At 37.0% G+C, this 144179-nt stretch overlaps 4 protein-coding genes and 1 long non-coding RNA gene across 9 annotated transcripts in view; 2 read left to right on the top strand and 3 right to left on the bottom strand.

The window, feature by feature from the left end:
- LOC140149092 (inositol monophosphatase 1-like) overlaps positions 1–67 on the top strand; it is a 9841-nt gene extending 9774 nt beyond the window's left edge. For all 4 annotated transcript variants that reach the window (XM_072171259.1, XM_072171258.1, XM_072171257.1 and 1 more), the window contains one exon: positions 1–67. This exon is cut by the window's left edge and continues 56 nt beyond it. In XM_072171259.1, the coding sequence (XP_072027360.1) occupies positions 1–42 (42 nt within the window). In that variant the 3' untranslated portion in view covers positions 43–67.
- A 2342-nt stretch (positions 68–2409) lies between these two features.
- On the bottom strand, positions 2410–7803 carry LOC140149098 (uncharacterized). The gene is made up of 4 exons (XM_072171265.1): positions 7490–7803; positions 4257–4409; positions 3620–3831; positions 2410–3187 (listed from the first exon to the last, which is right to left on the bottom strand). Exons 2-4 carry the CDS (start codon positions 4297–4299, stop codon positions 3110–3112), a joined length of 333 nt encoding a protein of 110 aa, XP_072027366.1. The 5' UTR covers positions 4300–4409; positions 7490–7803; the 3' UTR covers positions 2410–3109.
- A 17677-nt stretch (positions 7804–25480) lies between these two features.
- On the top strand, positions 25481–67388 carry LOC140149101 (uncharacterized). The gene is given in 30 exon segments (XM_072171268.1): positions 25481–25592; positions 30114–30371; positions 30987–31245; positions 32717–32916; positions 33982–34141; positions 35252–35473; positions 36047–36158; positions 36609–36680; positions 37370–37519; positions 37898–38063; positions 38783–39091; positions 39929–40068; positions 41118–41289; positions 42649–42738; positions 44115–44244; positions 46548–48256; positions 48851–48983; positions 49620–49858; positions 50411–50552; positions 50925–51050; positions 51824–51999; positions 52266–52568; positions 53247–53623; positions 53625–53778; positions 54098–54292; positions 55388–55504; positions 56742–56831; positions 58822–58945; positions 62508–62701; positions 64121–67388. Coding segments are annotated over 29 exon segments (6648 nt in total). The 5' UTR covers positions 25481–25592; positions 30114–30119; the 3' UTR covers positions 64256–67388.
- A 3231-nt stretch (positions 67389–70619) lies between these two features.
- On the bottom strand, positions 70620–77554 carry LOC140149085 (uncharacterized). The gene is made up of 2 exons (XR_011858555.1): positions 72573–77554; positions 70620–72208 (listed from the first exon to the last, which is right to left on the bottom strand). It is a non-coding gene; the product is annotated as an uncharacterized lncRNA (long non-coding RNA).
- A 5535-nt stretch (positions 77555–83089) lies between these two features.
- On the bottom strand, positions 83090–141627 carry LOC140149084 (beta-TrCP-like). Of its 2 annotated transcripts, XM_072171247.1 has the most exons (13): positions 141421–141627; positions 113968–114190; positions 103263–103449; positions 102716–102809; positions 99109–99246; positions 98431–98549; positions 91079–91184; positions 90598–90741; positions 89654–89772; positions 87841–87951; positions 87059–87137; positions 83330–83478; positions 83108–83227 (listed from the first exon to the last, which is right to left on the bottom strand). In XM_072171247.1, exons 1-12 carry the CDS (start codon positions 141487–141489, stop codon positions 83365–83367), a joined length of 1503 nt encoding a protein of 500 aa, XP_072027348.1. In that variant the 5' UTR covers positions 141490–141627; the 3' UTR covers positions 83108–83227; positions 83330–83364. The 2 variants fall into 2 exon arrangements, with proteins under 2 accessions (XP_072027347.1, XP_072027348.1); XM_072171246.1 differs by having other exon boundaries at positions 83090–83478.
- Positions 141628–144179: the final 2552 nt, after the last annotated feature.

The raw sequence follows: 144179 nt of genomic DNA, 5'->3' as shown, positions 1-144179 counted from the left end.
GCGCTATCAATATCTCATCTCATTACTGATCCATATGTATAGTCATAATAATAATTTATAATAATAAATAGAGAATGGAGTAGACAGAATGTCATCCACATCTCCGCAGGAGCATAAATACCAATCAACAGTCAACACTGTACAAGAAAATATAGCTTTAGTAAAATTCATTTTAAAAGGCAAAAGGGAATCCAAAAAGTTAAACATGTTGAAGAGTTTCCTTTTTACCACAAAGATCGCATGCAGTGTTCATTCTCTTAGCCCAACAACTCAAGTTGTGTTTAGTTAATTGGACGTGTATCACTATCTAAAAACGCATTTGTGATTTCATGACACCTTCTTTGTTGAGGGCATGCTCTCTAATATATGTTTATTCATGTTCCTCTTTATCATTCGTCACCAGATAGCACCCATGCTGCTTATTTATTTTGACCCTTAAGTATTTGTTTATTAACATGTTTACATAATGTTGTAATTATTTCCAAAGTATAAAAACTTCAGTTGAAAACCCCGAGGTTAAATCAAAATTAAAATAAGGAGAAATTAATGCAAACCAGCCCTTCAATCCAAATTCTGCAATGCATATATTTTCATTAAAACTGCTTGTTATCTCACCATATCAGCGGTGCGCCTGAACAAAAGGCGGGATTTCCCATACAGGATACAGGATACAGGAGACCCTTTCTAGTTTTAATTGGACTTAATTTATAAGCTTGTAACTTTGACTGTAGAGGTTCCAATGAGATGATCCAAATAAATGTCAAAAATATTCAGAATAAGATAAATTGCATCTTTGAAAACACACATTTAGTTTTAAAATAAGTCATGTTTAATCTGAAATGTATGGACTTTTCCAACTGTGAAGATGCTTTTGTGAGCAGAGACACTATTAAACCAGACCAATAAATTATGTCAGTAAATTACTTGCAATCTAGGGTTATAAGATTTGTTTATTTTATGATAATGCGTTAGGGGACTCTCTTGTTTCCCAGTACAGCGTTCTTGTCTCGTACCGGTATGTAAAGGAGAATCAATAAAATAAAATATCAAAAGTGTGACTGTACTAATGAATGTTTCTCTTTTGAAATATGACATTATTGCTGAACCATGAAATGGTATCAGCCTATAAGTGTGTATGTTACTAACTAACCATTTGGTCTGAAATGGACATATCTCTAAATGCCACGAAGGTATGACCCCATGAGTGGTGTCATATGAAAGAGGAAAACCTAAGGAATATAATAAAAATATTTCCAAACGTCAGAGGTCATCCAGGGGTCACAGGGGTCAAAAAAGGTCATTTAAACCAAAAATGCTCCGATTGAGCTTAAATTTAAATGCAATGATCCTTATGACATCCTAAACATGTTGCAAATAGTGTAAAATTCATTTAAGGTCATTAAGGGGTCATAAAGGGGTCAAAGGTCAAGTTGTTCAAAATGCTCCAATTGAGCTGAAATTTAAACGCAATGATCCTTATGACATTCTAAACATGTTGCAAATATTGTAAAATTCATTTAAGGTCATTAAGGGGTCAAAGGTCAAGTTTTTCAAAATGCTCCAATTGAGCTGAAATTTATATGCAATGATCCTTATGACATGCTAAACATTTTAAAAACATTTTAAGAATCATTTAAGGTCATTGAGGGGTCATAAAGGGTCAAAGGTCAAGTTTTACAAAATGCTCCGATTGAGCTGAAATTTAAACGCATAATGATTCTTATGACATTCTAAACATGTTGCAAATATTTTAAAATTCATTTAAGGTCATTAAGGGGCAATAAAGGGGTCAAAGGTCAAGTTTTCAAAATGCTTCAATTGTAGGTATAGGCCTACCACAATATACTGCCGAAGCCACATGGTTCAGCTATGGTGCGGTTATCGCTCTAGTTTTTAATATCGTCACCCTCATAACAAAACTGTCATTAATACATTTTGCAATTTTGATTTTCTGAGTAATAAACCCATAACTAATCAAATTTCCAGCCGCATTCTTCATTAACTTATGGAATTCATCTCTTTTGATGTATTCCACAAGTTAATGAAGAATGCAGCTGGAATTTTTTTAAATATTAATTATGAGTTTATTACTCAGAAAAACAAAATTGCAAATGAGAAACATTTAATAATGACTTAGACACTTTGGTTATGAGGGTGACGATATTATGAATGCGGACATTTCTCAGTACGAAAAACAATGGGTCCAATAGAAAACTAAGTTGACATCAAAATAAACTTTCCTAACACCCGTTCTTCAAAATATTTGAAATATTTTCTGTATTATTTTATTAGGCTCGCAATGCTATCTTTAGAATATAGCGAAATCCATGATGCCAAAATACTTTCTGAACATGAGAAAAGGATGCAGGCCCTAGCGTGCTATGCACGAGTGGGTTAACTGATGTTTTTTCGCTATCTACTCAAGATAATATTTATTTATAAAATACAAAGAAATTAAAAAGGTTGAAAATATTTTGTTATCTACTGATGATAGCATTTGGAACCTGCTAAAATAATACGAAAAAAATCATTGATTTAGCATGAGCCGAATTAAAAAGGACCGAGTTTATGGTATTGTATAAAGAACAAGAAACCACAAATTCACTTGGTTATCCATACTATAACAGAAAATTGTTTTATTTGGTATTTTATTTCAACAACTTTATAGAAAAATGCAACATTCATATATCAACAAAAACTAGAAAAATATAAGATTCAACAACAAAGAATGCGATAACACGGTTATAGCAAAATGATTTGCACGAATTTACTCAAAATATATTTGCCTCTGCCCATTGTTTGTTATATACGGAAGCGTGTTAGTGCCAAATGTAAAAAAAATATAATAACTTTTTATTTATTTTTTACACGTGGCACTAATAAGCTTCCGTAGTTATGTACTTTTTTCAATTCAATGTTATAATATTCCCTTTTGTAAGTCTGTCACACGTGTCGTAGAAGTTGTGTAGCATTTGAGGAGAAGTCATGTGAAGATTATTAATGGAAATACCGGTATGTTTGATCTTATTGATCCGCCTTGTTTTTGAGTCCTCGCTATTAATTACATTAATTGCACTTATTTATTATTATGAGTTCAGTCTTATCATGCTCAATTATCGTGTGGTTCTGGAAATAGCTGCCTAGCACAGGAAGGTCTGCTACGGAGTGGCCTCTGAGAATAGCAAGTCTGGAAAAAAGAAAAGGATAAAGAACACAATGTTAACATAATTGTAGAACATTTATTCAGGCAATTACGTTTGCTTAAATTAATACGTCATTCTGTTTGTAATCATTTAGGGCATTCTCGGGGGGCATTCTTTAGTTTTACAGTTAGAGTAGTTAGCTGTTGTGCATTGGTCGAATCATGATAGCCCGAGAATAGTATTGACCTCAGCTCCGGTGAAATTTGTTGAGGTTATTAAAGCGGGCTTGACGAAGAATTCAAATATCACAGTTTAACTTTTGTATTGTTCGAATGCAAAATGCCACATTTATTAAGAAAATCATATAATAATAGACTACTCCATTGTACATCAACAGAAACGATGACAACACATGCATACAATATTCCTGCACTTTAACATGTTTAATATCATCTAAATAATGTTTATGAACTCACCTTGTTTGGCGTAGGCCTACTGGTTGGGGTGCCATCATCAAGTTGGTTGTCAAAATCTTCGTCACTGCCGTAACCTCCATCGGTAGACGTTGACGGAATTCTGCTGCAGAGGGTTGGTGACGTCGATGGACCAATCACTTGATGAGGCTGGAAGGAGAAGGCAGGCGTTGTCGGCAATGGAGAGATAATGGGAGGTAGAGTGATAAATTTGTCTGAAATAGAGCAAACAACATGCAGATAACAATAATTAATACTTTATACATAAATGTACTGATTAAAACTGTTATTGTAAAATATTTTGGCAAACATTATGTTGATATGTTTTGAACCAAGTTTCCAAAAATGTTTTCTGAACGTTATTAAAACGTTACCCGACATTTAAACGTTTCTGTAAAACGTTTTGTGTTTGCTGGGATTCATCACCAAAGATATCAGCAGTAGTTCAGTGTCATCGGAAAATATGCCATAGCACTTAACTTCATTTTATCGAATACAGTATTAAACACCACAAAATCTCGCTAAAGACAAAATCAACTTCTTTTTTTTGTTATGAAAAGTTCTGTTACACTGTTGAAATGCTTCCCAAGTTAAATGTCACTTCTCAAATGTTCATAAAAACAAGAGAATCAACACTTACAAGGCCCAGGAGTAAAGACGGACAGGAAATCGTCTACATCCATATCAAAGATGAGCTGCTCTTCGTCTTCATCTGGAGATGATGCCGATTCAGATGATGTCGTGGATGTGCATAAACTTGGTGACGGAGAATTCCCTTAGTCGTGATGAAGATCTGCAAAAGTAAATGGGACATAAATGTTAAAGCTACCTTTCCATCGAATTTACATAATTATTTTCATTAGATATCAAGACCACAATTTGAACCTTTTTTGGTTATTGAATTGAAGGTGCTATCATCATGATCGCCCTGTTAAGAATGTTTTGATATCAAATTTACATGTATCAACTTCAAGATTACTACTTATATGTAATAGAAAATAACTTTTCAGGAAAATTATATATTGGCACGAGAGCAAAATGAATAAGAAAAGCCTGGGTCTTTATTTTATTTTTTTCCATATCATCAACATTAAACAACGAGCAAAATACCGTATACAAGTATACAAAAAACACGAAAGACATGGAAATGATCACAAAGGGCCAGAGGCCAGAAGTAGTTATCCCCTAAAACAACTAGCCTATCACAAACAAGATTCATTTAAGGTTTCCGTCATAGGAATTAAACATCAATGAAATGACCAACACATTTATACAACATATCAAACATTTATTTATTTATTAAAACCATATTTATAGTGAGAGATATCCCGACTGTAGACAAGATATAATCACAGCATCGCCATCTGCTGAAGACGCTTGTGTGAAAACATTCCAGATGAGCGAAAAATATAGTGTAGTGTTGAAGCTCTTTAATCATATTTATCGTATACGAACAAAAATGTAGCCCGGTATGTAGCTCGATTCCTTTATTATTGTACAGTTTTTTACAACGCCGACAAAAACAGAAAAATTAAATTAACCATGAATGCCGATACAAAAAAAAAAGTTGAAATAATTATGCATTTCATAAAGTAAACAAGAAATGTCTTTAAAAAAAGACAATGCCTCCAAGATACCAGTGGACACCTTTTGTTATTAGTTAAGGAGATACTTATAATGCTAGCTTTAATCTTTTTTAAGGTACCGCTATTGGATATAGATTTTTGTCTGATTAAAATATGTGAGTCCATTTTCTCCTAATACAAGACTGAAACTTTTATTTTAATCGGATATTCGGTTACCAAAATATGGCCTGTCAAAATGGAGCGAAACCAAGTCGTTGGCAACAACTTTCTTTTATTTTTGTTATGCAATGTTGTCAGGTAGGCCTTATTTTCTAATTATATATGCAAGAATTATGCAAAGTAAAATTTTCAGATAGGCTACAAAATAAGATATAAAACCCATGGATGCATTTAGCAAATTTGAACACCACTGCAACAGTCCGACACACCGCTAGTCCGAATCTAAAAACACTTTAACAGTCCGACACACCTCTAGTCCGAAATACACTGCGCTAGTCCGAGTCTGGAAAACACTTCGTCAGTCCGAAACTGCAGCGGTAGTCCGAATCTGAAAATCACAGCGCTGGTCCGAATCTGAAATTACGGCGCTAGTCCGAATATCGGACTAGCGCAGTGTTTCCTAAATTCAGATTCGGAATAGCGCCATGTTTTGCAAATTCGGACTAGCGCAGTGGTTTTCAGTTTCGGACTGGCAGAGTGTTTTTTTTTTTTGGACTAGCGCTGTGTCGGAGGAGTGTTTTTTATATACTGCCAACTGCCAAGGGCTAGTAAATTCCTAGCCCCGGGTCTAGCCCTAGACTAGTCATGCTAGCATCACACTCAGTCATGTACTACACATAACTGTGCGACATACAATGTAGATTTGACACGGGTTCTGTTTTGTATTTTAATTGAGGTCAAACTCATGAACTTACCATTTAAATGTTGATATCAAGATGAACAGAAATAAATAATCCATTCTACTTTCTAGTCATAAACCGGCACGGATCTCACTGTTTAGTGTCATGTATGGTCACTGATGGTATATGGTCATGAGTTTGCAATATTGAAATTGTTATTGAAATCAGTTTGCTAGCCCCGGCCTAGCCCTAGACTAGTCATATGCTAGCATCATGCACTCAGTCATGCACAACACATAATTGTGCGACATACAATGTAGATTTGACATTGAGGTCAAACTCATGAACTTACCATTTAAATGTTGATATCAAGATGAACAGAAATAAATAATCCATTCTACTTTCTAGTCATAAACCGGCACGGAACTCACTGTTTAGTGTAATGTATGGTCACTGTCACTGATGGTCATGAGTTTGCAATATTGAAATTGTTATTGAAATCAGTTTCTTCCAAGTTCAAGATAAAAGTAACATGATTGTATTGAAATGTAAGTTATAAACATTCTTCCTGCTGTCCAGCGGGTATGAACTATTTATATTATGATGTAGACACGATGATTGCGGCCTAGTCGAGCCTAGCATGCTAGCCTGCATGTCAGTCGGGCTGCTGACTCGCCGCAAAAATACCTCCAATTTTGCACAAAACAATCCATGATGTCAAATTATCACATCCAAAGTGTCGCCATGAACGTCAGCTTCAACTTCTCCAGCCAAAGTTTTTCCATTGATAATCAGGTTTCATGTAATCATGAAATTAAACCTTGTTTAATGTGTATTCCCATTGCCACACACAGCATAACGGTTGTCCGACTTTATTTCTACGATATTGCTGATGTGATGAGGCTACAGTCCATAATTAAATACCGAATTAAAAAAAAAATACTAGTTTGCGTCTGACGTCAGGACAAAGGCGCGCTGTGATTGGTTGCTGACCTGCGCAGTATGGCATTTTTGGTCTGGTTGACAGGACGGCATACGCAAGCTAGTCTTTTTAATTCGGTCTTCAATTATACAATATATGAGTTTAAAAAAGTTCTAATGCATAATTCATGAGCTTGATAGACCCGCACCATTGGCCCGGACCATTGGCGCCACGTGCTAGGTGTTTCTAGAATCCCTATAGAATAAGATAAATTTTAATGCTAATTTATTGCACATGCTGAGGAAGCGTGATTACCTTTTTGAACATTCGGAAATGGCGATAGGCGAATTTATGTATGGCGCAAAGAGGTGGGGATATTTATTGGGCTCTCGATATTGGGCGGAAATTAGAGTACTTGTCAGAATATAAATTTGTACAATCGGCCTACATGCCGCGCAATGTGCGGCATTTTAGGTGTAAATTTCAAAGCATACTACCTCCTGCGGAGGCAGAAAAAAAGACTTACCATTTCTTTCTAACTGCAGCTCTTCCTTAGGTTCAAGCCAAACACCATCTGTTGTTTTGCTTTCCATGACGAATGAAGATGAGTTGAAGTCAGTTTCAAAAGCTTGTCTGTTGAACCACACCAGATCGTAGGAGATGTCGTAACGGTCAGCAATGGCAAAATCCATGATAACGATGCAATTTAGTAAACTACCGTAGTTAATTAGACGATGATATGTAGAATGTGATAATTGAGATTTTCAAAATTATATAGAAGCCAAATATTTTTTAAAGTGGTGAACTGAATGAGATGCAAATGCAAAGTGACAAGAATAAATGTTTCTTATCACGTTAAGTTCAAAGGTAGTGACGCAATCGATAAATCCACCAATCAAATAACACCAGCATTAATTTACATAATGTGTGACTCCTTTTCAGATTCGCCGACCAATGAAAATCTTCGCCCATCGTAGGGCTAATCCTCTATCTTCTCAGCGTAATCCGTCTAATCGACTGCCGGGTAATTGACCGGTCCAAAAGATACCGCTGAATAGCATCGATTTCAATATAAATACAGATATGTTAGGCTGAAACAATGGCTTAAAAGAACTACTTGAAAATAATTAGGCGCTATTGAATTGAAGGTGCTATCATCATGATCATCCTGCTAGGAATGTTTTGATATCATCTAATTTACCAACTTCAAGATGTTCTCTTTTATGCAGAGGAAAATAAGTTTTCAGGAAAATTAAATATATTGACACGAGAGCAAAATGAATAAGATAAGTCTATATTTTATTATTTTTTCACATCATCAACAGTAAACAACAAGTATGTAAAAATACAAGAATGAAACAAAATAAAAGACAAAAGACCAGTAACATGGAGATGGTCATCCCCTATAACAACTATATCACAAACAAGATCATAGGAATTAAACATCAATGAACATGATGAAATGACCTATAAACACAAAATTAGGATACAAATAGTTGTATATAAAACATTCACTGCCTGAAGCATGAAATCAAAACCAAGTTTGATTAAATAAATATGTCTTTAATTGCTTTCTGAAAGTTTGATATAAATATAAGTGAATAGAATCTTCAAATCCGGTACAAATTTGTAGGAAAGGTATTACTATTAGTTTCCAGTTAAGTAATCGAATCCTTCTTTTTGAGAACACTTATTTACCAATTATTGTTTGACACACAGTTTAAATTTCAGCATCTATTTTAGGGCCCGCAATTATTAATGATAGATCTTAACTTCTTGACTATATGAAGATAGAATTATAAGAAAATAAACAGGATGCTGCAGTTAGGATTCGACTTCAACTTCGCTGTCTCGAAGAAGCAACTTCAACTTAAAATATCAGTTTCATTTCCACATATTTTCAACAGGTAGGCCAACAACAGAATATGTTCTTATTTTTCTATTACTGAAAATAGGAGGGATAGGAAGTGTTTTTTATTTAATTAATCAATCCAGTTAACCTTATTTTTTTTAATCCAGTAAAACTTTTATTTTCAAGCAAAAAAATAAAACAAACAAACAAACAAACAATCAATCAATCAATCAATCAACAAACCAAATTACTTATTTGTTTATTTATTAATTAATTAATTTATTTTTTGCTTGAAAAGTTTTACTGGATTTTTCAAATTGATAAAATAATTGATCAAAAACGAATGAGAAAAATAACTCTAAGTCTAATCCGTCTAATCGACTGAAATCCTAAGCCTAATCCGGCTAAAAACGACTGCCCGGTTATTGACCGCCATTCTTCAAAAGATTTCATAATAAATTTCATATTTTCGGGTGAGACAATGGCTTTACAGACCTACTTCAAAAGAAGTTCTTTCAAGCCATTGTTTCACCCGAAGTTGTTATGAAATCTTTTGAAGAATGGCGGTCAATAACCGGGCAGTCGATTAGACGGATTAGGCTTAGGTTTTCAGTCGATTAGACGGATTAGACGGAGTTATTTTTTCAGTAGGTTGCGCTCATTCGTTTTTGATCAATTATTTTATCAATTTGAAAAATCCAGTAAAATTGTTATTTTCAAGCAAATAAATAAATAAATGAATAAATAAATATCGTCACCCTCATAACAAAACTGCCTAAGTCATTAATACATTTTGCAATTTTGATTTTCTGAGTAATAAACCCATAACTAATCAAATTTCCAGCCGCATTCTTCATTAACTTATGGAATTCATCTCTTTTGATGTATTCCACAATTTAATGAAGAATGCAGCTGGACATTTTTTTAAAATTAATTATGTGTTTATTACTCAGAAAATCAAAATTGCAAATGAGAAACATGTAATAATGACTAAGGCACTTTGGTTATATGAATGTGGACATTTCTCAGTACGAAAAACAATGGGTCCAATAGAAAACTATGTTGACATCAAAATAAACTTTCCTAACACCCGTTCTTCTAAATATTTGAAATATTTTCTGTATTGTTTTATTAGGCTTGCAATGCTATCTTTAGAATATAGCGAAAAAAAATGATTCCAAAATACTTTCTGAACATGAGAAAAGGATGCAGGCCGTAAGCGTGCTATGCACAAGTGGGTTAACAGATGTTGTTTTCGCTATCTACTCAAGATAGTATTTATTTATAAAATACAAAGAAATTAAAAAGGTTGAAAATATTTTGTTATCTACTGATGATAGCATTTGGAACCTGCTAAAATAATACGAAAAAAATCATTGATTTAGCATGAGCCGAATTAAAAAGGACCGAGTTTATGGTATTGTATAAAGAACAAGAAATGTCAACTTAGTTTTAAACAAGTTTAAAACCACAAATTCGCTTGGTTAGCCATACTATAACAGAAAATTGTTTTATTTGGTATTTTATTTCAACAACTTTATAGAAAAATACAACATTCATTTATCAACAAAATTATAGAAAAATATAGCATTCAAACAACAAAGAATGCGGTAACACGGTTACAGCAAAATGATTTGCACGAATCCACTCAAAATATATTTGCCTCTGACCATTGTTTGTTATGTACGGAAGCGTGTTAGTGCCAAATGTAAAAAAAAAAAAAAAACCTTTTTATTTATTTTTACACGTGGCACTAATAAGCTTCCGTATAGTTATGTACTTTTTTCAATTCAATATTATAATATTCCTTTTTCCCTTTTGTAAGTGTCCGTAACACGTGTCGTAGAAGTTGTGTAGTATTTGAGGAGAAGTCCTGTGAAGATTTTTAATGGAAATCTGCTTCAACCAATATGTTTTAATCTTATTGATCCGCATTTGTTTTAGAGTCCTCGCTATATTAATTACATTAATTGCACTTATTTATTATTATGAGTTCAGTCTTATCATGATCAGTTATCCTGTGATTCTGGAAATAGCTGCCTGGCACAGGAAGGTCTGCTACGGAGTGGCCTCTGAGGATACCAAGTCTGGAAAAAAGAAAAGGATAAAGAACACAATGTTAACATAATTGTAGAACAATAATTATTCAGACAGTTTCGTTTGCTTAATTTAATATATACGTCATTCTGTTTGTAATCATTTAGGGCATTCTTTAGTTTGACAGTTAGAGTAGTTAGCTGTTGTGCATTGGTCGAATCATGATAGCCCGTGAATAGTATTGACCTCAGCTCCGGTGAAATTTGTTGAGGTTATATTGAAGCGGGCTTGACGAAGAATTCAAATATCACAGTTTAACTTTTGTATTGTTCGAATGCAAAATGCCACTTTTATTAAGAAAATCATATAATAATACTTAATAGACTACTCCATTGTACATCAACAGAAACGATGACAACACATGCATACAATATTCTTGCACTTTAACATGTTTTATATCATCTAAATAATGTTTATGAACTCACCTTGTATGGCGTAGGCCTACTTGTTCGAGTGCCATCATCAAGTTGGTTGTCAAAATCTTCGTCACTGCCGTAACCTCCATCGGTAGACGTCGACGGAATTCTGCTGCAGAGGGTTGGCGACGTCGATGGACCAATCACTTGATGAGGCTGGAAGGAGAAGGCGGGCGTTGTTGGCAATGGAGAGATAATGGGAGGGAGAGTGATAAATTTGTCTGAAATAGAGCAAACACAGATAGAACAATAATTATTAACGCTTTATACATAAAACTGTTATTGTAAAATATTTTGGCAAACATTTTTGCAAAATACTGAATAATCAAGTTTCCAAAAATGTTTTGAGTATTATTAAAACGTTAGAAATTATATAACCCGACATTTGAACGTTTTCTATCGGAAAATATACCATAGCACTCAACGGCTTCATTGTATCGAATAGAGTATTAAACAGCACGACATCTCGCTAGAGACAAAATCAACTTCGTCTTTTTCATTTTGTTGTTTTGTTCTGAAAGTTCTGTTACACGGTTGAAATGGTTGAAAAAGAAAAGTCACTTTTAAAATGAAAACAAGAGAATCAACACTTACAAGGCCCAGGAGTAAAGACGGACAGGAAATCGTCTACATCCATGTCAAAGATGAGCTGCTCTTCGTCTTCATCTGGAGATGATGTCGAGTCAGATGATGTCATGGGTGTACATAAACTTGGTGACGGAGAATTCCCTTGGTCGTGATGAAGATATGCAAAAGTAAATGGAACATAAATGTTAAAGCTATACCTTTTCCTGCGAATTATTTTCATTAGATATCAAGACCACAATTTGAACCTTTTTTTATTATTGAATTGAAGGTGCTATCATCATTATCATCCTGCTAAGAATGTATTGATATCATCAAATTTATCAACTTCAAGATGTTCTCCTAAGAAAATAACTGTTGTTTTGCTCTCCATGACGAATGAAGATGAGTTGAAGTCAGTTTCAAAAGCTTGTCTGTTGAACCACACCAGATCGTAGGAGATATCGTAACGGTCAGCAATGGCAAAATCCATGATAACGATGCAATTTAGTAAACTACCGTAGTTAATTAGACGATGATATGTAGAATGCGATAATTGCGATTTTCAAATTATATAGAAGCCAAATATTTTTTAAAGTGGTGAACTGAATGAGATGCAAATGCAAAGTGACAAGAATAAATGTTTCTTATCACGTTAAGTTCAAAGGTAGTGACGCAATCGATAAATCCACCAATCAAATAACACCAGCATTAATTTACATAATGTGTGACTCCTTTTCAGATTCGCCGACCAATGAAAATCTTCGCCCATCGTAGGGCTAATCCTCTATCTTCTCAGCGTAATCCGTCTATCGACTGCCGTGTAATTGACCGGTCCATACTTTAAAAGATACCGCTGAATAGCATCGATTTCAATATAAATATAGATATGTTCGGCTGAAACAATGGCTTAAAAGAACTACTTGAAAATAATTAGGCGCTATTGAATTGAAGGTCTTATCATCATGATCATCCTGCTAGGAATGTTTTGATATTATCAAATTTATCAACCTTAAGATATTCTCCATTTATGTAGAGGAAAGTAAGTTTTCAGGAAAATTAAATATATTGACACGAGAGCAAAATGAATCATCAACATCAACAACAGTAAACAACAAGTATATAAAAATACAAGAATGAAACAAAATAAAAGACAAAAGACCAGTAACATGGAGATGGTCATCCCCTAAAACAACTATATCACAAACAAGATCATATTTCATTTCATTTCATTTCAATTTTATTGATACACGGAAAAGCCCAGATCAGCCCTTGAGCTGGTCTTCCCTGGGGCCGTGTTGCTACATAAATATACATGTTTCATTACATCATTAATCAAGGATATTAAAAGTAAATGGAAATACAAAACAAGTATAAAAACTATATATGACAAAGTGATAAAATATAAATTAAACATACAAAGCAAGTACAATTGACAAAATAATACGGTAACCAAAAGCAAACATTTAGGCAAAGTTCAATTCATAATTACAGTAAAGCAATCTCCTGAACGCAGCAGATCTATCGCACAACTGTGCTTCAGCTGAGAGATCGTTCCATAGATGAGCACCCCTGTACGAAAGACTGCGTTTCTTAAAGTTATTTGAAGGAAAAGGAACATCAACATTATTTGGATTACGCCTGAGATTATAATTATATTCCTTTTTCTCAAATAACATGCAAATATTATCAGGAAGTATGTTGTTTGTAACCCTGAACATGAACTCTGCCAAATGGATGTTTCTTATTTCAGCAAGTGTCAACCAGCTGAGTTGATTAAGAACTTTAGACCCTGATGTGTCCCAAGGAACATTGCAAATATATCTAGCAGCTCTTGCTTGCATTCGTTGCAACTTAATTGAATCTGTTTTGGTACAATTACCCCAAATTATATCACAATAATTGAAATGTGGTGCAACAATAGAGTTGTATATAAGCTTGAGAGCACTCATGGGAACTAATGACTTAGCCCTCCTAATCATAGAAATACTCCTGGCAGACTTCTTCAACAAATAATCAATATGATCATGCCAATTTAAATTACTATCAATTATTACACCCAAGTGGGTGCAAGAGAAAACTCTTTCAATAATATCACCATTAATATGAACATTCAAAACATCATCATTAATTTTAGCCAATCTTTGTGGTGTTCCAAGCATAATAAATTTAGTCTTATTTACATTCAAACTTAGCTTATTATTGTCAAGCCACTGTTTCATTGAAGAAAGGTCATTATTAAGGTTATGTACAATATCAGCTGGGTTTTTGCCAGCACAGTAAATAATGGTATCATCAGCATACATGCTGATCTTAGTAAATTTAAGACAGTTTGGTAAATCATTAATGAAAACAATAAAAAGGAGAGGTCCAAGTATTGAACCTTGAGGCACTCCGTAACTAATAAGATCAAAATCAGAAAGAGAACCATTAACAGATGTAGCTTGGGTTCTGTTTGAAAGATAACTACTGAACCAATCAATACTGTATTTGCTGATTTCATAACACTGCAATTTTTTGATCAAAATGGCATGGTTTACAGTATCAAATGCCTTTTTTAAATCAATCATTGATACACCAATAACATTACCATCATTTATATTGTCAAACCAATCTTCAGTTATTAAGGCAAGCGAAGTTGAAGTAGAATGTGAAGGGCGAAAACCAGATTGGTAAGGAGAGATAGGAATTAAACATCAATGAATATGATGAAATGACCTGAATAAAATAAAACTGAACTGAACTGAACTGACCTAAACATTAACAATATAATATATAAACACAAAATTAGCATACAAATAGTTGTATATAAAACATTCACTGCCTGAAGCATGAAATCAAACCGATTAAATAAATATGTCTTTAACCCGGGGGGCACTTCAATATGAAATGGATATAGGTGTAGGGCTGGCACTCCGCACTAAGGGGCATTCGGTGAGAGCAAAATGTAAAAAATATGGGGTCATTGGGTGAGAGCATGATTTTTGGCATTCGGTGAGAACAAAATGTAAAAAAATATGGGGTCATTGGGTGAGAACATGACCTTTTTAAATGGAATCTTTAGGTGAGAGCCGAAATAGCGCCACAGAAACCTCAAAAATCGAATTTTTAGTTCTAAATGACTTTTTCAAAATAAGTAACAAAATCAGTGATAAATGAAAATTGCTGCTCAAATTGAACCTGTAAGGGTCTTTGGGTGACAGATCAAATGGAAAAATACGGGGTCTTCGGGTGACAGAGCATCTGTTCGTAAAAAAATATGGGGTCTTTGGGTGACAGCGATGCTGAAAAAGGGGGTCTTAACAGCCCTACATACGCGTCACCTCCAAAGTTGGAGTACCCCGGGTCTTTAATTGCTTTCTGAAAGTTTGATATAAATATAAGTGAATAGGATCTTCAAATCCGGTACAAATTTGTAGTAAAGGTATTACTCTTTAGTTTCCAGTTAAGTAATCGAATCCTTCTTTTTGAGAACACTTATTAACAAATTATTGTTTGACACACAGTTTAAATTTCAGCATCTATTTTAGGGACCGCAATTATTAATGATAGATCTTAACTTCTTGACTATATGAAGATAGAATTATAAGAAAATAAACAGAATGCTGCAGTTAGGATCCGACTTCAACTTCGCTGTCTCGAAGAAGCAACTTCAACTTAAAATATCAGTTTCATTTCCACATATTTTCAACAGGTAGGCCTATAACAGAATATTTTCTTATTTTTCTATTACTGAAAATAGGAGGGATAGGAAGTGTTTTTTATTTAATTCATCAATCCAGTTAACCTTATTTTTTAAAATCCAGTAAAACTTTTATTTTTCAAGCAAAAAAATAAAACAAACAAACAATCAATCAATCAATCAATCAATCAATCAATAAACAAATAATTAATAATTAATTAATTAATTAATTAATTAATTAATTAATTAATTAATTATTTTTTGCTTGAAAAGTTTTACTGGATTTTTCAAATTGATAAAATAATTGATCAAAAACGAATGAGAAAAATAACTAAGTGTAATCCGTCTAATCGACTGAAAACCTAAGCCTAATCCGGCTAAAAACGACTGCCCGGTTATTGACCGCCATTCTTCAAAAGATTTCATAATAAATTTCATATTTTCGGGTGAGACAATTTCTTGAAAGACCTACTTCAAAAGAAGTTCTTTCAAGCCATTGTTTCACCCGAAGTTGTTATGAAATCTTTTGAAGAATGGCGGTCAATAACTGGGCAGTCGATTAGACGGATTAGGCTTAGGTTTTCAGTCGATTAGATGGAGTTATTTTTTCAGTAGGTTGCGTTTATTCGTTTTTGATCAATTATTTTATCAATTTGAAAAATCCAGTAAAATTGTTATTTTCAAGCAAATAAATAAATAAATAAATAAATAAATATCGTCACCCTCATAACAAAACTGCCTAAGTCATTAATACATTTTGCAATTTTGATTTTCTGAGTAATAAACCCATAACTAATCAAATTTCCAGCCGCATTCTTCATTAACTTATGGAATTCATCTCTTTTGATGTATTCCACAATTTAATGAAGAATGCAGCTGGACATTTTTTTTAATTAATTATGTGTTTATTACTTAGAAAATCAAAATTGCAAATGAGAAACATGTAATGACTAAGGCACTTTGGTTATACGAATGTGGACATTTCTCAGTACGAAAAACAATGGGTCCAATAGAAAACTAAGTTGACATCAAAATAAACTTTCCTAACACCCGTTCTTCTAAATATTTGAAATATTTTCTGTATTGTTTTATTAGGCTCGCAATGCTATCTTTAGAATATAGCGAAAAACCATGATTCCAAAATACTTTCTGAACATGAGAAAAGGATGCAGGCCGTAAGCGTGCTATGCACGAGTGGGTTAACAGATGTTTTTTCGCTATCTACTCAAGATAGTATTTATTTATAAAATACAAAGAAATTAAAAAGGTTGAAAATATTTTGTTATCTACTGATGATAGCATTTGGAACCTACTAAAATAATACGAAAACAAATCATTGATTTAGCATGAGCCGAATTAAAAAGGACCGAGTTTATGGTATTGTATAAAGAACAAGAAATGTCAACTTAGTTTTAAACAAGTTTAAAACCACAAATTCGCTTGGTTAGCCATACTATAACAGAAAATTGTTTTATTTGGTATTTTATTTCAATAACTTTATAGAAAAATACAACATTCGTTTATCAACAAAATTATAGAAAAATATAGCATTCAAACAACAAAGAATGCGATAACACGGTTACAGCAAAATGATTTACACGAATCCACTCAAAATATATTTGCCTCTGACCATTGTTTGTTATGTACGGAAGCGTGTTAGTGCCAAATGTAAAAAATACATAATAACTTTTTATTTATTTTTTACACGTGGCACTAATAAGCTTCCGTAGTTATGTACTTTTTTCAATTCAATATTATAATATTCCCCTTTCCCTTTTGTAAGTGTCCGTCACACGTGTCGTATAAGTTGTGTAGTATTTGAGGAGAAGTCCTGTGAAGATTATTAATGGAAATCTGCTTCAACCAATATGTTTTGATCTTATTGATCCGCCTTTGTTTTAGAGTCCTCCCTATTAATTACATTAATTGCACTTATTTATTGTTATGAGTTCAGTCTTATCATGCTCAATAATTATCGTGTGGTTCTGGAAATAGCTGCCTGGCACAGGAAGGTCTGCTACGGAGTGGCCTGTGAGAATAGCAAGTCTGGAAAAAAGAAAAGGATAAAGAACACAATGTTAACATAATTGTAGAACAATAATTATTCAGACAGTTTCGTTTGCTTAATTTAATATATATACGTCATTCTGTTTGTAATCATTTAGGGCATTCTTTAGTTTGACAGTTAGAGTAGTTAGCTGTTGTGCATTGGTCGAATCATGATAGCCCGTGAATAGTATTGACCTCAGCTCCGGTGAAATTTGTTGAGGTTATATTGAAGCGGGCTTGACGAAGAATTCAAATATCACAGTTTAACTTTTGTATTGTTCGAATGCAAAATGCCACTTTTATTAAGAAAATCATACAATAATACTTAATAGACTACTCCATTGTACATCAACAGAAACGATGACAACACATGCATACAATATTCTTGCACTTTAACATGTTTAATATCATCTAAATAATGTTTATGAACTCACCTTGTTTGGCGTAGGCCTACTTGTTGGGGTGCCATCATCAAGTTGGTTGACAAAATCTTCGTCACTGCCGTAACCTCCATCGGTAGACGTCGACGGAATTCTGCTGCAGAGGGTTGGCGACGTCGATGGACCAATCACTTGATGAGGCTGGAAGGAGAAGGCAGGCGTTGTCGGCAATGGAGAGATAATGGGAGGGAGAGTGATAAATTTGTCTGAAATAGAGCAAACACAGATAGAACAATAATTATTAACGTAAAACTGTTATTGTAAAATATTTTGGCAAACATTTTTGCAAAATATTGAATAATCAAGTTTCCAAAAATGTTTTGAGTGTTATTAAAACGTTAGAAATTATATAACCCGACATTTGAACGTTTTCTATCGGAAAATATACCATAGCACTCAACGGCTTCATTGTATCGAATAGAGTATTAAACAGCACGACATCTCGCTAGAGACAAAATCAACTTCGTCTTTTTCATTTTGTTGTTTTGTTCTGAAAGTTCTGTTACACGGTTGAAATGGTTGAAATAGAAAAGTCACTTTTAAAATGAAAACAAGAGAATCAACACTTACAAGGCCCAGGAGTAAAGACGGACAGGAAATCGTCTACATCCATGTCAAAGATGAGCTGCTCTTCGTCTTCATCTGGAGATGATGTCGATTCAGATGACGTCATGGGTGTGCATAAACTTGGTGACGGAGAATTCCCTTGGTCGTGATGAAGATCTGCAAAAGTAAATGGAACATAAATGTTAAAGCTACCTTTTCCTGCGAATTATTTTCATTAGATATCAAGACCACAATTTGAACCTTTTTTTTATTATTGAATTGAAGGTGCTATCATATCATCATGATCATCCTGCTAAGAATGTTTTGATATCATCAAATTTATCAACTTCAAGATGTTCTCCTAAGAAAATAACTTTTCGGGGAAATTATATATTGGCACGAGAGAAAAATGAATAAGATAAGTCTTTATTCTATTTTTTACCACATCGTCAACAACAAGCAAAAAATATAAGTATATAAATGATACACGAAAGAAACAAAACAAAATGAGAAGTGGAGATGATTAAAAGGCCAGAAGTGGTCATCCCCTAAAACAACTATCACAAACAATAGGTATTCATTTAATGTTTCCGTCATCAATGAAATGACCTGCCAATCCAAAAAATTTGAAATAATTATGCATCTCATAAAGTGAAAAGATACTTACGGTTTCTTTCTAATCGCAGCTCTTCCTTGCCTAGCCAAACATCATCTGTTGTTTTGCTTTCCATGACGAATGAAGATGAGTTGAAGTCAGTTTCAAAAGCTTTTCTGTTGAACCACACCAGATCGTAGGAGATATCGTAACGGTCAGCAATGGCAAAATCCATGATAACGATGCAATTTAGTAAACTACCGTAGTTAATTAGACGATGATATGTAGAATGCGATAATTGCGATTTTCAAAATTATATAGAAGCCAAATATTTTTTAAAGTGGTGAACTGAATGAGATGCAAATGCAAAGTGACAAGAATAAATGTTTCTTATCACGTTAAGTTCAAAGGTAGTGACGCAATCGATAAATCCACCAATCAAATAACACCAGCATTTATTTACATAATGTGTGACTCCTTTTCAGATTCGCCGACCAATGAAAATCTTCGCCCATCGCAGGGCTAATCCTCTATCTTCTCAGCGTAATCCGTCTAATCGACTGCCGGGTAATTGACCGGGGTAATTGACCGGTCCATACTTCAAAAGATACCGCTGAATAGCATCGATTTCAATATATTCGGCTGAAACAATGGCTTAAAAGAACTACTTGAAAATAATTAGGCGCTATTGAATTGAAGGTCTTATCATCATGATCATCCTGCTAGGAATGTTTTGATATTATCAAATTTATCAACCTTAAGATATTCTCCTTTTATGTAGAGGAAAATAAGTTTTCAGGAAAATTAAATATATTGACACGAGAGCAAAATGAATAAGATAAATTTTTTTTTTCACATCATCAACATCAACAACAGTAAACAACAAGTATATAAAAATACAAGAATGAAACAAAATAAAAGACAAAAGACCAGTAACATGGTCATCCCCTAAAACAACTATATCACAAACAAGATCATAGGAATTAAACATCAATGACCTAAACATTAACAATATAATATATAAACACAAAATTAGCATACAAATAGTTGTATATAAAACATTCACTGCCTGAAGCATGAAATCAAAATCAAGTTTGATTAAATAAATATGTTTTTAATTGCTTTCTGAAAGTTTGATATAAATATAAGTGAATAGGATCTTCAAATCCGGTACAAATTTGTAGGAAAGGTATTACTTTTTGGTTTCCAGTTAAGTAATCGAATCCTTCTTTTTGAGAACACTTATTTACCAATTATTGTTTGACACACAGTTTAAATTTCAGCATCTATTTTAGGGCCCGCAATTATTAATGATAGATCTTAACTTCTTGACTATATGAAGATAGAATTATAAGAAAATAAACAGGATGCTGCAGTTAGGATTCGACTTCAACTTCGCTGTCTCGAAGAAGCAACTTCAACTTAAAATGTCTGTTTCATTTCCACATATTTTCAACAGGTAGGCCTACAACAGAATATTTTCTTATTTTTCTATTACTGAAAATAGGAGGGATAGGAAGTGTTAAACTTTTTTTTTTAATCCAGTAAAACTTTTATTTTCAAGCAAAAAAAAAACAAAACAAAAACTAACCAACCAACCATCCAACCAACCAACCAATCAATCAATCAATCAATCAATCAATCAATCAATCAATCAATCAATCAATCAATCAATCAATCAATCAATCAATCAACAAACAAACAAACAAACAAACAAACAATTAATTAATTAATTAATTAACTACTTAATTAATTAATTATTTATTTTTTGCTTGAAAAGTTTTACTGGATTTTTCAATTTGATAAAAATAACTCTAAGTCTAATCCGTCTAATCGACTGAAAACCTAAGCCTAATCCGGCTAAAAACGACTGCCCGGTTATTGACCACCATTCTTCAAAAGATTTCATAATAAATTTAATATTTTCGGGTGAGACAATGAAAAGAACTACTTCAAAAGAAGTTCTTTCAAGCCATTGTTTCACCCGAAGTTATTATGAAATCTTTTGAAGAATGGCGCTCAATTGTAGGGCGAGATGGCCGAGTGGTTAAGGCGTTGCGCTGCCGGCCGGGAGTTACGATCGACGAGGGTTCGAGCCTTGGGCTTGCCTTAGGTGAAAATTCTCTTCCCTCCCAAAAGTTCCTATATGGTCAGGAATCCTTCAATTCAGTTCAGAAATTTAATCTCAGAATTTAATTGAAGAATTTCTTCTCGCCCCATACACTGCTTATCACGTGCAGATATAGGTAGTGTATGTGCTTCGTCCGTGGTTCGGAAGTCACGTAAAGCCGTTGGTCCCGTGTACAGGAGGGCTCTCGATCATCCCTGTGCACGTAAAAGTGTCAGAGCTATTCGGAAAGAGTAGGGGATCATCCCCCGGTTCTGGTATCTGTACCCCTTCCCTAGGTTCCAGGGCAGTAGTAGTTGTCTGTACAGTGATAGTAATAGATTTGTTGTGTTTGTGAAATGGTGATATAGATTATACATATGAAAATTCGAAAAATTACACTGCCGTTGCAGTGACGCGTGAATTGTCGAAATACACTGCCGTTGCAGTGGTGCGCCTGAAAAATAGGCGGGATTTCCTTGAATTATATTATTACCGGGCAGTCGATTAGACGGATTAGGCTTAGGTTTTCAGTCGATTAGACGGATTAGACGGAGTTATTTTTTCAGTAGGTCGCGCTCATTCGTTTTTGATCAATTATTTTATCAATTTGAAAAATCCAGTAAAATTTTTATTTTCAAGCAAATAAATAAATAAATAAATAAATAGATAAATAAATAAATAAATAAATAAATAAATAAATAAATAAGTGCCAAATGTAAAAAAATATTGCGAATATAATAACTTTTTATTTACTTTTTACATGTGGCACTCTTACTCTTAGGTCGTAAGCCTTGGTCTATTTCAATTTACAAATTGTTTAAATTGTAACGTAAAGTTTTTCTTTCATACTTTTGACGGTCTTTCAATTAACGTAGGCCTAGTGGCGTAATTAGGGGGGTGGGAGCGGGGAGCTCTTGCCCCTGCTTGTCCCCCCAATGAAAAGGTAAATTAGGCCTACTTCTGAGAGTTATTAATTAACCTCATATTTGGTCATTTTAACCTTATAAACTCAATTTTTAAGGTTAAATAAATTGCATTTATTCCATTTTTGTACCATTGGCTTATATGTCACCAGCTTTAATAGCTTAAATATGGCATTTTTACCATAAACTTTTTTCCAATCCCCCCCCTCCCCATGTCAAAAAGAAATCTACGCCAATGTTCCGGGGACACATTCCAAGCAGATCTCATAACTCCTCAGACCCACCCCACCCGTGTGGCCCAGTGCGAGGGTTGACGCGCTTACAAACCCAAACAGCATGAACGATACCTGCCCCTCATTTATTATGTTTGCCCCGCTTTCCCCCTCCCACCCCCAAATGAAAATTTCTAGTTACGCCACCGTGAGTAAGTAATTGTTCGATTTGGTTGAACATTTTAGCAGTTTATTTTAGTGTTCATTTGAGTTAGTTGATTTTTTAAAAATCATTATCATCATGAAGACCTATATGATTCCACCTGTCCCTATCCAAGCCTTTAGTTTGATACTCGTATCTGACCTTTTCATAAGTATTACAATATTATTTTGGAGTGCCTATATTATACCAGATTGGACATCAATTTAATATAATAGAAGAATGACAAAATTGGTAAAGATATAGTAAATATTTAACACGAAACAATAATGCATGCATTATTAAAACTGAATTTACGGATAAGATGCATATAATATTGCTATATCTTCTACTTAAATAATTGTAAATAATTATTGTACCAACAGATAACTTCATGTGAGATCTGAGAAGACTACTGAAAATATCAGCAGTAGATAGCACGTTGGTTGTCAAATAATGTTTGGTTATGTTTATGTTTTTGCACCAAAATATCATTAAATAATGTTTTACATTTGACAAACATTCGACACAATATTGCTCGGGTCTGGGCTAGTCTTTGCGCCGAGCACATTGCGATAATGAGACGGCAACCTTGTTAGTACGGTAAACCGCGAGGACCACAGCTTATGCACACCTACCTCCAATAGCCTATACAATTAAGTCGCTGGTAGAAAGGGACGAGGTTGTCAAGCGTTAAGCCTGCAAGGCCACTAAGACTAGGTTGAATTTGCGTTGAAGAAATCCGGCAAGAGTTAAGACTCGGGCTTCGAGATCGAGCGGGCTAGGCTTAGTAGCCTCAAGGCCACCTTGAGACTAAGGCTTACTAAGACTCCTGTCGGGAAACTCGCCCTCAGTGTTTTTGTAAAGACATGTCACATGATGCAGTCATGTCTACAGTAGAATTTACCACGACCTTTGCAGGACTTAAACCCCATTAAAACTATTAAACCAAGATAACACTCATTGAAAACAGCTCAACTGATTAAATCAGATCTTCTCTGGTTAAATCCACACTACACATGTTTCTGTTTTACCTGTGCAATGAGCAATGAGCTGGTATTATAGTTTCAGTTGGGTGTACGATTATAAAGCGAACGCAAGGTAACAATACTGGTGGGCTTTTGTTTACGAAATGAGACAATAGTCTGCTTATTGTTAACCAGCGTTCTTGAAAATGAGAAGCATAATGGTTTTCAGACTTAACACGGTTTGGAAATAATTTCTTCATAATTTTTGGTGTTATCTGTCGTTTACATATCCTTCCTAAAACACAAAAGTGCGAATATTTCTAAACACCTAAATTAGCTAAAAATTTAGGACATGTTACAAAACTAAATTTTCTAGAATTTCAGAGAATACTTTAAATATTGGCCGGTTATTTTTCACACAGTGACGTTAACTATATAGGCAATGTCCTATTACCTATAACATACACTAAAACACCAAAATGCGAATATTTCCAAACACCTAAATTAGCTAAAAATTTAGGACATGTTATAAAACTATATTTTCTAGAATTTCAGAGAATAGGCCTACTTTAAATATTGGCCGGTTATTTTTCACACAGTGACGTTAACTAGGCAATTGCATATAGGCCTACTTCTAACATACATTAGGCCTACTTGTAGAGGTCATGCGTCAATTGTGAGAGCTCTGTGTATTGTGTATAGGAAAACGGACAGTAACTGCAGTATGATCAAGCCAATAAGCCATAGACTCTATGGGCCGGTTTCTCGAAGCATGGCTAGTTGTCAGTTAGGCCTATTCTTATACCCTACCCTAAGTTGAGTGACCGGCCCGGGGACATATCAACTACCGGGGTATGGGTCTAAAACATCACGGAATTAAACAGAACTTACATGTGTCGGGCAGGCTATACATCATTTCACATGTAAATAATCAATCGATCAATCCTCGGAAGTTCAACTTCTAAGAGGGATGTACGGGAACTTAAATTACCATGCTTACTGGAAGAATCAACATATCAATCACTCAATCAATCGATCGATCGATCAATCAACCAACCAATCAATCAATCAATCAGTCAACAAAAATAATCAATCAATCAATCAACATATCAATCAACCAATTAATATCAAAATATCATTTGTATTAAAAATATTTTTAAAAAGAATTTATCCACTGCCTAGGCCTATATAATTATGCAGCGAGATAAAATTAGGCGGGGCTGTGCAATAAGCCCGGGGGTAAAATTATCAAACGGCCTGACAAAAATCGTTTTTGTACTGTATTTTACGGCAACCCATGAATGTGTGCCAACTGAAATCACTTTCCCCTCTATCGGCTTACTAAAAATTAATTAATTAATTAATTAATAAATAAATAAATAAATAAATAAATAAATAAATAAATAAATAAATAAATAAATAAATAAATAAATAAATAAATAAATAAATAAATAAATAAATTAATTAATTAATTAATTAATTAATTAATTAATTAATTAATTAATTAATTAATTAATTAATTAATTAATTATTTATTTATTTATTTATTTATTTATTTATTTATTTATTTATTTATTTATTTATTTATTTATTTATTTATTTATTTATTTATTTATTTATTTATTTATTTATTTATTTATTTATTTATTTATTTATTTATTTATTTGTTTGTTTAATTAATTATTGATTTTAATTTACTTATTTCCTTATTTGGTATTTTCCCGACGGGTCCCTTCAAAATACTAGTAGTGTCCCACCGACTGTCCGTCGTTTTCAACGAGCGTTCTATGTGTAGTCGAGACTAATTTATTTGCCGAACGCTTGATATATCGGCTAATCTGATTGGACAATCATCTCTATTTTCAAACTTATTTATATTTCCGATCGTACGTCCCGCGAAGTACAAAAAGGGTGAATTTTGGAGATAATTTGGGTTCCTTTTATCACATTTTGCCGGATAGCCATCTTTAAACTTGGTAAGACACTAATTTTCAAACATAATTATGTAATTCTAAGTGAAAAAACGTGTTTGTTCGGTCAGAAATTCTTCATTAAATTATGTAACGCGATTCGGGAATGTCATCACATAATGCACTGCCGAATTCGACAGGCTTGTACTTTCTTGTTCTTCTGCTTCTGGTGGTGGTTACTGCAAATCTCCTCAATCGTGGGATGTATAATGCAGGCGCGACTGAGCAGACGAAGATTAGTCTATGATTAGTTTTTGAAATGTGCCCCCTTGATGACGTCCTCAATGTTTAACTTTTTATGCATGTATATTATATGTATGAGCCTGAACTGAAGTTTTGACTTTGTCACTGTTGTTTCATATGATATATGCAATGTATGCTAATAATAATATGAGTTCTTACCATGCTACTACCGTAATACTATAATCAAATTAAGTAATTCTTGGCCAAACTGGAACACTGTGAACGCTAGTAGCTCCGCGATAAACACACACGAATATAGCGCGGTACCGAAGAAAGTATACATGCGCCTTTACACTCATGCACTGCGTACACGCTTTAGTACACTACATTGACGCAATTCGCAACGCGCATGTTCCAGTTTGGCCAAGAATTACTTAATTTGATTATAATAGTAATACTAAGTACATGTATGTAATAGCTAAAATAGTAATTTCTCGATCATGAGCATGTGAGACAATGAATGATGTACTGTGTGCAATGCTAGGGACAGGCATAAAAATTTCAAATTAATTCTTTTAACATGAATTGTTGTTTATTGGAAGAGAGAACTTCTCAGAAACAATTTGACACCAAAACCAATCTTCTACTGTATTGCTTTAAGTGAAGTTATAACGAAATTACTGTCGGAACATTGCCATTGGGCCATTTTCTCTGACTCTTGAGTCTGATAAGACTTACCATAGGAGTGCATGGGGGGACTTGTCAATTTTTTTTTTCATTTTTATTTTATCTAATTTTTGTTGAATATTATGTATGTTATCATTTCCAACACATCTGTGAAATTTTGTATGAAAATTCAATTTTTAAGGTGGTTAAAATGTGATTTTTGTGCTAATTTTGGTTAAATTTTGCCATTTTTCAGCCATTTTGGGCCCATTTTAGGCAAAAACAATGATTTTTCCCAAGCGATAACAAAAAAGTCCTTCCTCCCAGCAAATAAGTAAACTGGAATTGTTATGTGAAAAGGATGAAAGTTTTTGTCAAACCATGTTTCCCTTTTGTCAGAAAATGAATTTTGGGTCAAAATAGAATTTTTTCCCAAAAATGCCCCTTTTTGACCCCTTTGTTGACCAAAACAGTGATTTTCACCAAGGCATATCTCACAGAAAAAAATATTCAAAAGTGAAGTCAATGTTGCATTCTGCTTCCTAAAGCATTGAATCTGTTGTCAATGCAAACTAGAGCATCTGAAAATGATTCATTTTGGTTTTATTCATCATTTTCTCCAAAAATGGTGTTTTCAGTGGCACAAAATGGCACAGATTTACATAGGGCTTTATTATCAAGTAAAATAAATAGCGCCCTCACTCAGATGTGCCTGTCCCTAGCAATGCGTAATGTTGCAATTTTAATGGAATAACACAATAGCGCATTCATTTGTGCACGCACAAGAAATAGCGCGGTACGGTTAACCCATGAACCAGGCTTCCCGTTAGTGTGCGACTTTTGCGTCATTACGTTCAGACGGCAGACACGTATAAAAATGTGGACGCAAGTTTTAGATGGCTGATCAAGTATTTTGCGTCCATGTCACATGCATGTGGAGTTTGTGGACGCAGACAAAACTTAAAAATTTAATCATTAATTGATGATTAAAATAAGAAATTTCTATTCTTTTATATTTTCAAAATAATAAAAGCCCCAAAATTTTGACCCACCTGCTAAGAATTGAAGTAAATTCTGCAATATTTGTAAATGCAATGTCAGGAAATCATGCACTATTTGCATGCTTTCCGTAGCGATCGCTGTTTGATGGGGAAGTCCCAATTGATGAAATTGACACTTTGTTAAGTTTGTTTACTTGACATGCTTGAAGCATGAGCTGGACTGACGAAATGCGGTTAACATGCGCAGCCCTCGAATTAACCCACGGCACCCACAGCATAATGCCGTGGGTGCCCATCCCCATTGCCGTAATGCCCTCATGTCCTTTAGCTTTACCGACGGCAGTCACTTGTTGTGCCCTCTAATAACAGACTTTGCGCATGTTTTTGCAGCTGTTTCTGACCATGTATCGGACCAAAACTGACACGGAAATGAGAAAAATTGTCATAGCGACTGGAGATGAAATATCACAGCGAAAATGCACTTTTATTTTATTTTATCAGTCAACATTTGATGAGGTGTAGGGGTTGTCGTTCTGATCATGGCATGCCGCGGCGTTCCCGGTATGATTGATCGTGAATTTCAGATGGACACACAAAAACCCGTCTGGACGCAAGTTTTTGCAACCTTGTCAGCAAACTTGCGTCACACACGGACGCACATTTTTAAGCCTTAACGGGAACCCTGACACCTTTAAAGAAGCGTGTGAGGTAAACGTTGTACGCTCGGCGCTATTGTCATTCATTTTGTCATTGTGTGCCAATGATCGAGAAACTATTATTTTAGCTATATAACATGAACATCGGGTGATAATCTTCTTAGTGCCTACCTGATATGTACATACATGTATGAGTATTATCGCACTTCGTACAGACAAGTTGTACCGTACTTATTTTTTTACTCTGGAACCTAGAGTAGATTTTTGAAGTACAGTCAATAGTACCGGGATGATCCCCTGCTGTTTTCAAATAGCCTGTGATGTTCTTTATGTGCACACTGCATTAATGTCAGAAATACATGTACACGGGACCGAACCGACGGCTTAAAGTGCCCTCCGTAACCTCTAAGCAAGTAGAGTGAAGTGCCTTGCTCAAGGACACAAAGAGCCAGCCGAGCTCATGGCGGACCTCAGATTTCTAACCCTCGACCCTTGGATTCACAGTCCAACGCCTTAACCGTTCGGCCAAGGGTGAAATTAAGCGGAGAGGGGAGCCGTTTGGCCCCAGAAACTCTGCAATGGGCCCTGGTTCCATCTCATTTGTAGTTGACACAGGGGACACTTTTCTTACAAAACTTGCCCCCTGGATACAAAAAAATACCAAATTTTAAAGCAGATAGTGCTTATTTAACTCATCCTGCATTATCAGCATATATCTTTATTTTTATTGGGCCCCTTGGTAATTGGAAGTGGCCCCTGGTTTCTTCAAATCTTGGTGAACCAGGGGCCACTTTTTCTCCCAAGTGGCCCTGGTTCAACTCTCTTATTTTCACCCTTGCGCTCGGCCACACTCCCCTCTTCCATTACATTCAGCATGTTCAGCAAATCTATTCCATTCAGCAAATGTTCTTGGGAATAGTGAATATTTGTAACAGTCTTTTAAGGGCTGGGGTATGAACGTTTGGACAGTATTTATTTTGGGACATTAGAGCACATCAGACATATCGAATTGCATTCTGAATATGAAGAATGTCATTCTGATATCAAATAATTTTGATTTTTTGAAATTCGCAATTTAATACACATTTTATGGCAAATCGTTAAAAATTGATATTTTTGATATTTAACAGTACTTGAAGTAAACTTTATAAATCTGATGATTTATACTTAAAGTGTATGTAGGTGGGATGAAAAGCCGACGATCAATTGAAAATTTTGACCTTTCGTATTGAAGATATGGATTTTTTTCCCAACACAAAAAAAAATTAGGTCTTTTGGGGAAAAAATCCATATCTTCAATATGAAAGGTCAAAATTTTCAATTGACCGTCGACTTTTCCTCCTGCTACATACACTTTAAGAATATATCATTAGATTTATATAATTTACTCGAGGACTGTTATATATAAAAATTTGAAAAATATCAAATTTTTATAATTTGTCATAAAATTTGTATTATATTGTGATTTTTAAAAATGAAAATTATTTGATATCAGAAAGACATGCTTCAGTATTCAGAATGCAATTCGATAGGTCTGAGGTGCTCTCATGTCCCACAAAAAATACTGTCGAAGCGTGATAAACGCTCATTTTGGATCCCTTAAAGTGAAGGTATTTTGACAAATGCAGTGGAAGCTTGTTTTCTTGTGGTATGATCGCATGATCGAGAAATGTATCTAAATATTATCCACATGCACAACGACACAATAGTTTTAAGCATCAATTTTGCATTTTTTCAAAAAAATTTTTTTAATTTTTAATTTTTAATTTATAGACCATAACTTTATTGTTATTCAAGGTTGGAACCAGAGAAAAAACTGCTATTAAAAAACAACAAAAAACAACTACAAGTTCTGAGGTTTTTATTCAAAGCTGGATGAAGTTGTTGAAAATCAAGGTGTGATTTATGGCTTCCAAAATCATATTTTCCTCTGGTGCTTACTGCTAATATTACTGTGATTCATGTATTATGTGGCTACTTTAAAAGTTCTTTTGAATTACTCTTTCTTTCTGCAACTCAAGGTCAAGATGGCAGACACGAATGGGACGTTTGCAGATTTTTCTGATGACGATGACACCCAAGACATCAACTTGGATGATTTGGATGACCTGCCATCCAAAGACCCCATTGTGAAGAATCTCAGCAGTGAATTCATAGTGGAACCCACTCCCTCCAAGATAATGACAAGGCAGAGTGTGTCACACAATAGGGAGCACATGAAAGTATACCTGCGCATCAGGCCATTTACAGACAAGGAAATCGACAAAGGAGAATCACAGGTTAGTTCTAAGGTTGGGACACTTTTCTCAAACAAGCATTGATTACGGTAACACAAGTTATTTTTCATTACATGAATGAAAATGTTGATTACCGGTACGGTACCTGGTAAGTAACCACAAAACGCAGTGAAAAATGACTGCTGTGCTGACTATACCACAAACTCAAAATCCTACAGGAGTTTGCGGTAGATAGTGATGGTAAGGGTCGAAGTAGAGTCAGGTAGTTACTTGATATGGTAATTTTGTTATCTACTGGTATTTAATTTAAACACCACAAATTATCAATATAGCAGTCAATGCCTGACCACCACAAGAAGAAAGTGTTTTTAGATAAAAAAAATGGCAATAGGGCACTGCCTGCAATGGCATGAACATGTTTTCGAAACAAAAGTGGGGGCCAGGGCCTCCATTCCCACAACTGCTCAAAACAGAGTACATTGTTACTGTTGCGGAACTATAAAAACCAACAAGGACTTTAAGCCACTTGACTGCCACAGTACACCGCATACTGACAAGTAGTAGTACAACATTCCCCAGAAATGACTGATTTGAATTTAACTGGCAAGGGAGTGAATGCTAAAATGACATGTATGCATTTTCTTCCATTCATTTCAGGATGCAATGAAGGTAAACACTCCAACCTGTCTCATCATGCAAGCACCAAAAGACAGCTTTGCCTTCAAGAGTAGCCAGCGAGGTTTTGGCGACATGTCCCACAAATTCACCTTCACCAGGATATTTGGAGAGGAGACAAATCAGAAGAGTTTATTTGATGACACTATGCTGGGAACGGTCAAGGACTTTGTTGATGGACAAAACTGTTTGGTGTTCACGTATGGAGTGACAAATGCTGGAAAGACGTACACAATTCAAGGTAAGGTATCCATGGGAATTGGACATGACTTTTAAAGTGAGTGAGAGGGATCCTAACCTACAAAAGAGAGTGATGAGTAGCTTACCGTACCTCAAACAAATAAATAATGATGGTTAAATTTTTTAAGTCTCAGTGGCAGTGCTGTGCAGCCAGTTGAGTTCCAGGCTCCTTTTTATAGTTTAATATGATTGTGCACTTCATATGGGCAATAGCAAGATTGATTCTTGATTCTCTGTACAAACCTGTAGTACTGCACCTGTTTTTGGTATGCTCTTTGCAGTGTCCTGAGAATATTGTAAAGTATTTTTAAGGCCAAATTTTTCGCTAGTAAAAATACTAAATATTATTTCTACTGACTCATGCCCCACTAGCTACGGCCATAATCCCTTGGTTCATCTCACAATAAGGGTATATTTTCGTTGTCTATCGCTTGCAGATGAAAATATCGGGTTTTTCTATATCAAATCATTGAATGTGCACGTTTTTAAAATTTTGTACACGTTGGACTTTTCACTCTGCATTTGAAGGGATACGGAAAGTGTGTGAACTAGTAAATGTGTTATTTGTGTGTGAAAGTAAACACTGATGTGGAATATAAATTACTTTGTAATAATTATTAGTGTCTGACCGATCAGGTCCTTATCTGAATCGGCCGATTGACCGATCAATTCCCTCTTTGATCTGCCGATTCGATCACCGATTACCAATTCCCCAATTGTAAACAATGGCTGCCATCGCTGTGAGTAAATTTCACCCGTATGTTGAAAGGGTACTTGTACAAGTACGATACGCAAAGTATTACCATATAATTATGTATGCTCTGAGCACAAAAAACACACTCCCGTATTAATTTAAAATACTTAATTTGACCATGTTTATTATCAGTTCAATTTACCTTTTCCCCCTGATGTCCGAGTCCGTCGAATCATTCGATCGATCGCCCCATTTTAATATTGTGTTTACGTTGAAGTCAGTGTGAGTTTTGCACTACGGCCCGTAGCTCTCTCAATCTGACATGCACGTGTTTAACCGGAAGCACAGCACTGTGACCGGAAGTAAGAACTACGTAGTTCTTACTTCCGGGTCACAGTGCTGTGCTTCGGTTAAAACACATGCATGTCAGATTGAGAGAGCTACGGCCGTGCAAAAAACACACTGACTTGAACAATATGATTATAGGTTTATCGCCTACAAAGCTTGTTCTTTTGCTAAATTTCGCTTGATTTAACTAGTTTATTTGAAGAAATATACCAATAAATGAATACTTGTAAAAGCTTCAACAATTACTTTCATGATATTGGGTGATCGGTGCATTACTTCGGCGGATGAAGGAAAAATCGGCCGATGCAGATCACTACCGGTAAGCTAATAATCGGCCCGATTCGGAAGCTACCGATCAGATCGGTCAGTCTCTAATAATTATATATGCAATGCATTAAAATTGTTCCATGTTATTTCTTCTATGCAACAGGAACTCCACAAGATGGGGGCATCCTACCACGAGCCCTTGATGTTGTTTTCAACAGCATCGAAGGTCGCCAATTCCATAATATGCGTCTTAAACCTCGTTTATTCTGTGATGTGGTAAGGTTAAATGACAAGCAGATAGCCAGGGAGGAAGATATAAAAAAGAAAGTGCTGGCCTTGGCAGAATGTGAACCTCCAAAACAAGTGAGTGCTGTAAAAAAATCTTCATTTATATTATGCAGAGGCCAAGCAATACAATAGTTTTTCCCCGTAGTGTAATGTGACTTTGTCATTGAAATAAATAGAAGTTCCAGTGATTTTATGATCTAGACTTACAGAATAATACGCTCAGTACCCTACCCCCAAAACACAATTCTGTGTGCGTTTTATGTTGTTTGTTTGTTTTCAGTGTTAAATACCTACTAGTTGTAGTTGAAGATAAAAATGACCTTAAGTGATTTAATTAGAGAATATTCGCTGGCATCCATGCTCAAAATATTGGACCTTCCTGTCTACCACATGGTAGAGGATAGTAAAAACAAAAATTCATATCATTTATTCTCATTCTTAGTCGGTTAAATATCATAACTAAAGACTTAGTTACCATCATAAAAACTCCCTTTTTCTGAAATGAATCTCGTTCATGTATTACGTTCTAGAATGCACTATACTTGTGACTCGACAAGTGTGTTCCCCGACACCGTGTGATAGATGGCATGTCATAAACCAATGAAACTCAGCGCTTACAAGCTAAACCACAGCCACTGACTAAGTAAAGATGGGTGGTCTGATCCTATCATATTATGTGTCTAATTTTCACCCAAATATTCTTATCCCAAGTGATGAGTTATGTAATCATAGAGCAATGGTTTGGATATTTGAAGCAGAAATGTGTATAGCAGTGGCCCATATTTTATAGAGCAGTACATGCTTTTGGGGTGGTACACAACACTACTATCCATTTGGCCGCTTCCTTGAGGCAGACTATGTTTCAGTTTCTTCACATGTGTACAGATGCACCCTCTTTGATCACAACATGTAAACACACAAATTCTTTGAGTCAACATACTTGATACTGCATCCACTGCAGCACCCACTGAGGTCATTGCCTTGAGGGAAACCAAATGGACTGTCTCTTCATGTTCATACCAAAAATATATTTGATAAAAATTTTAAATCTGACTAGAAAAGACATGAGTGAATGTTTCTGAACAATAAAGTTGACCAAGGAAGTTTGTCTATACTATGTTTTTGCATTGTTACCTTCAGATTGATAAAACAATTGATAAAACGATTGATAAATCTGCTCAATATATGGAAGGAGACAGTATTGCAGAATCAGACACATCCAAAGGATCGCACTATTCCACAGCCACTGAGGAATCTGTTCTCTCAGAGAGCAGCCAAGATGTCAGCAAGCTTATAGATGGTAAGATATTTGTACATCAGACGCTCTATTCTAGTGAATGGTTTTGGGTCTAACTCTGATGTGATCTTGTAAAATTCATGAAAATTGTGTACCAAAATCAAGATGTGAGATTTTACTGAGGTACTTTGTGGGGAGAAATGCAGTAAAAGTGCAATAACAAAATGTTTGTTTCTCAAGCCTAATTGCATCAAGCCAGTTTCATGAGCTTCTGGCCATAACACTGGCTTTTCACCAATATGCCAATGAATCAGATGCTAAGAATCCCCTGTGAGACAAAACAAAATAGTACCTGGGTGATGAACTACATAATTATAGGTTCCTAGTCTTACCAATACCATTGTCATGCCATGTTAACTGTCACAACCCAAAGCAAAATGCAGTTAGATACCAGTAAGTGAATGTCTACTGAATGATCTGTTACTGTTTAATTTGAACAGTTAATCTTTCCAAAATGCAGGGGGGGCCGGCCAAGATTGGCTCAATTTTGACGTTGTCATTGGTTTTACACGTAAACACAAAAATGTCTCAAATTATTCCAAAACTGTACGTATGTTATTAAGCACTATTTTATCAGTCTAAATCCGTTGAGGTTCGCCAGTGAACCTCATTGTAAGTACTGTTTTTTTAATTTATGTATGAATAACGCACGATATATGTTACGATATATACTGAAAATTTCCCTTACGTGTATCAATGAGTTTACGTGGTGTAGTGGTTACTGGATCTACGCATACATAAAGGGTCCCGAGATCGATTCCCATCCCGGCGATGATTGAAAGTTTTTTCTTCTTCTTTTTCTTTGAATTTAAAATTATTTATTTTCATGTGAAAATGTATATATTGCACTGGGAAATATATTTTGTGCATTTTTTTTCTGTAATAGGGCCACCCAGCCAATAGAGCTAAAAACGGATCTTGGCTCCGGGAAAAAATAATTGCGTCCATCGTGCAGGCAGTGTTGCCGTCATATTGTCTGTTTTGTTTACGCTTTTGGCTGTTGCCACATTGAATAATGTAGTCCACCATCGTCTGCCAAAATGCTTTGTATACCTTGCTCTAATACAACTACTTCTAACCTGCTGCTCTGTAACTTTGTTTACATTTCGACAGGCATCCCCAATGTGTGGGATGACATTCGTTCAAGGATACCAGACGACACATCCATAGATGTGGAGGCCCAGGGTCCCATCAAGTTCTCCATCTGGGTGTCATTTGCTGAGATTTACAATGAGTACATCTATGATCTCCTGGAGGAGATCCCTAAGGGCAAGAAAGCCAGGCGTCAACCTCTCAAACTGGCAAGCGACAAGCATGGATCCATCTACATCAAAGGTAATAAGTAGTTGACATAAATCCCAGATGATACATCTATGGATGGGTAAGGTCCCATCAAGCTCTGTATCTTGTATCTTTTGCTGAGTTTAAAACATCTAACATATCATAGAGGAGATCTGTCAGGGCTAGAAAGCCACGCATCAACCTCAACCTGAAAGCATGTCTAAATACTAAAATCTGCATGCCACAAAGCTAGCCAAACCAGCTTTTATTTTATTTTATGTATTTATTGTTGAGCGATTATTCATGGATGATTTAAAAATATTGTGAAAATTACAATTTTGTAACATTGTAATTCGGGAAATTAAAATTCTGCATAATGTACCTTTATTTATTAACTTATTTTAAAACAAGATATGGTTGATCAACAAATGTCAAGAAAATTAATTGCCACTGATTATAGTGCTTTTTCAAACTGTTGAGAGATGTGATGTTGACATTTTGGTTGTTTCGAAAATGGTTGTAATCATCAATCATCTTGGATGTCCCATTGATTGTTTCATGTGACATCTCTATAATTACTGTTTGTATCCGTAGTTGACACATTGTTATGTACACCTTTGTTTCCAGGTTTGAAAGAAATACAGGCGGACAATGCAGATGAGGCCTACAGGATACTGAAAATTGGTCAGAACAATCGCAGCATAGCATCAACTAAACTCAACCAGTGCTCTAGTAGAAGGTATGTTGCTCTTGTCTTGAAACAAAGCTATTCATTTAGTATAGATGTAGGTCCTGTAAAGACCAGGGGCACAGTGGCTCTGTGGTAAGGGCTTCTACTCAAATGAGGTAGTAGGTGTGCTGACCAGCTTGGGGTACATTTTCTAAAACACTATAATTGTTAACAGTTGAATTCCACCTAAATGTAACATTATTTAAGATGGGAAAGGGTCTGAGAAAAATAGAAATTATATGGCAGGATTGCAAAATGTATCATCACCTGTGCCAGACCTCCAAATAAGCACAAATTTATGCAGGGCCCTCATGTTTTTGTCAGGCATGATGTGTACAAAACGTTGAGGGCCCTCCATGAAATCTTAGGCCCTCACATATTTCTAAGAGCATTTTAGCCTGAGGGCCCAGGCCTGCCCTATGTATGTATTCTCACCATCTGTTTGTTCGTTATTTACAGCCATTGTATATTTAGCATCAAGATTCTGCGAGTTGTTGATGTTGATGATCCACATGTAGCAAGAGTGAGCAAGTAAGTACCAAGATGTTGGTTTCATTTTATATCTCATTTCATATCTCATTACACATAGGTTGATCGACAGTTGGTATACAGGTATTCTCACCTAGTCTGAGGTGAAGTTATCCGTGTACCAAATGTAAACTCAGGTAGTCCAGTGGTATAACTCTTGAGCGGTAATCGTGAGGTCTGGAGTTCAAACCAGATTTTTTCTGTTCTCTCAATTTATTATGTCAGTTTGCCCAAGCTTCAGATAGTTATTTTGAATACTTGTCAGAATAAGCTGCTTTTATATCATAAACACTTGTGAATAGACCGATTGAATGTGGAACCAAATGGAACTGACATGGGTTGTAAATGCTGGCTATATTGTAATGTGAATGTAACTAAACATAAAATAATTTGTATAACCTGCTACATGTGTTTTTTGTTACAAATACCTGTAAAAAGCACAAGTTACAGTGGAAACTCACTATAACGAAGTTGTCAGGGACAGAGAAATTAGTTCTTTATATCCAAATTTCGTTATATCAGGGTTGTAAAAACAATAAATAACAAAAGAATTTTGTATCTTGGTTCTAGAAAAATACTTCTTTATAACAGGGTTTTTCTTGTATCAGATTTCGTTATAATGAGGTTTTACTGTAATTTTATATTGTGCAGTAAAATACAGTAATTAAGATAAAGAAAATGTTTCATTTCAGACTGTCATTTTGTGACCTGGCTGGCTCAGAACGTTACACAAGGACTCACAACACAGGAGAAAGACTGAAAGAAGCTGGAAATATCAATACTTCACTACTCACACTGGGCAAATGTATACATACACTGAGATACAACCAAAATCATCCCAAGTAAGTATGGAACTTACTAAAACGTTATGAATTTAATGGTGAAGGAACAATGGGAGAAGAGAGAGAGGGATCAGAGAGAGGGGGTGTGGGGGAGATAGCTAGAGCCATACAGATTGAGATACAAAGATACATGCCCAGAACATCAAGTAAATATAGGCCTGTTTGATGCTTGTCATTGTAAACCAGTGGAATTCCCTAGAACTCTATTGGGGGGGTCCCTGTTTACATCATTAAGTGCACAATATTATACTAGTAGCTTTATATGCTATTATCTTTTTTATTAGTCTTGTGTTTGCAGATTTGATCCACATCGAAAACTTACTCAGCCAACTCCAGACTCTATTGTATGTAATGTTACGTTTTTACATTTCACTGCAGGGCCCATCCTAAGATCATTCCGTTCCGTGAGAGCAAGTTGACCAGGCTATTCCAGAGTTTCTTCCTTGGTAAAGGCAAAGCACATATGATAGTCAATGTCAATCAGTGTGCCTCTGGCTTTGATGAAACCATGCATGTACTCAAGTTCTCTGCCATAGCTAAACAGGTATGTTGTGAAACAAGGTAAAAAGAAATCTTATACATTTTATTGCTGTCTTTATTGCTTAATCCTGTTTGACCAGGAAAGTTTCATGACCCCAGTTTTGAGATCATAGCCCTAAATGGGGTTGTAACCTGCAGGTTGGAAACCTCTGCCATAGGTATAGTTATAGTCACCTGAACAGCATTTAAAAAGTATGCTAAATTATACATGGTGGAAAGGTAGTTTTTGGCAGGAAAGGTCACACAGGGGTCAAATTTCAAAATGACTCCAATCATTTTAAAAACTAAAAACATCTCTATAATGCATATTCATACACTCCTAGATAGTGAAAACCAATCAGTGCATAAATATTGTATAATTGCACGGGCGCGCTCTCCGCGTTCATTTTTCTTGCGGGTGGATGCATTTATATTTGCTTGCATTTTCCAACATTTTAATGACAATTTTGTTATAAAACTAAAAGTAGCGAAAATCATGTGATTTTTTTCTTGTGTATGAAATAGGTTAATAAATGCGTATCACTTGTTGCTCGAGAAATTGTACAAAATAATGCACTTGTACTGAGATGTTGATGCGTCTAATACACAAACATCTCAGTACGCATGCATTATTTTGTACAATTTCACTCCCAACAAGTGATAGGCATTAATTTTAAACCTATAAACAGTGACCAAAATTCTTTTTAGATTGACTGGACTATTCATTTTCCCTTCCATGTATAGGTGACTACAGTGACCTCCAAGCTTGACAACAAATGGAAAGAGCTGCCTCGCAAGTTGGCCTCTGCACGCGCTGTGTCAATGGTGATAAACCAATCAGCCAATACCAGCAAGACTTCTTCAAGAGACAACAGGCCGTCCATCGCCTGGGCAACACCAGGCACTGCCAAGGCTGTGGCTGAAGAACTTGGAGAAGAATTGGAGATGATAGAGGAGAGTGTACTGGAAACGGAAGAAGAAGATGAGGGAGACGATGTGGATGTTACGCCAATGGGAGATCGATCTTCCTTTGCAAATGATGAAACAGTAACGGTATGTAAAAGTCATATGCAACTCAAATTTTGAAAGGAACTGTTAGGCACATCTGATTCAATGATAAATAAAAAATAAAATATATATATTAGGACAACTGGTCCACTGTTTCACCTTGGACCAGTTGAGTTTGCAATTAGAGTTGGCTGTGTTTTACAACTTGCCTGCCAGCATTTGCAGCTTGCCTGAGGGATTTACAGCTGGACTTATCCAATGGATTACGGTCTTGCACTTTGAGCCTGTTACATGTATTGTATACAGCTGGGTGGAGTGAGGCAAATGTGACAAAGCCTGGCAATTGTAAATATTAAAAGCCATAATTTACGAAACTTTTAAAACAGAAGCCCATTTTCAATCTATAGCTGAATAAATGGGCACATTCCTTCAACATGAATCTGATAAATTTTCTAAGTGTATTTTAAGCATTGCCATAAACACCACATGTATCAAAGGAAAATATAAAATGGTAAGGTGTAGGACAGTAGTGCACTATATGTTGACCTGGTGGTATCTAAGGCAAACTCAAGCTATACATTAATGGGTCGTTTTGTACTTATTGTCTCACATAAAAGTGATGTATATTTAATTCATGATGATGGTTTTTGCGTCATCCTTTTGATTGTCCTATAACCTACCACTGTATGGAGCTTCATATTGGTTTTGTTGCTATTAGAATAATTGCAGTAATTGGTATTTGATAACGCAATATCAAATATTTATCTTCATCATGATTGCTCTGTCAACTCTTGTCAGGGCTTATCATCAGTCAGTCTAGAATTATAGAGCTTGCACCCACCTTATAATTCAATTTCCATCTCTCTCTTCTCCAAATATCAGAGATTGAAGAAAGTAGTAGATGTTTTGAAATCGCAACTGGTAGAAGAGAAGCAGAAGATGCTGAACCTTGAGATGAATCTGAGGGAAGAAATCTGTGTGGAGATGGCTCAGCAGATTGTACAGATTGAAGAGGATTACAAGTAAGTGTAGATGTTTTCAGCAGCTCAGCACAAATCTTGGCCAAATTACTGTAGATATAGATGTTGAGTGCAAAGTAAACAAACACACCACAACCAATTACACATTGGTGACAGCATGTTTATTTAACATGTAGTACTTGAAGGTGTATTGAACGTGATCCACTGCATATTCATTCATTTCATTTGACTGCGGAGCAGGCGACTATAATGTTTCTCCAAGCACCATGATCAGACCTGCCAACTGTCCCTCATTTTGGGTTTTCCAAAGTGAAAAAGACGGACAGTCCTGTTTTCTGAAAATTTCAGTGATGGCAAATTTAAATGTAAGAAGCAGGAAATGATGCAAATTTCACTTTACATTTTGCTATAGAATTCTCTTTAGTCTATTGTGATAAATTTAGACCTGCAAAACCTTCCCTGAATTCTGAAAGTGTTGCACACCTCAAGTTTTTGAATTTGTGGATTCATGGTTTGTGTACATTTACAAGATTTTGGTCTCAATGTCCCTCATTCTGAGTGACTACGGTAGGTTGGCAGGTCTGCATGATCCATAACTACAGTTTTAGCAGCTCGTAATTGGCGGGCCTTGTAACATCTCGGATTAATGTCAATATATTTGATTTGGTAAATTGTCTTGTGACATCTCGCCAGAGGTATCGCAAATTATTAATTGAAGTCACATACTTTGTCTTTCTTTAACACACAAAATAAAGACTAAACAGGTCAACTATATCATGGGTCTAGGTCTACTTTGCGACGTAGTGACAAAAGCCTAATAATTCCCGCCGATTACGAGCTGGTATGCCCAGCAACTTGTGTATATGTGAGGCAGATAGCTTGTCGTTTGTCACCCTGGTCTCCTTTTGCCATGTGCATGTGATGGAATATAAAGGAGCATATATATGCTGAAACTAAACATTATACTTCTTGCACTTCAGATGAGCATATTGCATATTATATGATTTATTATTTCTTAGTCTCAATTTCACCAAATTTGGAAGATATAACTTTTGTGTATCAATTCTGATCCATTCCATTTTTGTTTGCAGTGAACGCCTACGTGAGGAGCAAGAGTTTGCTGAAGAGAAGTTTGAGAGAAAGCTTGAGCTGTATGCCAAATCAGTGAAGAAAGCAAACAAGAGACGCAAGAAAGATGACGATACTGAAGACGACGAATACATCTCCAGCTCCCTCTTGGCAGCGGAACAAGTTAAAGTTCAGGTAATGGATGGTTTCTTTGCAAAATAAACGAAATATTAAAAATGTCTTGAAGTCAAGAAAAGATGTTTTCTTTCAAAATGATTCCAATGAATAATCAAGATTTGAAGCAGTGTTTGGTAAGAAGTTTATTGTAGTTTGAATTGAAATTTTTTCTGTGCAGTCATGCTGCTGTGGGGGGATTATGTGATCAGTTTAAGGGCAGAGTAATGGGAGAGAACATGGACCTTTTCGAGCATCATTATTTCTGAATTATATGTACAAAGTATATAAAATTATACATTTTTGGAAAGGCAATTGGTCAAGGAATCTCATGGTGATGTCAGATTTGTTCAAAAATCTCGAGTTTTTGAAAAAATCACAAAAATTCACGCACACGACGCGAATCGCGTGCGTAATCACAATATTTTGCATTCGCGCATTTCTGACTTATTATTTCACACCAATTTACTAAGCTGTCTTGAGCCATGTGACTTTTTAGAGTTGAAAAGAGTGAAATAAATCAAGCAAAAATAAGAGTAAATATTAGCAAGTTGTATGTTATCAGTTTCAAGTGAAAGAATACATCTTAGTATTGATAAATAACTGGCCTTAACATGGGTCAGAGGGAAGCATGACCTAGTGGTGTTTGCACTCTAATACACACAAGAAGATGGTATGGGGGAATCTATAAAGGAGATCCCAAGGATTGTAATTTCTGCCCTATGTGCATGACTTTTCTTGGTTGGGTAAAAATGCCCAAAACTTTAGTTTTTATGTATTATTGGTCTTAACCCAAGAACTGCAAGCCCTATGGATATATAGATACGACTATTGGTTTCCTTATTCATTTCCTAGTATAAGTTTCATTGCCCGTTTCTAACTGATCCAAAATCAGAGAAAATGAGGTCACATTTTTTTTCATATTTGAATTTTCATTGCATTCGGTATAAAATGTGCAAAATGTTTTGGCTGTTTGTAATTTGTACCGCACAACTATGATATAAAAAAAGCAGATCTGACAAACCTTATTGAACCATTGTTTACTAAGGTATTGTGTGGTGAACTTAATATTGTATGTTATAAATATTTATATAAAAAAGGTAAACCGATATATACCGACCGACTCTGACTTTGGCGCTTCAAGGACAAGCTGCAATACAAACTTTTTTAGGCCTAAAATCAATGTCTGAATAAGAAAGACATTGCAGTTTTTAGATAAATTACTAAAACTGACAAAATAAGTCTTGTGCCATCTCATGTAAGTGAATAAAATTGTGTGAGTCATCAATTTGTTGCAGGTTCTGACCTAAAAGAGTGATATTTTTTCCTTAATATTCACCAGACCTGTATGCTATATGTGAACCATTTGTTGTTGTACAGGAACGCGATGCAAAGATTGAAGACTTGGAAGAAGTCATCGAGAAGCTGAAATCTGAGAGTGCAAACGATGAGGAAAAGATGAGTGCCCAGGTTAGTAGCAGTGGGTGTCAGAATAAAGTGTGTCTGAACTAGGATCTGCTTATCAAAATAGATCCCCGTTTACATGCTTTGATAAAGCGTTAATGTTACATATGCTTGGGGCAAATACAGAGTGGACACATAATTGATTGATTGATTGATTGATTGATTGATTGATGCATTCATTTTTTCAATCTCAATACACATAATAGTAAGTACAAAGTAATAATATAACATTACAAAATAAATATGTCTACATGTAGAGATGTTGATGCCCCAAAAGATGCAATGTGTGAAGCTTGCGGTACCCAATCTGATAAAATGTTTCACAATTATATAACAACAAGTAATACAAATAAACAAACAAGTTCAAAGATAAGTTGTATTCTGATGGTCTCTATGCTAGCTCATTATGCAGGAAAAATGGTGAATCCGTGAAGCCCCTACTAGTGATGTGGTCGACATGCCTTATGTCGACATAATGTCGACGTCGGCACGTATGCCGACATGTCGACATCAAAAAATCATGTCGACAAAAAAAAATTTTTTTTTTTTTTTTTTTAGTTTTCAAAAAATATTTTTGGCCAGAAAAGCAAGTTATAGGCCCAAACTGACTTGTTATTCAAGGTTGGAAACCAGAAATACTGCTACTAAAAAAAAAAAAAAAAAATGCCAATTTTTTACAAAGTTGGATGAACTTGTACATTTTGATTACCTTTGCTTCTATTGAACAGTCAGGGACACATTGAATTAGTATGCATTGCTAGCTGTTCAATAGAAACAAAAGTAATTCAAATGTACAACTTTTTCCAACTTTGTAAAAAAAATTGGCATTTTTTTTTTTTGAGTAGCAGTATTTCTCTGGTTTCAACCTTGAATAACAAGTCAGTTTGGGCCTATAACTTGATTTTCTGGCTAAAAATATTTTTTGAAAATTAAAAAAAAATATTATTTTTTTAAATTTTTTTTTAGAATTTTTTTTTATGTCGACACACTGTCGACGTCGGTATACGAATTATATCGACATGTCGACAATAAAAAACGGTGCCGACCACATCACTAGCCCCCTACCTGTGAAATGTTAGCATTAGGAGAGAACTTGGTTTCCCAAATAAATTTTGTGGAATGTTAGTTTCTTTGTTAGAAATATGGCTTCCTTTCCTAAAAGTGAATTGTTTGCTCATTAGTTAGTGTCCTCTCTTAAGAAACTGATCCCAAATTAAGAGTGAACATGATAACCATTTCATTGTTGTGCCTTGGGATACTTTTACCTTCTTATGAAGTGAAGTAATTTTGAACTGTTCTTGTACTCTGTTGGTATATTGCTATTCATAAGCAGTTGTCAATAGATTAACTGTTTTGTTTACATTCCTTTTTGTCTTTTTCAGAATCAAACGATAATGGAGTTGCAATCTTTAGTAGAGAACACCAAAACAGCTTTGGAGGAGGCAAACGAGAGGTTATGTACCAAAGAAACACTGCTAGAAGAAGTGCAATCAGACCTTCAAACATACAGAGGTGTGTAATATGCAATCAACTGATGTGATGTGTACATTATATAGGTTGTCTCGAGTTGTTTGTTTGTATTAAAGCCATATTATAGCCAGCCCTCGAATTAAGGATCTGAAGGGGCACGGCAACTTTTTTAGGGCAAGTTGATAATTGCCGTGGATTTTCACTGAAAAGGCAAGGCAGCACGGCAATTTGTAATATTTCAAAAGGGCATCAAGGCAACTGTTGAAAATTTGAGAAGGGCACCAAGGCAATTTTTCAAAAGCGAATAGTTGTTCGAAATATTCACTAACGGTCAAAGCTTGCTAAATATTCGTGAGCAAATTCGTAGCTAGTGTTTCTCGAGCAAGCGAATAGATGCATTACCGTCAGCTGAATTCGACACCAAAGTAAAATATGACTCTCAACTTTACACTAAAAGTCTAAAACTAACCTGATTGCTTAAAAACCTGCTTTATAATAAAAAGCAATCAAAAATCACAGTTTAATTTTGCGATCCCTAGTTCTGAGCTGCAAAACTGACTCGAAACAGCGATGAAACAGCTGTAACTTTGGTAATAATATTGATCAAATTCGCGGGATAAAAACTATTTCGTGCAAAACATATCTAGAGATGGGCTCACATGTACATGATAAGACGATACCGGAAGGGTATCGCCATCGGTTTGCAATGGGAAGTCAATGTTTGATAATCAAGAGAACAATTGATTTGCCCAGCGCTCAGATTTTGTTCATGACACGAGGTCGAGGAAGCTTTAGTTACTAACAGCGTTTCTGATTGGTCGATAGTACGTTGAAGGTATTTCTCTGACCAATCGAGTAAATGAATAGCAACCAGATAATGTATAAAAGCCGATGTGATTGGCTGAATATGTAAGCTTACGTAGGGGTAATGAATATTAATTCACAACAAACTATTGTGTATACTGTGATTGATAGCTGGGTTACGATGCTCAAAATAGCGATCGTGTTCAAGATTTTCGATTTAATTTTCCACAATTTTGCGGGGATTTAACCAGTACTTGTTAATGATTTTTATAATGAAGGGGCAGGGCTGGCCGGCTAGGGCACCCACGGCAACTTCATTTAGGGGCACGGCAAGTGACTGCCGTCGGTAAAGGACATATTTTGAGGGCATTACGGCAATGGGGGTGGGCACCCACGGCAATATGCCGTCGGTGCCGTGTGTTAATTCGAGGGCTGATTATAGCATTTGCTGAGGAGAACACCCTAAAAAAAAATTTAAATTCTGTTTTTTACACGATTGTAATCTACTTTAGTCAATAAAGATACTCTGCAAAAATCAAGACTTCAGGTGCTGTAGTTTTGTCAAAATCCGAGATTTTGAATAAAACGATGGAACCGGCGTTTTATTATTACGATGGAAATATTAGTCGAACACGTATGCACAGTGCCTACACGGCGTGCGGGATACACATACACACACACCCAGAGGATCGTATCGTATTACAACCGCGGGGGTAACATGCATGGGCGCAAGTAGTAAATTCCAATTTTCTATGCTTTACCTCACTTGTTCGGCTCAAAATTAAACTGGGACATATCTGAGAGTAAAAGCTAACATTTTATGGAAAATGAATACTAATCTATTTTTAAAGAAATGTTATAGTCTGGCTTTAATTCACCTGCGTTGATTGAATTTTAAAATAAACTTGCTGTACAGGCCTTCATATTCATATTTATTTTCCATCATAAAAACACAACACAATAACAAATAAGCAGATTATGAGATGGGGAGGTAGTTAAGGTACAACTGAAAGCAAAGAAATATCTGAAAATTGTGGAACATATAAATTGACTAAGTTGCTAAAAACACACAACCAATTCCACAACCTCGCATCTCACACTAGCATCAAAAGCATGAAAATAGTGACATCATAAATACATTGATTTTCAAACAAATACATAAATGTGACTAATATATTAGCAAATGTTTTATGTGGCATTACTACCTAATTTAAGGAGATGATAAAGATTTTAGATTTGTTTTAATTTGACCCAGTGTTTTAGAAAGGTATTATAATTTGGCAAACCATTCCATTTTTATATTTCTTAGCACTCATTTTTGTTAAGTGCATTGGACAAGGACAAACAGATAATGCCTGAAAAGTGAAAACCTGACAATGACTTTGTCACCTTTAATTTAAGCTGTATTTTATCCTTTAAAAAAGAAGACAATTTTGTTTTACAGCAACATTAGAATAAGTTTCTTGTTTCAAAAATGTAGCAAACAAGTTACGTTGCACACAATTCTAAAATATAACATTCTCAATACCTTTTGTCAACAGAAAAATGTACCACTTACGCAAGTCAGATTGATGAGTTGACAGAAAGAATGGACAATGCAGAGGCATTGGTACACGAGCAGGAAAACACCTATGATGCTCTTAAACAAGAGATAATAGAGAAAGAACAATTAGCCACACAAGCCTCGGCAGTGACATCAGCACAACTGAAGGAGAAAGAAGACCAATTAGCCAATTTGAAGAATGAATTAGCCAATTTGAAGAATGCCAAAGTCCAAGCATCAGAAGCTGATGATGAAATTAAGAAGTTGAACAATGAACTTACTGAGAAAGTGAAAGAAGTAGAGCATGCCCTAGCCCAACATGTTTCATGTCTGGAAGAAAAAGAGCTTAAAATTACTGAACTGAAAGGTGAAGTTGAGAGAGCCACAACACAAGAGAGTGAACTCACCACTACTAAGAGTACATTGGAGGCAAAGTTGGTGGAAGCTGAGAAAGCGCAAGCCACACATGCTTCACTCATTGAAGAAAAAGAAGCAAAGATCATGGAAGCTGAGAAAGCACAAGCCACACATGCTTCACTCATTGAGGAAAAAGAAGCAAAGTTGGTGGAAGCTGAGAAAGCACAAGCCACTCATGCTTCACTCATTGAGGAAAAAGAAGCAGAGATCATGAAACTCACCAGTAATCTTACTCTTGTGCAACAATCCTTGAAGGAAGCTAAAGAACAGAAGCAAAAGGGTGACTTAAACGGTCGTGTTTGAAGCCCATGAGCAACATATCAAGATGGAAAGTTTGGAAGAAAGTTTGAGAGGGCAGAGAAAGCTGCAGCTGATCTGCAAGGGAAGTTGGAAGCTGCTCAAGAGGAGCATCGCTCTGAAAGCACAGATTTACAATCTCAACTGGCGAATGTGCAAGAACAGATGAAAAACAGTACAGACGAAGTGAACCAATTGCAGAGCAAATTGAAGTCAATGCAGGAGGAAGGCGAGGTACAAATTAAGAATCTGTTGTCGCAACTAGACACTGCTAACAAAGCCACCAGTGATGCTTCAAAGCTTCAGCAGGAGGCGGAACAATTAAGAACAGAGATTAATAGAGTCCAAGAAAATCTTGAGTCAGCTTCACAAGAAAACAACCAGCAGGTTGACAGTTTATCCAACGAGTTAGATAAAGCTAGGGCAGATTTAAAATCAATGGAACAGGAGTCACAAGTCAGAGTTAAGGAGCTCGATGACAGTTTAAAAGATACCAAAGCTGAACTTGAAGAATCCAAAGAGGTTATCAAGAACAACTCAATGGAGATGGATGGTCTTAAAGGACAAATTGAAAATCTGCAGCAGAGGCTTGGCGAGTCTACTAAATCTTCCACATGTGCAAAGAAAGAACTGGAGAGACTGCAATTCAAAGCACAGGAAAGTGAAGCAGCTGTTAAAGATGGCGAGTCGGTATCGGAGCTTCTGAAGAACCAGGTCAAGAGTGTCGAGGCTGATTTAGAGAAGGAAAAGGCGATTACCGAAGAGCTGACTGGCAAGGTGAAGGAGCTTGAGGACACTCTGGCAGATCTTCAGGAGAGGTTTGATGAGGCCAATGAAACAGGACGAGAGGCAAGCGGAAGGTTAAGGAATCTAGAGGAAAGTCTTGGCAAGGTTAAAGAGGAACTTTCAGAGGAGCAAAAAGCTCACAAGGATACCAAGAATGCTGCATCTGGTTATGATGCCCGTATCTCAGAGATGAGGATATCACTGGAGGTAAGCAGGCAAAATAATGACATTTCATATCAACCATAATCAACCATAAGTACTTGTAGTTGATCTCGGCTTGTCTGACAGGTGTGTAACCAGCCTTGTCATTCCAGGTTGGCTAAAGCTTGTTTGTGAAATTTTGGCCAGGTCAGAAGCCTTGTTTATTATGAACTTCCATGATTGTTATCCCTGACTGATAAGTGTTATCCTGCAAGGACTCGCATTCTCTCCCATAATAATTCATATACCACTGTACATTTGTCATGAAAAGGTTGTTACGTTATGATAGACGTGTCAAACAGCTAATGGCTATGAATGATACTGACTTTTATCAGTTATCGTTTGAGTACCATGAATTATGGACACATTAATTTGTGCTTTAAACTATATATATATGTTGTGGTGGTGGACTGAGTGAGTTTCAAAAAACACTCGTCATTTTTTCTTGAAATTCAAGACAGGAAATTTTATTATCTCATTTGTTTCTATCAAATAAAATTAAACACAAATCATGTAAGTTATGCCATCAAAAGATTATGATTGATCAGTTGTCATTATGCCTTTCATTTCCCAATATTATATTTTGTATACCATATTTAGATGGCAGAAAGAACAGCAACGTCCATGGCCAAACAGATCAGGAGAACCAAGGAGGTTGAGGAGGAGCTTCAGCAAACCAAGAAGGCACTGGAAGAGAAAACACAACAGGCTGACAAACTTTCAAATGTTTCAGGTATTGACAACATTGAGGGATTTGTATAAATATACATAAATTTTGCATAAATACAGTGCTTGCTAGTTGATAATGACGGATTAGAAAAATAATTGACACTGACTGTGACATGGTTCACTCATTTTGTAATAATTTAGAATAAAGAAATGTTGCCCCCAATTCTAATCACCAATGTACAAATATCTTTTAATTATTACATAAACGTAAAACCTCACTTATCCAGATCAGAGTGGGAGAGCTTGGGCCATGTGTATGTCTCCCGTTGAAAGAGGGGTATAGTATTCCTCTGAATGTTTCACTGTTGCTTGTGGCAAAGTTGGATTCCAGGACTTTGATTCTTTAGTGTATGCTTGTTGCAATCTATACCGATTATAATGTAGTAATTGCTACATAAAGCTTTATAATGCTCATGCTTTACGATGCCAATACTGTTTGAATCACTCATTTGCAACCCATGACTGATTGCAAGACATTCTGATTTGGTCATAATCCAATATGGCAAATTTTCCCAAAAAAAATTGTGTATAGCGTTTTTAAAGAGGCTGTGTATTGAGAGTTCTGCCAGTCTTGTACAATCCTGTCTAACCAGCTGCTCATCTTCTGTAAATGTTATTATTGAAATGTTATCATTTCCAGGAGATACCAATCAAATGAGATCAAAGGTGGAGAATCTGGAAGAAAAGTTACGTGCAACAGAACAGCAACTTGAAGTGACAAAGCAGACCCTGCAGGACATGCTGAGCAAATGCAGCAGCCTGGAACAGAGTCTAGAGAGTAAGAAGGATTCTGTCAGAGACCAACAGAGTAGAATTGAGAGAATGGAGGAAGATCTGGAGGCTAAGAAATCAGAGGTGGTCAGGTTACAGGAAAATCAGGTGAGTCTGACAGGTGATATTACCTGGTTTCCTTCTCACACAGAACAATAACACAACAGATATGCCAATAGATTTATTTATAAGAGTGATAAAAGTGGGAGAATAGTTTGTGTATATGACTGCTTGGAATGATTTATCTGGTTGTCTGTTTCTACAGATCAGAAAGCTAGGAGTTGATAGGTTAGCGAACTATTTGACCGAATGTATCTTAACTTCTGTACTGCAGATGGTCGATTAGGTTTGTCTGTCGGGAAATAGTTAATCTTGAACATTGATTTTACCCGGTATTATGTGTCAGTTGCCACGATTGGTGTCATATTTTTTGCCATTATGGTGCCCCCTATCAATGGTGAAATTAGACAGGAAATTGGATATATATTCATAAATAATACAGAGGCCCAAACAGTTAGGCATCTAAGCTATTGTCGGTCAGTAAACTGGTGATAAGAATGTGTTTGTTCAAGCACCCAAACATTTTACTGAAGGTTGACCAAGAAACAGGAACATAAAAAGACAAACATAATTTTGCTGAAATTCTTTGCTCACTCACAGACACAGCATTCTGGCAACGAGAAGCAGCTAGAAGAAAATTGCCAACGTCTTGAACAGGAATTAGCAAATAAGACCAGCGCCATCAACATGTTGATGAAGAAGATGGAACAGAAATGCCAGGAGGTCAAAACAGCTCAACAACGTAAGTCACTTGGGCTTATTAACAACAAGGATTAGAGTTTGTGTGACTTTTGTATGTGGTATTTGTCTGTGTTACATCATTTTGATATTGTTCAAGTGTGCTGAATGTTAGTATCCAGGTCATACATTATACATGTACCCTATAGTTTGATCAGTTCGTAATCGGCGGGCCTTATAATATCGCGGATTGATATCAATATATTTTTTTGCTCTGAAAATCAGTTAAGAGATTAATTTCTTTTGTTTTTGACTTATTCAATTGCTACCTAGGAAATGGGCAATGATATTAGATCAAATGTGAACATTTCAGAATGGAAAAGTCATGTGGCTTGTATAGTAATATGTTTATCTCTGTAAAATGTCTGATTTACAGAAATGAAATCAACAGAAAAAGACTTGGACACACTTAAATCTGCATTACAAGAGCAAGAGGAAGCAATGGCTGAACAAGATAAATTCTTGAGTAGTAAAGAGGAGGATTACAAAACAATAGTAGAAGGTAAAAGGAACATTGCTCAGATCGTTTCAGCTGTAAATTAAGAAACTTTGCTGTTTTCATGTACTTGGTATACATTGAGAGCTTTCCCATCACACCATGTACTCCATGGATTAAATGTGATAGTTTGTTGTGAAATTATAATGTTAATGAAGAAAGGAGGTGGCCTCTCTTTATCATTTATTATATAATTGGTCGCTGAGAGAGAGTATGCAATCATGCCTAGGTGAGATTACCCAAGTACCAACTGTGAACTCAGGTAGTGTAGTGAAGATCTTAACTGATAATTGAGTGACTATGGTTCAATGCCCCACCAGAGTCTTAGCCAGAAATCAGAAACCACCCGTCCAAGCAGACACCAAAATTTGACCCTCAAATATAAAACAACTTGTCTATACCCATGGAAGGGTCACTAGGGTCAAATATGTCCTGATTTGGCCTTTACATGTCACTCTGAATTAGTCTCAAGTTCATATAACCTTAAAATCATCTGTTTTAGAGCTATCACATCTGTAAAATCCATTAAATCCACCCGTCTAAAATTAGATTAGGCCGTCTTAAAGACGGGTGGACGCATGGCTAGCTAAGACCTTGTGCCCCACTGAGTCCTGTTTGTTTGTTGTTCTCTCAATTTAATATGTCAGTTTGTAGAACGCTATTAAATATCATACTTTTGTAGTAACAGTGATATGGTTGTAAATAATAGTTAACTATCTAAGCAACAAATTGTCGGTAATTTACGAGTATGCCATTTTAATTTACCAATGCATTACTAGAATTGGAGAAGTTACAAGAGAAGTACACCACACTGATGAAGACCTCGTCAGAAGATCAGAAATCTCTGCGCCAAGCCCAGCGAGATCTGGCCAAATTCAACAGCAACAAATCAGCACAAGAGAAAGATCAAGGCGCTAAAGAGGCTGAACTAGAGAGTGCCATGAAGAAAGAGGAGGTAAGAAAATTGGACCAATTTGAAAAGAGATTCTGATTATGGCCAGTGGATTTTTGCCATGGTGTATCCATTTTATTTCTTGAGTGTTGCTTTGGCTGATTATTTTTTGCCATAAAACTGTATCAAATAGTAAGTGTTTGAAGAATGATGTCCGCAGAATTCCTTTGCAAGAATCAATCACACTGTGTCGAAATGCTAAGCCTGTGTTTGACTCTGTAAATAATGGTTCTTTAATCTGTTAACACTTTTATCATATATTCATTCAGGAACTTGCAAAAGAAGTAAAAACCCTAAAAGAAGCTCTAGAAGAGACGAACACTGAAGTGAAAGATTTGGAAAAAGAATTAGGTGTGACCAGGACAAATCTATCCAGGAAAGAGGAAGAGATGGAGAAGATGCAGATGGACATTGATAGGACTCAGCTGGAGTCGGACAAGATGCAGGAACAATGTGAGAGGCATCAAAAGGAGCTCAAGGAAAGAAGGAAGGAAGTGATGGAGTTAAGGGATAAGATGGAGAATAATGATGTGGAGGAGATGAAGAAGGATCAAGCTTGGAAGGATGACAAGGTATTTTATAGATGAGGCAATATCCTGTTGTTCTCGGGGCTCGTTTCACAAAGCCTTACGATCAATCTTATGATTGTATCTTGGTGTAGATTATTCACCCAGTAGTTCAAAACATTATTTTGTAAATTAAATCTAATACTGGAACTAAAATTTGCAACTCACTTTGCTATGTTGCGTCCGAAGTCTTCGGACTTCATGAGGCAATCAATCAATCAGATGCCTGACGAAGTCCAAAGTTTTCGGATGCAAGCGTAGCAAAGTGAGTTGCAAATTTTAGTTCAGTATTAGATTTAATTTACAAAATAATGATCTTACGATTGACTTACCACATGACATGCAAATCCCTATTAAATCAATCAATAGTAAGTGTTTTTAAAATGGGTCCCTGCTCTATTCTAATACATCAATGTGTTAATTGTTTTATTTAATCCTTCATGTACCAGACTTTTCAGGGTTTGTCCATGTCTTAAGTCTGACATTTGCTGAACCACATTACATCATTTTCACTCTAAATAGAAGGTAAATTGAAATTGTGAACATAATGATATTGATGAGTGTGCAACAATTTCTTCCTTACATCTCACCAGAACCAAAACTTTTATTTTCCTCAGTCTTGATTATTTAATCTTGTAATGATTGTTTTGATGCCTGAATAAAATATTGTATCAATTTTTACAGATTGCCGAGCTGGAAAAGCAGTTGCAAGAGCAAGAGAAGCTGAAGAAAGAAGAACTAGCTAAGTGGAGAAAGGATAAGGACACCCTACTAGGTGCACTGGAAGGAGAACTTGAGAGTTTAAGAGCAAAAGAGCAGAAAGCTTTAGACACTTTGGAAGACAAAGAGAAATACATAGAGCAACTGAAGAAGGAAATGCTGGAGCAAATGTCACAGTCGGCAGCTTTCACAGAAGATGACGAATCTGAGGAAGATGCAACAAGATCCACAAGAAGGTCAACCAGATCTACAGGAAATAGATCAAAGCGCACAAATAAATCAAACTTCTCCCAAAGCAATGAGGAGGAGTCCGACTATGGAGAACCTGTAAGGACAAGGAGCGTGTAAGGGGCGTCACGCTCTGCAGCCAGTTAAGGAGGAGGTGATTGTTATTGAAGATTCACCTGTTGTGACAAAAGACATTGTTGTCCAGGATCAAGCATCTAGTACAGAAGAACCATCTGCACCTAATGATGAGCAACAAGAAATAGATGAGGTAATTTCATTCAAAAAAATGAAGTGTTGCTATACAGTACTTATGTGAGTCTAATTAGGCAATTATATGATTCACACAGACCTGTAGGAAGCTTTCACCCCACTGCCACTCGGCCATTTTCAACCCCAAACTAGTCTTGTATGGAGTACTACTAGGAAGTTCCTTCTCAGGCGATAGAAGTGCTCTCCATTCCTGTTGAATGTGTTAAAATTGTTATTTCTAAAAATGACCACTGTATTGTAATGAGTGAGAAAAGTTACCAGAAGACATCCCAAACACTGTGAAATAAACTTAACACTGTCTTGTTCCATTTCTGCAGCCCATCTATGAGGAACCACCTAGTTATTATTCATCCACATCTTCATCAGAATCTGGCAGGCAGCCTTCAATGGTCATAATGGAGCCTGATGAGACAGACTCATCACGGGTGGAGATGGATGTCACTCCCCTCCAGAAGAAGACTCGCAATACTAGGCGAGGAAAGAAGAGAAAGAGCACAGAGATGTTGGAAGAGGTGGGTTGAAGTTGTTTATATTTTTCCCAGGTTGCTCCTACTGATTTCTCTATGGAGTTATATAATAAGAGATTGCAAATACATAGTTGTAGGGATTTTGTGAAAATCTACTGCCTGGGCGAAACATGCTTCGATCTTGCTGATATTTCAGCACAATAGCAGTATGCGCTCCAGTAAAAGTCTCCGAGAATTCCAAGTGGATCGGAGAAAATAAGTGTTTTGCCACACCCTAATGTTTAATTGGCAAAGGAGCAATGATTATCAACATTGACAATATTTACTTGCTTGTATTGTAGACCAAGTTCCATATATTTTCATGCATTCTCATGATTTCTATTATCAAGTCATTAACTTGAATCTTCCCTTCTCATACTGTGCTCTTTTTATGAGTGGCTTTAAAGCAAAATACTCCAGGTTTCTTTGTAATCTGTTTTGAATTTCCCTTTTGTTCATAAAGATTCTCCACTAATCACTCTGTTATCACAATTTGAATTGCCCTCCATGCACTTTGCACACATGTATGCTCACATCATTGCAGGTAAAAGGAGCATCATTCTTATTTTCAGTTTCTTCCAGTCTGAAGTGTTTGGTTTTGTGCATCATTGCACCTATAACATAACACCATCAATTGCATGCATCAACATTCATTTCACTTTTCAAGTACCATCCATTAGGCTATTCCATTTGAAATGCATACACCCCTTATGGAAGACATGATTTTAATCTGCCACACAGGTAGTGAATTTCAAATGGGGTTATCTGAATGGGTGACTCCAATCTACACCCCTGTGTGGGAGATTTAAGGTTATGTCATGCATATGGGGTCTATGGATTTCAACTGTAATATTGCATTTCACCTATTGACTATTTGATTTGATATCCATCATATATCAATGGCTCAGTGGGGGAAAATGAGACGTGTACTTATTGGGTGCACACATCAACCAATGGCATGCGTCTCTATGCCGCTGAGTCATTGATTTTACACAGGCTTATAACACACCATGTCATTAACAACATGAGAATTGGGAAGATGACCAACTAATTAACAGATTTGTTCTGCCCATTTATCCCCAATGTGTTTTTGTTATGTAGGGCAAAGCGACTGGTGCACACGGCATGATGAAATGGGTGAATTTGACAGCCAGCCAATTCAAGAAACATGGCTGCTCAAGCACCGACATCAATGAATCTAATATATACTCATCTCAGGTATACATGCAATTGTGTGTAGGCCTACCACATACAGACTGGTCATATAAAATGTTGCATGCAAATTTCCCTCATTTTATGGAAAAGTGGTGGTTAACTTGATCCTCATTTTCATATTAGCAATAAGAAACCTTTTATCGGTGAAAATGGATTATTGTTTTAAAATATGTCTTTTTAAAGATTCCAAGATTGTCAGTGTACCGGATTTCCGGATTGTGTTTTTTCAAAGTGACTCTTTGTGCACAGTATGCTTGATTTGAAAAGGTGCTTCAGAATTGGTTGGCATTCAAAGTCTTTTGCATTTTTATTGTTTTATTGCTATAATTCATTGAATTGTTCCTATTTACTTTGCCAATATATCAAGCATGTGGATTTTTGTATGCACTGCACATGGATTTCAGGCTCACCAAGAACAAATTTGAGTCTACCTCATTATTATGAAGTGAGTGAAAAATGAGCGAAAATTGGTGTAATGCAACACTTAAATGATCAGTCTGTACTTGACTATCATGTCTAGAGAGGGAGGGTGTTCTCTCAAAAGTTATGATCAGTTCTGATCAATTTCCATTAGCATTAATCAATGTAGGGGAAAAGTTCTGGGTATATAAAATAGCACTCTTGGAACTCTAGGAAGATAAAAGCCTTTTAATCCATTGAAAAACATGTCAAGTCATGGAAAAGTAAACATGCACTTCTTGAAAATAAGGTATGGAAAAAATAACCCCTTCTGTAAGGGGTTACCCCTGAATCAAACCTGAAAGGATGTGAAAGTAAAAGAAAAGAGAAGAGCAAATCCACATTTTATTGTGTGCGTAGTGATTCTAGTTTAGAATATTGAGGTGTAGTGGTGTAATTGATGTTTGTGTACAATTTACTGAATGGGTTGATGAGGATGCATGTCTTCTGTATTTGCATGCTGCACAGTTTCCTTTTTAGCCAGCTTGGGTGTAAGCCAGTCTATGTATTGAATGAACTTACTGTCATGTGTTTGTCCTCATGCATGCATATACCTACCATGTCACACATTATGTTGAATTAATGTTATTAATCATGTATCAAGATCAAGTGGCCATCTGCAGGAATTTGCCAGATAACAGTTCAAATATTGCATGTGAAAGCTGACATAAAATAGTTTGTGGATTTCAACCCAGCAACAACTTGACACATGTACACTTCCAAGTAATTTAAGACAAAGTGCTATCAGTAATGTGAATCTTTTTTTGTTGTCGTAATCTAGGAGATGGAAACTGGCAGTAAGAAGAAAGGAACTGCAAGAAACACAAGAGGCAGGAGGCGAACCCGGGCTGCTTGTAGGGAAGAAACTGATGTAAGTGGGATAGATATGAATGGTTAAATTCAAGCTTAATGTTTGGTCATTATGATATAGGAAATATGCTTACGAACAACTTGAGTTTTTTTGTTTAATATGTTTATGTTTCATATGGTTTTTAAGCAAACTGAGCATGAGTCAGATGATGGTTAAATTGATGTTGTGATATACAAGGTGTCCCATAAAAAGGTTACATGTAGAAAATGAACCACATTTTATGATGGTACAACAAAACACTGTCATTTTTTCAGGTATTATTTATTCATCCTTTTTGTAATTGTCTGCTAAGTTTCAACTCCATATCTTAAAAGCAACTTAACTTATGAGCGCAAGATGACAAGGGTGTCAAGAGTGACTAATAATCAAAATATCGCACAACGAAAGTTAAACACAAGCACATCTTTGTGCTCTATTTTTTCTAATTACTTTTTATTTCTCTTTTTTTTTCATGGTTGAAAAACTTTTTGCACTAAAGAATCACATTGACAATTAAATATTGCACATCTCTTACAAAGCTTCGTGACTCTCGTTGGTAGAAATAAAGATGGTGATTAGAGAGGAACATTTTTTGGTGATCAACATTATAAAATTAATAACAATTTGCATTTAGGCTGAATGGGTTTTGTTGAGTTGAAATCGCTGCTGTGTTATATACTGAGGAATATTGTCCATTTTCTGACCGAATTTTCGAATTAAAACTGAACAAGTTTAATTATCTGTTCTACAAAATAATATACTGCGCCTGCCGTGCTATGGCTGGACCTACTCAAATGACCCGCCAAATGAACTGTATACGCAGTGTGTGGGCAGCGAACCTCGTGTTGCATTATGTCACGTAAACATGGTAAACAGCTTGCTCAGGAATGCGTGGAATGCGAGCTAAATACGCACGTTGTGAAGTTGACATTCACAGGGGTACTAGTAGAGGGTACATAGATTATGTCATTAAAAGGACATTTATATTTGTTAACATTAACTTAGAATGTTTTCAAAAATCTACATGTAACCTTTTTTTGGGACACCCGGTATGTGTGGAATCTTACTTACGTTTTAATTGCAATTTACCATCTTGGTTGTCCAGTAAAGATGGATTTAAAAACTGTTTATGAGGAATAATCATTTAAAATGTTTATGAAGTATTTGTAGTACATGTTTTCCCTGACTCACATATCCAAGATTGCCTCTGGATTTTTCTGTTGGTGCATGAATTAGCCGTGAGCGAAGGCAGTATTAAGGTTGGTCTGAACCCTGGAATTATGGAAACTTTCGGGCCTCATAACTGCTAAATTGTTGGTCTAAAGTATATAAAAGTATACATATTTAGAATGGCAATTCCAGGGTTCAGACCAACCTTAAGACAATAGTTTGAGTAAAATATGGCACTTGACTCCATTTTTAATCATAACATCTTAACTTCTCTACACAGCATGGCCTGATTTAAACAAATATCTGAAGACCTCACAAAAAGTAAATCAGCCGTTATAAATATGCCTATGGCTTCAGAACTATTAATCATATTCACAATATTCTAAAATAGAAAGATTGATTATTTATGTAATGTAGATAACAGCAGTTTTTTTTTAAAGAAAAAAAACATGAACTTAAAAGTTACTTATGCACTGATCAATCGTTATTAAAGCATTGTGGAATCTAAAACCCGCCATTATCACACTTAATTCAAATCAATAGAATTTACTTCAAAAATGAAAATGGGCACTTGTTACCTTCAATACTGATGCAATTGTGACAAATATTGTTACACCTTTACAACAGTCATTGCACTCATACACTGATAACAAGGTATATCCTGTTCAAACTTAACCAACTATTGAATTGTCTTTCTCCTTGGGTTTTCAAATTTAGGATTTCTAGTTCTAGGCATATCACAGCTGAGTTACTTTCTGTGCGGCGCTTATAACTTAGATTATGACCACATTGTTTGTAAACACATCATGATATGTTATCTAATACTTGATTTTGTTATTAGGAATCAGAGAACCAGCCAAGTGGTTTCGTAGCAGATGGTCCCGTACCCCCGCCAGGTCGTAACTCCAGGAAGGCACTCTCCAAAATAGGAGACATGTTCCAAAATTCACCCTTTGGGAAATCAGGTATGATATATTCCATCTTTAAGACGGCTATCTTAAGCCTAAATATGTAACTTGTACACATAACACATGGGACAAGCACTGTGTATTGAGTGAATTCACACATATCACAGCCAATCATATGCACAACACCCAATGGACATCTGTCTTTATGCCTCTGATCCATCATTGATTATGTCAGTTGTGAAACACCTAGTGCACTTATGCACTGGTGCAAGTCATGCACTGTTCAATGAGTGAGCTCATGTATATCACAGCCAACCATACATAGCAGCTAACGTGATGTATGTCTTTCTGCTGCTGAATCACCAATAATTATGATACACTTGATATGACTGTAATCATCTCATTGATTCATTTCTAAATAAGTTAGTGACTGTAGAGTTTAGATGCCTAAAAAGCAAAACCTGCTGCTACAGCTGCATAGTCATTATAGGTGTACTTAATCTAGATAGTGAACAAAGAAGCTTACAAAAGTAGACCGCACATTTATCATTTCTGCCCAAATTTGATTAAAAATATTTTAAGTGGTTCATTTGACCAAATCCATCATTTGATTACATGCATTAGTTGCCATTTGCTATGCAGCTCTTTGGTAGATCTTATTGCTTTTGGTGGCATTTGATTAGAAGTTGGTTTAAACTTAGGTAAGCAAAATGGCAGTAATTTCAGGAAAGAAAAAAATAGCTAGGTTGGAAGAAAAGGCTAGGTTGACAATCTGATGAAGGATTATATGGATTTGCTAGGGTGAATTGTTTGAAATAAAACAAAATAGATTTAGAATATTAATCATCCAAAGACCATCGCAGAAGGTTGCTGCTGTTTTGTCTGGTGTGCATCAAAATTAAACCTCTATATTTACATGTATTATTTTGAACTGAAGTGCATTCTAGATGCTGCCCTGCATGTAAACCAGGTAAAATCATATCAAGTCAAACAGTTCTGTTCATCCATAATTACCAACCATCAGATGTCATCTCTCCATACATCAAAATTTCATCCTATAAGAGTTGATAAAACTTGAACCATTATCTCCACCATCATTATTTCATCATTAATTAATCAATAAATAAATGTCTGTGATTTAACATGCGCTACAGTGTATGTGGGATGTGTGTGAATATTTGTGTGAGTTGTGGGGATGTGTACACTAGGATGTGTCCATAGACCATGTTACCCCCACCATCCTGTATGTGTGTGTGCGCTTTTGTAATCACCAGCACACAATGACACGCTGGAGTAGTACTGCAGACCCATATGAACTGTGGACAATGTGGAATCCATGGTTCTACTTCACATTGAGGCCCACCCACACATTCTTATTCCAAGTTTTTAGTTTTAATTTGCTCCAGCAGTTCGGATTCTGTAAGTAAAAATGTGTATCAAAGTGGTACACAACTTCTTGGGTGGTAAATACCATGTTTTTGTTCATACTGTTTAAACTAAACATATTTCTGGCCTGAGAGAGGATCAAATTATTTTGATACTTTTAAGTTAAATGGCTAATTGCAAATGATTGCTTCCAAATAAAAAAATGTTTGATTCATACTTAAATGAGAGTTTGTTTTGTTTGTGTACCATGACATATTATTCATTGCATGATTTTCCATTTACTTTCCCTTCATCATTTTGAGATCTGTGTGGATACACATTTTAACTCTGATCCCTGTTATGGAGAGTAACAAGTGAAATGGCTGTGAAGTATTTGCTATATCCACACCATCTGGTCTTGAGATTTCATTGACCTCTGCTTGCACCAAATGCACAGACTCAGACTTGCATCAGATGCTTAGATTTAAAACACTTTCCTTCCATCATTGTTTTAAGTTTATTATTGTGTTTCTTTTGTTAGTAGTTTTGTTTGTAAATGTATTCTAAATGCTAATTTGCTAACCAAAAATCTGTAATAAAATGAAATTTTTTTTGCATTTGACTTTAAAATGCTGCACTAATATGAAATTGTTGGCTATGTTCAGAAACTGAGTGAGCAAAAGAGTGTAAGCACAGGAGTATGTAAGTGTAACAAGCTTAGCCTTTTAACAACGTAAGCTTTTTAACAACCTTGTGATTTATGTTAATTACTTTTCAAATGCAGGGTCATGCCCGTAGTGGCCCTGATAATGCCTTAACAAGGAAGTACATGGCTGAGGGATAGCCCTCAATGTCACTCCAGACATGCCACTGCAATGTGAATCATTTAACACATTCAACCTTTGAATTTTGTTTTACATAAATTTATGTTTCAAAATTTGTTGGATTATTATTTGCTGACCATTTGCTGCACATTTAATACTTTATGTAGTTTTCCCATGTATTCTAATTCTTGTAGTAATTGAGGAGTCTAATTATTCAGCTTTTGCTTCAAATCTTCTGGCAGAACATGTTGCGATGACAATCTACAGATGGATTCTGGGCTAGATAAAATTCAGTATCAGTATGACACAGATATTTACATACTGATTGAAGATAAGCCTTATGCATGCAAAAAAATGACATTTGTACATCAAAGTACTAGCCCTTTTAAAGGCATTTGGGTAGCTTTTGACCTTCTGTGTACTTGTGGGTCCCTCAAATTAGCTCAGGCCAGGAGCAATCACTCTCTTACTCCGGTTGTGAGTTCTTTTGGTATATTTTTTTCTTATTCTACATAAAACAACCTTTCTCTGCCAAAAAGACAAATCATAAAATGCATCATTGCAACATGTACAGCCATATTTTAAGCCACAATCAGTTATGTATTAACCCTAACAGAACTAGGACTCACTAAAGCTCACTATTAAAACCGCTCTGCGTGCACGGATTCCACGGGACTTGATGACGCAATCAGACCAAGTCATATATACCCAGGGAATCGTTGGCGGGCCAACGTCACCTGTGTAGCTACATGCTGGGGATCTTCTGCGTGGCATGCGAGGGGTCCGAGGTTCGAATCCGGGGTGCCAAGTGACTTTCTTCTTCATCTTCTCTCCTTTTTCGTTCCTTCTTTCCCTTCCGATAGCCAAAAACCTCGGGTAGGGTTAGGGTTAGTGACCATGCATATTTTCCCTATATGCCTTCTTAACCCTAACAGAACTAGGACTCACTAAAGCTCACTATTAAAACCGCTCTGCGTGCACGGATTCCACGGGACTTGATGACTTAATCAGACCAAGTCATATATACCCAGGGAATCGTTGGGGCCAACGTCACCTGTGTAGCTACATGCTGGGGATCTTCTGCGTGGCATGCGAGGGTCCGAGGTTCGAATCCGGGGGTGCCAAGTGACTTTCTTCTTCATCTTCTCTCCTTTTCGTTCCTTCTTTCCCTTCCGATAGCCAAAAAACCTCGGGTAGGGTTAGGGTTAGTGTGAGTCAGTTTTCTATATAAAAGAATATATTTTTCAGTTCCTTGCTTGATGATGAAAACTCTGAAACTTAATTCTAAAGAAAGTAATATTGCTCATTAACATCTGAATTTGTCTTTAGTTCTCAAGTACTGCTGATTGTGGCTTGAACTTTGCTCTTAAATGCACCACTGCTTTTTGTTTTTGTCTACGTCTCTGCACTGTCTCTTTCCTTCTTCACAGCGGGTAGCAGTACTAACAAGTCCTCTCCTCCATCTCGTACTCGTACAGCCAAAAAACTTGTTGACAACATACAGTCACCGAAGCAGTCTCCTCCAAGGACAGTAGAAGTAGCAGTACAAGGGGCAGAAACTAAGAGGAGAAGGAAGCTGTACAAGACTGAGATTTCAACACCATATGACGCCTCCCCCTATGAGGTATTTGATTGTTACCATATTAGTAGCAACCAGGGCTCTCTTGAATTTGACACAGGCCTCTTCCACCATTAGCAAATGAGAGATGTAAATTCATTGGTCAAGGTGTAAAAAGCTCTTAATAACCAAGCCCCAATGTTTGTGACTGAGTTATTTGGATATTATAAGCCATCTTAGATCTGCCAAAAATATCACAGGCTCACCATCTTTTCATTTTTATCAACCTTTGGTGGAAACAGATTTCAGATTGTAGCCGCAAAAACCTGGAATTCACTTTGAAATAAGATCAGCCCTCTCTGGCAAGCTCTCTCTTATGCTTTTTGTTCCATCATATTTATGTATTAACAACAACAACAACAAACAGGTATTTAGGACGCTATTCACAAGGTACCATTATTGTAAGCACCTTGGTTCTATGGTGAAAGGTGCATCATAAAAGCTCTTGTATTTAAGACAGCTGTAGCTGGATGAGGTGTCAAGATGTAAATGCCAGCCTTAAGTGTAGGTAAACTCTCACCTAAAAGCACTTTATTAAGCAAAATTTGGATGACTCTGCACTCGTTAAAATGCATCAGAAAACAATTAGGTGGTAGGCAGGCAAGTTGTGACTGCAGTAGCTGTTGCAATCTGTGACAATAGTGAGCCCTGGTACAATGGTGAGCCTTGGTACTAACTAATAATTGCTTGTAAGTTTATAATAAATCATCTCGCAGGTATAGTCGCAGGCAGGCTGAGATAAACCCACAATGTTGTGTCGGACGTCACCAAAACAGTATCATGCTATGATTGACTGTCTTGCCGATTGACCTAATATGTGAGCTGACCATGTGTGCAGCATCCTTTCAAAGCACAAACTTGCTATGCCCATCAAGGATGATGTCAGACACAATATTCTGAGTTTATCTCTGCCGGCGACTATATTTGTTGCTACATGAAATCTGAATTGAACTGGAAGTAACGTTGAAAAAAATTCCTTGGTATCAAAAACTGTTCCCCACTCACTTCCTATATTTTGATATGAAATCCAAAGCAAATCCATTTGCAACATGTGGTCAGGATATCCTCAAAAAGGTAGTTACCCAGTATCAAAATTCAGGGCCTCGATTTAGTCTTTGTTTGCGAGAATCAAAATCCATCATAGTCGCTGCACTTACTGTATGGTATAATGAGAGAATCTTACAAGAATCATTACGAGAATCGATTCTGTGATTTTTGTCGAAATCTAGGCCCTGAAATTTAACCATGATCTTATTTATGAGACTAAGGATATAATGCATCAAAATTGCAAAACCATTTAAGCTATCAATCTGGTGAAACGTAAATATTGACCTAAAGTTGCATTTACTCCAGTATATTTGCTATCAATGTACGGGTCCTTCAAATTTACCTTCATGACCATTTTTGTTGGTTTCTTGTTTTCAGACACTCTCCCAGCAAGTAGAAGGCACAAAAGCAGTTGAGCCTCCAAGACCAGCGGAAGCACCAGTCAAGAAGACTGAAAGCAAAGTCACACGTAAATTAAGATCTCGACAGAAGAAAAATAAGGCTGATTATTAGTGTTGCTCCTCCAACATTGGCAGAGATCTTGTATCCAATATATCACAACATGTGTGCTGCTGTAAAATTCATTCTTGGCAAATTAATCCTAATGATATTGCTACTAGCAATTGCAAGAGTGCATATAAAGATCTGGTAAACAATGGCTATGCATATTATTTACTTGAGATAATATACTTTTTTGTCATAAGTGGGCTATTAATTAACTGATTCAACAAATGTAACCCTTATGTGTATTCCCTGGTCACTCTATCTAAACAGAAATGGGCCAAGACCATAAATTGGAATGGTAATAGCCACTCCTGGCCAGATTCACAGAGCTAATCCCAGGCACATGCCTGTGTAAATCAAATGTCACTTAACCAGCGCCTGTATCCAATGTTCTAAAAATCTCTGATTCTCTGTATAATACAACATGACTGGTCAGTGATCATTGGCCTTGTATGCCAAGAGGGCTGTTAATTGGTCAGTGTAAGGAGATTTGTGGTAAGCCATATCACAGCAGTATACTCCTCTATAATTAAGCAGATTTTTTTCTCTGTTTAGATAGAGTGGGTGGAGTACACTTGTTGTCATTGCTAAGTACTTTTTCATAGGAATGGTTTATTAACTATCCCAGGCCCTCAAATTATTTTGAGCCCAGGATCTAGATACATGGCTTCTGCTTTGATTATCTATTACCATTACCTAGTTCACAAGTTATGAATTACTTGTATTACCTAGTTTGCATAATACAATGTGGGAGGAAAGGTTGAAACATTGATGTCAATACAATAATCATGTTTTTGAAATCCAACTGTGAATTATGATCAAGTATTAGAATAATTGGATGCAAGTTATGTTATTGTGGAATATTTATTTTAACTAAATATGACGCTTGCTCATTAAAGTAGTCAATGTGTAATTTGATGTAGATGGAAAAAATGCTTTGGTATTAATTGAAAGCAAAGGCATTTTTCTGAAGTCACTAGAAAGATTATTCATAATGTGCTTGAATATTTGTGACACAATCTGCTCCATTGGGCCAAAGGAGGCATTTTTTGAAAAATTGAGTTACTATAATTACTGCCTTATACAAACATTAGGCTATCATCATATACAAAATGTACTGAAAACACCAAAGGTCTAGCATACTTGATTCTAAAGTTTTGTGATGTGTATTTTGTTATCTTTTTACTCCATATTTTTGCCATAATTTCAAATTTGCCGCCTTTGGCCCCCATGGACCAGATTGTGTCACATATTTGATTGTGTACATGATTCTTAGTTGGTCACTGGTCAGAAATGGTACCATTTAGCCAGGACAACAATAGAACTGGACTTGAGCATAAAAACTGCCTATTTTGAAGAAGTGTCACCAAAACAGTCAAGTTACATAGTTTTATCATACTGTGCCATTATATTAAAACATGTATGTCTAATTACGTAGTGGGTAGGGATGTTAGAATATCCTCCCTCCTTCGGGAGGGTGTGATTGACAGGAGCTTGTTTTTAGCATCACTTTAGAAGTGAAATTTATCAGAATAGTACAAAACATTCTTTCTTTCCCATGTAGCTTACTTTTTTCTAAAGCTTAATATCCAAAATCAAGATAAATTGTAAGAGAATGTACATAAAAGTTCATCTATGTAAATACAATTCTGTAAATATCTTATTTTTCCATGCTTATGAAGTTGAGTTTCACAACTTTGTTCAACCCTCATAGTTAATAAAAAAAAAAAATTTCTTACTTGATATTACAGAGAAAACATAATTTTCAAATAAGTAATTAATAAAGTTCTATGTACCACATACATTAGGGATGATAGGAAATATAAATTTATTGTGTTTTTTCCCTATAGTCTGTATGCCTTCCCCAATGCAGTAATTTAGATATTGTTTTTTATTGTATTTCTAATCATAATGATGATAAGTACATAAAAGTATACTTTTTCAGAAAGGATATGATGTAAAACATCCAACTAGGATAACAGAATCTTGCAAACACTTTGAGAAAATCAGAAAATTTGATTTAACTTAAATGCCTCGAGGAAGGCATTGAGGTAATTTAAAGATGCATATTATTTATTTTAGTAGGGTGAATTCATTTGTATATATTCCTAACCAGTTATTGCCATAATTTTGATTGGTATGTCTGCAACCTGTAATCAATATCTATTATTTTATTTTGCATGTGTTTTGTTCTCGTTACATTCTATTTAGTTATTTAGGTTAGAGAATTTCCTTTTTACATTGAAATTTAGGATAAATGTGACCTGCTCCCACAGAACGAGTGTAAAGTTGCAGAGTTGATGTTCTTTGTTTGATCCGCACCGGTACAAGTCAGTAGTATATCCTTATAAATGCCTATTCTTATAAATGGCTTGCACAGGTGCATGTCAAACAAAAAAACATCAACTCAGCAGCCAAGAGGTCACAAAACTACCAACTTGCGACTTTACGCTCATTCAGTGGGAGCAGGTCACATATGAGTAGTTTTGTTGAACCCTTATGTGAAACAGTTATAGATAGTGCTTTTCACAAAGTGCTGTCAGTGTATAATTCATTGGCTGCAGTTTCAAATTGTGAGTGCTCACCCACATGTTCACACACTGCATGAAACAGCTGTCTCAATGAGTTGATGACACTGACTACACTTGGCCAAAAGCACTATAGATGTGTTAGTAGTATTAGACCATAATAATCTTATATACACTATGCAAAGATTCAAAAGTTATTGTTACTAGGCCTTATGTTAGCCTATAAATGGGCAATACACAATATTAATTAGGTGCGAGTTGAAATCTTTGACTTCTTACACATCTTGTAAAAATGAACAAAGATCTATCTATATTTGAAGTTGAACGCTTTTGGAACCAATTTTTCATTGTTTGGTACATATAAAGGAAACTTTTGGTACAGGCCACCTTGTGTACTTGAGCCATGTACATAATGTGTAAATACAGTTTTGATTAGTAAAACAATCAATGTATCACAGCAAATTTAACCAAAACTTGTAAATATGATAATCATTCTGTACATTCACTATATAATCAAAGGATGAATATAATAAACAAAGGTCCACTTGCTACTACTTGGGAATTGTTTCTATTTATTTTTTCCACTAAAAGGGGGCTTTTGGAAACTTGGAATGTGAATATAAAATAAATGTTCAACTTTTAACAGCATAGAAAATTAAAAAAAAACCAGCAACATATACCATAAGTTGCTCATTGGGAAAATTGGCTCCTGATAGGCATGCTGGGATAGAAATTGGAGCAAGGCTGCCAGTGCAGGTGCAGAACGAGAATTTGTCTCTGTTAAATTCATGTTAAAATTATGCATGAATTCTTGCAATTGAGCAGGGGATCACACAGCATATCAGTTATTTAAGTGATTCAGCATGATAAGTGAGCGAAAGACATCAACAGTGCTGTGCTTCAAGAGAATTTGTGCATTTAACAAAAGACAAACCGATATACAGTATTCTCCTAACTTGTGGCATGCATGTCTTCCAGAGCAGTTGTTGAAACATTAGTATTAATTAAATGATTTAACAACTTTCATAGAAATTGTTGAATCATTTAATATAATACAATGTTTCAGCAAGTGACACCTCATCATTGTCCTGGGTAGGATGGTGGGATGCTGATGGAAGGGATGTGTTGATGAACTTGATTTTAATAATTGCATTGATTTTTCAAAGTAAATCCCATTCTTATTACAATACCTTAACAGCACCCTTATTTGGTGGGAAAAGGTTGTTGAACTTCAAAATTGCTCTGACTTGGTGAAAAACACTAGCAATGCGTTCCTCTAGTCATAAGGATTCAGAAATTAGTTGTCTTGCCATGATAAATCAGAAAAATAGAAGTTTGCGCGAAGTGCTGTGTTACCTCCAGCGTAACACATCAATATCACAATAATACCCATGGAGTCCGTTGAGTTTTATCAAGTCAATTTGACCTTTACAATAATTGTGTTACCTGGATAAGAAAGCACCATAGATTATTTTCCAATTTTCTGTAACAAGATTGGATCTCTGACGTCACAATGTTACTCTTTTCGACTTTTTCTCATAACCGTACATCGTAGATTCTTTATCCTTATTGCCAGAGGTTAATGATGGTTTGAGTTTTGAACAGGTCTGAGTAATTTTGAAAGTGCAGTGTCCTTTTCCCACTGAAATGGGGGTACAGTTAAAACACCTCCATAGGCTAGCCTAGATCTGCCAAATATGGCAACTTTAACATGATTTGCACAATTGTAGTGCATGTGAACTGAAATCTATTGCACTAAAATAGGTCATACAAAGAAATTAACAAACATGGTAGCCGAAGCAAATAGCAAATTTGGCTAAACCAGAAAGTTATTTGAAACCCCATTTCTTTTCAATTTTACCTCATTTTAGGTAGTTACCAAAAGTGTTCACAACCTTTTCACAATTGAGTGGGACGGTCCATAGGGAGGGCATATAATATAGACCCCTATCGAATACCACATCACTCGTTCTCATTTTTTTTTAATTGCCCACCAAGAGGACTCCATGATAATCTATATAAATAAAAGGAAGTAGCCAAATCTTGTCCAGAAGCAGGCCCCCGAGATGCTTTCACTATCAGCTCTGATTTATTTGTACATTGATCTGGTACATATTGTTGGATAGGCTTTTACGACGGGAATTCATAATATAACAATTAGTGGGTTTTTAGCGGGTTCGTCGTCGGACAAGTTTAGAACTGTCAAGCTTTCGTCAGGAGTAGCTCTGACTTCTTCAGGACAAAGTACCTAAGAATGAGACATGTAGACTGCCCCTTGTCTACTGATGATTCTGAAAAGAGCCGTTCACTGAAGACTGCCCCTTGTCAACAGAGAACAAGCAGATCTCGCCTATCTGCTAATATAAAGGTTTTGGTGGCTCTGAAAAGAGCCGTTCACTAAAGACTGCCCCTTGTCTACAGAGAACAAGCAGATCTCGCCTATCTACTAATATAATATCGGGTACATATTGCCATTAAACCATCTGACATTCATTTTTGCAAAATTATTCAATCACTATGGAAATAACAAAAAAATGGTCGGTTGCTAGGCCGTTGAGGTCAATAACCTTATAGGTCAGGTCATGACAGCAAACGCGTCAAATGCAAGCGGTGTCTAACACGCGCGGTAAGTAGCGAGTTAGGCACCTGCGCGTACACGGCACCATGGTTTCACGTGCATTGCGGCGCATGGTATGGACGCACCTATTGTTGGCTTCAAGCGCGTAGGCCTACGTATGTGTATGTGACTGACTGCTTCTCTGAAACAGTGTCGGATCCAGGAATTTGGGAAGGGGGTACACTCGAAGTTTTTGCCGCCACCTTTTTGAATGGCCACGAAGCACCATTGTGTCGCGCGCCGTGCAGCCGGCTATGTTCCCCTGCAAAGCGCGGGTCTCCCGCTAGTACTACAATAAAACAGGTGATGGGTATGAATGGTTGTGGAACTAGAGAAATGTCCCTCTCGACACATAGCTGTGACTTCAATTGTTATACTGTTCCAGTTGGTTTATTCAATAGTAGGGTCTACCTGACATTTTACATCTTTTTTATAAAAATATCGCAGGAAACTACCAAATTTGTAAAGAATTGTTTATCATCAGGTTTGTCGAGTGGAAGTTGAAAACTTGTTGGGTCTGACAAATATATATAACATTTAATTCCTGATTTTTCACATTTAAAACCAGTACTAAGTTAATTTAACACACAGTAGAGACAATTTCCACATTGGTTGCTGAATTCACCTGGAATAGTTTGGCTGAAATTTGGTATTCAAAGGTCAAAAGAATTATTATTAGCCCTGGGGGAGGTAAAATTGGGGAGGGGCAACAATATTTTGCCATGCCAAAATGAGGGGGGGAAGCAATATCTGGCACATATTTACAGAGCACCTTTTAAACAGAAAAAAAGACTACAGAAATCTGCAAAAATCTTTGCTCGCTACATACATCTAGAATATACCAATTGAAGTTTGCAAATTGGGAACCTAAAAATTTGATATGTTCAAATTAAACAGCATTTATGGTTTGCCAATTGGGAACCTAAAAATTTGATATGTTCAAAGGAGGGGCAAAGAATTTTTGGCAGGCCAAGGGGGGGGGGGTGCAAGCAATTTTCGGCAGGCAGAGGGCAAGCAACTTGTGGCAGTTTGAAAATGTTACCCCTGGGGTGATCATAATTATTGCACAGCCTCTTAATGGATGAAATCAAACTGGACTGCCGGTTCTGCCCACGTTCCATTGCTTAGAACAATACAAAACCTGATGGAACCTGTGATCAACCGCTGGTCTAGTTTTGATTTCATACCTAATCAAACACACCAACAAATAAAGAGGAAAATGAACCAATCACATTTTTGAGAAGTGCATAAAAGTTCCATCAACTTTTACAGCACAATTTATTTTCTCCATTATTATAGTTGTCATGGCAACAACACTTTCATAAAATATTTAAATCTACAATAACCTACAACTGGGCCCATACAGTATCTTAATCTGTATGGAGATTTAAGAATCCATATGTTCATATAGTTGCTGACATAACAATATTGTTGTCTGGGTGAACCCTACACTAAATTTGTACAACAAAAACAGAAAAACTTTGTCCCTGACAGCATAATATATTTCCACTTGGATAGAATTTTACAAAGTGGTTTGTTGGAAGGAGTTGAACAAGTATGTCAAAATGTGTGCACATTCTTTACAGAGCGCAAAAGTAAATTGGGATGTCTTAACATTCCTCTAAATACATGTAGCATCTAAGTTTTTTGATGTTACAGTAATACATCACAGTGCAACAAAATTGTAGAGCGTTATGAAGAGTCTATATCTGTGATATTTTGCCTCACTCTAAAATTCAGGGAGGGGGAGGAAAGGCAATTTTGACATTTTTGAAAGAGTGTACACCTGCTTGACCCAGCTCAAATGGCAAACCTAAATGCAATAGAATACAAGACATGATCATGATATTATTACTTTTTTTTTAAAGCAAGCAAGGCAGTCAGATTGGGAATAATGTGCAAGCATCCCAACCAAGCAGTCAATACTAGGATAGCCATATAATATCAGCTATCTATATGTGACCCGATCCAGTCCACCCAGGCTAAAGTCATATTTTGTCAAAATTATTATCAGATTCATATTAAGTACCAAACCCCATGTTTATAACTGATTTCGTTGCAAAGTTACAACATTTAGAAAGATTTTGCAACATAGTCTAACTATGACTAACTATACCCCCAACCCATTCCTGGCTATTAGCTGTTACATATTTGCAGACATTAGCCAGATCGGGTCACATATCAGAAATTTGTTACAATTTGCCCACAAGCATTCATTTGCAAGTGCTGCAGCACAGGGAGCTGCCTCAAATTCAGAGTAATTTCTTTTTCTTGAAATCATGATAACAAGTCTGAAACATACCTTTACTATGATATTAATGTTGCCCCAATTTATTTGACCTTGTTAAAGTCCTGAATTAGGCAATCCATGCAAATTCATTCATCCATGGAACAATTAGGCCAAACATTTTAATAGGATCACTGAATGGGCCTTTAGCACATGTGATTTATTACAGCAACTTCTAAAACAAACAATGATTATGATAGCACTATTCATGATATCCTTATTCTCTCAGGACAAAGAATCATCTAGTGGTACCACAAAAGGGATCACTATTCATGAATTTATGGTGGAGGGTCTATCCTTAGCACTCAGCATCTTCCCCCTATACCAAGCTATGCTACATAAAAGCCAGGCTGTTCTCAAACCAATAACAACAACCTTGCAGCAGAGGGAATACCTGCCACATAATACTGGGATACTTTTACAATGCTGCAAGTCACTCCTTACAATGAATCACACTTGCAGCAAGCAAATACAGGCATATTGGGCTAGATTCCAGTTAAAATACATATACCCCCTATGGAAGACATGACCTTAGTGCTGTAATCGATAAGCTTTCTGGGTATCGATATGTCGGGAGGCAAACATCCGACATGTCGATACTATTATCGATACTCACGCTGTTTGAAACACGGATTTGAGTTTACCAATTTTATTATCAGTAAGTTCCAGAAACAAGTTAACAACAAGTGTATTGAAGCCTAACAGCTAAAACTACATGGATCATGCATCAAACAAACGAAAGTGGTATTGCAAATCCGCAATTTTACATGACTTTGGCAATGTGTGCCATGTCGTTTGTGTATCGATACTGACATTGAGTGTTTCGACATGTCGGAAGTCTATGTATTTTCCGACTATCGATACTTACGACAATCGATTACAGCACTACATGACCTTAATCTCCCCCTGTGTAGATTTCAAATAGAGTTACTCATTCAGGTTATCCATTTACAATTCACACTCCCTGTGTGGGAGATTAAGGTGTTGCATTCCATAGGGTTTGTATGAATTTCACATGGAATAGCCCATTCACAAACCATGGCTTCTAACTTCATAATCCCGAGGCTTGTTTCCAGGCCTCGAAATAAGCCAGAATTTCTGAGAGCCATTTGGGCCCTCGATCTAAAATGTTTGAGGGCCCTCACACGTTTTTGGGCCCAAATTTGGGGCATTGGTTTTAACCTACTTGTATGAACCCCACAAATAAGTGAGAAAAATGGTAAATTTTTTGAGCCTTGCTTACAAAGCCTTGCAACAGAGCTTGCAATAATATTGATTCCTGTGGATACATTTTCCATTTGTGCATCTTCACCTTGAGGCATTACACTGCCTTGATGCAGGAGGAAACATGCATTCCATGTGTTATACCAGATATATTAGATTATAAGAGCTTGGACATTGTGCACACACAGCTATGGGAAATTTTGCCCTATTGGTTTGCCTTGTATGGCAACCAATAAAGCAGCAAAATCTTAGAGCATGCATGTTACACAGTCTATGTAGCATTTTGGTGCATGTTTACAGAAATAATGTACATGTTAATGAAACAGTACATAAAAATAGCAAAGAAAGTACATCCCAGAAATTTCAGTTTCCTGAGCAGATGACAAAACAATGGGAGGTACAGTCATTTCCCCCTTCATGGGCAACATGGTGGAGTCCAAGCTCTTGAGGTCTAGTTAATACCATTCTGAAACTGCAAATAGGTTTAGTAACCTGTCAAATCAAGGGAGTCTGCATATGGTATTCCACTTGGCTATGCATTCCATTTATATAGCTACAGTGGAAACTCGTTAATACAAGCTCTGATAATACAAAAAACCTGATAAGACAAGCTTGATTTTCAGGTCCCTGGCACTGAATCCATATGTAATATGTGATGGATAAGACAAAATCCTGATAAGACAAACTAACTTTTGTGGCCCCACAAATTTCGTATTAAAGAGTTTCCACTGTATCTGGTACTGTGATGCCCAATTTAAGATGCTAGTTCTAAAAGGAAGTTAAGTCACATTGATGGCAAAGCAGATTGCTATGTCCATGTAGTTTCAATGCAAGGTGGTGGTTATATCCATGCCGTTTCAATGCTCTATCACATTGTTTAACTATGAAACTTGCACAGATTGTGTAGATGACTCCCTTGTTGCAGAAACAAACAAACTGCATTTTCATGATTTTGTGACTTCACTCCCTTCTAGAACTAGCGTCTTCATTATTTCTATAATCGTATACAGTACATCTTACATAAGACTTGCTAATATATTACAGTGTCTATCGTTTGAGGCAAGTACCAGGAACTCAGAAAATGCATTGATTTTAGGATTTTATTCCTAAGTAACATCATTCACCGTCAAGGTGGCATGTTAAACAAACAACTGGATGCTAATGAGTGTACCCATTCACAGGTGCATGCACTTAACTTTCCACCTAATATTATGCATAATTTTAAAATTGTCAAAATAAAACCTTAATATTGCAAATAATAACTATAGCTTTGCATTAAAAATTGCCATCTTGGCTTACATAATATACCTGGACACTGAACTGACAAGTCATCTTATAATGCATCTATTTTTAACAATTTTTCTTTTTGTTTAAAAAAACAACATCATACACTGGCCAAATATTTTAATTGATAAGCTTCAAGTGAGTATGCAAAAATGACCCAACACAAGTAAGTGAGATTCCTGTCAGAAATGTGAAAATGGAAGGGTTTTGTATCACCAACTTTGAAGTATGTGTCGATAGGGCGCTACATGCATAAACCTTTGTAATGCTCAAGAGTGACAATCCAATGGTATACAAATATCAACTGTCTATGAGTGTGATGGTCAAAATATAATCACGAGGTGAAAGATGGATTGTTCCATTCCACAAGCCGGAACGGCAAGTGGAATGGAACAATACATCTTTCACAGAGTGATTATATTTCGACCATTACACAAATTTAAGACAGTTAATATTATTTGTTTTATATCACTCATGCATAAATTCTATTACTAAAATACTATTTAAGGTAGGAAATACATTTTTTCATCAACATAACACCATGTTTTGCCGTGATATACTTCACATTTTGGGGTCCACCCCATAACTAAATCGGCGAGTCCAAGAGTCAGCGGCTTGGCGCACTACGGCAGAGCACTATGATGGTAAAGACTATCACACAGAGAGGGTGATGATAAAAATGATAAATGGTAATCAACCAATGAACTGTCTAGAATTTATGTATGAGTGATATAAAATGGATTGACCATAGCATTGCACATTGGGCTATTTGGAGTCCAGATTCTTTAACTTTGACACTGTATAGCAACTAATAAATACGGTTGGGAGATGCTGCAAAAAATGTTTCCAATGAAGAAAATGAAAACTGTGAATGCCAAAAATATGAAAATGTGTATGTATGTGTTGTGTTCATACTACTTTCAATCATCAGCCACTTTTAAAATACAATGCAATGGACTTCTAGGTAGTGCTATCAAAATGTGGCAGGATTTTGTATATACCAATATTATTCATTTTATCCAACTCCAACTGTTAAGCACCCCATTTACTCACATTGGGTCACATATTGTTCCAAATTAAATTTGAACTATTGAATAATTTGAACACCATGTTGTTCCTTATAAAGGCAACACATCATTTCTCTTTATAACCAAGTCAAAACAATACAATTCAACCAGATATTACTAGGACAAGGGCAAAATCAGTTTTCGAGATCAAATTTAGCATACAAATTTTCAAACAGCAATTTGAAGCAAAATAATTTTGAAAACAGTTTTTTAATTTTAGCAGGTCAGGTGATTAAAATGTGGATCCTCAACTGCATTTAAACAACAATCATTCTGGCATAATTGACATTTATAAACTAAATTTCAGATATCATGGGAGTCTGTAGTTTCTTTCATTTTTGGACACATTCGGGTACAGTCTGTCCACTTAGAAGTACAAACCAAATCTGTGGCATCGGGGGTCGATGCTTTGCGTCACACGCGAGCGCGACGCCACGCGTAAAGAGCGTGGTGCACAAATCGCGCAACAGTTGGCGCACAATAGAAGCATTGCACTGAAATAATTATTCTCATACCTCCAGTTTCCGAGGTCTATTTACTTTGTACTTCAATGTGGACAGACTATAGTTCCCCTCACGGAGGTATATAGCAAGTGAAATTCTTTTCATCTGAGTGGGCAGCTCTATTGTTGTTACCCATGCAGTTGAAAAGATCTTTTACCTGCCTGGCTTCCCCTCCCAAATGTGACCAAAAATATCTTCTACTGACAACTGAATTTGTTTCCAAAATGTTTCTCATAATTGACACTACTGAATTTGGCAAAACAGCGCAAATGTGTCTCTGTCCTAGCCCTAGTTAAATTCCAGATTTGCATATAACACACACCATGATACTATAATATCTTTCTTATCATTATCTCATTCAGGTACCTACTATAGCATTTCTGCAAACCATATCATACTTGTACTTGTAGTAGCAATGAGTGACACAATTTGCTAGCCATCAAACGCTAGTACCGATTGGTTGAAATTTGACTTCTAGTCTACATATTACTTTTCCAATCAAGAGGCGAATGTAGACACGTCATATTACACTCATCACTGCCCATTAGGTGTGATATGGTCATGAGAAATGCTACAACTCAATCAGTAGCAGCACCATGGGGGTGGGGATTTTACTCCAAATTTTGGATTTCCCTCAAAGTAAACTTCACAGACCTCAACTGAAATTCACTTTTCACCCCCATGCCCCAATTCTTGTACCAACAATGAACTCAATAAAAATGTTTCATCTTTTAAGGATACTTATACCTTGAATTACACAAAAACACCTGACAAACAGTCACCAATATTCACACACAGACTGACTGTCAACATTCCATTTCATGGTCCACACATAAGAAAACACAAATTTAACACAAGAAAATTATGCAATACAATAATTGTCAATTAAAATGTCTGTCAAAAAAGCTCTTTGCAATATGAAAGCTATGAATCCTTGCTTCAGTAAATATTTTGCACCTATATGATGTAATTTATGCATTTATTACTTCTTCATTTTTTGTAACAATTTTCCTGTCATTTGCAAGAAAATATATTCAATAATATACATGTACCATATTCAACCCAATTAATGCCTTAGGTGCATAAGTAAGTCATCTGAAGAGGGTGCTTAAATAAATACCATATTTTGAAAGTCGAACTGCACATTTTGTATTAAGAACAATGTTGTAGTTTAAGATAAAGGACAAAACCCATAAAACAAATGTCACAGCTATTGCAACTCTATGTCAAGATGATTTTGATGTGATGAGTTTTTTACCCCCTTTTCACACTAAAAGTAAAAGTGCTTTAAATGGGGGAGTGGGGGGTGCTTAAACAAATCCCTTTTCACACTAAAAGTGCTTTGAATGGGGTGCTTAAACAAATTAGAAGTAAAAAAGTTCACAGGGGTGCTGATTAGGTTGAATATGGTACACAAAGAATGACCCAACAGAAGAAAATTCTGAAAGTATAGGAGCAGAAAATTGAATGCTATAAATATGTGGAATTGTATATGAAAGCAAGATTTACAATAGCATAAATGTCAAACTGGCATGTACCAAGAGCATATTACAGCTCCAGTAATTCAGATCAAACACCACAGCATGATTATATTCTGAAGCATATTGTATTCATGACCAAAACATATGTATACAAACAATATCAAATCACATGCATTCAAAACTTATTGATGGAATTATTTGACTGTTTAAACTAAACACATCAAAAGAAATAAGTCCCCCTCTGAAAATTTTGTCATAACATAGTAAAGTAAAACTTTGTACCATTAAAACTTACTTAGAAATAATTATATGATTGTTTACTAAGTGTTTTGTGAAAATGAAAGATGTTCATGACTTCATGGTTGAATGAACCCAAATTGAAGACAAAAACTGCCCTTTCCAAAAATCACAAAGTAGGCCTATGCTTGTTAACAGCAAGGCATATTGGGACAATGAATGGAACTGGCCATCTTACAACTCACTGTGCTGAACTCTGCACCAAGGGGATTTGCATGGCTGAATGATCAAGAATCGATACACATTACAGTAACTGTTCACTTGGTGAGGATTTTAAACTGCACTCAAACACATAGGGTTTTCCATTAGTAACAAGCCATGAATCAACTTTTGTGACAAGCATAGGCCTACTTTGTGACTTTTGAAAAGGGCAGTTTTTGCCTTCAATTTAGGCTCATTCAGCCCTGAAGTCATGGAAATCTCTTATTTTCACACAGCACTTAGTAAACAGTCATATAATTATTTCAAAGTTAGTTTTATTGGTACAAAACGAAACCTTACAATGTTATGACGACATGTTCAGAGGGGGACTTATTTCTTTTGATGTGTTTAGTTAAAAATTGTGACTAAATTTGACTTTCATCTCTTAATTAATTTAGTTGTGGGTATTTACACAGCACATGCATGACTTCACATTCAGAAGAGCCAATTACATTGAAACATATCTGTACCAGTCACTGGTCATGGTTGGTAGAATATTTAATGAATGATCATCCCCACATAGTTGAAATGAGTCATTGTAATCAAAAACCCATGATATAACTCTACCTGTTGAATTCAATCAGAACGGTTGGCTGGTACATACAGTATGTATATTAGTTTTTCTTCATTACATCTTAATCACCTGCTTCAAGTATAATAGCAACAAATACAATCCCCCAGATCCATACCACTTTCATCACTTGTATGGGGTCATTACATCTTTATATGTAACCAGTATGGGGAACAGCAATGAGATCTTGGTTTGCTGTGCAAATTAGCTCATCTGACCCATATAAAACCAAAATGCTTTCAAAATTTTATTACACATAGTTCCAACATTCCAACAGGTGTATGAGCTCACAATTAACCAAACAAGGGCATCACATACATATTGACAAACTGCAATAGCAGATGGGTTTGACAATGGATGGAAAAAAAAGAGGGAAAATGTTACTCCTCAAATACAGGAGGTATTGGAAATGCTATTTTCCATGAGAAATTGACTAATCTTCCCAGGAATTGATCTGGTGGTGTTTTTTATCAGGCCTGAATTTGACAGTCCCACAATATGGGCAGCATTTTACAAGCTAATATGTTTCCTTGTCCAAACTTGTATCTGTCTGTGCAGCTATCAAATCCAATTCAAATACCCAACAAAACATTCCTTAGATAACGATCAGTGCAGCAGAACTTTCTGGATACAATCGTGTATACTGCTGCCCGTGTAAGTTTCTTGTCTGGGTGGGTACATAGTTGACACCTACAGTAAGTCAATCTGCTATGATGAATACAATGGCAAAAAATGATCATACACTTGGGAAGAATGAATTAAATATACTCTGTTCCTCCTTGTGGTGGAAACTGTCATCTCTATAATAAACATGGGAATTAAACAGTGTGCACATCATTTGATTATTAGTATATAAGGCATCCGGTGCAGAATGGTATACTCTATTTGAAGCCCACACATCCCTTCAGGAAGATTTTGCAAATTACAAATTTTAGCCATTCCAAGAGCCAAATTGTGAAATCCAAAATTGATCAGTTTTCAGCTGGATTTTCAACTTAAAATGTTTAAAAAAATGAGAGCAGTGGCATCTTCCATAGAGGGATGTGGATATCAAATACAATAGCCCAGGGAGTTTGATTTGACTTGGGACTAGAAAATGTAAAAGAGAGCATCCCTTTGTGTATTTATATTCTTATAATACATATATAATGGGGAGATATACCTTGATTATGACCTCTAATACCCTTGCAGCATATTATATTACTACATATACTACTAGAATCCTCATTAAAGCCGATAGGTGTAGAAATGTTGACACATAGTGACACAGTATGGTGAATTGATTATCCAACATCCCTGATTACAAGAGGTAACAAGATTTGACAACAACATGGAGTAAATAGCCGTAAGTAGAAACAGTAGAAAATATGTGCATGAATGGAGAAAGGTAGGTGGCCCAGTGCAATGCTCTTGATTTCTATCAAATTTAATGAAATTTATTTAGTGATAAACTTAATTCCACTAGGCATTAATCTCATTTGTATGTCATCTGTACAATGCATGGGTTCTGGTGTTTGCATTCACTGGTTCCTTAGCTGTAACTTTGGCCTCATATCTCTTCTTACTGACCATAGATGTAGATAAGTTGAGAGATTAGTGGAATTTGCTGCATTGTAATCTTCATAATTCTATACTGCATGGCTGTCTGCTAGGCAAAAAAAGGGTTTTGTCTCTCAAACATTTTGCAAAATTGCTAAGTACTATGCTTTCTTTTTTTTAGACAAAAAAGCCAAGTGCTACGTGGGATTTAGAATTTGTTTCTTGTCCACTTCTTGTTTTTAGCCTGTAAAAAAGACCCCAGCGCAAAGGGCTAGGTGCTGGGATGTCTTTCACATATTTGTACATGTAGGTTTGAGAGAAAAACTTTTTTGTTGGCCTTAGCAAAGGCGAATATATCAACTGCAAGTCAAGAATACCAGGATGTTGTGCCTTCATGCATGGCATATATGTCAACTATGCCTTTACAACTTGCATCAATGTGAAGACTAATAGGAATAGTGACAAGGCCAAAAAGAAAAGTTAATGCACAGGCTAATTTTTGAGTACTTTTGATCACCCTGCACTCGAACTCTTGGTTGAGCTGAGCAAAGTTTCATGATGCAGGGAAAACTCTTTGTGTGAACATATATGGCAAGGAAAAGAAGATAGTGCTTTTGCACATATGGAAACCATCTTGCATTCATTTACAGATATTAAGGTAACCATAAAATCATACACTTCAATTGGTGTGAAGGCAAAGATAACAGAAACTGATCACTAGTAGCTTAAATAGTGTCCGGCAGTGTCCGTATGGTGATGGTGAAATATACTACAGAGTTGAGGCAATTGTATAAAAATAGTCAGTACAGGAAGAAATAAAATACATAATGCTTGAAGCATATGGGCACACTGTAATTGCAACCTAAGTGAGTTCAACAAGGCCGATGTTGCCTGCTAATCAATTTTTGAATCATATTCAATGTTTAAAGACATATCTAAATATATCACAATTATTTATGGCACAATCTGTCTCAAAGTGTGTTTTTAATTTCGATTCATGATTGTTTTTGGTTTACATTTCAATATTTTACAACAAACACTGGCCATATAGAATGAGATTAGGCTACAATTTTACAAAGGATAGTGGGAATACTTCTGATTTATATTTGAGAGAACTCCTATAAAACCTTTTACTGGGGTTCATAAATTGTATCAAATATGCTTTGCTGACACTTTCTGCAAAAATGTCAAAATGACAACAACTTTTGCTACAAGACCGGAGAAAACCCCATGTATGGGAAAGATTTGGAAACAAGGGAGAAACAAATTTAGAAGAATTACTCATGTTGCATTCTTTTCTTAATGTAATTGTTTGCAAGAATATATAAGCAAGATATTTGGCATGCATAGGCTTTTTGTAACATGTCAAATGGCAATGAACATAGCTAAAGGATTGCATCATTACAAAGGTACCAAACAAAACCGGTTATCTGAAAACAAGTGATGTTACTCTACTCTTACACTATAGGTTTATCACCAAGTCAAAGTACCAGGGCTGAGATTGGTAAATTGTTGTATCCACAGAAAATCTCATCCTTGCCAGCAAAATATACCTGGTCCCTGCACCTGGCCTCTTTTCTGATTCCTGTTTCATCAAGTGTGCATACAACTCAATTCTCGCCACATTACGATCATGATTTCATCAACAAAATTGCAATCTCTAGATGGTATATTATATCCTTTTACACATCAGATACCTTTTGAACAACAATAATACTCATTTGATTGCATTGTCATGCTAACAAATTCATCTAGTAACATCATTCGGATGGCAATGTTTGGCGAACCTAGTAAACACGTATTTGTAACAGCGATTACTGTATATAGGAGCCTGGTAGACAGTAGCAACACAGAGGACCGTTGTAGAAGCTTCATCTTACAAAGCAGAAAAAACAGCCCTGTTTGGAGTTTTAAGCACAGGGGGTAAGGGGGCCCTATACCCCAAATATCTCAATGGATTTACATTGATTTCGATGGGGGTCAGTGGATTTCCACGAATCCAGAAAAATCTCATCCCTGAAGTACTTGTGCAAATAATACTCATGCCTTTGCAGGCCACTGCCTTTGCAGACTTCTATCTTACTTACATGTCACTGAAGAATTTGAACAACTGGTGTACCCTATAACCTTATGTTTATGTGGACCTTAACAGTGCATATCTGGCACTTTCCACAAAAAAAGCCAAAATTGTCTGATTATTGGTAATAAGGATCTGCCAACTTAACAAAATATGCCATCAAACAAAATTGGTCTTCTTGGCTTAATAAGAATCATTTTGCTTGACCTCATCACATGTTTTTTTAAGATCCAGAATTATTAAATTACACACGTTTTGAGTACAAATATGCAAATCCACATGAACAACACAGAAATGTCCAGTATTCATAAAAATCATCAAGTAACTCAAGCAATTGACTTACAATAAGATATGTATTATTTTTTTTCCTTTCAAGAAATTGGCAAACTTTTCCTATAAAACTTACATGCATGCATTTCACTAACTTGAAGCATAAACTTAATTCAACATACCAAAACATTCAAGACTTGATGAGCCACTCTTATTAGACAATACATATTCACCAAAACAAAGTTTTCAACTCAAAATATGATCTTATGTGCTGGAAGAAAAAAAAAGTAAAAGAACATTATCACAAGGTACAAAGTAAAAAATCTTCTTTGCTGATTTGTTGCCTTGCATTGCATCTTGTAGCTCCATATCGCATCACACAAAAAAAATCATCACAAAGATGTTGAGATTGTCACAAATTCTTCTTGAAAGTACTGCCCAATTTCCAAAACAATATGTTATGGGCGATAAAGTTGGTGGTGAAGAAAAGTATCTCAACACAAAATACAAAGTTTGTTTTTGCATAAAAACAGGACCATCCATTTATATCAAGATGAAAAGAATTGTAGAAAGTCACATCTATAGAGACTTAAGAAGACTTTTACATCGTCATAACGAAGATGAATTCGCTAAGAATTTCAGTTCAGTAGGTTTGTTTTTTCAAGATAATCATTGGCCAATCATTGGCACGAAGTGATCTCATTGAGATGGAATAACATGCACACGCGGTAGCATACTGCTACTTGGAGAAACAAACGAACACATATGTTGCTACGGATTCAGCACCATTTGATCAAAAATTCATGTCAATTGTTTCCTTGATAAAAGATTCTATCCAAATTTGTTTTGTACAAGTTATCTTTTCTTTGTCTTCTATCGTGTGACATAGGTGTAAGTCCGCATAGGTGATCGATCGCTAGAATTTTCATTCATTGGTGCATTTAAAAAGTCCCAGATGAGTATCGTATCGTCATGAGAACTGCTGACTATCTGGAATTCATCAAATTGTAGCCGGAATACCCTGCCCGTGTGTTCCTGCAGTGTTTAAAGGGAAGAGAAAAAACGGGTGGAAAAAGGTGTTCATGAGCCAGTAGACTCGTTCCCTTCTCTTTCTACTCTTTTAACAAGCTAACATACCATCATGCTATTTGTGTGCGAGTTCAATCAATCATTCATTCAGTGACGGGAGCGTTAAGAAAATCCCAAATAAGGAGCGTGTCGTCGTGGGAACTGCTAACTATCTGGAACTCGTCAAATTGTAGTCTGAAGACCCGCCCGGTGTGTTCCTGCAGTGGCAAATAAAAAGCGGGTTGAAATGTGTCATTTGTTGAGCCTCTAACCTCTCCTTAACAGAGCAGGGGTTTCTTTGATCTTTTATTTTAAATCTTTGTTTAAAACAATAAGATAAAGTACAGATACATGTGATTTTATCATCAAATTAACATCCCTTTTACAAAACAAACACCAACTTTAGCAACAAACAAGATAACTTAGCAAGAATAAGATTTCCACAAAAGAATAGCATATGCTACTATAGCTAATAATTCATTTCTTGTTAAAACATATGATCAGAATATAAAACAAACAAGAACAAAAAGAGTTCTAAGAATTAGAAAAGAGATCTTTGCATCTATTCTTACACAAATAAATTAATCCAGAAATAGTCAACAGCATACAAAATTAAATCTAAGAGAATATATTTGACACAAAGAAAAATTTGATATAAAAGTGAAAGATTACACAAAAAAATAGGAAAGTGCATTCTATGAAGCCATAAAATCAAGCAATTTTGATAGCAAAGATTAAAACAATAGAGAACTACGATAGACACAAATTACAGTGGTAAAGAGATATAGCTCTGCTAAATCAAACAAAGTTGTGAAAGAGTATGAAAATTACACAATGTGGTACACCAATCAACATTCTCCTTCTGGTCCTATTTGCTTTTTTGGTTTTTTTTGTTGACAAAGAAAACCCTGCTTGAGAGATTTTGACATTGAATGCAGATATTCGCTTCCATTCAAGACTACACACTTGTTCTTGCAATCTACAGATATCCCACAAGTCTTTGAGGCAAAACAATTTCACACAAATGACACAAATGAGATGGGGTGGGTGATACTGGGAAAAATGTGATTCCTGCCCTGATGATAACTAAGGCAAACATGGAAGGAGAACACACTAATTTAATATCAATTTTCTTAGGTTGTATCTCCTAGTAATCAGAAATGACACTCAAGTTTCACTCATAAAATCTGAAACTGGTGAGAAAAACCTGAAAAAGCATGTGAATGCAGGCCAAAAAGCCCCAAAATGGGCTGAAAATAAGTAAAAAAGCGGGAATATGATGGGGGTAGGATATAGTGTTTTAAGCTTTGGTCCAAAAAACAAGGATAATGACAAACTGGGAGAAGAGAGGGGCATTGGCCTCTTGTATATAACCCTGTATTTCAAACAAAAGGAAATCCAAAATCAAAGATATAATTTAAAAATGTGATATATTTTTAAATATACCTTAGGTGATTGTATTCTTTTATACCCTTTCACATCACTTGGCTGCCACAAACTATGGCACTGGTATGACTAGCCCATAACAGCTCCCCCATGGCACAAGTGAGCCACAACATGTTGATCCTTATGTGATTCAAACCACCAACTGATAGGCTACCATACTCTCTCGAGCAAACCTTTTCAAGTTTTCTATAAGGCATGTGTTGCTTTCCTACAAAATGCTGCAAATCTTTGAAAAAGGCCCAATATGGTGGTATTCTTCAAAGTTTGCCTTTGTGGGATAACTTTAGGTTTGACATGATGAATTATATATTTGAAAGCAGGGCTTGCAAAATCCTGTCTGGCAGCCCAGGACACCCACAATTATTATATTAGTAACCAAAACACAGATGCATTTTTTATTACACACCAAATGCAGGCTATATCTTGGTTGGTAACTATCATTAAAGGGATATACAGTGTGCAAAGAATTAAGGTATCCTAAACAATGACAGATATGTCATAATTGGAACCAGTTCGAATTTAAGACCGCATTCCTTGAAATTGATAAAGAAATATTGATCCAATAACCCAAGGAAGATGCAAATTCAAAAGTTGCAGTTTGCTCCATTGCATGCCCTATTGATTTGTACACAAAGCGTTCTTGTACAAGAAATAGCGCCATACTTTCCATTGATTAGCATGTTAAAACTAGTGTTGTGCTTTCATTGATTAGGACACAAAAGTGCAACTTTTTATTTTGTTTCTTCCTTAGGTTTTAGATCGCCGTTTTTTTTCCCTCAACCAATTTCAACAAATGAGGTCTTAAATCAGAGCTAGTACAGGTAATATGTGCCTGTTCTAATTTTGACATACTTGTCCATGTTTAGAATATACAGGAGTGAACATAATTGGTACCTTAATTCCTTTCCTTTGCATACTGTATATAGTACAGTAATTTAATTTTGACATGCACAATTTTGCAAGTCCTGTTTGAAAAGAACTAGATGAGCATGCAATGGAACATTATTGAATCCTAGGCATTCCATATTCAAATGTAAGCAATGCATACATGCTAGTAACAAAAGAGAGAAAGGTTAATAATGAATATGAGAGTTTTACATGCAGGAAGGGCAAAACAGCAAAATAGTTTATTTGATTAGTAAAAACAAAGGCAAGTTGTGCATTTAGACAAACAGAATACAACTCAAAAGTACAAAATCAAACAGAAATATTTCATAACAGGTTGTTACAATCATGGGTGTACAGCTGATTAGAACAAATATGTAATATGATCAAGCAAAATGAGTTGGATATCAGGCGATATTGATTTTGAGATATAACCAATAATATTATTCAACTTCCTTTATTTTATGGTTCTGAGCAACACTAAAATGGCTATATCACTGGAACCATAAGTCTAATTATGATGGGGGTTTTCAGTAAAATATAGCTCTGAAAATGTCTCATCTAATGAGATTGAAAACTGAATTTTGATTTTGATTGACATCAGACTCATTTTGCTTGATCGCATCACATGTGACAGGTGTTTCCATACAATTGATGGTGTTTGATTTTTATCAAATATTAATATAAAATAATATGAGAATTTCTCGTAAAGCTCCTACGAGGGTGAAAATCTTAATCAACACAAAACCCAGTTTGTTTCTTTTTACATGTTTCTTTTTGAGCCTATAATCATAAAATGGTTCAAAAACAGGAAAGATCAAATAGCTGATGGGAAGTTGAAAGTTTGCAGTACAAGTTGTTTTTTTAATATTATTTTCATGTTTTTATTAAAAATAGTCAAGCTTTATGAAGACATTCGTATCTTATCGGCATTTAAACTGATTTTGAAAAATACACCAGGCCTGTTAGAATTTGTTGAGCGAAATTTGTGGAATAAATGACATATTTCATGAATTTAGACATATAGAAGCTGTAGCAAAATGAACACAAACTTTTTTTACAAATACAAAATGCCGAGATAAATATTGTTTTATTTGGCCGGTTGTTTAATTAAATTTTAATGGAGTTATCAACGGAAGGTAAAAATGTGTGATTTAGTTTTTCTGCATTTTTAATTTAATTCCATATAATCAGAAAGCTCAGACATCAACATCCTTGATCAAAACAAACTGGGACAGCATCTTAATAGAAAAGAAAGTTATGTATCATTTTAGCCTTAATCAGTATCACACAATATGAGTCTTGAGTGGAAACAACTATCAGAGTATTATGATCAGATTACAACAACATTTACATTTCAAGTCTCATGAAGCAGCAGCATATATGCAATCAGACAACAGTATCTTTAACAGCACCAAACGTTTCACTTCTAACAACAGGCACAGGACTTGGTCAAAGACTACTTACCACTAGTGTTCTGAGACAGAGAGTCCCCGAAGGTGATCGTGGATCAAGTGCAGCTTGCAAATCCCATACTTTGATTTTACTGTGGGGTGAAAAAACATTGGAGACAAATAAAGATATTAAAGAGAAAAAAAGTATCAAAATGAATTTGTGATTAAACATACAAGCTTTACACCAAGATGCATGTATGCATTTGTGTTTTAGCAATATCCTTGAAACTTATCCCTACAATGCATAAAACAAAATACATTTGAGAGTTTGTATTGTTTTTTTTTTATCCTTTTCTTATCCTCTCATGTTGCTTTGAATACACTAATGGAAATCCTCTTCTGAATGCATATTTGCTCCATTCAAAGTGGGAAGGCTGCTTTCTTTTGTTTTTCCCGACTATGTAAGCACTTTACTCATGTCATAAGTTTAGGGCTTGGAAAGCACTGATTTTCAAGAAAAATTGCATTTTTTCTGAACCTACTTCAGTGGGTTTTCAAAACATTTGCACATTGAGTGCAAGAAGGGTATACTTTTGGAAGAGGGTGAAAATCTAAAATAAAGCTTTCTTGTTTGAGGGCAATTTTTCAAGTTGTGATAAAAAATTATATATAAAAAATGTGATCACAAAAGTGGACATTATTAGTGCCCCCTTTCCTGCGGATATACATTCAATAAATGCAATTTTGTTTTTGTTTCATTTTCATCAACAAATCTGTAGTACCTTTCTCTCAAAATTGTATTTCCACCGATCTAAACAAACACAACGATAATAATAAATATACAGTGTGACATACCCATCGTAAGCACCGCTGACAATACGTTTGTTATCAAAGCGGATGCAGCGTACCAATTCTTCATGGCCTTCCAATACTCTCAAACAAGCCCCACATTCGATGTCCCATAACCTGCAAACAGACAGACAGACACATTTATAACAAATTTAAATATCATTGCACATTCCTATGTAATTAAGACTGATTCCAAGCTTAGATCAGGTAATGCCAGGATTTACTTAGTTTTTAATAGAAACATCTTATTTCATATACAAGTGGACATTCATATATAGGCACTAGTCAATCTAGTAAAAAAATTCCAGGTGAGCCAAATACTGTGAATACTTATTGAACGAAAAATAACAGCCCGGTTTTAATATAATGCCATCCATCACCTGTGTGATTTGAGATGATAATACACAAATTTGGCTAAAAACCAATAGGTACACTTATTCCCTAAATATCCACCAAACCACATAAATGACATGACAGTAGTGTATATATGAATATTGATAAGCTTAACTCTGAACCATTAAATGTTTTCAAATGTTACTCTCAAGTAAAAAAAATATATGAATTGGGCACACATAAATTTACATAAAAGAAATGTTTTATTCAAATTTCCATGTCAATTGCACTTTTGAAGCAAGATTACATGAAAGCTAATGCCCTATACTGTATTTGATATCAATGTTGATAGTTTTATTTTATGTGAGCAAATTTCTTTTTTAAATGGGCACCACCTTTTAATATAATATTGAAGTTTGTGCAGCTTATAATTGGCGAAAAAATGATTCGTAACATATATAGAATGGTGTGCATGCATTTGGGCGCAGCACTTATATTAGTTGTGTGTTGCGTAGCTGGCGCCAGGCATCAAAATACTTAATATTTCGGGGGCTACTTTTGAAAAATAATCGCCCTAGTAATTTAACTTTAAGGGGCTACTTTCGGGATTTGGAGGGTTAAATAGTAATTTTCCTAATATATTTTGAGCCACAAGCCTCAAAATAATTTCCTTTCAGGGGCTACTTTCCATTAAAAATCGCATTACAAAGGTACCGCTTTACATAAATAAATTATTAACCCACAAACCAATGCACAAGACAGCAACCAAACTCTTCATATACTATATTTATCAGGAAATAGGATGCAATTAATTATTTCATTGCTGTTACTGGTTAAATTATGTACTTGTATACTGTCAAGATGATGTTTATCAATTAGCTGGGTATTTCAAAACATCAGGGGGTTGTAATGTCATTTGGCTGTGGATGTGTGACTGAGCGTAATTTGGGAATTTATGCACAGTAACAACTAAAAAATTCATTTTTGCAAAGGACAAATAGGAGGCCAGCAAGTGTTGAAAAATGCTATGCAAACTGGTAAGTTTTGGAGATCAAAGGCCAAAATTGATTGAACAAAAGACCATTCCTTCAGTATTTTGCAAAGACTTTCTGCACTGGCCTTCATACATACAGGGGCGGGACAGGGGGATTATTTTCATTCATACCACATGACAGTGTATCGAAGGTATTAGCATGTCTTAAAAGACGGATCAATTTCAGTTGTACAGCCAAGCTATATCCTACTGATTAATTACAAGCACTTTATACAGAGATCATACTATGAGTCAAATGTTCTCATTTAGCATAGGTCATTAAACCCTACTTAACAATCATTGCTCAAAATTTGACCTCAACATGTAGATTATGAGTTCTTATAAACAAGACATTCCAAAGTCATACTTGGAATGTATATTCATATTGATGTTAAAAAACTGTGCCCTGACAGATGAGCCTACATGTCGATTTGATAGCCCCAGTCACCTTACCTAATTGTGTTATCAGATGAACCACTGACAACTAGCCTGTCTCTATACTGCAGGCATGCAATCCCTCGCCGATGACCATTTAGCGTCCGTACAAATTCACAGGTTCCTGTGTTCCACACCTGTAGTAAAAGCAAAAACAACAGCTGTGATTCACTCGTCTGTTAATTGATGGCATAATTGTCATGTGAATATGTCACTGACCTGGATGGAGCTGGGCAAACTATATACAGTGCATGAGTGGTAAATCAAAAATAATAACAACAATGAAGCTTACTTCGCAGAGACATTTTGCCAATGTTTTCCACATTTACAAACAATGAAGAAATAATGAACAAAGTGGCAATTCAAACATTCATACTCATGTAGTCTTTTCAGAAGTTCTTTCTGCAAAGGAATACAGTATCTAGAATTGAAGAAATGACTTAATTTTGCAGCAGGTGCATACTCAGTTTAACCAGTCCAAAGGTTGCAAATACCTAGGAACTGGGCAGAGGAAATTTTGACTCAAAAAGGAGGCACTATCAGACCGAAAATTAGGCCATATAACATTGCAATATGCACTCCAAAGTTTACCTCTTGCGATACAACTTTCACAGTGGGGTGCCAAAATGCGCTACAACTTTTTCAAAGATAGATATTCCATTTTCAAACAACAATGCACCTCAACTTCAAAAGTATGTGCAATCTGGCAGCCCAAGTTAGAAAAGTTATTCAAAGCCTGGTAACATTTACCATCAATTTTTGTAATTTTGTCCAAAACCTGACAACTGCACTTCATTCCCTACCCCCTTGCTACACTGCCCAATTCTTTGAGACAACCAGAGAGTATACCTAAATGGTTCACCAGATGCAGAGACTATGTACTTATCGGCAGCTCACAACTGCACTTCATCCCCTACCCCCTTGTTATACTGCCCAATTCTGTCATAAATCCGAGAGCATACCTTAATGGTTCTATCTCCAGATGCAGAGACTATGTACTTATCATCGAAGTCTACCACATTGACGGCAGCCCGATGACCAACCAATACTCTTCGCAGGTTAATATCTGTAGGGGATCTCATGTCCCATACTGCTATTGACCGGTCCTGTAGAATATATGTAAAAATTGGTATGATTATGAAAAATAAACACTTACTTGGTGTTGACTATTGATAATTTTTACCCTTTTCTCTACAACATTATATTGTTTTAAAGTAGCTTTGAATGAAAGTATTGAGAATATCCTTTAGATTCAGATATGTGTACTCAGAATATTATAAATTCCGCATTATGCACCTATATATTACACCTTAAGATACAAATTAACATATTACATACCATCATCAATGTAATTATAACAAACCAACTCACAAAATTTACTAATTTACAAAATTATTCTTTCATTAAAGACAATTATTATACATGAGATAATTTATAAGTTACCTTGGAGCATGTGACCATAAGTCCGTTGTTGAATCTAAGATGCAGTACAGCCTCGCAGTGATGTATAAGGGTATTTAGCATTTGACCTGTGTTTACATCCCAGACTCTGCAGACAAAAACATGAGTGGATTCTATTAATTAAAGAATATATGACCTCATCATTAATATGCACTAGCAGTATGAAAATAGGAGAGAAAATATATTCCTAGCAAACAATATAGGATGTGAGCTTGAAAGTAATAAGACTGAATGATGTCAGAAAAAAAGAATTAATTCATGGAAATACATAACAAGAATTAGGGGGTTTGTAAATGTCAGTAACAATTAATTGCAAAGTAAAAAAGAATCTGGGAAGTGACAGGACAGCAATAAAAAATTATAATCCATTAATCCATTATGGCATTATGGCAGTACAGTAGATCAATAATATTTCTCAAAAAATATGAATATGACCACTAATATGCATTAACAGTATGAAAAACAAGGAGACAAAGTAATAGCCTTCTACTAGCCATGTTTACAAGCACTTGAATTTCATAGAGTAAATGTATATTAATTCCTGTCACTGCTTAAACAAAGTACTACATGTATAAAAAAAATATGCATGATGTAAGGATACAAAACAGTTCTTTGTATGACTAAGCAAATTTAGTTTTGCCATGTTTCATTTTTTCATTTGACAAATCAAAAATTTCTAATTTCATACATAAAATGCCCAGGAAAAATAGTTCTAAAATATTATTCTCATAAAATTTGTATGCAGATGAAATAGAATCAACAGCACTCTATTTTTAACATTTATATAATCTACTTCACTACTGATTTGACAAAAAGCATTTTGGATTTGAAGTTGATTTTACGATAAAATACATCTTCAATCTTTGTTTATGGAACATCTACAGGAAATAAACATGTTTTTTATTTAGCCTTAGCTGACACAACTTGACTGCAGTGTGTGCAACCATATTCACTATGAGGATGTATGTCTTGCTTTTGGTACACTTAAAAAATACATTTATCACACAACAATTGTCTTTCTTATTGAAAAATTGTAGCCAAAATTATAGAGAATGTGAACATAGGTGTGCTACAACAAAACATACAGTACCCCTTTAACCCTTTGAGGATCCATATGTCTAGTCCATTGCTGATTTCATTTAAAACAAGTATTCTTATAAATAATGTCAGCTCAACATGAATTAGCTATATAGAGTGTGCATAATTTATCATCCTACAGGAACTCAATAGTGCTGAGGTGAAGACAAATATATTCTAAGCTCATCAAATAAAATATATGCTTACAACATAGAAAATTGGGTCTTTTCCCCATATTACGAGCTGAACCTAAGGGAAAACAAGATGGTTGATAGCAAATAAGTTCTATCTTCAGGTATTGACAAGAACCTAAAATAGCTCAAGATGCTACTTATATGCCCTGCAGTGTACATTACAACAACTTGCAAAACATCATTTTGTTTCATGCTGCAATTTCTACACTAGTGTAGACACACGATCCCTTGTCTTGAAGGTTTAACCTTCATTTTATACAAAATTGTGTTTTTGTCGTAATTTTTACAAACCTGTTTTCACTTCAATGGCAAGTTGGATTATTTTTTGTTTTACAACTAATACTTGTTATATTTTAGTGTCATTTTATGCTCACTTCACAATTTTCAACTTTTTATATTAAAATGAAAATCTTTTAATATTTTTTTTCTCCACAGCTTTGTAGTTTGTTATTATTATTTTCATAACTGTCCACCCTGCAATTTTGTTTTATTTTTTCCCATAACTGCCCACCCTGCATGATCTTTTATACAATCTGTCATGGACTTATTGTATTCTTTTATTCTTGGATGAATCTTTTTTTTACAAATATTTTGATAATAAAGTTATTTGATCTCTCTCCCCATTTCTTTTCATTGCAACCTTACTCCCATACTATGCATTATTCGAAATATCTATCAACAAGAAATTTAAACTTTCCAACAGCACCAATCTACAAAATACCAATAATGAGTACGGTACATGTCTTTTACCATTGTGTTTCAAGATTTCTTTGTTTTGTGAACCAACTAAAAATTAACCTAAGGAAGCTAGAGCGAAGCGATACACCAAGTGTGGTTTGTTGTATGTACTTTGGAGGAAGGCCTATAAATCCACCTCAATAATGTCATTGCTCTATGCTATAGACAGTTGACAGACAAGAACTCTGAATGTTATACTAGTCCATAATAAACAACTTGAACTTAGCGCAAGTAACAAGTGCCTCTAGTCCCACTCACTCAAGTGTGCACTCATCGTGGATGTAGGAATGTCAAATCTCTTGTCTAACACCTTTTGCCTGTGCCACATTGAGTGAGCACCATGAATAGCCATTAAAAACCTGCCTGAGATGCCCTTACTCAAGAACCAAATCTCTAATAAGACAATAAGGATCAAAACTTGTATAAATTAACAAATGCCACATAAGTATAATGCAGAAGAATTGGGACAGTTACTGTATTAATAGATTTTGAATCCACATCTATTCTAATCTGATGATTAAACAGTGCCTGGATGCTCTATCAGATTCTTTAGGATTTGCATATCATTCATTTCTATCTAACTTTATCCCTATTCCAAGCAAATGTATCTACTTTTTATGCACATGAACATATGTAATAATTATAATATTCATGTGTTGTGTGTATGTCTGTGTGTATAATGCATTTTATACCATATTAAAATTTGTGTCGAAGGCATTGCAAAGCAGTTCTTACATAACTATTGTATGAAAGTCAAACTGGACTTCATATAAACTGTTTTATAACCTCAATGATCTGGACAGCTTCCATGCAAAACAATGACTATGTAATGCGATCAAGCTATAGTCCATTTGGCTCTCTGGAGACAGCAGTGTCTGTGTGTAAATAAATGCACCATCAAAGGTGGTGCATCTGTAGCATGCGATGTGGCGCGAAGTGATTGCGCCCTCCAAATTTACCGCCTGTGTATCGTGTGTGTGGATGCTACTGGCTTGAGGAAGCCAAATGGACTCGTATACATGTACAAGTTGTTTTTCATGGAAATTGAGTTAGAGATACAGCCACTAATGGTATTCAACTTCCTTTGCATTTTATTTTACCGAGTAATACTAAAACGATCACACCTCAGCAAAAAAAAAGCTCTGAAAATGCCACCAATAATGGAATGTAAATATTTTGCTTGACCAATGACTCATGTTGCTTTGTTGCATCACATATGAATGGTAGAACTAATTGAGGTTAAACTTTCATGTGACTGATCAAACTCCCTGCAGGGATGACAACCAATAAGCTTGCATCGCATCTTAAGGGGCTGTCAGGGTAAAAACTCTTATTGAATCCCTAGGAGCAAATGTCCTTGACCTCTGAGGTTATTTGACTTATGCAGGCTACCCTTTTAAATATTTATCCAATTGATGGATCTACTAGACCTTGACCTAAAAAAATAGGGACGGCAGGGCAGTCCCAGATAGGTTGTCCTAAGATATAACACCACGCATTAGTAAAATTTTTTTCCATTTTCAGCCAATTTTACAAGTTGATTTCAAATGACCTTAACACCACCATTTCATGACCCAGATGCTATGCACCATCAAGGTCTACTGAAATGGAGTGTTTAACCAGTGGGAGTTCATGGGAGCACTAATTAGGGAGGACTGGCTAATTAGGATTACAGTTATATGAACATGTATGATGAGCATAAGAAACAGGACAACTGGGAGGCCTTTACTAGACACTCATTCACAAGTTTTTTAATTGCCACTACACACCAATTCTTTGAATACTGGAGAACAAAACCATTTCACATGTACATGTTTGTACATAACTCTCTTCATCTGTTTCGATGCAACAAGCCTGATTTCTTCATTTGTTTTAAATCAAAAACAGGAAACGTGACTATAACAATGGTTAAGTACTTAAAATGCAACTCTTAACTGTTTTTAATGTAAACATCACATGATGAGCTCAAATGCAACACTTCAAAGTCATTAGCACAGGGAGGCTTAATACTGTCTCCAATTCATACATATATATGAAATGCATACATTAAACTACATTCTTATTTCAAACTGTCACTTATAAAAGGCTTCTATATTTAGTATCGACTATAACTGACCCTTCACATTTTGATCAAATTCAGATGACATGCAAAATATACACCATCAATATTACATGTATACTCTATTTGACAAAGCTTCAGGTAAGAGGCATCAAAATACTGTTGTTATCAATTCAGCACTTGTAGAATTAAAGTGGATGTTTTGAAGATAAGAGAGGATAAAATTGATTTAAAATGAGATACAGCAAAACAGCATCTACTTTCTTTTCTATATCAGTGCTTTCAAGGAAAGCAAGTTTTTTTTCAAATCGAAGAAACAGTAATGCCTATGCTGATGGGATTTCTCTAAAATGTTAGATGGTAATATTCACAATAATGCAAAGAAAATGTGAACCTTGATTTGGTCTGCAAGGGGCTTTTATACATTTTTGATTCTTCAGTGATAACTTTTGTGATGCAAATAAATTAATCTGTGACACAAAAATCTCTTTCCCCATAAAAATTGGACATGTCACACAAAAATCTCCTTTTCCGCCTAAATTGGACACAAAACTTCCTAACTTTCATATTGTTGAAGACAAAATTAAAACAGCTCTTTTTACTATAATTATCTCAAAGATCTCATGCAATGGAGTGTGTTGACCTGACTGCCCAATCATTTCTACATGATTAAAGCCCTGTATCAAGGATCTCGTTTCGCTTAGAGCATGTAACCTGCCAGCACAAGGTGCCAGGTTCAAGTCCTGGCATGGGTGGATATCCCAAGGTCTTATTCAATGTGTAACTTAATTATAGTATGCAACAAATGTTTCTTTTTACACTTTAGTTTGATATATTAACTAATGCGGTTATTTTTTAAGCATCATTCATTGATCTTGTGGCTAGAGTGCACTGTATGTTTATAAGTTCCAGTGTATGTGTGAACCTCTTACCTTCCTTATGTCTCAAACTCAACTTTATTGACAAACAACTTAAGAGGGGGTATCCAAAAGTTTTTGACATCACCCAGAAGGAAAAGAGCTGTATTGATGAAATTTTGTCAGTGTAATCACTGGTCTCCTAAGTATGTTTACTTTCTTTACAGGTGGCGCTAGATGGGCAGTAGGTGCATAACTTGCAAGATGGTGAAAATTGAGGGACGCAGCATGATTAACTTCCTGCATTTAGAGGGTTAGGCCTACAATGCTCAGAAGATCTATGATGAAATGAAAGCTATCTAAGGTGATGATTGCCCATCATATGGCACTGTTGTTTTTTGAAAAAGGAATTTCCAAACTGGCCACATGTCCCTCACAGATGAGCCAAGAAGTGGACGTCAATCATTAATGGATGATGCGGCCACAGTGAAGAAACTCAAGAAAGTGGAGGATCTTGTCATGAAAAGTTAATGCGCCTACTGCCCATCTAGCGCCACCTGTAAAGAAAGTAAACATACTTAGGAGACCATTTTTGGATCATAATGCACATAAGGACCAGTGATTACACTGACAAAATTTCATCAATATAGCTCTTTTCCTTCTGGGTGATGTCAAAAACCTTTGGATACCCCCTCGTATTTGCCTCCTTGTTTAGCATATATGACAAGATGACATTTGTCTAATGACTGCAGTTTCTCATTACATTGCTCTATGGGAAGTTGCATATATTTAAAGAAGTATGTTTTCATGAACTTATCCCTAAAGTCATTGTAAATTTAACCAAGAATATGTCACATTGAGGTTGTAATTGTCACTGCGCCTGTTAGATTGGTCATAAGTGTGTAGTGATGATGACATATTCTTGGTTAAATTAGCACAGACTTTCAGGAATTACCTAAATGGTCTTGTTTTGGTGAATGATAAGACAATGTAGCCATCTGAGATAATGTTCCCGATATGAAAGTGGGAAACAGGCACCTGGGAGTTGAGGTGCCATTAACCACCAAGAAGCAGGACATGGAATGAATGCATGTGAACAATGTGATATACACCATGTACTGCCTTGTGTGGTTCTTTATAAACATTGTTAATGATAGTGTTATTTTGTGTCTGGCATGGATACCAGCTTTAAACACCATATATTCACACTAATTATTGCCCTTCCCTAAATTAGTCAATACAAAGTTATATTATTACATAAAATAATAATTGATATCAATACAGAAAATACTACACGGCAGGCTTTGGATATATTGTTTTGCATCTTAACTCTCCCAATAGAGCCAATCCTGACACTGACTGACAAAATGTAGCAGCATATTGAACACATGTATGTCATAAGCTTAATCATGTGCAAATTCCCTACGTACCAAGAGTATGGTATCAATTTAATGTTCTAGTTAGAAGTAATACATTTATATCACACAGTGGCCTATGTAATATTACACAATACAATGTTACTATACAAAAAACAAACAAACAGAGAAAAAATAAACAAAACAGCAATGAGATGCACCACACACTATGAAATTACTATCAGTCAATAATAATAGTCAGAGAGATCATAAAATACAAATAAAAACAAATTCAAATCCATTAAGGTGTTTAAAGTGGGAATTGAATTTGTCTACAGCATGGTAAGTGGTTAGGGCTATTACAGGTGGTATTATAAACAATCAAGTGTAAAATTGTAATGTGAAAACAATTCAAAAGGCTTTTATAAGCACTATTCAAATGTTTATACACATTGAGGGTTTCTAAAAGTTTGACGTCAGACAAGTATGACACTGTCAAACTTAAATCAAAATTATCTGAACTATTGAAGTAAAGCAAACTGACTGCCCAAGGTTAGTTTCATAACAGGTTACCCTTGTCCAATGATAGGCCAACCCCTTATTCAATTCAGAGAAGGGGGAAAATACAATAATACATTCAACACTTAACAGCAAGTTTTAAGATAAGCTCGGTCACATACCACTTGCAATTTCAGCACCTGAACTGAAATCTGTGGAAATTAGTTAAAAAAGATGTGCACGCAGTAAACAAAATCACAACAAAAAATCACACACTGGCGACAGCGCTTTCGATGAGCATGTGGCTTGGTATGATTGTTCACACCAATCATGTATCACTTTGCTCTTACTTGACACAGCTCATTGGGCACAGTGGCCACTGCATGGTCAAATCCCAATGTACTGATTGGTTGAATATATTAAATTTTGATCCTTGCACATGACTGGTGTTTTTTCTTTTTTTTGTAAAAGTCCTCCGGAAAAGGTCTTTACATCAAAATCAGAAGGAATGCACTTGTAGCATTAATGCTATCCCTATATAAGAGCTTAGTCCTACCTGACTGTGGAATCACTAGAACCTGTGATGATGACTTTATCGTCATATTGTAAACACAGCACAGACCCTGTGTGGCCCGTTAATACTTGCAGGCATTGTAGTGATTGTCTATCCCAAATCTATGAAAAGAAAACAAATTATTACACAAGCGTTACAAATGACTTCTGTGATTTTATTTACGACTTTTTATATCGCAATGAAAACATTATATATGTCTAGAAGTGCAAAAGTTTTTGTCAAAAAACGGTCTATTCTAAATTAATAAGCATATATCTGAATCTTTTACAGTGGGCATCTACATGATGATTGTCCATTTTTAACAAATTGCTAAAGCATTACGTGCTTGCTTAGTGTTAATTAATTAGAACACAAAAGTTCAAAGTCAATAAGATGAGAAAGTAGTCAGATATACAAGTTATGTTTACAGTTTAACCTCCATTTACTTCAAAGCACCTTTCCCAGAAGCTACATGTGTTGCTGTTCATAGTGTATCAGAACTACCACGTTCTCCAGCTACAAACCCCTGAGGTCTGTACTTACTGATGGAGATTGAACACGGGACCTCTTACACCAGAGGAGAGCACCCTAATCACTGTGCCAAACTCTTCTTTCTTGTTGATCCTGCTATAGCAAATCAGCTTCAGCATTGTTTGACAAACATATATTTGCAGTACATACCTTGATTGTATTATCACGAAGCCCGCTAACTATTTTCGTGTCATCATACTGTAGACAGTAGACACCCTTGGAGTTTTCACTATGACATTGAATTCGGTACAAAGCATGTTGACCACACCGCCAGTTATTCTCTATGCTCTGAAAATCAAATGTAAAATTCAAAGTTTTCATTATCAGGATAAAGAAGGTAATCTTAAAGTGATGAATTTGATGAACATAAAACAAAGTATAGTATATAACCCTAATCATTTAACAGAAATGCCAACAGGGAGGTTTCACACAACAATCAGGGAGATTTTCAGAATTACATGCAACCTAATGGGTACAAAACCTTCTTGAATCAAGGCTTATCATTTGTAACTTTCTTTGCTATTTGTTACCAATTCTGAATATAATAATTACCGTATAATAAGTAATAATGCAACACAACGAAGCACTTTAACATTTCCATTAACATTAAACAAACAATTGGGGTTGGGATAACTTTCCTCTCTTGCTGCAAAAAAACGTTTTTAAATTAAGTTTTAAATGAAAACATGAATACAAAAGTCTTAGTGCATGTAAAGTAACACCACCACCACCACCACCACCACACAACAAAACAATTATAGCAGGTTTCTATTTTGCATCATTGTTTCTCTCCATGCTTTTACTTTTCTGCTCCTTTGTTAAACCTATTGTCATCCATCATGTAGGCAAATGTTATACAAGTTCACAGGTTCACTTGTAAATTAATCCAATTTTTTTCGTATTTCCTACAATGTACTAAAGATGTTAATTTAACTAACCCATTTCCATGTTTCTTACCGTTAACAGCTATCAAGTTACTTTTATTGACTTTTCATATTTACACAGAAAACAAGGTATAAGGAGTAAATTGAGTGAAAATATTGAACTTCCTTCGGTTTTGTTTGAGTGGCACAGAAGCCCAGGCTGGATAACTAGCTGCAGCTTATTATTACCATAATCTGACATTTATGGTGTTCTGTAACACCTTCTTCCTGTATTTCCTGGGTTACCATGACAACTAAATGAATGTGAAACACTTCTCATGTTTCAAAATATGCTCCAAGACAAGACCTCAAATCAGCCACTAGACTTCATTAAGTCTTCTGGTGACAAAGAGGTTTTTACATGGTTTTTTTTTGGGGGGGGGAAGGGTATGCTTTATTTGTGATTGCACATATACTGTAACATGTGCACATACTGTGACCTGCTCCAAATTGGCAGACATTTTTTAGCTATAAACTTTGAATTCAAAAGATGACATTCCCATTAAGAACTAAGTCAAACTTGGGCGATCTTTTCCTTTAGACCACCCTCGCTATATAGGGACTAAATTATTACTTTTGCATCAAGGTTAAACAGTTGTCTCAAAAACAATTTAAAAATTATCGGAAAAGCAAAAAGCATACCTTCGTAAAATCAGCATCACTTCCGTCACATAAAAAGATAATCAGATGAGTGGAAAGTGGCAAAGAATTTGTGAAATGAGGGAATTTTTTAAAGAAAAATACATCACGTTTTTTGATAAATTCGCCATCTTGAATAAATGCAGAATTGCGTCACGCAGTAAAAACCTGTCAAACACGCTTGAAAATGCTTGATACGTGAGCGTAAATCATCGTCAAAATGAGCGTACATCAAACACTCGTACTACGCGATGTGTTGGAGTTTGCATCACCAGTTTTGCATTCAGCTCTTTTACGTCAAAAATTTAGATAAAAACATGGATTTTGGAACAAAATAAAGCTTGTTCGAAAAAATAAAAGGTATGTTTGTATTGCTAAAAACATGTTTAACCTTGATGCGAAAGTTTAATTTGATAAATTCGTAATTTTAACCTTATATTAGGGTGGCCACAATGCTAGCTATTGTGTGTACCCCTGCCTACATACACAAATGTATGGTGGAAATTGTAACAGATTCTGCAGCAGTTGGAAAACTTTTGGGCATTTTGAATTCCATATAATTTGTCTCCTAGTAACTTCTGTGCAAACCCGACTACCTAATTAGATAGAAAATTTTCTGCTCGTAATGAAGGTGAATATAGCATTTTGTATGCGGTCACGCATAAAAAGTTACGCACAAAATAAATTTTTGTCATCAAATAAATCTATTTTCCCAAAGATGTACAATTATGCTATATTCAGTTTTACAATCTAGACCCTCAGAGCAAAATCCTGTGCAAAAATCAGACAATTTGGTTGTGTAGTTTAGGAAATACAGGCCTTTGAAGGTCATAATTGGCACATAATAGCGCCCTCAATGGTGAAAATCACACATATTTACCTTAAAAGTTCTGGCAAAAGAGTTATTTTTGTGATTTCAGCCATTTTAAAAATGTTGTAAAGAAGCAAAAATAGCAATTATGACCCTGGATTTTTAATATTTGCATAAATGAACATTAAATAAACTAAAACAATACATCTCATGCCTTCTTTGGCTTTATTCCCACAATTATCGCTTCATGAATATGCAAATTTATGACAAAATCAGGATTTTCCTAAAATGGGGTAAAATGGCCAATTTACGAATCTTAAAAAGGCTGTATCTTCGCAACGGATTGTCCGATTGAGTTGATTCAAAAGCTTTTTTAAATCATTTTGCAGAAGGAACAATCCTGACAGAACAAGTAATTCCAGGGGTGGGTTTGAAATTTTCATGTGACCACCCTACTTATATAGCTCGGGTGGTCTAAAAGAAAAGATCGCCCAAACTTGTAATTTTAATGGTTACTGAGTTAACTAAGTTGCTTTCAAATAATTGCACACCCACAACTCTCACAAAGTTTATATAAAAAATCAAATATAAGTGAGAACAATAGGTTGAGGATCTTCTTGTGGGAGCACATGGAAATTGAAGATGCCACATTACAGCTACTGTGAACCAAATTTATGGCATTTTCATAGAAAATCCAGGTCTTGTCTTTACAAATGCCCTTTACTCTTTGTTGGCACTCACAATACTTTGTTTCTCCAGGTCTTCAATCCCCTCTTTCCCCTTCCTTCCTGAGAATTTGACAGTTACCTGGCCACACCACCACACCCCTCATATTCAGGTTTTCTGGGCCCTGGGAATGATTTTCTTTACATCCAGCACACACATGGTTATCAAAAGCCATAAAGCCACTTCAGCCTTAGTGTGCTGATCATTTTCCATATATGATGTAAATCCAATACAGCTCAAGTAAAATGTCAGCTTTGTATTTTAAATGTGATGTATTGTAATCAGGTTAACAAAAACATATGCAATGCTGTTTTTGTTTTGGCAAATTATTTGTAAGCAAGTTGCTTTTTATTTATGGACCTAATAGTATGAATTTAAATTTCATTCTCAACTTGGCAAATATATCATCATTCTTTGGCAGCGCAGTATATTATGCACTTTGAGGGAAGTAAAATGATCATTTTAACTTCAAAATTTGCCTGAATTCTAATCACGCAACAAGTAAGCATGCCGCATTGCTATGTAACAGGTTATTGGGTTCTGCTACATATGCACTTATATCCCAAAGAGAATAGAGTCATAACACTCAACAATGTTTGAAATATGGCAAGCAATATGGATGCAATGCATACATATTTCGTGTTGAGACAAAACTTACCTCTATATTTTGTATAATTCGTGGGTAGAGTTTTCTGAAGAAAGAATCGCCAGGTGGAGTCTCCCCAGGCTTAGGTTTGAATAGATACTGACCCCTGAATAAATAAGAAAAGAAAAAAAGATAGTTATTTACTATGTTCACATGACAAGTAGATGTCTAATAATCATGTCAATATCTAGCCTTGATGTTAAAACCTAGGGGAAATATTCTTCTGAAAATTCACTACCTTTAAAAAACATATCAAAATGGTGTGACTAATATTAACAGACTCTAAACAGACATTTTCAAACCCCTAACATTATCATTATACACATTGCTTAAGTCAGCATCATGGCACCAAGTTTTACTAAGGGAAATTGAGCAGGAATCTACATTTTCTATTAAAATTTAAACATTTCATTAATTTGTTTTATTTTGTATTTTTGCTGACAATAATTTTCAATGTCTACCATTTTCTGTTCACATTTTGTCAATGTAATATTAGTGTATATTGGCTCCACAAGATTTTGATCATGGGTCTATTATTATTCTAATACATAGTACATACCATCCTCTTCTGTCTGACAGACCTTTCCACAGATTGTCTGTTCTTACTCTATGTTCTATTAGTTTCTTCCATAACATCCCATCTGAAATGACTCTCTTCCATTCTTTACACACCAGCTCAGCTGAACACATAGACTTAGCATCAAGGTAGGACAGGATCTTCTCTGCTATATGATCTAAACCTTTTTCTGAAAATAAACAAGAAAATGATAGAAATCATCATTTCTGCAAGCTTGACCCGAGCACTAAAAAATATAGAATGTTCGTTTAAAATTTGTGCTAAAATGATTTATTCAATGTTATAATACATCTGTATCCTCCCATCACTACATGTTGGGTTGGGGAACAATGCCTACCCACAGGCCACTGCAGAATTTGTAGATTTTCAATGATCGCTGTGACCCAAGACACATTCTATAAACCGTTTTCAGCATTCAAGGATACCGCTCAATAATATCGCAACCAAGATCAGCTCCTGAGTAAACGTATGGGTATAAAGCGAGACAATTAGGCAGCTAGTTCCTTGTCCAGGGGAATTTCAAGTTAGTGCAAATTTTAGTTTCACAAGAACATTTTCCAGCCACACCAGGGCTTGAACTCGGGACCTCTAGCATTGAAATCTGTTGCCTTATCAACTGTGCCAACTTGACTGCCTGAGTATGAGGATGACAAGATCTTATCAAAAGATCAATGCATTTCTCCTGAAGATGACATATGTGTCCTGCTACCACAAAATGACCGTAAAGTCACAAGTTGGTAGTGTTGAGACGTTCCGGCTGCTGCGTTGGTATTCTTTGTTTCACATGCATCTGTTCAAGCCTATGGTATCTCTGTATGTTCTTTGTGAATGGTGGCACAATGGGTCATTCACAAAGGACATACTACTGGCTTGTACAGGTGTGCGGCAAACAAAGAACATCAACTCAGCCACCAGGATGTCTTGAAACTACCAACTTGTGACCTACCGCTCATTTCATGGTGGGTCACATAATGACATGTTGCCTTTTTTGATATAGAAAATTACAACTTAAAAGTAAGTTTTGATCAAATCTGATAATCTAATCTAAATCATTAAAGTAATTATCGTGTATATCACACAATTGCGAGATCATCTCAGATTTATTCAATATATGCCAGAAGACCCATTAAACCACTTTTTGCAATCTTTGATGCAACCTTCATTCAATCAGCAATGCTTCATGTCCACTGGACATCTACCACTCAACCCTGAAATCTAACTTCCCAACCATAACATTATCTACACCACAGCTATATTAATAGCAAACCGCAGATATTACCCCTCTAAAGCGTGCTGCTGCTGTTTATTGCTGAAATAATCTAAACACTCAGGTATTTTGATGATAGCTATGAGGTTATTTCATGTGGCAGGGGGGTCTCCAGCAAATTTTCACCCGAACCCAACTTCGGATACCGCCCATTCCTCCATTAATGGTTTGATTTGCTCAAACTTGCTTGTGGGCTTAGATATGTACCTATAGACAATGTATCTATGACATTTGAGTCATATGACCACATATTTTTGGCACCAGTGGACCCCCAAAATGACAAAATCACACTTGCGGTTGAATAAATGACCAACTTTGGGTGCTCATAACTTAAAAAGGAAAGCAGATATCTGAAATTTAGAGCCAGATTCTGAAAATATGACATAAGGTTAGCTAGAATCCAAGATTACAGCTTTATATCTGTTTAGAACAAGAAGTTATGAGCCACCAAAGTTGGTAAAAATCACCAATAACACTCGCGAGTGCCAAAAAGGGGGGGGGGGGGTCCGGGCCAAATTTCAAAGGGCCATTTCTCGAAAACGACATGGCCTATGAAGCCAAATTTTGTATGGGTTCATTGTGGCACAAAAGAATATTCTGATGGAATTTCATCAAAATCTGAGAGGGTCACCTGGGAACTTTTCAGAAAATTGGTTGATTTGACATGGACTGACCCAGGAGAAAAACATCACCTGGGCACATCACTTTCTTCCATAATAAATTAATTGACCTTTCAAGTTTGAGGACAGAAAATTGATCAACTCTCAATGTTGTATACATGTAGGTTACCTTATATTCTAAGTGAACATGAAACTATGAATAGGTAAATATTTTTATGCATGTAGGCTACCTTATTCTCAGTCTGGTAATTCATGTCAATTAAAAACAGGTTCTTCAATGAAACAAATAAATATAAAGGGAGGACCAAAGAGAAAGGCAAATAAAGACTGAATGAAAAACCATCCCACTTGCATGATTATAATCAAAACATGACAACAGTAAGAGGAAATCCCCAAGTCACATTTGGGACTTGTTCCTTCTCTAATGATCCTCATAAATGTATTGAGGGATTTCTTTATTACATTTTGCACATACATATCGTATAGGGGTGTGTGTGATTAGGATAGCAGGAAATCATGTCTATGATCAAATATTCTAAATAGACAATAACATGTTTTGTGACAAGTTTAACCTGTTGCTGGGTGCAAGTCACATGAAATGCTGGATGCAGATAGCATTAGAAATTATGTGGATTTTCATTTTTATTGCTTACAGTGGATATTGTCTGAATTTCAAACAATGTCTGCATTAATATGTATACTGTTCTTATGATTAAAAAAACCCAAGTGTGTGATATTATTATTTATAATGTTATGAAAATATCAGGATTGTGGAGTTCCCAAGTATTCGCTGTCGTAGTGCACGTTAGTAACCACAAGTTACTGGTTCAAACCTGGGTCATACACCTGTTCCGAATTTTTATATGGCATCTAGGCTTTGTGTTGGGATCATTTCGATCAGTGCTTCGTAACAAAGAAAGCATGAGCCAGTTGACATAGCAATGGTCATATTCTAACATGCACTATGCCACTATGACAGCGAATAGTTGGGATTACAATTGGGTCATTAAGTATCTTCCTCTTGGGTCACCCACTCAGCTGAACACAGAAGGTGTTGGTCACAACATCTGATTCCATCTAGCAAAGGTGTGTGTTTTCTTGTTGACTAGAATAATTTAATATCAAGTGTCATCTTATTTGCATATGTTTATTATTTTGATAAATGAGCAAATTGGACAAAATACTATGCACGTTTAAATGTATTTAAACAGCGCCTTTCACATGTATCTAAGTGCTTCACATTTATTCTTCTGTCGTACAAATATGTCAGCTGCCATATGATGCCCAAGGCATGCTCATAGTACCTTTGGGCGGTGCTCAATGCCTCAATGGACATTATTTGTAACAGCTCCCCATTTCACATGGGTAGAGAGAGGCAAGGTAAAGCGCCTTACCCAATTGCACAACATGATGGCACCGCCGGAGCTCGAACTCGCAATCCAGTGATTGCAACCTGAAAATGCTATATTCTTCAGTTAGAGCCTGTGCCGCTGCACCAGCACGCCAACATTTAGGGGTGCTGCAATAATTAATATTATTTGCATATTATTTGATTAGGGTTTCCCAAAACCTGCCATGTAACAAGTGTCCCAAAGATTTTTTAGCATGTCAAAAGGAGGGCTAAGTGATTTTTTGGCAGACAATTTTAAGAATTCACTCCCAACACATAATTGATGCACAGCACCTTCAGTAGTAGGTCAGAACTGATGAGCTTGAAATTGGGGTTGTTTCAATTGATGATAAAATGGAGCAAATGAGAAATTTCATACAACAACAGGATTTGGTGCATGCACATTATTCATATTGCAATCTTCTGCATCACAGAGATGCTCAAATTTCTTTCTGAAAGTACATCAGCACCATTTGCATATATGCGACACTATTTTGCAAAATGAGGTGAGGCACAAAGAGGTTAATTTTTCTGTTGTTGTTTCAGCCTAAATTATTCTCATATCTCAAAAATTTCAAATTTCAATAAAATATCTTTTGAGTGAAAAATATTAGTTGCCAAATAAGTGATTCTGTCTGACAAATGGTTTCTTTAATTGATCCTGTTACATGTATACATAAAATGTCATTTAGAAATAAAGACAATACATAAATCTATTTTGATGCAATTCTCTCTGCACACAGCATGACTGTAACCTATACCTACTACTTAAAAGCCTTTTGTCTCCAATACACACAGGAGATCAATGTACTCAACTTGTCATACTTACTCCATATTAATGCACTAAGTAAATGGGACTGGAATCAATGAGAATATATAAGAGAGGAAATCAAGACTTTGCAGACAAGAGAAGAATAAAGCAAGCTTCATTTCCTATTCCTATGACAGGAAAACGGAAAGATGACAATACGCACGGATGACAAAGTTTTGGCAATGATTCCAAAGCTTGAGAGAGACCCTTGGTACTCTTGCTTTATGACAATAACAAACATGGTTTAAAGAAGCAAATTTAGATTTCATAGAATGAATCACTGAATTGATGTTTGCAAACATTCTTGTTAAAAAAGATTTGTCACATGTGTTTCTGACACTTTCTTTATCTTTTTTGCCTTACCAAGAAAAGTATACAGTATTTCCTTGAAAAGTTGACTCCCCCTTTGTTTAAATCTCCCCACTATTTTTTTCAACCAAGATGTTTAAAAAATGCTGACATTTCCATGTGCTATCTTGCGTAGCAATCTTAGTTCTTACCAAGGTGCACACACAATCGCTAATAGCACCGGTACTAGGTAGTTGGGCAAGTCTGATCATAAGCTCGGAAGTGAATTGGAAGTCATCGTTCCTAAGTTCATTTGTCATTTCAGCATGAGTTTTAAGCTTACCTAATGATTTTAACGGGAATTCTCCTAAAAAATGACTTCTAATAAATACCCCTTTTTGAAAAATACAACGCTTCCAGGGCAACTATTCGAGGATATATGGCAAGTTATTTTCCGCCTTATTTAATGCGCATGGGGCAAATTTTGTTTCTAAATCTGAGATGTGAACATCCCTAATCTGATGACCTAAAAAGGAAGTTTAGTCCCAATCCACCTCCACATCTCAAAGTTTACATCTCTTGATTCTCAGAAGAGGCCTACATTACTAATGTGGGTGGTACATATTATTGAATGAAACATTATTTGTTCTCAATATCAAACACACTTTCGATTAAAATAGAGTCAGTGTTTGTTCAAGTTTACAAATTTGATCCACAATAAATAGGGAGCAATTTCTCAGTAATCCAGTGGCAATAGACATAGTATTGATGAAGTGTAAAGGGATTATGAATGATTGAGTAAATAAAATTATGTACTTATGTTCATTACTCAAGCGCGTGATCCCATTGACAGTAACATTACGTAACTTCGATACTGAATTCTACCTTCAAGATTCACCTAATGGCGCACATGGGATCTTTGCCTAAAGGGTAAAATTCATGTATAAATAGAGAGCTCCTTCCTTCCTCTGAAAATCCCAACAAGAATTGAGGGCCTGTGCCTGTATTTGATGGTGAGATCTTTGGAGGGCACTTTGAATTTGTGCCTAAAATTCCAGTTATGGCAAGGGAGCCCATATGCGCCATCAGGCGAATCTTTATGGCATCTTCTCTCATCATGGTCAAGGGAAACCTTAGATTTAACAAATGATATGAACTTGCACTTGATACAAAACTCACGTTACATGCCATGTGTTTGCTTAGAAGTAGTGTGATCAGTGTACTGGGTGGAACAGTAGTTTCAATTGAATAACCTTTTTTAACCAGTGTACACTTCTCATTGGCGTTTGGTCAAAAAGCTCTGTAAGGGCACTATAACTTTTCTATGAATGACTGGACAAAGCCCGGGGGACAAAGATAGCTGATGAATATTTAAGCCTTAGATTGGGGAATGGGGAGGGCAAGGAAAAAGAGCTTGTAAAAACCTGGCTCAGATTTCATCGTGGCTGTGATGCATGTGGAGTCTGAATCACACTTTACCAAGCAAGCCATCTCCATCTACCTGGGCAGAAAATTTTACCAGAATTGCCCGGTGCATCTTCTTCGTGGCCTGTTTCACACAAAAATTCACCTTAATTAAACGCCAGGTCAAATATTAGTATAAAATCCAGGACTGTCTTTTGAGGAGAGCACTCACACAATGCTCTCTACTGCTCTCCTTGAATCTTATATATGAGTGTGATTTTTGGCTCTCCTTCATTGACAATTCTCTCCTTACATTCTATTGTATTTAATGCTCTAAACAGCTCTCCTTAAAGGTTCTAGAATAGTTATTTAATGCTCTCCTGCAAATTCCAAAAGACAGTCCCTGTAAAATGCAACATTTTCATGTGCCAGGCCAAAATGATACACACCAGGAAAATGTTTGTCTTTGTAACACCCTCTCCCTTCCCACTGATAAGCCACTGCTAAAGAAGTTTATTATTCAGCATACTACATTATTTATGTACATTCTACCATCATATTTCTTTTTATAATTTCCTTCATTTTGACTAATGATGTTCAAATTCAGCTGTTCCAAGTTAAAGTGCAGTATATGCTGTGCTAATTACAAGAAGGTATCATGCTTTACTATGCATGATTCAAAGCCATTTGGTCGGTTGGACATCCAGGAACATTGTTCCCTTTGCTCAAGTGCGTACATAGCAACCAGCTCGACGAAGGGGAACTACATCCTAGTGTGATGTCAGCCTGACCAAGATAATCCATTACAAGCTGTCTACAAGCCCTACATGTACCAACTATACTAGTTAGTATTATAACACATTATTTGCGATGTTATTTACTTGTAGATACAGTACTGCACTTTGACTTTGACAACAGACTGATTCACAAACCCAAAAAATCTTATTTGCTCCCTTGCTTTGTTTCTAAAATTGTTGTGATGAAAAGACATTTAAGTTCTTGGTTATTATTTATAAACACACTACTAACACTTTCTTCAAGCTAGGGGTAAGGACTTTGTAGAAATAACAAAAATATTATGGGCCTCCTCATTTTTATGATGTGTTGACATTGCAATTGCAAATTTTACACAAAAAATGAATAGTAAATTTGTAACAAATTGAGGGCCTCCCACACCAAATTTTGAGAAAGTCGGGACGATATACATGTAACTTGTTCCAATATCTGTTTTTAACATGCTAATAGTTTACAGATACTGCTTTTTGTACTTACGAGAACAGATTTTTTAAAGAGTGTAGTTTTAAAATGAACAGAAATACACAAAAGTATCAGCATTACACGATGATAAAATTATGGGACACTTCAAATAGGAACTAGGCTTCCTAATGTCATGCACTAAACACATCGGCTAGTATTTCACGCCTGATACTGAATCAAGAGTTGCATGCTGCAAATATGTTGTGGCTCAACCATCACCATGCTCAAGCAAAAATGATCTCATTTCCAATTGCAAAGTTCACTGACTGCCATTCAATACTGATAGCTCAATAATATGAGCAAGGGTGGTGGAGTTTGTTTCTGTATCCAACATATTCAAAAGGTCATTCTGTGAAAGTATACATGTTGGGGTTAAAGAACTTGCGTGCTGGAGATGAGCATGTTTGTAATCCTTGTGTCTGGCTCAGCCAAGACAAACAGGTTATAGTATCTACGCTGAGAATATGAAATTATGTTGAGATAGTTGGAGTGGATAACTGGGACTTATCGGTGCTGTTATTGCAGCTTAAACACTAGATTATCTTTCACTCTGCACTTTGCAGAAGTGTTGTCTACATGCAAGATAAACTTTAGATCCATATTAACAATGAGGAGAACGGGGGTGGTTGTGGACAGGTAAAATTGGTTATTTGTCATGAAAAAGCTCATTTTTCCGCTATTTTTTTATTCAGGGATACAGCTTGTTCAAAATGATATTTGAGATCAGACTTGTGATATCACTATTTCCATGTTGCAGAAAACCAAGTACGGAACATCTACTTTTATCCTTTAGTTGATAAGAATTCTGCTATCTCATTGGTTAAACACTACTTGGATAAAAATCCGTATTACCTGCGTACTCCTCATTAATATACAGGCCGATAATATTTAACGTAACATGACTCGCGCGATATCCTAAGACTCGCGCACATACTTCACGTGCGGCATGGCTGAACTGTTAAAAAACAAATTGTTACCCCGTTACCTTCGGCTTCATGGAATACAGCACCAGACCGTAGATATGTTCCCGTATTTCGTGAACAAACAGGGGGTAACTAATAGTATTAGGTGTTGGCCACAAATTATTCAAAAAAACATTTCTTTGTTAAGAAATAAGGGGCTGTAATTTTCTTCGAATGGGAGGGGGTCATGCATATACTGGGGGTCATAGAATTTTTTAAACTTACAATCAAAATGTGTGCACAATCTTTAGTTATAATGCAAAATTCTTTACACTTACGATCAAAATTACAATGAAAGAATAATTTGTTTTGAGTATGTGTGGGCAGAATGTGGGGGTGGTCATAAAAATTGACTCTGGTCACCAACATATTCATGACCACCCCTTCCGAAGAAAATGACATCCCCTATACACACATAATTTTGAACCAATGTAATCCTCCGGTAGGCAGGAAGTAAGTGTTCACTTGGATGTGTTTGAATGATATCTAGGATGAGATGATGTAAGAGAGACCACTGTTCATTGTAAAACAACAAACAAAGAAACCAACCAACAAACAAATAAATAATTAAACAAAACACAGGAACTCTCAATTTGTGAAATTGCACAAACATCATTCACCTTCATAGAACTCAGTAAATCATGAAATATATGCCCATCTGTATTATAGTTCTTTATACCTGAATATGCTTGTAAATGTACCTCATAATATGACATTTGAATGTGCTTGGTATAATAAAAATTCATACTATTACTAGCTAATATTGATGTCATTCGATAGGTGACCAATTTGGCTCATAGTTAATGAGGATGTTATTGCATTTATATGAAGAATCCATGGTTATATGCAGATTTATAGTCTTGTGAACGGGAAACATGAACTGATGCCGTGCTTTAATTATTCAAGAAGACCACAGGAAACAAGGGGGCTTGTAACTAGGTCGCTGTCAACAGATTATAGATGGGTGTATTTAATCGTTTACAGTTCTAAGCAATACTTCACCACTGATCCATATTTTTTATGTCCTCCCTTCTCCAGGCAGTTTTAACTCATCTTGTGAATTTTGCTTTTGCACATTTTTGAGGTCATAGGGCATACCATGCAAACCATCAGTAAGAACTGACAATTTCATTGAAATTATGACCTGACAGGGGTCAGATATAAATGCATATATACAGGCTTTGGCGTTTGAGGCAAGCTAGAGCAATATTGCTCCCCATCACTCCCCTCAAATAAAGCTAAGGAGAGCTTTTTATTGCTCACCTACCATTGGTGTAACAATAATAACTCTCCAGTAGCACTCAAGGAGAGCGATTAAAAGCTCCCCTGCAAATTTTAAACGGCAAAACCTGCATATAGTTTTGGTTGACTTTGGTTGACTAGTGATAACAGTATTTGAATATGCGGTTCTGTTATAGAAAATATTGCTGTTTGAAAATGGACCTTTTGCTGGGGTAAAACAAACAAGTATTTTGAGATACTTAAATTTCTTTCTTGTAATTTTGGTTATAAATATTCGACTTAGCTGCAAGTTAATTTTCAAGTGGTCATGATGGATTTTACTTCGGAGGATCCAGTTTTTCAATGGAGAGACAACCTGTCATGTATAATGTCTATTATGTACAATGCTATCTTAATTACTAGTGGATTTTGTGAAATTTGTATAGCTTCAGTGCAGAATTAATACAAAAAATAGCAACATGGAAAATTTAAAGTCCAAGTTCAATGATGAGAATGAGATTACTTAGTAATTTAATCCTCAACATTATCCACCATTCTAGGATAACACACATATTATAAAACCTACAGACTAATAGTAGTAGGCTTATACAGTGAATTACTGTATTTTACATAATGCCAGCATTTTGTATCAATTCCTACATTGAGCCACACCAAGCAACCCTGTCATCTGAAGGCTAATAATAAATACACACCCAATTGCTCATTGCAAAGATATCAACACGCCTCTATATGTGTGATGTCAGAAAATTATTCCAGCAATGGTTGGCAATCAATCTCAATCACTATTCAGTTGATAGCTAGTAATAGTACTATGAAAAAATTACTTGAAATATCGCTGATCAAGTGAGCAAACTGACCAATCACTGGCTTTGGGTGTGATTTAGTTTGCTTGCGTCTCTTGAGACAATAGTATTAAATGATTTTCAAGAAGAGTAGCCATGTTGCTATTTCAAATTAATTTGCTTGCACATAATAAATTGAAATTCCAAATTACTTTTTCACAGCACTGCTGAATTCCAGATGGAGCATTATTATGTATTTTCTTAAATTTATATTAAGGTGGTACTACACCCCTTGATAAATTTGTAACTTTTTAAAAATTTTGAAAAATGCAAAATTAGTCACAAAATTTATCAGGGGGTGTAGTACCACCTTAAATCAAATAACTTGTAAGACCATGGTCCACAGAGGGACATGGTTGCCTATGTTTTGGAGAGTCCAAGTTGTCAAAATTCAATTCCAGATTAATGATTATAGTTAATTGATGTTAACTTTTGATGAGAGCATACTTCAGTGAATATGCAATGAATGTACACTCTCATTCAAGGTTTTCAACCGTTTACTAGCCTACAGAAAAGTCATCAATGAATATAATGTGGCTAAAAATAGAAAAGAAAGAACTTAAAACTTTTAACTAAGATAAGGCTACATGTAGTAGCAACTTACTTGGCAGTGCTGAGATGAAGTCCCTTTGTAACATTGGCTTCAGGTAAGAGTTGATTTGGCCATGCTGGTAATGACACATGCGCATGATCAGATTTTGTACAAATTCTAGCTGTTCATTCTCCTTCCATTGGTCAAAATACTTGAGACACGTTTCCTTCTCTTCCTCATAGCATGGGGTGGGATCTTTGTTCTTGGTCGACGAAACCGACTTTAAAGATTTAGTCTGTACAAAAAACAAATATGGGAACAAATCAAATATTAATTCTTGCACACACAATGGGCACTAGAAATATTCTCAGAACAAAGCTCAATTTTGCTTACCAAAATCCAACTTCCCCATATGACCCAAATTGAACATTTTGCAAGTGTGAACTTGTCACTTACTGACACTGCCCTCCCTCTACAGACCAACACATCAATATTTGAGCAGTTTTTCATATTATTTTGAACACCATTTACATGTTGATTCACCTACTTAGAGTTAAATTTCACACTGTTTTCATACATATTTAATGAATTCAAGGATAATTGGTTCCTTGTATTGTTTGTTCAGTTCACTTACTTCATCTCAAAGTATTATTTGGCTTTCTATGAAATGAGAACATTTGATGAAATCAAACACAGTCTAACTGATCTTTCTAAGAAAACTACATCCACCATAAAACAACACAAAAGGCACACTGATCGTTCAAGAAACTGCACCTGAGGAAGTACACTGCACAAATTGCAGCATGTTTCCCTTTCAGTTTAGTTTTAGTGTTCATAGTGGCCAATTGATGCATTGAACTTTTTGATGTACAAAATTGCAATTTCAAAAAGACCAGGTTTTATCAGCTGATTGTGAGATACAGAAAATAACTTCATTTTGCTGCTTCTTCCCAGATAATTTTTTCAACAGAATAATTTGCGATTTTCAAGGAAAATATATATAAAAGTGTTTTGGTCGGAGCGTTTGGGCTGGTCGGTGGGATGAGGACAAACAAACAATCTTTTTTTTGCTTGTCTGTATTGAGGTCATTCATTGAAACACATCACACCAGTTTCTTACATCACAACTATGCACAAGTTGTTGAACTATGCCATCGAGGATAGCCCATCTACACCGGTCAGTCCAAAAAAAAGCCAAAGAATACATATTTACTAAGTACTATCTACTGAAGACAGCAAGTCAAAAATAATGCAAACACTTGTTTTTGACAAGATCATGAAGATTATGTGGTTCCTAAAACAAAAACAAATTTTCATAAGACTATAAAGACGATCAAGCATTTCAAAAACCAGGTTAAAGATAATATTATTTTTATTGCTAATAGAGTACCGTAAAATGGGGTGACTTTGGACACTGGGGTGACTTTGGACACTCATGGGAAAAACTATTATTTCATGTAGGCTGTTTTACCTTTTAATATTTCTAAGAATATTTTTGTATGTTCTTATGTGGTAATGTATGGACATAACAAATGACTAAAGTTTTCCAGTATAATGTTTTATCTTATATGTTTTATCTTATATGGAGTATACTCCAGCGGAGGTTTCTGCACAGTATCGGAAGATGATGATGATGTTTTTCAGAACTTTTTAGCGGGGTCCATAAAATACAGGATTTTTGTGGTGGTCAAACTTTCGGTACTCCACCGGAACATAAGAGTGGAAACTCAAGCCTGTTGGTTGGATAGTAAACACAGATGAATCAAGAATCTACCTGGATAGTTATGATGTCTATCCACTCTTAAGAATTTAAAAGCAGGCTGTGTCCAATGTCACCCCAGGGTTTGGCTTCCTTTCCGGGGTGACTTTGGACATAACAAATGAATACAAAAGAATTTGACACTTTGTTAAAAATACACCACAGTGACCATGCCCTACCTCAACAGTGTCATCTGTGCTCCTACCCACCTCACAACTACTTCCACCCTCTCCATTGCTCTACTCTTCAGATCGGGGTGACTTTGGACATGCACTTGATTACATGGTGTCTAAAGTCACAACAAACCCAGGGGTGACTTTGGACAAAAATAAAAAAAAAAAAATTATCGTAAAATAAAATAAACTCGAGTTGACCTTATGGGCATGAACTGTCCTCTATTGGTACTTGCCAAACCCAACATGAAACTCAGAATTCTACTGATCATTATAAAAATATTTACGACAATACATCAAAATTGTCCAAAGCCACCCCATGTTACGGTACTTCATAGTTCATATTCTTCTATGGCTTTAAAGTCATTTTCATTATGTAGTATTAAATTTATCATGAGATTCTTGCATATTCTTCACCACAAAAACAAGTTTTTTTTGGTTTTGACAGTGTTGTACTGGACGAGTGGGATGTATGTTGACACATCACCATTTAGTTTTGTTGTTGTTCAATTTTAATTAGGCCACAGGGTACTTGATTCAAGCCATCCGGCATTCTGAGTACCGCATTCAATGTTTGTATCTATTATTGCTGTTGTATTTTAAAGAAAGAAATAAAGTATGAATGAATGAATGAATGAATGAATGAATGAATCAATGACATTCATCATATTTTTCTCTGTACTGATGCAAGAATTGTTAATCGGCTTGATCACAAGGACCTACTTGCAATTTGTAGCTTGTTACAACTTCATCTTGTTCCAAAAACAAGCATCATCATAACACTTCATTTCCAATTTAAATCCTCTCTGCATCGGAAAGGTAAATTTAAACAAATTGGAATTGTGCCATATTTGACGCAGAACAGCGTAATTGCCATTTCAAAATCTGGTCAATCTAATCTGAACAAATAGGGAAGTGTCTATGGCTACCCTGGTAGGGAAAGTACACACAATGAAGAAATAAAAATACATACAAAATATTAGTTGATGACAGTTAAATGTCAGATCCTGTGTGTGTTTGATCTTGTGCGAAATCTGACTATTAAAAATTGATTGAACTTTAAGTATGGTACAACAATAAGTAAGAACTCCTAATAACATGTAAGCATATAGTTGTTTGTATTATAGTAAAAACATAATTAAAGTGATAATATCAATGAAAGTTTTTTCGTAAAATCTTGATGTATTATTTTCCAATTATCTCTCAACTTATTTAGTTACTGCAGTGTTGGGAATTATGACACAACAAATAATGGGTAATACAACAAAAAGGTATAAACAACAATAAATTATGTTTAAAATTATGCAATGGGAAAATAATGCCAGATTTGGATTTTCTGTGTCAACACTGCATTGATGTAGACAATGAAAAATTGTTAATATCAATGTACAGTGTACAGGCTACATGTTCAGTTGTAAACTAGGAGTAGGAAGCAGGTTCCACTTTTAGGATGTAGATGAATGGATAATATGAAGTCAAAAGGACTCACTGAGCAGTCCAGTCCAAATTATTATCTGACCATCTAGTGCCTTGGTTTATAGTCTGTAGTTGAAAAGTCCCCTTCAGAAACTCCCTCACATAGTATTGACAGGCAATGCAACAATCTATTAATGTGCCATATTGTTTTTCTAAAAATACACTTATCCAATGGCTGCATGGAGGTATAATACTGAGCAGAAAAATGGCAATTGCTTTCCCCAATCTTGGGCTAACTCCTCTAATTTCCCTGCCTCCCCCAAAAAAAACACCCCCATTAAAACAAATCTGGTGCCACCCCTACTATCAAGGAATAAACTAGATAATCAGCTGTAAAAGAATAGATGTATACCATAATCATCGTGTATCACTTGGATGCACATTACAAGCAAGTCTTATTTTTATGCCACATAATAGAAACCTACTCCCAGAAGGCTCAGTCACACAGACTTGTAATTACATGTATAGGATGTTTCAAAACAAATATTGTTTTTAACTTGAGTATCTCTCCATGCAATTTCATATGTAGTATGTACAGTACATAATGTTAGGTTTTTATTATTTAGGGTTTATACTTTCAGTGTATGTTTCTTATTGATAAGCCTATATGTTGAACACACTAAAAAGGGACACTTCGGGACTTCATGGTGCTCCACCATATCAACAATCTTTAATTGTCAATTTGATCGTAGAGCTCATAAAAGTTATTTATGGCCATGTGTCTTGAACTCGCCACCCAAATAAGGTGGAGGTGTTGCTCCTTTCTGTACATCTCTTTGTAACCATCCTGTAACTTACACAACCATAGCCACACATTTGGTTTTGATATCATATAACTCCCTTCTCAGCACTGTGCAAAAATCATGATATAAGTTGCAGTATACTGGAGATGGAGAAGCATCTTTTTTGTTTTTGAGTATTGAGGGTGGAGGAGGTGGTAGAAACGGAGGTGGCGGAAGTTCCCTACACAAACCTTAAGGAAGGCACAGGATTACACTTGATTTTTAAAATTGCTCCATCCCACTTCCAAAGTATAGGGTGCCCATGCAACTTGGACCATAGTGCCCGGTTAAAAAAATATGGCTTAAAAGATCGAAAAAGTAAATTTTTAGCCGACATTTTCAGTCCGGACAACTTTACCCTACTTTCTACGTTTTTTTTTAATTTGCATTCATCTACATCCTTTCAGAAATGTATACTTTTGATGAGGTGAGGTGAGGTGAATTATTTAAAATGTTATTGTTGATTTTAAGCTCGACAGATGTAAATATGCTCAAAAAGGCTGCACAAAGCAAAATGGGGCGAGTTCAAGACACATGGCTTTATAAAGTATGAATGAAATCCTACAAGTGTGCTACTATATATATGGGTGAGTGAAGTACATGGAACCTGCTAACATGCTTGACATAATGTATTACAAACCTATCACAGTGCCGCATTTACTCTATCAAACGTCCCTTCTATTAAACATATTACCATATTTACTCTATGAAATACCCTTTCTATCCCTTCTTTTCATAGAAACGGTGACCAAAATACAGAAATTTCCATGCCATGTAGTATTTAAAACATCATTTATAAAGTAAGCTTAAAACTGGCATGTCATGATCACAAAATAATTTGCATGGACAAATCCTTTTCAAACTTGCATTTCCATCCAATTCATCACCACATTATAGTAGATTATTCAAATATTCAACTAAATAAATTGCATTCTTGCATAAAATGCATTCACAATTTAGTAGTATTTTCAGATAACATGTCGTCCCCATGTTGTATTTCAACCGAAAGAAGTATTTCACAAGTTCCGGAAGTTGTATTTTGCGATTTTTCTTCATTGAAATTTATAAACGCCCCCCTTTTCGAAAATGTGATGCTCCCGGGCTGTTTAATCAGAGTAAATTTAGTACAGTATAGATTCCTGTAATCTGATTGGTTAACAGTGGGGGCATAGTTTTGACGGTCTGTTGGTCTAATACCATTTTGTCTAATTCCCGTTTAGGCTATATTCAATTGGTCTATTACCAGAAAGGCTAATTGCCACTTAGTCTCATAATCATATAGTCTAATGGCCATTTAGTCTAATATTGTTTGGTCTAATAACCGGTATGTCTATTTTAATCATATAGTCTAATAAACATTTGGTCTAATATTTCTTTAATAACCATTTGGTCTAATAACCGTTTGGTCTAATAACCGTTAGGTCTAATACTCGCATGGTCTAATAACCGGTTAGTCTAATACCATTTCGTCTATTTATTAATAAACTAAATGCTTGTAACGCTACATGGTTTGTAGACCAAATGGCTATTAGACCAAATGGCTATTAGACCTATTAGTTATAGACCAAATGGGTATTAGACTAAATGGTTCTTAGACTAAATGGTTTAACACTTATTGATTATTAGACTAAATAGTTATCGGACCAAATGGTTATAAGACCAAATGGTTAACGGACAAAATGATTATTGGACGTAGTGGTTATAGACCTAATGGGTTTAGACGAAATGGATGTAGACGAACTGCATATTAGACCAAATGGCAAATCCCCGTTTTGACTATGCTTGTTGGCCTGGAGCGACAGACATAGTCAAACAGGGGCAAGGTTGAAAGAAACAGCGCCTCAGGTTATAGCTTGGTTTTGGGTCATAGCATTTGAGATCATCAAGGTAGTAGTCCAAATTTTGTATACTATATCAATCAAATGCTCATCTATTTTTGCTTGCCTGACAAGTCTTAGATGCACTGTAGCACATCAAACATAAATGTAACATCAGTTGCTACTCTTCTAATCTACTGCCACTTAATATACTACACAAATTAATTCCTAAGTGTGATACAAAGCACTCGCTATATACCAAGGGTAAACAAGGTACGATAATTAGAAGATGCAAATGAGTAGCCCATGGCAATAACTTAGCAGTGCGTGCAAGGCCCCAAGCCAGGATGATAAATCAAAGTTCATGTAGATTTGCGCATGATGAATACTTATGCATCATAATCTTGTGCCTCGCTACAGATTCTGATGCATTGTGCGACTTAAGATTACGACTCACTGTGCATGCAATAGCCTGGGCAATATGGTCATGTAACAGATTCACAACAAGATTCTGCATGAATCTTGAAAACATTTCTTCTTGAGCCACCATTTAATTGGCATAATTGCATAATTAATGAGCTAATTTGCATAAATGCTAATTAAATATGCAAATTAGAGGGCGCCTAGACTTATATATGATAATATATTAGAACATATTAGAAACACTTTGACCAGGTTTCAAGGCATAAGTTTGCAAAATAAAAGTACCCTGAACTCATGGGTTTTTAGGAAATTATTGGGAAAAAATTACATCATAATTAGCCTTTCCAGTCATTTTAGCTACATTTTAGAAAACTTGATTGGTTATTAATAAAAACATTAAGATATGTTGATATGTTATGAAAACGGTATGTCCGATTTGCTTCAAACAAAGGGCATATTGATCAGTGTACTTTGCTCTACTCAACTTATACATGTACCACCTGAAATACTCAGCTATACAATATTTCAATATCAAACTTATCAATTCCTCACAATATGACAATATACATTTTATATGTTTCATCCATTTTAATGGGAAAGGTCACCGCTATTTTTATAATAAAATTAATAACTAATCTCATTAAATTTGTTTCTGTGTATAGTACTTGTGAATATGAGCCACTGATTCAATTACAAATCAAAGGCTAGTGGTCAATTCATAATAACCATTATAACTAAGCACACCAACACACCAGTATGGTCAATTTCAGTTCACTGATCTGGTTTGTGTGGTCCCAATGGAATAATTTATGAATATTCATAATGTAATACAATATTTATCTGAAGGCATGTTTATGACTCAAGTGGTAAGGGAAAATAAAAGGGAAAAAATATGATAATGAAGTCTTGGCATATGAAATATTTTAATTGCTTGTCACGATCCAGCAAATGTAGTCCTTTATTAATTTCTATGGGGATTCAGACGGTTCGGCCGACAGAAATAAGCGAAAAATTGCCTCAGATCCGACCCCATTGCCCATTCTTTGCACCCTCCCAATTGGCAATTTCACCCCACCCTCAAATCAAATGTAATTTTAGCAGAGATGCCCAAGATTTTTAAAAAACATTTTCATGTTGTGGACAATAATGAAATGAACAAATTGTCAACACTTCTATCATCTGTGTCTAAAAACTAAAAAGCGGTTCACTTTGTTGGCTTGCATCATAGTCACATATTGGTTTAACTGATAATCATCCAATTAATTTATACATAAATTGGAGGAGGAGGTCAAGGAGGAGGACGAAGGGGGGGGGGGGGAGAGGAAGAAAAGGAAGAGATAGTTAGTTAAAACAGGATGCTGCTGTAACTTGTAAGTGTGGAATACAAGAAGCTCTTTCCCAGAAAATTGTGGCATTTGGAGGGAAATTTTGCTTTCCCAATGAAATCAAGAAATGGTAGGAAATGCTATATCTGTGAGAAATGTGGTCTATTTTCCCACAAATTATCATTAATCATTTTTCCCAAGCCTGATGCTGCTATTCTGTATCCCGGTTCTGTGTACATGTTTTAATGTTTGTAATGTTGTTCTTGTTCTTTTTGCTACTTCTAGTTTGACGGTTCTGTATATATCGGTCCTTTTAATTTGCTCCGGGATTTGCTCTTATCGCTTGTATTACTTTCTCATCTCACTTGTAACATTCATTATCATCCACTGCATTTGTAGCCTCAGTTTATAGGTCAATATCCCCAGACACCATAGATTTTGGATCTATGGACAAACAAAAGATCTACATATATTATGGCACAGACCAAGTTAAAAAAGAGGAATGAAGAATTAACTCTTTACCAGCAGTGTACAGAATAGGATTCTGTTCTAATATTAGCAGGTGCATTGCAGACTGGCTAGTATAGCCATTTGGACAGGATCTACACAAGACTATGTGAGATTAGGAGTATAAAGTCATCAGATACTTCATCACAGCTTATGGAAGTAGTCCGACAAGTCTCGAGTATTAATGATGCATCAAAGACGTGTCAATTTGAATTATAGATTGGTCACAAAACAGTCACCTTACAAGTTTGATAATACATTTTGTGTAATTTTCATATTTTGTTGTCTCGTTGTCAAATGATGGTACAGTAATAAACAACTTTATTGCAAAATTATTAAATATTTGATGTTGAAATTGTCACAGAATTTAGCGCTTATGCTTACCGCTTCCATAAATAAATGCACAACATCGGCCATGGCGTCAGACAGTCCGTAAACAGCAAGCAGCTTTAATAAATATTTTCTTTCTTCCCAAAGCTTCATCAATTTAAATAAGTAAATTCAAAACAAGATTTGTACTTTTAGTAAACTTTGAATATGCACCCATTGTTTCAGATTATTTGCATCAATATGGGCATGACCATTGCAAATTACAGTTCTCATGAAACAAAATAATGAAGATTCACATACTGATATCTTCTAAATGATTTATCATGATTGATCATGGCCAGGCACACTTAAAAGTTTCTTTAAAATGTGCACATACATGTATGACACATATCAGGACTTCCATAGTAAAGATCTGCAACTATAAATGGAGAACCAATGTAGAAGAACCCTCAAGAAGACACCAAAGAGCATTGTGGTCACGGGGAATCAGATCTTAGGCTGTGATTTGCCAAACAATTTATTAGCAACATAAAAATACAGCACAGCAACATGGCCTAGTCATCAAGACAGGTAGCCACACCCAAACACAGTGACGCACAAACACTACACTTCATTTCTACATGTATCTGTATCACCTCTTCTTAACTTAAAATTTAAGGGGTTCCCCACTCAATAGTGACCAGAGGCCTGATTAATAGGGGTGAATTACAGAAAGTTGAATATTTGTTTTCTTCAAGGAACAGGGGCAACACAGAATTTTTTCCATGTTTCCATGAAAACTGGAGAACACAAAAGAACATTAAATTATTGAGCAAATTATGCTGGGAGGGAGGCCTGATGAGGGGAAATGCAAAGCTTTTTGTGAAACATTTTAAAATTCCCCTTCATAAATATTTGATAGGACCCTATGCCAAAGTACTTGCACTTTCCATTTAAATTGTAGAATATGGGTTTGTCTATCTGGTTGAGTATTATAAGCACTCAAATCATGGGTAATAATTTGAACATGAAGTGAAATAAACATATTGTTAAGTAAAATAGTTTGGGCCAGGTTTTATTCTTAAAAGCTTAATTAATGGGGTCCACTGTACCCCATAATTTGACATTTTGTCAAAATATGGGGGTCCAGTAATATTCTATGGGTCCGATCCCCCAGAATTATTTACACAGCAAGACAATGCATGGGACACTATCTTGGTAATTGGTTCCAAATTTGGCACCAACAGATTATAGCGTGCCATTACTGCAAATTGTCCAACTTTTCACCAAAAGTAGTGCGAAATTCAAAATTTACTAGCTATAGTTGTAAATTCAGCCAGCAAAATCTTGTATACGACGCAGAGACACACTTAAGCGTGACCCCTTTCCCTGGTTCAGGCAGAGAATACAGATGCGGCACCAACTGGCAAAGTCCAGCATCATCTGGTTAACTGAGGATCAATTGTTGCATGGCAAGAGACAAATATTCTACACCCACTCTGTGCCTGCCAGTGCCACAGCATATTTTTCAAAGAGCAGTCTTAAAATCTTTTGCAAAAATGCATTAACACAGAATGTGGTGTGTGACTTGTTAGGCACTGGCGATAGAACAATTGGCCTTCATATGCGGCATTTCTCATTGCATACAAAGCACAGGGACTTCGCCCGCTTGAACAGCATCTGTTTCTATTGTTAATCTATGAGTTCCGCAATGATCAGGGAATTTGATGCTGTCAAGCAAAATGAGTCGGAAGTAAGGAATATTGATTTTGAGAAATATCCGCACAAAAATGAATTGAATTTCTTTTGTTTTGGAAAGCCTTTGGAACTAAATGCCCAACTTTAATGGAGCTTTGCTGAAAAATGCACCATGTTATTGAAGACCGAATTAAAAAAGACTAGTTTGCGTATGACGTCCTGTCAACCAGACCAAAAATGTCGTACTGCGCAGGTCAGCAACCAATCATGTCTTTTTTTTAATAAATCATTCTTCAATAATAAGGAATCGGATAGCAACGTTTGCACCTGTAGTATTTTTTGTGGGACATGAGAGCACATGCATTGCTTCAATACTGTAGTACATTACAGCTACTTGGTCAACCAACTCATCTTGAGAGAAACATTTTATGTGCTGTCACCAAAAGTTGGCACGCTCATGTACACATGTCTCCATACTCGGCAGTGGGGTTTGACTCCCACCCTTTTTATTTTACCCCCACCCTTTTTATTGAGGCACCCTTTATACTGAAAATTCCTGACCCCCACGCTTTTTACTGAGGCACCACTTTTTGCTTTTTCCGCTATTTGTAAACATTGACGAAGTCACACACAATAGTCCCAAACAGGAATGTTTGGTAGACTCATAACCGGTGCGATCTTACCTTTCCGATGTTGATTAAGATACTTCTTGCATCGATCCCGAGATGCGGAAAACCAATAGTCATTTTGTCCCACATAAATGAATAAATAACAAAAGCCCCCCGGTCCCCCGGTGGACTCACCCAAAAGGTGACGTCACACCATATGATCGCCCCTTATCCGACTTGGGATCCCCTACTCGGACCAAACTTGTAGGGGGTGGCCGGGGTCCGGGATAATCAACATCGGAAAGGTAAGATCGCACCGGTTATGAGTCTACCAAACATTCCTGTTTGGGACTAGACTCAGTACACCGGTCGATCTTACCGCTTCCGATGTTGATTAAGATACTTCTTGCATCAACATCTGAAAGATCGATCTAGCAAGTAACCGACGGATGGAGGTACAAGATTGGTCAGCATCTGATCAGGGATCGGGAGCGGTAACGATGGTTTTCGCGAGGTCAGAAAAAATTTTCCCCAACGGTCGGGAAACAAAAAGACCACGCGATCACAGACATAAACCTCCTTACTTAATAAGTTTGGTGGTTAAGAATAGCGACACTGGTTCTTACCATGCTGAGTATTCTGTATAGTCTGAAAACCTGGTACCCGACACCACCGTATTATGATCGTCAACAATGTCCCGGTAAACCTCCCGCCTGCCTCTGATTACTAACGTAAACGGAAGTATCGTAGAGAAGGGCGAAGGTGGCTTCGGGACACCGCCTGCTAGATCTCCTCAAGGGACAACCGAACGGTATACCCAAGATGATGAGATAGCTCGGTGTCGAGTGGGTCGTGGGACGCTTGAAACCTTCGCGATCCCCGGACCCCACCAACACCTGGACCAGCCATTGCGACAGCGGCTGGACCGAAAAGGCTCTGTAAGGGTGATGAATGCGGTCGTGAGTCCTCGCAAGGCTTGTGTTCGGAAGAAATAGTGCTGCAGCGCCTTATCGGACACCCCAGCCTATCTTTGGCTTCAGCCGAACCTTGCCCAACCCTGGGGATTGGAGAGGGACGAATGTCGGTATGCACCGCGCCGCTCAGTAGTCACGAGAACAGAGCGCCAAACAGTGTCGCCCAGTGTTTGTGAACACGGAAGCTAACCTCGAGACCGTGTGCAACTCAGCACCGCCGCCCCGAAGCCAACGCCTAAACCGGAAAGCCATCTTGAGAGTTACGTATTTAAGCGCCGCTTTTGGACGGAAGGTCAAAAGGGTGACCCTTAAAGTAATCTAAGACTGTGTTGGGATCCCTTAGGAGGATCACTTTCCTTTTTGGTAGACACTCGCTGAACATACCGTCGAGGCGTAGACTAATAAGGTAACCATCGGCTATGATAGTCTAATCCGCCTCGAAACCTCGGTGAATGGAGAGGACAGCTGACTTATAGCTGGCCCCAGTGGCCCGCTGAAGTCTTGCTTGGAACTTTTCTGTCAGAAACTCCGGAACTAGCAGCACAGAGGCCCTAGCGGGAGAGCTATTTGTCTCATTGCACCAAGCGTAGTATGGAGCCAGACTCTGGCTATACGACGGAGGGTAGACTTCCGCCAGCCCGGCGATGAGAAAAACAGCTTCTGATGAAAAGTATCCTCCGCTGCGTGTTCCTGGTAAGGGCCATGCAGCTAACTGCAGGTGCTCTAGTGATAGACTGGTACCTCCGCCCGGGCATCCGGAGTAGATCTGGTACTGGGAGTGCCAGCGGCAGCCGCTAGCAGAATGACAATGCAGTCTTCCCACCCGATCTTGGCCACCACCCTCATGAGTAGTGAGATCGGAGGGACTGCATAAGCTGTCATCCTCCCCAGTCTATGGACAGAGCGCCCACGGTGAATGCTTGGGGTCCGCGACCCTTGAGCAGTACACCGGCAGTGGATGATTGCGATGAGATGCGAACAGATCTTTCGAGGGGTGGTACATCCCTTGAAGATCGCCTGAGCGACTCTGCGGAGCAAGGGACCATTCTGCTGGTCCCGACACCCTTCCTCGTGACAGATTGTGCGCGAGGATGCTGGTGACGCCCGCGATGTGCATCGCTCTCATCGTAATCTGCCTGAACTTGCACCACCCTATCAGGTGTCGTGCATGCAGGCTCAATCGTGGTGGCCCGGAGTCCCCTTGTCTGTTGGGGTAGGCTACCACGGTTGTGTTATCCGTCAGGACAACGGTATGTGATTCCACGATCACCTCCTCGTAAGCGAGGAGGTTGATGTGAAACTCTGTCTCTATGGCCCCCATAGGCCCGAGACGGAGTCTCCAGGATGTGGACCCCCAGCCCCGCTTTTGACGCTATGGTCGTCACCACGTGACATACCGGGGTGCAGGAAACCTGACACCCTGGGTCAAATTGGGCTGATGGGTCCACCACCAGAGTTCTCTCGCGCGATCTCCGACAACGGAACCGCGAGGGATATTGGTGACGACTGGGCCTGCAAGCAGGCTAGAAGGTGTAGTTGGGTAAGCCTGACGTAGAAACGGCAGTACAGTACGAGGTCTACCATACTGGCCATTAGGCCTACCACCTTCATCCATGCCACAGCGGGTTTTGCCCGAGACTCGCCAAGAGTCAGGCACACCGCACCATGTTCGCCACCCGCCGGGTGAGAGCACCGCGAACCCCTCCGTGAGGGTGATCTGGGCCCCTACAAATAGTGGTGTTGCGTCGGGACCACGCTGGACTTTTTTGAGCTGATCAAAAATCCAGGGTCCCGCACCCCACGGACTATCAACCCCATGAGACCCGTAGTCTTCAGTGGAGTGCGTCCGTGATATGAGCCAAACGTCCAGGTAGCAACTGATGTTGACACCCCTGTGCTTCAGGTACGCTGCCACCGCTTCTGACCAAGAGTGTTAAACACCCTGGGAGAGATGGACAGGTCGGATGGCGGTATCAAAACTGGTAATTTTGATCCTGTACCTAGAAGCGCAGATGCCTCCGATCTTGAGAGGCGATTGGCATATGCAGATAGGGCGTCCGAGAGATCTAGCGATGTTGTTCCCATGCCCCTGATGGGGCAGGCTAGCACCGAGGCGAGAGTCCCCATTCTGAACCTCTTGGGCCTGAAGAACGGTTCAACAGCCTGCGGTTCCGGATGGGGCTCCTGTCGCCGGTCTTCCTTGGAGCCAATGGCTCCAAGATCACCAGAGAACGGGGGTAGACCGGGACAATCGCCCGCTTCGTGAGAAGCTGTGTGATCCCTGTCAGTAGTGCCCGACGCTGGGGGCCGCCTGACGGCACTACTGTGGACCTCTGAAATGTGCAGACGAATGTGGGGAGACTGGGTTGCCAGTCTGTAACCCCACTCACCACTGACCATACCCAGGCGCCAAAGAGATGGTTTCCCACCTCTGGGTGAAAGCCATAAGCGGTCAGCCCACTGGGAGATCCCCTGTGGAAAAACCGCTGAGCCCCCAGGAATGCTCTGCCTAGCTTCCCTTGGAAGAGCGCTTGCTCTTCTTCGGGCTTGCCAGCTGTTCCTGTGCTACCCTTGCGCCTCCCAGAAATGGGTGCTGCAGAGGTAGTGGGCTCGGGTACTGTTGGTGGTGCACGGCCTGCTGAAGTCGGAGCTCCTACCCATGGTAAGGGCAGTTTCCGACCTCTTCAGAGTGCTCCCGCTGGTAGCTTCTTTGCACGGTCCTCCACCGTAGCGCAGAAGCATCCCAAGAGAAAAAGGACCCTGCCTTTCCATCGCGTTGAGCGATTGGAGTGGCAGGCCCCTCCCCCGGCGCTGAGTGGACACCCTATGGGCTAGGCCCATGGAGCTCTCGTTGAGGCTAGCTGTTAGCACCGCTAATAGGCTCACCTCGCGGAAGAGCTCAGATGTTGTCTGAGCGGGATACGCTTGACGACATCTGGGTCCCTCTCGGATCCCCTCAGGTAGGTCCCGTGGTCCTCCCGCTGCTACACGCAGAGGAAGCGTGCAAGCACGCGGCGCCATAGCTCTACTGAGCTCGACAGCCCCACGATATCTACCCGTGAGGTTTGCGGGAATGAGAGTGCAGGCGCCCCCTGTGAGGAAGCAGCAGCTGAGCATCCTACTGAAAGGATCCCTGGTCCTCCTCCATGGACTCCCCCCTTAGGGGGTGTCCGGAGGAAGATCAGTGCTGTTGCTCCCCTCGCAGGGCAGCGGGGAAGGAGATTGTAGTGATGTCACTACCGGACTCAGCTTCCGACTCCTTTCCTCGCCCACAGTATCCGTGATCATGTCTGGCGATGACGGTAACTGAGGACGGGCATCTGAAAGCGGGTAAGAAGGCATAACCACTGTGTGGCTCGCCGACTACCTGCCAGCAGAAGAGGGAGTACTCCGCAAGACCCTGAGGTATCCGCCATGGCACCACTGGGTCCGCGCATCTGCTCGCAGCCGTCGTCCTAGCGCTTAGCAGCACGGGCCTACCCTGATCAAGATCTGGGTTAGCCCCATGCCGGCTGGCCTGGTCAACAGCTGATGTTGGTACTGCGTGGCCATCGCTAGGCGACCCTTGCCACGGTGCTAGGCCGTGGAAGAAACACCCTGCGGCGGGTACCACGGGGCATACCCAGCCGGCCGCTGACCCTGAAAGGATCCGCCACCAGGGTAACCCCATGGTACTGCAGTACCAGCACCGCCTCCCCCCCCCCCTTGTTGCCACAGAGACTGTGGCGACTAAGGCGGGTGCTGCGGTACCGGTGCGCGGTAGCAGCGTGGGTACCCGTGAGGGTTCCCAACTGTGGACCGCTGTACCTCGCCACACCGCGCTCCCTGTTTGGGGATCAAGCTGTGTGCTGGCGTGGTACCGGCGCCGGTACTAGCATGGGTACCCGTGAGGGTTCCCGGTTGTGTACCGCTGTATGCGTGGTTCCAGCGTAGGTGCCCGTGAGGGCTCCGGCTGTGTACCACTGTACCCATGCCTCACTGCGCTCCCCGCAAGGATCAAGCCGCGGTGTATGGGTACCCGCTATACCGGCTGTCCCTTGGCTAGAGGGAGCTTGCCTAGTACCACGGGTAGCTGAGCTGCAGATACCCCGATCAATCACCTCGCCACCTGAATAGGCAGCGCCAATCAATGGAGCTATGCCCTGTTGATTTGACAGTGATCGATCAAGAGAGGGTAATTGACCCATTGACGGTAATGGATCACCCACGCTCCGCTGGCTCTCGAGGACATAAGTGGGTTGTTGATCAGCTAGGCTGTTCAAGCTACTTACTGTACCCTCTAGAGCTTCGCCTAAGGTCGCTGTGTGTGGCGGACCACTCACGGCAGCTATGGGCGGGTGCATAGCGGCTACCACTGAAGTCAAGCCGTAGCTCGCCTTTGTAGCTGCCATCGAATGCACCTGGGTCGCTGTCCCGTGAGAGACTGCGAGCCCAACCCCTGAATAATCGCCAGCCAGTCCCTGTGGACAGCCAGCAGCTATTCTAGGGCCCAGGGTATCACTCGGCGGTCCCGCCATGGAACGCTGCTGTGACAACCCCAGTTGGTTCTGCTAAGACTACACCCACAGCGTTAGCAGCGGTATCGCCTCTGTTGAACCCATGCATGCTAGGGTTCAACCCAGGCAAGCCCGGGTACCTTTGCATGCTGCCCGTCGCTGGCTACTACTGTGGCTGTTTGAGCCCGTAGATATGCCTACAACAGACGGGTGTCCTCCTGCTAAAAACCCGTGAGGATTTTCGCTAGAGGACTGGTATCCTCCTGCTACAAAACCCGCTAGGGTTTTCGCTGGTGGTTACCGCTCTGCTGCCTGCTACTTTGCTCCGACGTATAGTCAGTGCTTTCGCTGGCTGCTGAGCCTTTGGACGCGCTTAGCAGTCCCTCGAAGGAACCGCTTGCTTGTCCGGGGACCGGAGCCCCTTAAGCAGACCTGCCATGACCCATAGGGGCTGTCACAGCAGAATCTACCGATCGACTGGTATCCTCCTGCTGCAAAACCCGCTAGGGTTTTCGCTGGTGGGTACCGCTCTGCTGCCCGCTACTTTGCTCCGACGTATAGTCAGTGCTTTCGCTGGCTGCTGAGCCTTTGGACGCGCTTAGCAGTCCTCGAAGGAACCGCTTGCTTGTCCGGGGACCGGAGCCCCTTAAGCAGACCTGCCATGACCCATAGGGGCTGTCACAGCAGAATCCACCGTGACGACCTTACCAGTGCCCTTGGTAGATTTCTTCTTCGCCTTATGGCGATGACGGAGCCTATCCCCATCTTCAAGCTGGAACTCGGAGAGTCCTAAGCAAAAGAAAGACATCTAGAAGATCGTGAGCACTCCTGTGGGTGAAACAGAGCGGGTGTGGGTCCCGCTCCGTCACCAGGGAAGGGCAAGCCCGACAGGGCCGAGGCGAAGCGAGGAGAAAAGGGAGGGGGCACTCCCCCCAACACGCCGACTCAAGCCCAGTAAGCAAACCTGAGCACGGAGGCTGGTCGCTAACGTTAGTGGTAAAGTAAGGACTGGCTAACTTTATTACTAAAATGTCAGACGGGTCCCTACCAATCCCCACCGTATGAATATCTGATTAACTCGTCTTTATTGGACGGTAATGAAGACATAACGATAGAGTAATCACCCTAACATAGCAACAATAACCTACCGTACATGAAATACAATGTGTATGTACAAACATCTATTGTAACTTACAGGCTGCAATGGTTGTTTTACGTGGGAAACAAAATGAATGGCGCCAACGAAGCGGCCATTTTGAATTGCTCGTGTGTCCCGTGATACAAACGGAGGCACGATATGTAGCTAAGTTTTGGATCGCTTTTTTGTCACTTTTTCGCCAGAAAATGCCGCCAAAACTATCCTCAGCCGAACAATACCGGTTTGGTTTTACCTAAGGTGTGAAACTACAACCAGTATATCTCGCCTTTGGTCGAGAAATTGATACACAGTGCTATGAACAATCGATAGGCACGCGTCTGTGTCAGTCGGAGACCAAGGAGGATAAGGGACGATCATATGGTGTGACGTCACCTTTTGGGTGAGTCCACCGGGGATCGGGGTTTTTGTTATTTATTCATTTATGTGGGACAAAATGACTATTGGTTTTTCCGCATCTCGGATCGATGCAAGAAGTATCTTAATCAACATCGGAAACGGTAAGATCGACCGGTGTACTGAGTCTTTGATTCGAAGTAAATCAATTACGCCGAATTCTGCACCTATTTCACACGTGCGAGTCCGATGTTGTTCTCTCCATTAAGTTGATACGCATGCGTGAACAATGCAAATTATATGTGAAAAACTACTACTGTAAGTAATAAGCATTTTAATGAATAACTGTACTTTTATGGCGTTCAAATGTTGTTCTTGTCATGAAACTTGACGTGCGCTGTGTTCATCAGCGACTATATCATACTTCTTCCGTGCTGCTTCGCTCAATCAATTATGCATGACTATGACGTCACTCATATACGATCAATGTAAAGAAAAATAACACGTTAAATGTAAAATGGGACATTTGCATATGACGTAGGTGTTTTGGCAGGGCTTCCGGGGAGGATATTGTGTACATTACGCTGGACACTCGTAAACAATTTTATCTTGCGATATGGTGTGCGAGTTTTGGCGATTTTTCTTGGAACCATGATTATTTTATCATTCAATAAAAATATGCTGTAAGTTGGAAGAAGCCCCACGCTTTTTATTTTAATCCCACGCTTTATATCATTCCACGCTTTTTACCCAAAAAGTTTAAACCCCCACGCTTTCACCAATTTTCAGAATTTCGAACCGGCACGCATTAAAAAGCGTGGACTGCCGAGTGTGGTCTCATGAGGACAACGCATTGATGTGTTGTCCAAATAATTGGGAAAAACAGCAATCACCAAATTAGAGGAATACTCTGGAATTAATGTTAGTTTGCAGTACCAGTTCTTTAATTAGTTGTTAGTTTTATTATGAAAATTTATTCTTTTGCGTACTCATTTTCATATATATATTTCACAATTTCATTCAATTTAGAAGATTTTCCCTAATCCCGATTCAGAACAGATCAGACTGAAATTGGCCTGATTCAAAAGCTACCGCTCTGACCTGTGCACCCCAGTCAGTATAAGGCCAATGATCGAAGTGGAAAGTTTGAAGTGGGACAAAACAGAAGTATCTTAAGCGATCGCTTAAAAGCAAATACCCTAGCTACATACATGTAGACATTTCACTAATTCATTTCCTGTAAATGTAGGATGCTAGTGGCTTCCTCATTTAGACACCTTTGTTATTTTTAACCAATTGATGCTATTTAAATGTACAGGGATTGGCTACATTGTATACAACAGATCATTAAACTCATAATATCCAAACCACAATCACTAAGATAGATACATGATTAACCTCAATTCCAAGAGCATATGCACAGGCATGTATCCCACGTGATGCGACTGAGTCATCATGCGAACAGTCATATGGTGATGGAAAACATGGCCAGCCAAGCTACACCCCTATGGCAAGGTAAGCCTGTGCACGTCTCTGGCACCCGAGAGGTCGGTGGTTCAAAACCGCACCCGAGAAAAAGTTCTTCTTTCTTCCTTCTTTCCTTCCCCCTCGTTAAAAAGCAACTGGGGCGTTAGGGTTAAAATCATCACAAGTGCTTTGAGGATATTATTAATTTGTACAGTTCCTAACAGCAGATACTCTGCAAGTGAAGATTACCAATGGCTTCAAAACAGGACAATGTGTTTGTCTAGCCATGTATGCCACATGAATAGTTGAATGTATTCCCTTGCTTCATTTAAATATGCAAGGACTTTACATACAGCATCCATATTGCCAGGGTCGGGAAATACAACTAGAGACTAAGGGTGATTAATCACCAACTTTAACAAAATAGGCCCCGGATAGGCCCCCCCCCACCACGTGCAGAATATTCTGTCAATGGAAAAATGAACTGTACACAGGGCATACTTTTGAGCAGCCCATGCACATTGCTAGGTATGTTCATAAAATTTTGAAGTTCAATATTTTTAGCTGAAAGTTCTTTCATTTGAAAGAGAATCAAATTACCTAAACAATAAGGGGTCAATCATGTTTCTAGTGCATATACTTTTGAAATTACAGACAAAAAATAGTGTCACCAAATTGTCCAAAATTTTGTGTGTGAAATTGTGACAGCAGGCACATGTACAATGTACACTACTGTATGTGACCCCAGATGACCTCCTATTCTTTACTGTAAGAAAGCTGTTTTGGATGGTCTTGATTTACACACAAATTGCTTTTGAGCTAAATCGAGTGTCAACTTGGTGGAACATGGATTGCACTATGTGATAGTTTATGAATCCATTATTATCCCAGTACCAACATAAGTCAACATCACTTAGGTTTTGGTTGTCAAAATTAATTTTTAGTAATTTTTTCCATTGAGCCCCACAGTAAAGCCATTTTTGGACCGTACAGGCACATTCCACTTCCCTATGGACGAATAGCGCCACCTATAGTGTGAGATGTGAGCCTGGCTAACATTGCATACCATACATAATAAATCTTCTGTGTGTACATGCTGTATTGTTTGTATAATAAATGCCCTGGGGCGTTGCATTTTTCCAAAAGAAGTGTTTATTAGAACTTTAGAAGTGAATTGTCAGTGAGAAAACCTTCAAAATCGGGTTTACATTCCCGATGGTGCTCCTATAGAAAGGAGGAATTTACGCCTATACTAAAACTCAAGATGGCACCTCGTATTGTGGTAAATACTATGAAATTACATCTGTAAGTGCATATATGTGACACGATCTGGTCCATGGGGGCCAAAGGCGGCAAATCTGAAACTGAGATAAAGGCAAAAATATGGAGACAAAAACGATAAAATACATAAGAAAATAGACATCAAAAAACTTCATAACTTAAAAAACCAAGTAAGCTAGACCTCTGGTGTTTTCAGCATTTAGCCTATTGTATGTATGCAATAATTACAGTAACTCAATTTTCAAAAATGCCTCCTTTGGCCCCCATGGACCAGATCGTGTCACATATTATTAAGCAAGAATATGATTTACTTAGTGAAATTCTACCATAATTAGGCAATGAACTATGAAGCATTGCCAGAGTCAAGTCTGCTGCCTGCTTCCGTAGCAGCTAATACTGATGCACTTTAGTCTTAATGTCAAATCAAAACCAAAAATTTATTTTTGACAACTAAAACCTAAGTGATGTTGAATCAACATCACTTATTTTTTGGTTGTCATTGTTGACTTATGTTTATGTTGGTACTGGCATAATACTGGATTCATGTTCTACCAAGTCAAAGCTCTTTTAAAGTGCAATTTTTGTGCGTAAATCAAGACCATCCAAAACAGATTTCTTACAGTAAAGAATAGGAGGTCATCTGGGATCACATACAGTAGTGTACACTGTACAATGTACATGTGCCTGCTGTCACAACTTCACACACAAATATTTGGGCAATTTGTGGTCTTAAGGACATATTTTTGTCTGTAACTTCAAAAGTATGCACTAGAAACATCATGATTGACCCCTTATTTCAGCTAAAAATATTGAACTTCAAAATTTGATGAACATCCTCAGATAAGCCTAAGGTATCAATTTCTTTTGCAAAAAAGGTAGCCTTTTTAGCCACTTAGGCCTACAAGTCAGTGATTTTCATGTTTTGTCGGAAGCCGTTTTCCAACTGGTATTTTACATGCACAGCAGAAAACATTAAAGCTAGAGTCCGAAGTTTACCGTTTTCTAAAATCCATTTTCCGTGTTGTAATCCGTATTGTAAAATTTGTAAATCCGTGTCATGAATAAAGCTTAAACTGTATAAACAATGATATTACGTCACAATAAAGTGTTCAATATCGCGATCAATATGCTCTGATTGGAATATTCTCACGATAATAGGCCGACTATTACGATGTTTGGAGGGATATAGGGGGTTCATGCCTTGGTAATATACCTTTATTTCGGTATTATTAAACAGTATTTTTATCATAAAAATTGACACACACAACTCATGATTGTTTCTCTTATCTTTTAACAAGTTTTGTCACATCATACAAAAATGTCATTTTCCGTGTTGTACCTCCGATTCCGTGATTTTTTTCTGTTTTCCGTAAAACAGAAACTTTGGACTCTAATTAAAGCCCATACGGGAGCTACACCCATCGAATGTGTGTCATCGGCCCTCAGGAACCCATGGATTCGATTCATTACATACGGGAGCATGAGTATTACCTAGACCTACTTTATTTAGGTATGAAAGGTGAATTCAAATTTGCCATCAAACCACATCATTTTATATCAAATTAAGCCATCCATAATTTTCGCTTATTTTAAGTTGTGCACAAAGCGTATGTAGAAGAGGGAAGGGGTAAAATTTTGGGCATGTGTGCATGAGAAAAATGGCGTATTTGTTTGAGCAAATAAAAAAAAAATAATGGTATTTTCCCAACATTTTATTCATAGCTTACATGTAATAACCTAAGAAAATTTTAATGAAATTGTTTAACAAATTCTATAATATATACCAATAGTGATTTTATCTTATTGTTGTATTTAATTGTTCTATTATGCACAGCAGCACAGTGGTCCTATATACCTTTTGCTGAATACAAAACTTTGTTATGGCACTCTATACAGCATGTTACCTTAATTTTTTAACAGAAAATATCTAAAAGTTGAAAGAGTAAATTCAAGTCTCTCTTTCGTCAAACATGGTTTAAAATCTGGGTAAGTTTTCTGAGACCCAGTCATACATACTCACCCAAACAAATTTCGAGAACCTGTGGGCCCTTCACCAGGTTTGTGATGCAAGGAAGGATATTTTGTTTGAAGTAATATTATTTTTTATGTTTTATTTATGTGGAAGTCTTTCAAACCAAGAAAGAACTGCCACGCATGCCATTAGGAATGAATGTTGCATCCGAACGTTTATCTGATATGGGTAAAGGTAATAAAGTTGCAAAGAGACCTTCACACCATTCCTACGGTTTAATTTTGATATGCCTAGTGGGTACTCCCGCACCAACGTTGCATTGTATACGCTCGCACTAAGGTATCCGCAGGCGCAGAGTATATGGATCAGTAGTATGCCCCTAACTCGAGGGGGGAGGGTAAAAAGTTACGCATGCTTTGCATGCCTTATATTAAGTATGCTTGGACCAGGAGCTAAAATGAGCTCCTGGTCCAAAAGATGGCTCCTGGTCCTATAGTTTGTAGTGTAAAATATTGGACACACCAGGAGCCAAAACCTGGCAACCATGGGGTAAAAAGAGCCTGGGTGCCTGCTTAATATAAGCCTTGATGCTTTGTGAAAATGGCGAAAATTATGGACGGCCCCTAATCATGCTAATGAAAGCCAAATCTGAAAACGTTTTGTCATAGCACTTTCTGTAGCAAAGTTACATCTTGTCAAAGGCTGACAAAAATATTCAGCTAACTTTTAATGCATCAATTAAAAAACAAAACAGCATAGTCTCATTGATAGAACAGCTTTTCTATGTAGAACTGTCTGAACTGCTAGTGCTATCAAATCCTGGTCATTTAGGTTTCCTTGAAAAATCTGTTCTTTTAATTTTCTATGTAAAATATGTATTGTGTTTGGGCTGGGCCCCAGTTTGGACCAATTTGGCTGACTAGCAAAGGTGTTTAACAGCTGAGGTTTGCCTTTCATACCTACTCAGTGAAAAGTGAAAAGGGTGTAGGGCTACGTATATTTTGACTTTTGAGTTGATCAGTGAAAAGTAGGGCCGGCGTCGGCACCGTTTTTTGATGTCGACATATTTCGTATCTTGACGTCGACAGTGTGTCGACATACATTTGGGTTCCAAAAAAAATACCAGGACTTTTTTTTTTTCATTTTTTTAGGAATATTTTAAAAATTTTAAAGGGAAGCCCGCCAGAGCAGTTCTTCTGGGGTGAACCAAACCTGCCTGGTTATCAAATTAATACCAGTGACAGGTGCTGATTGATGTTTTAATGTTACTGCATCAATTAGCGCAGGCCTGTCAAACTCAGAGATAACCTTGTCACTAATTTATCGATAACCAGGCAGGTTTGGTTCACCCCAGAAGAACTACTCTGGCGGGCTTCCTCTTTAACCTAAAAATATCTAAAAAAACACCGTCGGCAATTTCAGCAATTTCCAAGATGGCCGTCTTCATAGCGAGCATGTAGCGATAAAAAGTGTACAATTTACACCGGAAAACAAGGCAAAATACTGCCAAAAGTATGAAGGCAAATAACATGAAAAATTGGCGATAGTAGGTAAAAGATAAGATTTGGCCAATATTATGAGTGAAAATGAGTTTGCCTGACGAAGTTTTACTGGGCCATTGCCTTTGCACTATGTCGCCATGGACGGAGCTCTGTCGATATGTTGACATAATTCACTTTGTCGACAGGATTCCGACAGAGGACCTGTCGACGCCGGCCTTAGTGAAAAGGGTTCCTATTTTGCTCCAAGGCCAGTGATAACTTAGGGTTCATTTTTTCACTTGCTCGAGAAGTCTAGCCAAGAATGTGCTCACCGATAGCGCATAACTTCACATTCTAGGCTAGAGACCATTGCATTCAAAATCTAGTCTGATTCGCTGAAGCATGACACTGTGTAAAACAATGGAAGATCAGAAGTAAACACAGCCGATCACGACAGGCGATCGCATCAAAAATGTTGCTAAAATGACACTTCAGCAAATTTTGAAACTGTCCAAAATAGGCAAATCTTGCCTTGTCTTGTCTTGTTAATACTGCACCAACCGCCGCCGCTGGGCTATAAATGGGCAGTCCCCCATGCATGCAGTTGCTAAATTAAATTCGTTGATTGAAGCAGCGACTTGAAGGCCTTTGGATCAGCAGCAGATTTAATGTGTGGCGGCAGGGAGTTCCAAGTCGGTATTGTCCTAGGGTATCTAGTGAGTAGCGAGCGGTAGCAGTCCTTATTGGTCGGGATGGTGTTGTAGTTTAAGGGTTGGTTTTGACGGGTTGCTGGTCTGTTGCTCTGATTGCAGGAAAGATGACCAATGTTGGATGGAGTAAATGAATAGCTATAGTGTGACGCTTTTCTGAAGGGTGTCCCATTTGAGGTAGTCTAGCCAGCAAGACTTCAGTCTTTATCATTTAAACATAATGACATCTACAGACACATTACAGTTACTGGAACTACCATTTGAGGTTGAGGAGCATATCTGTAACACTAGTACTGGTCTTTCTGTAGTCACTGGTTACAAACCTCTTCTCTGCATTTTTTCAATGTTGATGTGAATGGCCTGGTAGGGATCCCAAATGGCACTACAGTATTCGAGTCTTGGACGGACGAGGATCTTTTTTCTTTTTTTGATCTTGTGCAATTCCAGAAGTTGCGCCAAGTATTTTGTTGGAACTAGAAATGGTTCGGTTAAATGTGTTTTGCCCTAAGATTGTCTGACAACTCGATGCCCAAGTAGGGATGATGTTTAACTTCCTGGAGTGTTGAATTTCCCATAGTGCACTGATGATGGTAAAAATTCTTCTTGTGGCCGGTCATTCTCATGATGAAGCACTTGGAGATTAGTGCCGACGACAGCACTATTGGAGATGTTAAATTTCATCTGCCAGGATGATTCCCACTCGCACAACGAGTTAATATCTTGTTGGAGCATGGAGGGTATTACAGTCATTTGAAGAATTTATGGGCCTGAGGATCAGATCGGTTGCTCATACAGTTTACTCATTGAAACAACTTTCATCCAAATTTCAACATTAATTAACAGAATAAATATTCCTCCGATGCAAAAAAGTGCACCGCTGTCCGACCGAAAAATGATAGCAACGTACTACATGTAGCATTGAAATGAATGCGTAACTTAGACTGCGGAACTCAGTCCTCAATGATAGTCATTCATTTATCTTTTGGTCGTTATATGACTATCATTTGAGGACTGAGTTGTTATAATATATTTTCCGAGGAGCAATTTCAGACAATAGCTGGGGATTAGTGGGGCAGAGGTTATCTATTGAATCCTTTTCATGACTACTGAAGCATAGTCAAGTCTGCCAAGCTTCGCACAAATTGAAAGACCATGTTAACTCTCGACAAAAGAATGCATGCATGTCAGGTCATACGACACCAATTTGGTGTTTGTTATGACACCAATTTGGTGTTTGTTATGCTCCTCGAAATTAGTACCTTACAGTCTATGTCTGTGCGTAACTAACGTGTGCAAATTCGAAGCTAGAGTTCTCGAGTAATTTTTCACTCAATGAAGGTCGGTGTTTAGGGTTGGGAATCTGAGGGGCTGCTTGAGGATGACAATAACATATTGGTATGTGAGTGCCCCCTCCCCCCCCGGTCACCAGCTCAGCTCAGGTTCATGCCGGACATGGCATGCATCAATTCAAACAAACAAAACAATGTCACATCTCCCCACATTTCAATTCATTCAAATCATATGTATATTCGAGCTTGATCGAAAAATCTATCTTTTATGCACGACGACACGAGAGTTATGTGTGCATAAGATAGAACTTACGGCTATTTGAAAACGCGCCTGCATAGCGTTGATACTTTTATAACGTTAGTAAAAAACATTCTTCCTAATGTCACTTTTGGCTACAATTTTCCTGGACTAACATAATGTATCTTCGGATTCAAGGTTGCTTACTTTTAGAGAAAAAATACATCTTTGAAGTACATTCTGGAGATGTTTTAGGTCACAGCAGTGCGATGCTCCGAGCAATGATCATGGCTGATTTACTGTCACCGATGTACACGCTTAGAGACGACCTTTTTCAATTGGGTACATCCGGTCATAATCAGTCACAGTCACTGATCAGTGGTCACAGTACATGCGCAGTGTAGACGGCTGGTGGAATAAGCACGTGCGGAGTTCAGGATTGGCAAAGCAGCGACTTAGTAGCCCAAAAGGATGACTTTTGAAGATTTTCCACACTGCAGTTTCCTGTCCAATAGACACCAATTGATGGTTAAGAAAGTAATTGAGCAACTTTTCAAATCTGGCGTAGGCAATTTATGGTATTTTGCTATCCCATATAGATACACCAATGTATGAATTTTAAAAACAATCGATCGACTTTTAATTTATTTGACTCGCGATTTGGGCTAACATTTTTGGCAACACTGCTGGAGGTCAGTGGGTGCATATACAGCAGAAACACGGCGTTGATCAAGCCGCTCGGAGAACTAATATTGATGTTTTTCGTAAGTACATGTATGAAAATTTAAGAAAATATTATAGTACAGTGTGTCGGTAATATGTCACGAACTATTTCATGATATTTTGGAGACAACAACTAACTTGAGGAAGAAGTTTTTATTCATATGCATGAAATTGTACTCTGTATGGCAACTGCGTACATGTATCACGACATGTACATGTAAACAAGTAACGCTACATACGATAACATCTTAGAAGTTCTAACTTTCAGATCACAAGCTATCGGGTTGTTCATACGAAAGTTAGAACATTTCGCACAAATTCGAGCACGCTGCTAGGAATCGTGAGCTTTTCCTCATTGTATTGTTACTACATCCTTACTTCCTGTCGAGTATCGCAGTAGAAGTAGAAATATACATAATACAGGCACATGACAGGTACATACAAAACATTTTTCAGTCGTCGAGCTTGACTTGAAAACACAGAGGCTCAGCATGCTCAGGCAGCAGCTTCCGTGTCAACACTTACCATTCCTTCGGGAAGAATTTCGGGTTCCTCGGGACGATTAGTACTGGTTTCAACCTCCATTGTACACATTGAATATCTGCACAATTAATCCTACGTGTAAAAATTAAACCAAATCCATCAGCAGTTTAAAAAATCTGTATTTTCAGTAGTCCCTACAAAGTGCTAAAGATACAGCAATGACAGATTTTTTTTCATTAGTGTTGGGCGCATTGTTGTAGCATCATGTTCGTACCGTGACTCATGACAAAGCAAGGTAAAAATGAGGACACAAGAGGGCAGTCAGACCACCTGTGTGGCGATCAGACCTGGTACTGGTGATGGGGTGTATCTGTCTTGTCACCTGTGTACCCGCCTGTGTAACACTGGGGAGGGAAGAAATTTTGGCAAGCCGAAAGGGGGGAAGAAATTTTTGGCACACATTCATGGGGCGCCTTTAAAACGCACTAAAAAGGCTTAGGAAAATGGTAACATGGGGGGGGACTGGCTCATAATTATTGCACACATACTGCAGTTACTGTCCGTTTTCCTATACACAATACACAGTGCTCTCACCATTGACGCGTGACCCCTACGTTGGAAGAATGGGCACTTGGCTAGTTAACATCACTGTGTGAAAAATAACCAGTCAATATGTTAGGTATTCTCCAAACTTCTAGCAAATATATTTCTCTAACATGACCTAAAATTACAGCTAGGTTAGATGTTCAGAAATAGTCGCACTTTTGTAAAATATGAGTGAGGGCAAGGCATAGCTAGCCAACTCCCCGTGTTAATTGAATGGAGATTTGACCGAAAATATTGGTATCGGACCGCTCACTTCTGAAGGATGCCACAAAAAACGGTACAAGCTACATTTTAACTATTCTCTGGCAATCATCATGATGAGTTTCTGATATAGTATGCCGAAATTGGGTACTGTAGGTGATTGACAAATGGTCGCACTTTTCTGATAAATAAGTGACAGTGAACATGAAATACTCAGCGCCCATAAACCCAAGTTAGTAGCTAGTTAGTGGAGGCCGTCACGTGACTGATTATTGATTATTGAAGTGCCTTATTAATAGATACGCACGATTTAGGGCAAGAAAACAAACCGGGATACTTTTGGAGACATCATCATCATCATCATCATCATCATCATCATCATCATCATCATCATCGACATCATCATCATCATCACTTTCTACATTTTTTCTAAACAACATAGGGCCTACCGTTTTAATAAGATTTTTTTCTTGAAATGCATGTAACTATAATTAGTGTTTAGAGCGTGATGAAATAAAACATCACGATTTTCATCACAAAACAAAGTAATAGGCCTACAAAGGAAATACATTTTTCAAGAGTGATTGAATAAAACATCACGATTTTCATCACGGAACAAAGTAATACATAAGACATTGTTTGTTTGATTGCAATCAACCGCGACAGTTCGTCTCACACACATAACAATGCACTGCGATCAAATAGGTTGATGACAACATTTGATTGAATGGACTGCACTGCGCCATGATTACGTGCACCGGTTCAAATCCTTTGTTTGGAGCCAATCAATAATTTCACGTACAGCCTCTATGCAAATTAGAGTTTACACACGCTGCAGCTGGGGTAATCGACCGAAGCTTGTTGCCGTTAGTGATCGAATGCATGAGCTTATTTGCTTTACTGAATCGATTTACTGGATTAATTTCCTGTTAACTGGGTTTAATGCCACAAAGGTCGAATCGCCTTTGCCATGGACCATGACTGCATCATGACCCTAATAATACCTGTGAGCGGTGGATGGGCGTGTGGGGGTATGTATGTCGGTGTGTGTGTGGAAGTGTGACCTCGTGTTGTGACTGCTGGGCCCAGACTTATACCAAATCGCAAGTGGAAATTTACGTAATTGGGGTGGGGGAGGGGGCAAAATAAGGGGGGAGGCGGCAATGTGAGAAAAATGTTTTGGGGGAAATATCCCCTTGCCCCCCTCCCCCAGTAGCGCCGCCACTGATCGCCGCCTGTGACGGTCAGGTCAGGTCAAGATATTTTTGGTAGCGGGAAAGCAATTTTTCGCATACAATTTTGAGAATCCCACCCCTACAATATTTCAGCTCCAGTTTGAGTAGCCCTGGGGTAGCCTAGTTTTAAAGGCCTGCAAAAGTGTTTTTTTTTTATATATATAAATTGCTTAAAAGGTATTTTTAAACAAAAAATTTGGCAAAAAACAAAGAAAACAGCAGTATTGACGAAGTTGAAGCGCCATTCAAATAAACTTAGCTAATTTAGGGCCTATACACCAATCCGAGAGGCGTTTACTGTATTTGGCCCTCTATTGACGGCAACACAGATGTACCAGAGCGGGAGATTTAATTCGTAATTCAATACTCATGATTGTGTATTGAATATCACTGCTGTGTATAATTCCCGGGTACAATTATGTATAGCACACAATAAATAATGGATGGAACCCCCGACCTCGGGACACCGCAGTTTTACATCTGGGACACCGCAGTAATGGCGAAGTCGGATAGGTGTATACCCCTATATAAATTAGGGGCTGTGCAATAATTATGAGCCCTGGGGAGGGTAAACTTGGGGGGGCAAGAAATTTCCGGCGAGCCAAAAGGGGGAGGCAAGCAAATTTTGGCAAGCTGAGAGGGGGGGAAGCGATTTTTGGCACACATTCCGTGGCGCCTTTTAAATAAAACGCTCTAAAAAGGCTTAGGAAAACAGTACAGAAACGCTTAAATATGCACCTTTTCCTGCTCACTGCGCTC

This window comes from Amphiura filiformis, chromosome 3 (genome assembly GCF_039555335.1).
Source record: "Amphiura filiformis chromosome 3, Afil_fr2py, whole genome shotgun sequence".
Taxonomy (NCBI): Eukaryota; Metazoa; Echinodermata; class Ophiuroidea; order Amphilepidida; family Amphiuridae; genus Amphiura; species Amphiura filiformis.
The sequence above is the reverse complement of the archived record's forward strand: the minus strand, read 5'-3'. Positions and strand labels throughout refer to the sequence as shown.

Excerpts from the sequence above, each read along its gene's own strand:
- LOC140149098 (XM_072171265.1), bottom strand. The coding sequence starts at position 4,299 with ATGGATGTAGACGATTTCCTGTCCGTCTTTACTCCTGGGCCTT. Across the intron at positions 3,832-4,256 it reads CGTCTTTACTCCTGGGCCTT|ACAAATTTATCACTCTACCT; the intron begins GTAAGTGTTGAT and ends GCTCTATTTCAG. Across the intron at positions 3,188-3,619 it reads GTAGGCCTACGCCAAACAAG|ACTTGCTATTCTCAGAGGCC; the intron begins GTGAGTTCATAA and ends TCTTTTTTCCAG.
- LOC140149084 (XM_072171246.1), bottom strand. The coding sequence starts at position 141,489 with ATGTGTACAATGGAGGTTGAAACCAGTACTAATCGTCCCGAGGAACCC. Across the intron at positions 102,810-103,262 it reads CTGTCAGACAGAAGAGGATG|GGGTCAGTATCTATTCAAAC; the intron begins GTATGTACTATG and ends TTATTTATTCAG. Across the intron at positions 91,185-98,430 it reads TCTAGTGATTCCACAGTCAG|AGTCTGGGATGTAAACACAG; the intron begins GTAGGACTAAGC and ends TTTTGTCTGCAG.